The sequence below is a fragment of the Micromesistius poutassou genome (genome assembly GCF_964030765.1).
Source record: "Micromesistius poutassou genome assembly, chromosome: 6".
Lineage (NCBI taxonomy): Eukaryota > Metazoa > Chordata > Actinopteri > Gadiformes > Gadidae > Micromesistius > Micromesistius poutassou.
Genome location: NC_140276.1, coordinates 8,294,381 through 8,395,431, shown reverse-complemented (window position 1 = coordinate 8,395,431; position 101,051 = coordinate 8,294,381). Strand labels below are relative to the sequence as shown.

General features: G+C 46.3%; 1 protein-coding gene across 1 annotated transcript; it reads left to right on the top strand.

The window, feature by feature from the left end:
- Positions 1–12,081: 12,081 nt before the first annotated feature.
- gria1a (glutamate receptor, ionotropic, AMPA 1a) lies at positions 12,082–82,625 on the top strand (the record flags this gene model as incomplete). Its single annotated transcript, XM_084469143.1, has 17 exons — positions 12,082–12,169; positions 12,350–12,484; positions 27,416–27,655; positions 33,738–33,922; positions 38,072–38,125; positions 41,158–41,316; positions 41,998–42,165; positions 43,976–44,080; positions 44,491–44,601; positions 48,764–48,970; positions 49,737–50,179; positions 68,914–69,112; positions 70,691–70,938; positions 75,868–75,982; positions 79,281–79,415; positions 82,401–82,461; positions 82,507–82,625. The coding sequence occupies 17 exons, from the start codon at positions 12,082–12,084 to the stop codon at positions 82,623–82,625; spliced, it is 2,772 nt and encodes a 923-aa protein (XP_084325269.1).
- Between the last annotated feature and the right edge of the window lie 18,426 nt (positions 82,626–101,051).

Sequence of the window (101,051 nt, the reverse complement as noted above, 5' to 3'; positions counted from 1 at the left end):
CCTCCCTCCGTCTGTCCCTCCGTCCCTCCCCCTCCCTTCCTCCCTCCCTCCCTCTCTCCCTCCCTCCCTCTCTCCCCCCCTCTCTCCCTCCCTTCCTCCCTCCCTCCTCCCTCCCTCCCTCTCTCCCTGACCTTCCTGACCCCTGTGCATCGTAAGCGAATGGGAGATAAAGTGAACGGGTGAGAATTGGAGAACCTCTCACCTCTCATCCATCAGGGATATTCTTTCTACGCCCCCTTCCCTCCGTTTTCATCTGCCCTCCTCCCCCTCCCCCCCTCTCCCAGTATCTGTCTACTCCCTATCCCTCCCTCTCCTCCTCCTCCTCCTCTATTGCTACAAGCTAAAGCATATAGCCGTGTCACCTGCGGTTGAGCAGAGGATAAATCCTGCTAGCAAGAGAAGGAAAAACAAAAGGGGGCGGTGACAGAGCGTGACATTAAAATGGATGCCTTTGAAATGTTTGAACTGTCACTGTAATTTCAGTGTGAGCCATTTAAATAGTTTCAACTGTCAATGTGGGAGACGGTTAAAACATTCCCTCGGAATCCATTTTCCGTCCACCTACGTGTGCGCTGTCAAGTGGCACGTCGCAAAATTGTGATCCGACCGACAGGAGCACGTTGTCCTCAACTTCCACGCAGCGGCCATTCATCATCCACCGCTCTCTGTACTACTGTCTCATGTCTTTCTTTCTTTCTTGTTCTGGAATACCAGAGAAATACTTAGTGTGGCGAATCACTCCGCCCCCCCTGCTTGACTCCACGCACACACACGCACACACGCACACACACACACACACACGCACACGCACGCACGCACACACACACACACACACACACACGCACGCATGCACACACACGCATGCGCACACACACACACGCATGCACACACGCACACGCACACACGCATGCACACACACATGCACACGCACGCATGCATGCACACGCACGACATGCACACACACAGACACACGTGACACACACACACACACACACACACAACACACAACGCACACGCACAGACACAAACACACACATACGCGCACCCACATGCGCGTCGAGGATACTGTACACAGATTCTACTAGCTCCGTCCTCTTTCTCTCTCAGTTAACTTCCTCCTCAGCGCCGGGCTTTGTCTCCGTTCCCCCCCCTAACCCCAACCCACTCATCATTCTCTTGTATTGATGCTTTGCTGTGTTCTCACAGCCTGCCGCGTATAAGTTCATTTATAGCTGACATGAGCAGCCTCAGAACAGCCTCACCCCGAGCTCTTCCCTTTAAAACCGCATAATTCATGAGAGCGAGTGGCAGCGCAGCACACAGAGAGCTAATGGGCTTTAATCCTGACAACTGTGAATGGACACATGGGCCATCGCTAACAAGCCTATCAATGTATGGAGTCGTTTTAATAATTCAACTAGAAACAGAATTATTATGTAGTTGGCAAGCTTTTTTTTTTTTTAATCTTTGATGAACGTAGCCCCGCTGCAAAGGATTGGCTTTCAAATTCATATGTATATATTTTTGCCCGCCCCATGCCGACATATCTCAACTTTTCAAAACCTTTCCTTCAACTTGCCTGGCTTGTAGCTATTAGCTTGTAGCTCTTTAACTGTCATCTCACCAGCTCAATGTGTCATGTCATTTCTTGGCCTCATTAAATCCTACCACTCATTTCTTCATATCTTCAACTCCCTCCCCTCCACCCTCCCCTCCTCCAGCCGTCTCTTCCGTTCTCCCTCCCTCCCTCCCTCCCTCCCTCCTCTCCACCCTCCCCTCCTCCAGCCGTCTCTCCCTCCTCCCCAATTCTTCTTCCTTTCTCCCTTCCTTAGAAGAACCCATGTCTCCTTCCCTCCTTCTCCTTTCTACCCACTTTCTTACTAACTTAACTCTGGTGATGTCTCCACATCATCCATTTTTTGACATCTAGCGACTCATATATATTAATAGGAATCAAACTGAGGAAGTGAAACCCAGGGCTGCCTCATTTCTCCCCAAGTATTAATAGAAAACCATTTACCTGTTAACGACCGGCCTATGCTGTTCACCCAATTAGCTCGCGTTTCCACTTGTGTTTATTCCATCTCAATCCCACAGAGTTAACGTTACCTCTAACGTGTGGAGAAGCGCAGGCATACTCCAGATACTCCCATCCAGCTTTTTAAATGTCTCAATTATATAAATTATACAGCATAATCTTTTATAATAACAGCCCTGAAAACATTCTACTCTTCTACCAATTATACATTTCTGTGCCCTTGTGTGACTGTCACAGGGATGTATATATGCACTTCTATGCATAATCGTGTACGGGGGGGGGGGGGGGGGGGGGGAGGGGTGGATGGGAGGGGACAGAGGACCAGTTTGTCCATCTGTTATTCTGTTATCACTCTCCTCCCCCAAACCGGGTTGGCGGTTTTTCTAACACTACAAACAGTCTCCCTCTAAGCCTAATGTTTTTTGACTTAACTCTAATGTGTGACTGTGCAACACGTCCTGTGGGGCTGAGACGCGGGACCACAACAACAACAACAACAACAACAACAACCCCTGCATAAAAGTAATGCTAATTTGATTCTCGGCAATTAAGGCGACAATTAAAAAGTCCTCATGATGTTTCCTTTTTGAGTCTTCTTTGAGCGTATCACGAGCGCCGTGTCGGGGCTTTGTTTGCTCTCAGTGAACGGAGGGACGCGTTAGAGAGAGGACACACACGACGGGAAACCCACCGCCGCTTGTTCTTTATCCTCACTTCTTCTTCTCTGCTGTCCTCCGTCAATCCCGCGATCTCTCCCTTCCATCTCTCTCTCTCTCCCTCTCTCTCTCTCTCTCTCTCTCTCTCTCTCTCTCTCTCTCCCTTCCATCTCTCTCTCTCTCTCTCTCTCTCTCTCTCTCTCTCTCTCTCTCTTTCTTTTTTCCTCCAGTCTATGTGCTGTATTTAACGAGCTATGCATATTTAACATGGCTACATCTTCAAAGCACTGAACTTGTTCATTAGCATTTGGAGTGCTAATGAAATCACACAAGTGCTAGCACCCTCACTCTCCCCCATCCCCCTCTCCTCCATCCTCTCCCTCTCTGCCCCTAAGACCTCCCACCTCACTGTTCTACCCCCTCCTCTCCCCTCCTCTCCCCTCCTCTCCCCTCCTCCTCCTCCTCCTCCTCTTCTTCCTAAGAATCTCCCTGTACGTTTGATATGAACCAGGACCGTGTCATCGACCGCTCCCCTATAGGCTCTTACTGGAGTTTGTTTTTTGTGCCCTACGACCTCAGTGTCATCTCCATCTCACTGCTGGATCACCGTCTCCCCCCCTCCTTCCGTCTCCCTCCTCCCCCCCTCCTTCCGTCTCCCCCCCTCCCCCCTCCTTCCGTCTCCCACACCTTCTCTGTTCCACACACACTTTCTTCAAGAAGTGTGAGGAAGTCCCGTAAGTGTCAGAGATGTTCTGTTCCTCCTCTGTACATCCTCTCACTCACACACACACACACACACACACACACACACATCCGCAGGCACACACACACACACACACACACTCACACACACACACACACACACACACACACACACACACACCTTGTACATATGCACACACACCTCTCTTCTCACTTTTTTTTCCTTTTTTTTTTCCTTCTCTCATCCTTTTCATTACTTTTCAACATTGAACTTTTCAAACACACACACACACACACACACACACGTGCACACACACACACACACACACAGGGGCACACTGTGTAGAGAAGAAGCCCATGTCACTTGCTCAACATCCAGTTGTGTGGCTGTGGTGTCATGGCCCCCGGCCCCCGGCCCCCGGCCCCCGGCCCCTCTCCGCCTGCAGCGGGCCCCAGGGCCCCTGAGCCCCCCCAGCACTCACACTGCTCCTGCCTACGCTCCAGCTCTCCTCCCCCGATGACACTGAGATTATACGAGGTCCTATCTGCTCTCCCACAGCCCGGGTTGTTGTGCTCTGGCCTGGTGTTTGTTGAGTCTTGTTGGGGCGGTTGTTGTGCGTTTGTTGGTAGTTGTTGTTGGATGTGTGTCAGGTTGTTGTTTGGTATTTTTGTTGTGTGTTTGCAGGGCGTTGTGTTTTTTGTTGATTATGTGGTGGGGGCTTGTTGCTATGTGTAAGGTGTGTTCTTTGTGTTTTGGGGGTCTGTGTTGTGTGTTTGCTGGGTGTTTGGAGTTAGGAGTGGGTTGGGATGACAGAGTTAATCTCCAGGAGAACAGATTAGCTCTGCTCCTTCCCAATCCTTCAAAGCAAGCCCCAGCTTCATCTGCCACAGCACACCACTTCTGAGGCTCTGTTCACACACACACACACACACACACACACACACACACACACACACACACACATACACACATACACACAAATGCACACACACACACACACACACACACACACACACACACACACGCACGCACGCAGGCACACACACACACACACACACACACACACACACACACACACACACACACACACGCACGCACGCAGGCACACACACAGACACAAACATACACACGCAAAGACATACCCTGACACACAAATATTTGTATACATATCCCATGTTTGCATACACACACATACACACACACACACGTCTCCACAAATAACAACCACCGTGGCAATAATGTGCACGTATTCTGCTGCGGTGGTTTCGTTAATGCAGTGAGCGAGACACTCAGGGTGACCACAGAATAGGGTTGGTGACTTGAAAGATATGGGTCAATAAAACACAAGGGACTTTTTTTTAGCACAGGAGGAAATTGATTTCCAAGCGCCTTTCATGCAGTGTGACCTTCCCTCTCTCCCAGAATCTTTTCTGGGACCTTTCTTACTTTGTTCCTCACAAAATGGCAGTATACCTGGAACCCGTACATCCCCAGCCCCCCCTAAAAAGTATGCTTACACACACACACACACACACACACACACACACACACACACACACATACACACATTCACACACACACCTGCATTCCACTGAGCCTATTTAAAACATTATGGAAATGGTCTGTACTTTATCTTGATAAGCCGTTGCCATGTCCAATAATCTCGGGGTGGTTTGGCCGATACCGGGCCGGGACTCTGTGTCAAGAAAGGAACATTTGTTTTTATCATCATCAATCACATTTATATATAATAATAACTTTAGGACGATATTATAACCACTTTTCTCTTCTCACTTACACTTTTGGGCTAGCACAAATACTGTACCTGCCGGGTTCAGCCAGGTTAAGAGAGGAATGGATGGTCCATCCCCATCCTGGCTTTTTGTGGATGCATTTGTCTGACCCGGTTTGTTGACCCACTAACAATGTGATCGCTCACCTTCCACTACGCACTCTCCCAGGTGGTTTGTGGCTCAAAGCATCGCCAATTGCATCAATAACAAGAGTGCAGTCAGCTACCGCGCCCTCTGTCAAATAAAAGCAGCCCAGCCACACCAGTCCTGACCACGCCACTCCACAGCGCAGTGGGAAGCTGGTAGTAGTTTACACCATGATGTCCACTCCTGACCGCACCACTCCACAGCACAGTGGGAAGATGTTAGTAGTTTACACCATGATGTCCACTCCTGACCACAGCGCAGTGGGAAGGTGGTAGTAGTTTACACCATGATGTCCACTCCTGACCACAGCGCAGTGGGAAGCTGGTAGTAGTTTACACCATGATGTCCACTCCTGACCGCGCCACTCCACAGCGCAGTGGGAAGATGTTAGTAGTTTACATCATGATGTGCTCAAGGTATTAAAGTAGGTGTGGCCAAAAGAGAAGTTGAAATGAACAAACAAACAAACAAATGAATCAATTGTATTCATTAATCTGTGTGTGTGTGTGTGTGTGTGTGTGTGTGTGTGTGTGTGTGTGTGTGTGTGTGTTTGTGCCTGCTGTAAATGTCTGTCTTTATGTCTGTTTGTTGTGAGTGGGTTTGACTCAAAATCATTGACTAAATGAGACCAAAACTGCTGAGGGGAGAGAGAGGGAGAGAGAGGGAGAGAGAGGGAGAGCAGAGGAGTGAACAAGAGTGCAGTCGTGTAATTCCTAACAAAAGCAATCCTTCCTCGTCAAACACACCGATCCTCCTCCTCCTCTCCATCACCCCTTTTCTTCTGACCTTTCCGCTCCCCAAACTCCCCTCCTCCCCCACTCCCTCCCCTCCTCCCTCCCCCTCCTCCCCCACTCCCTCCCCCCTGCCCTTCACGTCTCGGGCCGGTCGTATGGAGAGGTCCAGATTACATCAGAGCGCGCCGGCGCCCATTAGAGCCGTAGACTTAATGAGCAGGAGGACCCGGCTCCGCCCGCAGGGAGAGGGCTCTACACACACACACACACACACACACACACACACACACACACACACATACACACACATCAATACACTATCACCCACACACAGACGCACACACACACACACACACACACACACGGACACATGCACATGCAAATAAACATGGACACACCTGGACGCATGCACACACACACACGGACACACGCCTGGGCACGTAGACACACACCCAAACACACAGTTGCAAAGACAAACACCCAGCAACAATGTATCACATTCTGTTTCACACACACACACACACACACACACACACACAGACACACACACACACACACACATGCAACAACAAATTCTTACACAAAGGATAATTTCAAACTGACTAACACATGCACAAACACACAGTCACACACACACACACACACACACACACTGTATTTCAAACACATACACACACATACTGACACACCTACACACAAAGACCAAATTGATTGGGCTGGTGTTGATTTCCCTGGGCGGATGTGGCAGCTTTCAAAGGAAGCGAGCCGTCAACTACCTGGCTTATGAACGCACTGTATCCTGTGAGCCGTGATATTGAACTCTACGCGGCTGTATGCATGGCAACATGAGTCTAATGGCCATATCTATATTTATAATTAGTGGAGCCAGAGCTGTTTTCACCCGCCGTGATCTGTGGTGCGGCAGATCCCCTGCGCCCAGGTCGGCGCTGACGAGCTTATGGCCTCTTGTTGCCACTGCACAATTTACCTTTGAGTGACAATACGATCTATGCATGGCATCGCCAATTAAAGGTGCCCGGGACAATCAACACGGTGACTCAAAATCAATACATATTACATATATATTTGTATTTATATATATATATATATATAAATACAAACATATATGTATTGATTTTGAGTCACCGTGTTGATTGTATATATATATATATATATATATATATATATACGCTCCTTAGTAGAGGTGGGAGGTGTGTGGGAGGAGAACTGGAAATTATAAAAACATCTATATGCTCAGTGAGCTTTTTTGATCTTCAGGACCTCTGTTTCAAGTCCACTATCGCCGTGACAGTATTAAAGGTCCATTGAACCCTGAGGTACACTATCTCTTAGATCCAATGCTATTTCCTAGGTTCCAACAGAACCGTCGCACAGATAAGGAGCTGACAGCTGTGTAAAACCTGTTGGACACAGCCCGCTACACAACTCCCGGAGAGGGAACGTGGCCTCACAATCACTCACATCCAGACGTGGGCACGCCTCGGTGCGCCTCGGTAGGCCAAAGTCACACCCTACAGCCTTCAGTGATTGGCCATCGATTACGTCGAGAGGAACTCAACACAAGTTCCCACCCTACGGTCGGATAAGGTTCATCCCATTCCTTCTTTTTTTTTCCCCCACAACCGACAAATTCAGATTGAGTTAACACTCCATTTACTCTGCTCACACATTGTTCCACGTCGCTGGATCGCCGGCGCTTGAGCCAGAGTGCCGTCTTACACACTCACAGCTTCATTCCACGGTCAAGTCCACAGGTAGGCACAATATTACGGCCCCCCCCCTGCCCCATCCTCCCCCTCGCTCACCGACCATCTCTGACACCACGCCCCCCTGAGGGAATTAATCACCAGGTCAGCTATTATAATTTGGTTCCCCTGAAATTTGTTATGTCTGTGTGCGGCGACGCCCGATGTTCTGGAACCACGCGAGTATCGACTCCATCAATCAGTATTACCGCCGCAACGTTAGGAGGGCTCCACTTTCCCTGCGGCCAGTGGAGGGGAAATACAATTATGCAGCCGGCAAACGACGGAGAGTCAAACAGAAGCAGAGAGAGAGGAAGCCCACCTTAAAAAAAATGGCGGGGGGGGGGGGGGGGGGGGGGGGTGCCAGTCTCTCTGAGCTGAACGAGCAAGACATAGAACATAGAGGTGGTCGGTTCTGCACATGGTTTGGACCACTGTGCCTTTTTGGGATTCATTGGCCTGCCAACAGAAGCTCTGTGTGAAGTAGGAAGACAATACATACAGTCTAGACCAATACATTCATCACAAATTGGTAATTAATGGGCTGCCATAAGTGGTGCCAGTTGAAAAGGGATGTCTTCTTTACTGCTGTTGTGCTACTAAATAGTTTGTCACTCCGTTTTACCAGCTTTTTGTTTAGGATTTCAGAGCAAGTTAGTCTCTTTTTCATCACAAAGACATTCCTCAACTCTGCAGGCCCACTCAATCAATAACCGAGACGACTAATTAAGCCACGCATCAATTACTCATCCCAATTAAGGTACAGGACAGAAATCAGGTGTGCATTCAGTCCAGCGCAGTCATTGATTGAATACGACCATGAGCTGTCTAGCCAGGACCAGAATAGTTCAGGCAACAAGTGAGCCTCTGAGCATCAGACTTCATTAGTCGATATTCCTTTGCGTTGTGTGTGTGTGTGTGTGTGTGTGTGTGTGTGTGTGTGTGTGTGTGTGTGTGTGTGTGTGTGTGTGTGTGGATGCTTGGTTAACTCACTTGCTGCAAATTGATTATTAAACAACACAAAATTGTTTAGTTTCTGAAAAAAAAGGTTCTGAGCCTTTTTGTATGTCACAATGGAGTCTGATCAGGATAAATAACAATGCAGGCAATGTTTCACACACACATACACACGCACACGCGCACACACGCGTGTGTGTTGAGACACTAATTATCCTATCCGACATGTCTTTTGAGGTGTGGGTAGATCCTGAATCCCCCCCATGATAATGAAGAGAACAGACTACACATGAAACAGCCCGCAGTGCTGTACTGCATTTACATTCCATGCAGGTACATTCACAGATGGACTTCGGAATAAAACTTCTCTCCACGGGTCACATCTTGGTAATACGTTCCCAGTGGAAAAAAGAGGCAGCGCTGGATTTGTAGTCCATGCATATCCTTGCTTCCATTCATTCCCTTCAGCTCCTTTCTCCTAATCAAAGAGGGTTAGGGTCACAGAGCACGGTGGTGCTATTACGATAGGACATCATTGTATATATAAGTATGTTCCGTATTGTAAATGGTAAATGGTCCTCATTTATATAGCGCTTTTATCCAAAGCGCTTTATAGTGTTGACTGACATTCACCCATTCATGCACACATTCACACACCGACAGCGGAGTCAACCACGCAGGGCGACAGCCAGCTCATCAGGAGCAGTCAATTATTAATAATTTAATCTAGTTAATATTGCTGGGACTATTATGTGTCATTTGTGTTGAGGATTCTTTCCTCTCTGTCTTAGCCCCCCAACCCCCCATCTCCCTCATCAGCCTCATCTGTTTGTTTTTTGGTCAGGTCTCCCTCGGCTCCCCAGAGAAATATACCAGCAGGGTGACTTTCTCCTGCTAATCCTCAACCATAGGCCTGTTTGCTCCTCTGTCACCTCCAGAAAAACACCCTGTTTTTTTTTGTACGGTATTGCCTGCGGCAGTTTGACGTCCAGCTTGACAGCATATGTGTGGCGTGGCTCAATCACATGTAAACACACCAGGGTGGTTTTCTCCCTTTCATTAAGACGAGTGGAAAAGCAGCAGATACTGATGGATTAGCCCCAGAGTCATTGTGACATAGACTTCTATTAAAAAAACTCCCAAACAGACAGTGACGTTATGAGAAATGACACGGACATCCTCAGGAACAAAGAGCCAGTGTATTGTCGGTCTGTTATCTCAGACAGCACGGGATATATATAGCTTAGAACTTGAGGAACGCTATCCTCAAGTTTGTTCCTCCAATGTTTACACGCCTGATTGTCCTTATTATCTTACTGATTGATTATGCTTTCCTCATTACGTTCATTTGATCACCTGCACGCAAACACATCGCACACACATCACACACCACACACACACAAACACTCACACACTATGTGTATGTGTACAGTGTCGCAAGTGCACTGATCCATGCACTTTTCAAAGATAATCAAAGGCCAAGCTTCTAAATTAAATGTATTTTTCCAGATAATGTATTAGTGTAACAAGAGCCACTCATCATTTTTACAAAAATAACTACAATGTGACCTTTTACGTTCTATAATTGATGCTGTAGATAACTTTATCTAACTCTATTTGTCTCCGTGTTCAACGTGACTGCCATAATTCTGTCGTGCTTCAGTTTATCAGACCAAAATAAATTCTGTTAAATTAGAAACACTGGAAATCGACTTCAGCCTAAGCTGTCTAATCTCTTAAATTTAATTTTCCCAGAGAAATACGTTAATGCCCTCCTTCATTTAGTAGATGACTGGAAGGAAAGTGATTTTACCCTTAACTCGAGAAAGGGCCTTGTCTCGGTCTGATAAACAAATTCATCCCTAATCCTTAATTGTGTCAAAAGAAGGATTTACCACTTAATTGGTGTAAACAAAGCCCCAGAGCAGTGCACTGCGGTTTGTAATCAAACCTATGCTAATATCGCCGGGTCTCTCAGTTCTCAATGTGATGGAAATCATGGGCCATGTACCTGATCCACTAGAGCTGATTGGTGCTTGATGTTGATGCTAATGTTAAGATAATGACAGAGACGCGGGACCTGTGCACTTCAGCTTGATATCTTTTGGTAAACAGCTCAAATCTATTGAATATGAGTACAGAATATAAAAATGCATCTCTAGATTCCCTATGAGCTTTAGCTTAGTTCAATAGGTTGAGATGTGTCATTGTCCAGCAAAGCCATTTATGTTTAGTCATCAGTTATGTTTAGTCATCTGTATTTCCTTTGTGGGTTTCTGGTATTTATGATAGACACACGCTTTATATTCAAACCTTGTTATGAACAGATTAAGACTGGAATTCTGTTTGTCCTATGCATTCATCCCAGGCCATTGACACCAGAATAGAGCATCATATGCACTCATGTTTTAATGTTATGTTTATGCTTTTTGTACAATCTGCAAAAATACAGCCAATTTGCATGTTGGCCTGTTTATTTGTTATATTCAATATGATTAAGGTATTAAAGCACTTATTTGGGTTTGAAGTATGGTTGGGATTGGCGAAAGGATTGAAATCCTAAAGCGATAACCTTGAACAGGATAGAATAGGCCTACGACGGAGCCAACACTAATCATCTGCCCACACGGAGGAGGGCGCTTCGGGATTCTGCTCGTATCCGCATTGGAAGAAGAAACTAGTTTCACGTGCGCTATTGATTGACCTACTAAACGTTTATTTGAACCAAGAGCGAACGACGAACAACGAGTGTACAGGTGTGAGGTCAGATGATAACAGACTCAACGCTTTGACGAAAATTAAAAAAAAAGACTAATTGCTTTTAACTTAATATAAAAAAAAAAAGCTTTTAAAAAAGGACAGAGATTTTTAAGTCATCCTTTTTAGCTCGACGATAATAACCGCACATTCGCGTGCGTCTCGTCGAAGGAACGACTTGTGGAGACGAGCTCCCTCGCTCGCTCGCTCGCTCGCGCTGAAGTCACCGCTCGCTCTCATCAGCACCAGCAGCACCCGAGGACGCGAGAGCGATAGCGAGCAGAGCGCGGGAAAGGTGCAGAAGACGAGAAGGAGAAGAAGGTGCGCGTGTACACACAGTCAGCATCAGCATACTCCGGGCGTCATCTCAGTAGCCGTCTCGCCCCTCGCCGTAGAGGTTGATGTCGCCGTTGCCGTAGCAGGAGTCGAGCGGAGTGGAGGAGGAGGAGAAGGGGGGATTTAACTTTACCACGGAAAAGACCTATGGTTGGATTTCGGGTCTTTTTTCCTTCGCCAATGCCAAAGGAAATATGCAGCGAAGCTTCACCATCCTCTGCACCAGTTTACTGGGGATATGCTTGGGCTCAACCTCAAGTTTCCCAAGTAACATCAATATAGGTAAGAAATGCGCACACGCGTTTTCTTCTAAAGGTTTTCCCCAAGATCTTAGCGCGACGTTGGCGTCGAATACGCTAAAGTTTTGGTTGTTTTTTCCGCTGCCGTTTTTTTGGTAGTTTGGATGTGTGACTGGTTTTCTCTCGCGGTCGGTGTTAACACCTCTTGTGCTGTGATTTACAGGTGGATTATTCCCGATCGAATCACACGAATATGAGGTTTTTCGGTTCGCGCTCTCGCACCACCAGGACATCCCCAAACTGGTGCCGCAGGTGGATGTGGTCAAGATGGGGAACAGCTTCTCAATGACATATGCATGTAAGTAGCCTACGATTTCACGGGGACATATTCGGTCCAATCCCATGTTCCCATTGTTAAACATGTCCGCTCGTTCCCCCTCCTCCATTCAAACTGTTGCTGAGAATAATTTGTTAAGGGACCATGTCAAGAAAAAACGCTGACTTTACTGCAAATGCGCGTTTATCAGGGGATTTTTCTTGCTGTTCAATGTCATTATGATTCTGTTACCGAATGGGTGATTCACGTGTTGAATCATATTCAACAGAGTTGGATGGTGCGGAAATAATAGTCCGTTTGATAGATCTGAATCGGTTGAATCTGTAATACTCATTTGAGCTACTCCTGTTAATCAAGGTGGGCAGCGCGCCGATTTGATCGATTATTGTTAAATATAAAAACCCTGTCTAAACGCATTTCCACTTTAATGCGATTATCGCAGCCGCCAGTGCGCACTCCGAGACTCACTCTCTGCCACACTCACTCACGCACACACACGCACAGACGGAGTCAACCACCCACACTTGTGCATGCATATAGTCTACACACGTACACACACACAAATATAAACCACATTCTTTGTCCTTTTTTTCCCCCTTAGACCTGGAGTGCCTTAGACCTGGAGTTGGAAAACAATATTGAAATGTATCTGGCTTCAATAATTAATAATCTACTATAATAATAATAATAATAATAATAATAATAATAATAAACTACATGCAATACGAATCATTACCACGTTGCATGCTAGCCATTCAAATCATGTAATTAGTTAGAATTATAAACTATTGCCTTAAATGTGGATTTTGGAGGCAGCATCTTTAAGGTTAATTAGCAATCAAAAGGTCATGCCAGAGTTCCTCAGAGAATTACAATGTAGGCCATAGGTCATCACACATTAGCATCAAAATAAACATAAACCCATTTCTCAACTCGCTGCAAGTTGTTTCTATTTAATCAGAGAAACCAAACAGACAGGACAAAGAACGAGCCTGTTTATAGTAAACACGGGCGCAAAGCTGAATGACATCTCGAAGTGGTTGCAAATTTCGCATGATTTGATTTTGGGGAAAGTTTGGAATTGTTAATGAAAGCATTTACATGCCGAAACAATGATTAGACAATGGACACACACACACACACACACACACACACACACACACACACACACACACACACACACACACACACACAACCTCTTTCTCTTTATAAGCCCCTCCTTTCTCACAATTATCGTCCACCTGCTAATCAGCCTATCATGCTTCCTATGTGGGTTGCTGAAGCAGTAGCTGTCTAATGCAATGTAAACAGTCCCCCGTGCTGTCATTAACAAGTCAGTGTTCACCCTTTGTGATGTGAATAAATAAAGGGGGGGGGGGTGTTTCCAAGGGGGCTTGTGCGAGCAGAGCCAACACGTATGTCAGAATCTGAAAAGGAGTGTGACATAGCGTGTACCTAGGAGAAGGGGAGACAGGTTTCCAATGTGGCTAAGGATTGTATTGGCAAATATACAACCCAAAATCCAAACGGCAAATTATACCTGTGTATGTGTGAACTTAATGTTCCTGCTGATTGCCAACTCTTGCGGTGTCTTTTGAGAAATTGCTCTCTGCTTTCAATTACACTGAACACTTGAAAGCTCACATTCAAAAGTGTTTGGTTGCCATGGGAGAAAAAAACATCCATTTACATTGCCAAAAAACATCTTGGTGGGTTTAAACTCTGTACTATTTTTGAGCCCATATCCGATTACGGAAGATGTGTCACGTTTCAGTCACGTCCTCCAATCGCCGTCACATCACATTTCACCGTGCGCTCTCAGGGTGACGTGAGGTCCATGGGGCCACGCTGAAGACGGCAGGCTGAGGCCCACACTGACGTGTCAAAAGGGTTCATATCAAAGGGACGAGCGTGGCCAATGAAGACGACGCGCTCTTCCCCAGCTGTGTGTACGTTGCTTCCAAAATAGCTCCCCCCCCCCCCACACACACACACACACACGGTGTGTGTGTGTGTGTGGGGGGGGGGGGGGGGGGGGGGGAGGTGTGAGGAGCAAGAGCAGCTCCGGGCCTTGTGTTTCCAGAGATTCACACACCAAAGGCAGGTTGTTCTTTGTTTTCATTGTCAACTCTTAGGGTTACTGGAACCGTGTGTAGAGTATCAGTCCAGTAGCATGTGGTGCATGTTGGTGTGGGTGGCACTCTTTCAGTGTGTGTGTGTGCGTGCGTGCGTGCGTGCGTGCGTGCGTGCGTGCGTGCGCGCGTGTGTGTGTGTGTGTGTGTGTGTGTGTGTGTGTGTGTGTGTGTGTGTGTGCGCGCAAGTGATAATCCCAGGTGTTTGGTTGAGGTTAAACCTTTGTATGCACGGGTGAGGAGCACTCCTGAGCAGACCATGGTGGAGTGACGGGCTACCTCTGTGTGTGTGTGTGTGTGTGTGTGTGTGTGTGTCTGTCTGTGTGTGTGTCTCTGTGTCTCAGAAGTTTTCTTGCTTGTCGCAAATGTGTGAATAGGCCCTTGTGCCATTAGGGGTTGAATGGCACTCCGGATGCACGTGATATGCATCATCAGCTGGACACACACACACACACACACACACACACACACACACACACGCACACGCACACGTATACGCACACAGAGAGAGAGAGAACCCAGACACCTGGTCAACAGAGGGAGAGGAGGCGTTTGAATAACGGGGGTAAGCTGGGCGGGTGGTGGCGATGGGGAAGCCTGGGTGAATTAGTGCAAAGGTTGAAAAAAAGGGATCAAGGGAATAAAAGAGTGAGAGAGTGAGAAACACAGAGATAGGGTGTGGGATAGAGATTCACAACAGGAGAGGTGAGAGTACAGATGGGATGTGGAGAGACTTGAATTGAGTCTGGGGACTAATAAGGCTGTAACTGGAGCGCTATGATCTGACAAAACAATGTGACACAGCGATACGTGGTGTCAGAGCCCGTTCGCCTTTTCCCTTGACTCTCTAAAAGCAGCGCCATGCGTGGCCAAGTGGCTAATGTGGTAGAAAACACCCTGTTCTGCACTGTCATTTTCATTCGTATTTATTATGAGGATTTTTAACAAATATTCTCGAAACAGGCTTACATATCGACTTATGTCGCGTACACGTTAGTCACTTCTCTGCATCAGTTAGATATCACATTGCTATAATCTGCTATTGACTGGATAAATATATTAAATTTAAAGGATGGCTTCATATCGAAATACACTGCAGGCTCTTGCCAATATCCATATTGTTCTTTGAAATGGCGATGAGCTAATCTCTGGCTATTTGCAGCCCAAATCCCATATCACAGAGTTAATAAATCTTACTTTGATTCTTAAAGATCGACCAGCAAAAAAGAGCAGCCTTTAGTACCCCAGCGACCAGGCCCTGTGTTTCGACTCTGCTTTAAGCTTCATGAGCATCTTGCATGGCTTTGATTTTGTGTCCAAGGGAACAACACCAATAACCAACCTTTCATTATTGCTAATTAGGATCCAGGCAGAGACCATTTGTGTTGTCATTCCATGCTGGGCAGCAGTGTCCGTCCCCCACTCTGAGTCTCCCAGGGTCTGTTGGAGGGAACTGGAAGAGAATCTAAGGGACAGCCTTAATCAATGTTGGAAGGTCTACACAGAGGCCCTCTCCTTCCTGGTCAATGCCCAGGGGAGGACATAGGGAATGGAAGAAGAGGAGATGATAGGAGGGGAGAGAAGGAGGGGAGGGAAAGGAGAGGTGGGGATGGAAAATGGGAGGGGGTAGGAGAACTAGAAGATGTAAAAAAGAGTGGAAAGAGGAGAGGAAATGAGAGAGATGGGAGAGGAGACATTCTTGGACAAGCTTAGGGCAGATATGAATTGCAACCCAGTGGTGTCTGCAGGTCCACTTCGTTACAGCCAAGTAAAGGAGTCACGGCCAATTCACTTCTGGTTGGGAGTGTAACCTCAGTCAATAGCAATATTGTAGTATATTATATTATATATATATATATATATATATATATATATATATATATATATATATATATATATATATATATATATATATATATATATATATATATATAGTAATATTATAGTGTAGGACTTAACTTAATGCAATGCATGTTTAGTTTCTCAAACATTCACTTACACACGCTTGTCATCTTCTCCAAGCAATTGTGCACGTTATATATATATATATATTAACATGCACAATTGCTTGGAGAAGATGGAGCTTAAGCAGATGCTTTTAATGTATTATTCAGTGCAGCCCATCCAAAGCTATTGCTTCATGGAGTTATGAGCATAAATACTGTAATGTAATAATCACCCCATGGAAAAGAGGAGGTGCTCTTCTGTGTAACAAAAAGAAGAATAAAGGAGCAAAGGATTGGCTTGGAAAGAAAAGACTAAAGCTGATATAAATATCTTGTTTTGTGGGGACCTTTTGCTTCTTCATACCCACCCCTTTCACGACGAGCTTCTCCCAACCAGAAACACAAACAAAAACACACTGACCCCACAGCAGAGAGCCTCCCATGTGATGCAAGTGTGTTGAGGGGGTGGTTGTGGGAGTGCTGGAGGTTACGCTGCAATTCCAGACCCGGTGGCTTGTGTCAATCAGACCCTGGGGTGTTGTACCGCAGCGCATAGCCTGCGGTGCCACTCATTGTGCTACAGCCGCGACAAGACTTCCACGCTTTATGTTCCCCCGATTGTCTCCCCACAACTCCCTGTGCGACGCACGGGACAGGTGGGGGAAGTGGCGTTGAAGGCAGAGCAAATATGGGCAATTCCTGTCCTTTTGGTCGTAGGTGTGACAGTTAAATTGTCAAAAGATTGAATGAATAAATAAAGAAGAATGGGGAAAATGCATAACATGGTTGGAAACAGTGTTTACTCCTTCTGGGCTGGGTGGGCATGGCAGTCGTGATTGTGATGAATCTGGAGGCTTGGATTGTTTTTATTTGGGTTTGGTTTTGCCTCTGCTGGAGCGTTGGGGATGGGGAGGTGCCCATAGCAATCAGTGTAGATCATCTGTAACTGCTCCCCAAACAATACTGGGATAGAGTGCACGCCACAGAGGATATTGAGATTGTGTGTGTGTGTGTGTGTGTGTGTGTGTGTCTGTGTGTGTGTGTGTGTGTGTGTGTGTTTCTTTTTCCGTTTCCGTATGCAAGGGAGAAAAGTGTATTTGTGTGTATGTTTGCAGCTCTGTCTGTGAGCTTGTATATTGTGTATTTGTGAAAAAAAAGTGTGTGTGTGTGTGTGTGTGGAGGCAGGGTTATGTTATGCTAATGAGCGAGGAAACAAAAGGCATGTCTATGACCTTTGGGCTCTCTGCTGTGGCCTTTCTCTGGGGGGTCAGGAGAAGCCAGAGTCACCTCCAGCCCGGCAGCCCGTGACCTTGATGAGACACCGCTGGTCACACGTTTCTATCCCCGCCCTTCACACAAACACCTCTCACACATTAGGAACCCTGGTGCACGAACTGTCATTCATGCATGCATGCATGCAATGACAGTTATGCATGCAGTGCACACATATAAATACACACATATCAGCTTTTTACATAGTGTGCGGAAACACTCTTTATCTTCCTTGTATTCTCCCTCTCTTGCTTTTATTCTCTCGCCCCTGTTCTAGCTATCTATCTATGTATCTATCTAGCTATGTATCTATGTATCTATCTATGTATGTATCTATCAATCTTACTATGTATGTATGTATCTCTATCTATCTATCTATCTATCTATCTATCTATCTATCTATCTATCTATCTATCTATCTATTTGTCTCTCTCTCTCTCTCTATATATATATATATATATATATATATATATATATATATATATAGATCTATCTATCTTATCTATCCATCCCATTTCTACCTTCACTCCCTCACCACACTCCTTCTCCCTGCCCCCCTGGTCTCCTCCTTCATTGTCTTTCTGAGCGCGCCCACTAACGACCAGCCCTATCCCCCACTCCCAGCTGCCCACCACCCACCACCCACCACCTACCCACCACCCACCACCCACCCTTCCCTCCCTCTGCATTCATACAAGCTAACCAATTATCTAGCAATTCCCTGGCAGCAAATCTGTGCTCTCTGGAGGTGACGCTCAACCCGCCCCATCATGGCCGCCGGAGCTTGGCAGCTGTGATTTATGTCAGAATGTGCCGAGATATTGGAGATGGAGAACAGGAGTTCCAGCAGTACATGTCAGCTGTCATGTTTTTGATGTAGCGCTCCTTCTCCCGTGTGTTCTAATGCAGACGGACATGCAGGCCCCTTTCCCTGTCAGACATCTGAGGAGCTCCTGTGTACTTTAATGAGGAACAAAGCACGGCGTTTATTTTTTTTTTTGGAAGAACAGCAGTACAACAGCGCATTATACGGGGGGGCCGGCTGCTCTCGCGGTGACAGGCGAGGACAGCTCCTGTCATTTCAACAACGACGCAGACATCGTGGTTTTTATGTTTTTGCGTGAAACAACTGTTGTTCAGTGACAGTGCTGCCGCCACTAGCATGAGGTTGAAGCGTTGCACAAGAGGACTTAATCTACTGTTTCTCTGTGTGCTTATATACATGTCAGATCTAATAGATAATAATGGATTTATTGAATCAAATGCAATGGGATTTGAAATTTGAATATTGCGAAAGTAGACTGAGACTATTGCTTACTTTGGTGGAATGATATATAAACACTGCAATCTGGTACCAGGTTCTGCACATGGAAGAGACAGTATATATTCACTGCTTTGCATGAGGCCTTAGACTAGTGTTTTCACGATACCAAAATAATGTCTTCCATACGGTACCTCCCTAAATACTGTGTCTTGATACCGAAACTGAAACAATAACATGGCGAAAACCTTTAGGAGTATAGACCTCCACCAAAGAGGGGTATTGAGTTGTTTGTGTTCCGTCTACTTTAGTGCGCTACTGCAGTGACTTCCACCACTTACAGTTCCTTTTTGCTGTTATTAAAGCTTTTACTTGCTATGCAGTTATCTGATGTCCCCTAAAGCTGAGTTTGTGATTTATTTATTATTTAGTTTGGCAAGCCGCACATCACACTCACACAGTTTTGCAAGCTATTTATGCTTCTTTTCACAAATGTTTTGGTTCTTCGTAATACATTTTAAGAAATGTCAATCATAATGTGCATTACCAAATGAAAATAGGAGATTTGAAACTAGGGGTGGGAATCTTTTGACAGCTCACGACTCGATTTGATTCCGATTCAGAGGTCAACGATTCGATTCTAAAACAATTATCGATGCATCTCAATGCAAAAATGTTTTTATACATTTCCATGCGTGATTTTCAAAAATATATATACATCTGAGTTTGCTATTCAGATTTTGCTAATCACTTCCTACTTTTGTGATGATCATTAAAGACAATCAACAGATGAATTACTTTATCTAATATTTTATATTAGATAAAGTTGGTTCTCTGCGCAGAGAACCCGCAGGCAGAAAGGAGTTTTCTGTTGCGCTCTGCAGCAGAAGAACAGAATGTTGCAGCAGGCAAACAAATATAATTTTTTTTTAATTCCGATTATTAACTTATCTGCATCGAGACGGAATCGTTCTAGAGAGAGAGAATAGTGATGCATCGAAGAATCGATTATATTTCACACCCCTACAGTTTATACTAGCACGCATTTGGGAGAAAATAATTCCATAGCATGGCCACTATGCATGCTGGCAGTGGAAACAAAGCGCTGCACACACACTGCCGCTGTCGCACACACTGCCGCTGTCGCACATCGATGTAACTCAAAGAAAATACGCCTTAAGACACTCATTCTTACCAGTACCAATAAATTGGGAAACTGTACCATTTCTAATGGCAGGGTATTGTGCTACCGTTCCAGTATTGGTATACTGTGCTACCTTAGACCAAAGCACACATTTTCACATAAAAAATAGACTTGAGTCCTATTCGAAGCAAGCAAAAAAATACAGCCCACTACCTTTGATGGGAAATAGTCTCCCTACCCTACCAAGGGTAGTGGGCTGTATTTTTTGCTCGCCCTGCCATTAGAAATGGTACAGTTTCCCAATTTATTGGTACCAGTAAGAATGAGTGTCTTAAGGCGTATTTCCTTGTTCTTTGCTCAATTCAAAAAAAGGTCTTGTATAGTTAGTGTCCAAGATACTGTCCAATACCCTTTAACAAAGACACTTCATTTTCATGTTCCTTTAGTGACTCTTTATTTTGTGACTTATTTGAACTCAAAACACCTTCAGTCGAGACCGAATCGGATGCGAGTGGGATCGTCCCACTGCACCTGTTGGCAGTGATGCGCAGATGGAGGGATAATTGTGGTGGGAGCACGGTGAGGGAGGGGGATAAATTAAAGCCACTCCCCCCTTCCCTCCTCCTCCTTCGATAGGTTCGGTGCTCTGGTTGCCAGGTTCTAACCCGCTGCTCTTGTAAGCGTTTATTCAGCGAGGCCGCAGGACTCCAACACGAACCAGATTGGATTTGCGGACGGAAGCTGCGAGGAAATGAGACAATAACCCTGAGTGAGAGAGCATGGGGTGGGAGGGGGGGGAGAGAGATGTTGAGAGCTGGGGGAGAGATTTCTCACACTCTCCATTACCCGCTTAATGAGGTGTTGCTCCACCATTGTTTTATTACAAGGAGGAGGAGGAGAGGGAGATGGGTGAGTTGGCCATAATGTGGCTGTGGTCTCTGCTCGTATGGCATCTGTTCCCTATGCTCCTGTACTGTTCCTATAATCTAACCTCCCCAACACTGCCGCTCCCTTTCTTCTCCCACTATCTTTAACAACAACACTTTCTATCTTTCCACAGAGGCGTGGACGCCTCCATTAATACACCTCCCAGTGGCTGAGTTTGCCGTCCCGACGTTCACCTTCGTTTTGAAAACAAAGTGTTTGCAGCGTTTGTCCTTTTCTTCTGCCTGACCTTCGCCTGCTTTTGAATGCTCATAATCTCCAGAGTGTCAAAGCGGTGCACATTGGCCGTTCCTACGTTCTTGTTTCAAGGATCTTCTTCCCATGCACTTTTTATCTTTTGACTATTTTCTGAAGCACCACTACTCATCAAGTCCTTTGATCCAGCCGTCCCCTCCTCTCCCAGCGTACGAGCAGAGGGAAGCGGTGTGAGGCGGGCATGCTGCTCGGTCTTCCCCTGAGTGGGTGGGTGCCAGAGATGTTTTCGCCAGGGACCAGCGCGCACACGTCTGTGAACCCCGCCCCTCCGAGGGCCCCGGGGCCTCATTGCGGGGGTTGGGTTCAATGTGCTGTGTAGAGAACTATACAACGGCGGGTGTAAAGAAAATGTATTCACTATTTTCAAGCCTACAAACACATTTGCACTCCCGCGACCTGCAGGAGGAAACATCTTTATCCGCGGTTTAAAACAATATGGTTGTGCTACTGTTTCTATGACTACTATGTCTACACGGACAACCCAGTACAGCGTGCAATGTGCCTTTTGTTCATCATGAAACAGATTTGCGGAGCAGGGTTGACATTGGCTTCCCACCTACCTGCTGCTGTTGTAACTGCTGATGCACGGCTGCATGGTGTTGGTCCTCTGAACAGAGAGGGGGATTGATGCAGTGTGTGACTCACACTATCTAGGAGGAGTTTTGGCAGAGTGGGCCATCCACGTAGCCTGGCTGTTGCCAGACCAAGCTCAGTCGTAGATTGCACGTTGGTCTGGGGGAGCTGCTGTCATTTTCTTCAGCACAAGAGTCGTGATCAACGGGCGGAGTTAAATTGACTGTACGCAATTGGCTGTTTGCCGTCGCTTCCCTGTCGTCATTGTATTAAACCAGCCAATAGCGCGCCAGGCGGAAAAGCCAGATTGGTGATTGGCTCCCGCAAAAACGTATCGAAACTAGAAAGAAATGTATTGCTCCTCTCCAGACCCTTCTGCACGGCAAACTCAAATCGCCGGCAGAATGCGCCGGGCTACCCAGTCTACCGTCCACGCCCACCACCTGACTGCCGGATTCCACAAAGGGTGTGTGTGTGTGTGTGTGTCTGAGAGAGAGAGAGAGAGAGAGAGAGAGAGAGAGAGAGAGAGAGAGAGAGAGAGAGAGAGAGAGAGAGTCAGAGAGAGAGTCAGAGAGAGAGAGACACTCATGCCACAACAAATAAGACAAACACGACAGCTTTAACAATGGGCTTTTTTCGTAGACAGCACGGATGTGGTTGTCGGCAGGCATGACCAAGTGTGTATCCTTCTGTGTGCACCGGCTGTGCCGTGGGTTTTGTAATGACTCCTCTTGTCAGTCTCACTCTCTCTCGCCCTTTCTCCCTCTCTTCCATTTTCATAGCTGATTAGCGTTTTTTGGAACAAGTGTAGGACCTTAGGGGATCAAACATGTTCTGTTTTTATAACATCCGTTCTCTTAACTCCACAGTTGTTGGCAATGCATGGGTGGAGATAAGAGGGCATTTCCATGGCGGCTTGTGTTTGTGGGCGTGTTGTGTCAACCACTCTATCTTGTCAGAGATCTGCATGTTTGAAGGCGTAACCCTCTGCCATAACAGTGGAGCGAAATGTTCACTCAGAATCAATTAAGGATTTCAATGCGTTTAATCTAATCGTATGGAAATGTTTCCCTCGGTTGAACAGGAGAGGTAATTAGTCAACCCTGGGAAATAATTCAGGTGAATTGATGCAAACGGTCTTTTCACAGATCCACATGAATACAACGAGCATCACTTCAATGTTTAGTCTCGACTGATTCATGCTATGATATTGTTCCTTGTCCTTGGATCAGTTTTTCCGACATTGCTATCGTTCCAGTGATTCTCTTGGAAGGCCTTGAGTTCTGCAGTGGACATTGTATACGTAACCTCTGTCTCATTGGCCGAGGCCTTCGAGTCCTTGGTCTATCAAGGCAATTCCGGACTCTGGGAATCCATGTTCTGGAGTTCTGCTGTTCGCTGAAGGGCTGGACTGTTAACTGATGCCCGCCAAAAGATAAAAACCTCCATAAAAGTCATCAAGCTTGACATTGACTTTTGAAATATTGCGTTAAAGCACTGTGTTATTGGGCCGGCTCTGGTGTCGAAAAACTATATAAATTTAAGGTTAAGCTTTTTTATAAGCTATTTTGTGTCCGTTTCTAGCCATGTTATTCACACTGTAGATTGCGATTGTAAAACAAGTGAGCTGATTGGTAAATCAAATGTTGCAGCTAATAACACAGCAGCTCATTCTTCATAAATCTTTATGGAGATTGAAATGAGGACTGTGAAGCTACCAGTCTGACATAACAGCTAAAGGAAGTAGTTCTATTCCTGGCCAAGTCTACTGTCAGGGGCTGTTTCATGCTGGCTCGTATTGCCGACCTGTCTCCATACGTTATTACATCTAACACTGCTTGCAATAATCGTTTGACAACATTTATACAGAAAAGACTCAATGCATGGTTATATGTATAAAAAAAGATGAATTGCAACATAAGCCTAAACGATTGCCCTTATTAAATGGGAATGCAAATGCAAATAATTGTTTGCCCATGCATCCCTTCTGCCCAAGCTAATGAAGGCACCATATGGTGTACATGTCATGGCTCTGATGATCCTTACAAACTTGCATCCATGCCTACGTACATCCATACACACATGCTCACACACACACACACACACACACACACACACACACACAAGCATGTCTTGGTTTGTCTAGTTTTATCAGATTAGCAGGATTTGGCATTTGACAGCTTATCGCCATCTGAAAATGTGTCTTTGAGCTGCAATGTTGCAAGTTCTGGATGAGCTGCATGAGCGTCTTCTAAACTGAGTGGTTGGAAGCAGAAAGTAAAGACTCCAGTGAGTTTTTCAATTTGGATGTTCAAAGTGGCAGAATGCCTCCTGTCATATTCCTTTTTAAAATCCTTTGGACTTCACCTTAAAACGAGTTTTACTGCACATTTACAAGTTAAAACATTGACTATGTTCCATAATTAAAGTTCATGGAACATAGTGTTTTCCATTATACTTTACTTAACCACCGCTTATGTCAGAGCACTAAAGCAATATTATGGACCAATAAAAACCAACAGGCCAAATCCAAACTATTTCAACAACGCAGTGAGAGAGAGACACAAGGTTCTAGTAAACACATACAGGGAATGCTGACGCACACCCGTGGCCGTCTACACTATCCTACCGTCCTATGGGACACATCCTGCGCAGATGATGCTGCTGTCTCCCCCCTGGTCATCAACACAGCCATCATATGGGCAGCAGGCAGAGACACTGATATCTGTCACGGGATATCTGGCTCACACTGAGCCCAGGAGCAGCTGTGGGGCACGGGTACGCTGGGAGCAGGGAAAGACAGAAGCAGCAGGACTGGCTCCTGACAGCTGCCCCTGTTGTGCTACCATCAGTCCTTTCCAGGTTGCAGCTTTCTTTCTATTACTTTATTAAAAAATAAGTAGAACTAGTTGGCCACAGTGCTGAGCAGGCAGGATAGTCTCGTGGTGTTTGTGAATTATGGAACCAGCCGAAAGGATCTGGGTTAAAGTAACATGTAGAGTGCACCCCTTTGCATAATTTTTTCATTCCTGCAAATTGGGCTTAAGTTCAAAGTCAGAGTCCCAACGAGCTAAAATCTGGGTGAACAGGGGATTTCATTTTACTTTCTTTTGCTTTATATTTGTTTCGACCAATCATGTTGCTTGGATGCAGGGATCTGTAAGTGCGTAATCGCCAAACACAAACCCAGCCAGCGGTAGTCAACTGTAAAAAAGTGTCTTTAGCGTTGCATATCAACCCTGTGTAGACTGGCCTCGGTAGAACTGTCTAATATATTATTAAAATCCCCTTCTGAAAGCTGCAACCACTCTTTGGTACAATGTGGAACTGAACAGGAAACAAGGCGTGGTTCGTGCTGTGCCTTCTCCTCTCGGGAGGTCTGCTATAACATAGTTGTAAGCAGACCTTCCGAGCTTTGTATAAAAGCATCTGCTATATTAATTACTAAATAGTAATAGTGAATAGCACTGGTAGACATGATGGGGAGCCGATGGAAGATAGGCCAAAGATTTAAAAATCCCTGGAGATGTGAATTCCCACGTCACTTAAGTGCAGGTTCACTTTAAATGGTAAGAAGGGAAAAACAGAAGACCTGCTATATACCCAGCAGCCTACGGCGGTTTATAATGTGTCAATTACAGGTTCTTGTTATTGATGGGAAATGGATGGAAATAGACTGCAATGTGCAGTACACACAGTGGATATTCACTACCAGGTTGCAACCTGTACTACTACAAAAATACCCCTCCACAATAACCAATAAATCACAACAAGGTCTGTGTTATTTCCCTAGTCATCTATTCCACAATTCAAAGGGATATATAAACAAAGTTTATATATATATCAAATATAGAAAACCTTATAATCCATTTCCCTTTCCTCACGATTTGATCTAGGTGTTCACTAGACACGATAAGTGTTGTATCCATCAGACAGATGCACCGAGGTACGTCCTCCATCACAGTCGAGGGGGGCGACCCAAGACCAGAAGTAGATAAAACTCACTATGTTGAATCCTTGTGTGACCGAACATAGACCTTCCCACCCTCCACCCCATCTGAGGGATTTGACGAGTCACCCCTAGGAGCGAGCATTAAACATCATAACCGCTAAGCCAAATGGCTGCGGTCAGACAGGTCAGCGATTACCACACTCCCAGGGGTATGGGGGGGGGGGGGGGGTACGGACGGGGGCGGGAGGGGGGGCACAGCAGCGCTTTCATCTCTGCTGCACTTGCAAAAAAATAAATTTGAAAAAGGTGGGTACCTTTGCAAACCCACTGGATAAACCCTGGTGGAAGAGGTCGGTGGAGAGGGTGAGAGAGGGACTGGGCACTGCAGGCCACAGGAGCAGATAGGCGTAGGACATTACTAGGTCTGCATGGAGAGGTGCACCGACCGTGTCTATTTCAGGGCATTGCTTTAAGTGGAGTGAGTCACCAAGCTATTTGAGCACTGAAAGCTATGTATATGTGAATGTGTTTGTGTGTGCACTGTGCAGGTATATGCGTGTGTGTGTGTGTGTGTGTGTGTGTGTGGATATGTGGGCTGGTGGGTAAGTAAGTGCACGTAACGACAACAAACACACACACACACACACACTCTTAACACGCCCGTACAGTATGTGCGCCTCACTTGCCTGCGTAGATGGCTCTGCATGGCTCTGGCGGGTAAGGCCTTTTGGACGCGGTCCACCCTCTCCCCCGTTCTCCCCGTCTCTAGCAGTGAGCTGGCCCAGTGATGGGGACAGACAGCCCCTTCAATCTGCTTGGTAAATACTGTGAAACGTAAGGCCCTCCCGCCGCCACAGCGGAAAATAGCCCAGGCCAGAATAGCCCTGAGTCCACACACAGAGATGGCTTTGTTTTAGAAAGCTAGGGGGGAAGAGAGAGAAGAGGGAAACATGAATGGTTGAATGGAACGGTATCAGAACAAAAGATTTGGGGAGAGGCAATTTAAGGAAGTTGAAGAAACGGTGGAAGCCGTGATGGTGGGAAATTGGATAGGAGAATGACTTTAGAAAAAGGAATGGCTGCGAGAAAAGGAAAAAGGAATGAAAGATGGTGAGGGCTCCCTTCTCCTTGTGAAATGTCAATGGAACGGTGGGGTTTATTGATTAACCTCTTCCCTCTAGCCGCCCCTTCCACACCTGTCCAACTTTCAATAAAGGCCAGCAGGCACAAAGTCTTGCCCGTGAAGTCGAAACAATCCATGATTATTTTGTAGCACTAAATGTCCCCTGAAATGGAAAGCAATTGTGCCGCAGCAAATGTCTCGAGAAAATATCACCGTATCAAAAATCCAACGGATTTATTACTTGATAACACAAACACTACCAAATTCACCCTTTCATCCCTTACTGGGTGTCTTCCAGATCACGCTGTCTCACTCGGTACCCCTCCCTTCTCCTCTTGTCTCTCTGCAGTCTGCTCCCAGTTCTCCAAGGGGGTGTACGCCATCATCGGGCTCTACGACCGCAAGACGGTCAACATGCTCATGTCCTTCTGCGGCGCCCTGCACGTGTGCTTCGTCACGCCGTCCTTCCCCATCGAGACGGCCAACCAGTTCGTCATCCAGCTGAGGCCCGAGCTGCAGGACGCCCTGGTGGGGGTGATCGACCACTACAGCTGGACCAAGTTCGTCTACATGTACAGCTCCGATTCAGGTAGAAGATTCTGCTTCTCTCTCTCTCTCTCTTGCTCGATCTCTCTCGCTTTCTCGCTCTCTCACTCTCTCACTTTCTCGCTCTTGCGCTCTATCTCTTGCTCTCTCTCTCTCTCTCTCTCTCTCTCGCTCTCTCTCTCTCTCTCTCTCTCTCTCTCTCTCTCTATGTATCTCTCTCTATCTCTCTATCTCTCTCTCTCTCTATCTCTCTCTCTCTCTCTCTCTCTCTCTCTCTCTCTCTCTCTCTCTCTCTCTCCCTACACTGACCCTATGCATAACCCAGACCTTAGTCTACCCTAACCCTGCTTCCCTGACAATGTTTGATCTTCACATTCTTGTAATTAAGTTGTCTAACGGACAACGACGTGAGGAGAGAATGCAAATGAGAGAGATAATGAGAAGGAAATAAATAACGAACGAGAGAAAAAAGGAAAGAAATAAAGATGGAGGGATAAAGGAAAGGTGGATGCTGAGTGTTCGTGGTCGGACAAATAATTGCTGAGTGGCAGAGCGTCGGTGTTGGAGTGGGATGTCGCGGTGTACGTTTCTCACTGTGACCCCTCCACTCAGGGGTTTCGCTTTCATTATGGGATGTGCTGCTATGTTTGTGCATCAAACAACGACGCTATAGGGTTGTGATTAATGCAAAAAGAAAAGGAAACGGCAACTGTGGGCCGCGTGCAAGGCTGTTACTGGGTAGTACCAGTCGTTACACAGAGCGCCGTGAGTCACCGTCTTATTGCCATGGCAACAGCAATGGGGTCAAACGTAGCTAATTTGTAGGAATGAGCAATCGTCAAAAGAATTTGTTCTTTTCTGCTGGCGGTTTGGAACAGAGGGAAGGACACAGAGGAGAGTATTGACCCGGCGGTTGCCAATAGATGGAGCAGACAATGGGTCGTGTAACTACGGTTTTTTTGGAAAGAATTGCATTTTTTCCTTTTCAAAGAACGCATATTAGAGCATGCAATTATAACGCCAGCCTCTGTGTAAAAGTATGGCTGCAAGGCACTAAAGGACAATCTGTCAACACCAGGTGTGGTAGTCACCCCCCTCCTGTCCCCCCCCCGCCTCCGTTCTTCTTAAGCCAATCAGATGCTTACTTCCCACAATGCAGTGTCAACTTCACCAGGTGTTGTGTGTATCGGAGCATGTCCATGATCTACTTTCTGTGTGTGTGTGTCTGTGTGTGTCCGAGTGGTCGATTTTCCTCTATAATCCCATTTTAATTTCTACCCTTATCTTTTGATTACAAATATATTAGAAAATGTAATTCTCAAATTTTTGAGAATTATTGCCAATGCCATACGCCTATTTATACAGTATGGAGCATGTGGTTGTTAACGTTCTACCAATAAACATTTCTTTCTTGCTAAGTAAATAATAATATTTACAGTACAAAATGATATAATATTAACGCCTCGTTGAGGCGCTTATATTGAGTTGAATGGGACTGGGCACACACACAACTCTTTCAATTTCAGAGAAAGGGCAACATTACACGCCAAGGTCCATTTTTACGGCTCTAGCCAGAGGATAAATATGTTATCCAATCACATTCGGCTGTCTTTGTCATAGTCACCATGGACAATGTACAAGTCGTAGGACATGGCCGAGGTAACAGCCTCAACACACAGTGTTCTGACTGCACCCGTAGCGGTAAACTACGATCATAGTCTGCACTACAGGCGACGGTTTAATTGCACCTCGTATACGTGAATACAGCTTGTTTTTGATTACATGAAGTTGTGCAGTTGTATCGCAACAGTTTTGTTTTGGACACCAACTTTCTTGTGATAGCCTGTTTGAGTTATTGAACAGGGAAACGACCTCAGAAACAAACGTCTCCTAAACGTCCATGTATTAAAGAATGCACAACCACTTATCATAATCCCCCTCATCCGTGAACAGCCATTCTCTACACTATTTCACACTTAAAAAGAAAACTCCAGTATAATCTAATCCTCCCATAGGATATTTTGGTGAATGGACGGAGCATAAGCTCGTCTTCACAAGGCTATATAGGTTCAGTATTCCATCAGTCTTTTCACCGGTGCGATTATTATAGGAATATGTTGCATATTTGCATCGCGGCAGATCGTTTTAACGTGCATGAAAACGTTATTGTTCGTCAGGCGTGGCGTGACCAAAGCAGTTTGGTTTCCATGCGGGGAGGCCGGGTTGAGAAGGGCGAGATTCGCTTACGTCAGCCAACACATTAATAAAAAAATATTCAGACACATTTGAATTGTAATTTCAGCATCAGATCCGACTCTCGAAATTTTTTCCCACAGCCCTAGGGCCCTAGTTAGACGGTCTGTGGGCGGTTCTACGGCGCTGTTGCTATTATGACGGCAGGATAAATGAGCTTTGCGCCCGGTGCAAATCTAAAATGGGTTGGGCTGAAACCTGTAGGTGTGTTTTGGGCGTAACGTGCAATAAACCAATGAGAGTTCCACCTGCCATCCCCTTTAAGACCCAGCGCATTTGACTTGGCGAGTTGATAGTTTGACAGCGTGTTTGCATTCTCCGCTGAGACAGATGTATGACCACATGAATTTCAAACTTCAAATGGCTCAGTTTATGGCCAAATAATAGGCATAATTCACACATGGAATAGCGTTTTCTTCTCCAACTTCAGAAACACTGATTCGTCATGTAAATTTAAACTTAAAACTTAAATGACAACTTAAAACATATATGACATATATATACATTTTTTAGATCACTAAAATAGCACCAAGTATCATTTGCGTCGGAACACGCCCCTGCTTTTCGCCGACACGCCTCTCCAGGCGCAAGTGTAGTGGTGCCTGGTTGCTGCGGGGGAAAATCAGCTTTGCGCCGGGTGCAAACTAGCAACGACACATGCGTTGGTGTAGAAAGTCAATTGCTCCGGGCGCAAGATAGGGCCCCTAGTGTTTGTGTGTATGTGCAGATTGGTGCATACGCATGTTGTTTGTGTGGCCATTTCTATGCATGGCTTGTCTTAGATAAGCGAGTGTCTTAGATAAGCCATGCACAAAGCCACATTTCTAACAAATAAACAAATATACTATATTAAAACTAAAATGTTCCTCTATGATTAACAACATCAGGGAAAGCAAGGGGATTAAGTATGCTCTAACTGACAAATCCTGTTCCCGCTGTGTGCCCAAACTACCCACAGACTGACACACACTAGCACATACACACCCACAGACTGACACACACTAGCACATCCATACCCACCGCCTCAGTGCTGGTTCATACCTGAAACGCCACAAGAACCCTTGAAGTCCGCTCAATCAGATGGTCGGAAAGTGCAGGGCCACGTTTGTCAACGCGCGTGTGTGTGTGTGTGTGTGTGTGTGTGTGTGTGTTTGTGTGTGTGTGTGTGTGTGTGTGTGTGTTGTGTTTTTTAAGTCACATGACATGTGAGAGGGAGTATGTTGGAATCAGCAGTGCCTGTTGCCTGGATACATATTTTACAAATATCCTTCCTACTCATTTTCTTAAAGCCTTCAAGAAAAATATTGACTTGAATATTTGTGTGTGTTTCCCTGTCTTTTTCATGCCAGTGAATATTTATTTCAGCAATTTCTCATGAATATGAAAAATGTTGCAATAGTTGCAGCGGGAAATGTCATGATATGAGCAAAAACTCAATAATTAATTTTGGAAAGGGGGCTTTCTTGTCACGCAGCGTTCTCTGTCTGTCTGGAGACAGAGTGCGCCTGGTCCCAAGGCAGCAGCAGGCAAAACAAACGCGTTGTCCATTTAAACCTCATCATAAACAATGCTCGCAGATTGATTCCCCAGAGTGTGTCGTCGGTCTACCTGTGGCCTGTAAGCAGGGTGTGTGTGTGTGTAAGGGGGTTGTGGTGACAGCCTCTCTGTGCTATTAGTCACACGACAGGTGCCTTTTTTTTCACCTTGCCGAGGTCTGCGTGAGCACCTCTGACTGGGGACGTGAGTTATAGGAACGCATTACCCTGCTAGCGGTCCTTTTCTTCATTCTCTCTCTCTCTCGTACTTGGTTCGTTGCTCATTAATTTGCATGTTACGCATGTGTGTTTCTATTTTCGACATTGATTGAAAATGTTTGATGACGGAGAACCAGAGGGAGTAAGTTGTAGGAAAAAAATGTGAAGGGGGTTGAAACGCTTTGACGAGTCGTGACCAGCACACCATCTGTACATTATCGGGATCTTTCACCATTGAATTGAAATGTTGGATAAAATGAGACATGGAGAGAAAATCGAAACAGAAAAGGAAGGAAAGAAAGACGTTACAAGAAATAATGGCTTGAATGAAAGGCTTGGCCGTGCTGGTGTACAGAGCTGTCCGTGGTGCTGGAGCCGCTACGTCCAACTGGACTTGGAGACAGCAGCTCGCCGCGTCCGCAGGATTCTCTGGCGTGACGCACGGTACTGATGTAGAGCCCAGGCCGTCCTCGGGCCTTTCATCAATTTCACCGCTCACAATAAATCTGCAGAGGGTCTAGAATGATTCACCCGTGAGCAAAACGGATTGTATAAAAACAGCAGAACTCAAGAAGCTATAATTCGTTTTTTACCTGTCCGTTTTTGTATTCCGCCTTAGCATCCGCCTAGTTTTACATTTTTATTGCTTTGACAATAAATGCTAATGCTTTTTTTTTTTTACTTTAATCAGAATATCTGACATTTCACAATTTCACAATGTTTGAAGTTCAGAAAACATTATGATAATATGTTGAAATCGTTCTGCCGCGCTAAAGCTACAGCAGAACACACACACATCCTCCCAATCACCCTTTGGTTGTGCGCAGGTAGAACAACAGAAGGTTTTCCGTTGCACACACGCGCTGACTCTAACCGGGGGTGCTATGAAATACAAATGAAGGACCGCTGTGTGATTAATCCTCTCAACTTTTTTTCAATAATTACTGTGGTTGTTCAACTCAGCTGGGTAATGTCTGCCAATCAGCTCCGCTTGTTTCCACCCTGGTTTCTAATTGGTTCACCGTAGGGCAGCTATAAGGTAGGACAGCCAGTCGGATCCTAAATCTGTTGGCGCAATCAATGTGAACTCTAATCACCTTTTATTTCCTGTCGTCCCCGAGTGATTTCCCACTCAGCGGTGCCTCAGCCCCCCGTCCCCCCCCTCCCCCCTCTCCCCCTCCCCCCGTCCCCCCCGTCCCCCCCCCCTCCCCCCCTCCCCATGTCCCCCCATCCCCCCCTCCATCCCTCTCCCCCCATCCCCCCCTCCACCCCTCTCCCCCTCCCCCCCTCCCCCTGTGAGGACAGTAGAGTCACAGCGTATTGGAGTGGTGTGCACCACCACTCCAATACCAACGCTAATTGACACTGGGAGGCCACTTCACCTGGGTGAGATTGGGCCATCTGCTAGCATATACAGGGCCCATCGTTTGTGAGTGTGGAAGAAGGAACTGATTTTGTGGCCGGTTTTCTAGCGTTAACAACATCGGTACGCACCGAGCTGGATAATGGACTCTTATTTATCTACTCGGCCGCAGCACTGATTCAGAGTGGTTTACTTATCCAACACAGGTTAGGGTCTTGTTAACCTTTCTTCTACCTTGTCGTATGTCTTGGAGCAAGCCGGTGTTAACATACTGAGTTGTGAGCTGCACTGCGGTGTTAATGGTGCGTGCACAACCCTGACATCAAATATACCCTCCTGAGTATTCAGTTCAGTTGATACGAGTCATTAAACTAGTGGTCCATGATTCAGGCCTCGCTGGTCGGTGTTCCACATCTAGATGTTCTCTCACGCCCGTTCCTCCAGTTTGAATCCAGACTTGGTACACTTATGCACTTTGTGTTGTTTTTAGCTCCCATGCAGAACTTGATGTCGAACTGCACGTTGTATCTTGAGATGAAAAAAAACAAAAAAACATTAACTGATTCATCTCTCTGATTATGATTGCTTCTCTGCACTTCAGTTGTGTGCTTTTGATTGTTCCGCAGCCTCACTTGAAAGTCACTGTGGATGAAAGAGTCTGCTGCCGAATCTCTAAATATAAATGTAAATGCCACTTCCATCCGCCCTGCCAGTTTACCCATTTGGGTTATTGTGATGTATTCATTCTACGACAGGACTCTCCGTGCTTCAGAAAGTTCTCGACACGGCCGCGGAGAGGAACTGGCTGGTGACGTCGGTCAACGTGGAGACCATGACAGAGGCGTCCTTCCTCAAGGTGTTCCAGGACCTGGACAAGAGGAAGGAGGGCCAGATCATCATCGACTGTGAGACAGAGCGGCTCACGGGCATCCTGAAGAAGGTACGCGGTGGCCTCTGGGCTGGTTCTCTCGCTTTGCATCAGTCTGGCAGAGAGCAGAGAGTGTGCGTGGAACGTGCTGAGACTTTCGCTCTGGTCTCTGTATGGCTGAATATTTTGTTCAAATAACAGTTTGTTTATTTTCCTTAGCTGTTTCATCAATGACAAAGCCCCATATGCCGAGTCGCAAGCGACAACTAAACTGAATTACATTAGATAATTATGACCATGAATCTGAAATGCCTGGCCCAGATTGCTGCATCGATACATCACGAGACATAAAAGCTGTCAGCGTGTTCGGTAGTCACAAACCAGCCCATTTGTATTTAATGTCTGCCCCTAATCACAGTATTAGTGTCTATATAATACAACTATTAATCCAGTGTCAACCGATCTGACGCCACATAGTGTGCAGACACAGTGTAGCGATAGAACAGCGTATGTTAAACTGCAGATGGACGTGGCAGATTGGATCAGAGGAACAAAGAACAGACGGAACACAAGCGGTTTCAGAGCCAAAATGGCGGCGTAATCTGGTGGTTCAGCGCGGCGGTCGTTTCCCCCGGACCGCGCGGACAGTGAAGACAGATAACTGGGCACTGGCGTTCTGGAACCACGGCAACAAGACCAACCCTCGCAAATCACTGTGCAGCTGGAGGGCAGGGGGGGGGCATAGCCATTAGCACGCACAGCAGACACATGCACAATTATACTCTTGCATCCACAAACCTGCACACACGCACGCACACATGCACATGCACACGCACACGCACGCACGCGCACGCACACACACACAAACAGGGTAAGCTTTTTATTAATGTGTTTATTTTTTTCTTCTGAAATATTTTAATTGATTTGTGGTATAGTATACATATATCCAACAAGTATTCTTTTGGAATTGTACACACACACACACACACACACACACACAAACCTCCTGACACACTGTGTACTCATACTGTATGATACACATACACACACACCGAAGCAAACATGTCTGAACACAGTTCACACATTAAACAAAGACACACACGCATGGGCCTACTAAACACATGCCAACACAATCGTACTCAAACATACACAGAAGCAAACATGATAACACACACTCACGCACGCACACACTCATGCACACACACACACACTCACGCACACACACCCACACAAACAAACAAAAACCTAATCACACAGACAGACAGACAGACAGACAGACAGACACACACATTCACACACTCAGGGTCTTCCCATCCTAAGGTGAAGGCAGTAGCCGGTGTGTGTGAATGTTATTGATGGCTCTGTGTTGAGGTTGTTGCTTCAGCCCCCCTTCAACGCTACAGGAGCTGGGCCTCACAAGTCCTGCCGTAGGACAGCCTTAATCCATCACCAGCATCTGCTGCCTGCTGCCAGAGTGGCTCACACATACACACACACACAAGCACACACACGTGCACACACACACACACACACACATGTGCACACACACACACACACACATGCACGTGCATACACGTGTATCAATATATGTGCCAACATCCCTTTTTTACGCTTACGCTTACGCTTTACGCTTACTAACACACTCTCAATTACAAACACACACGCGTGTGCACACACACACACACACACACACACACACACACACACACACACACATTCTTGTATTCACTCACTGATACATTTATACTTACAGTTACACACACACACACACACACACACACACACACACACACACACACACACACACACACACACACATTGAGACACCCTTTTCCCCATACCCACTCACTGATACATTAACACTTACCTACTTGGGCTAGTGCACGGCAGAGCCAGAGTGGTGTGCACTCTGCTGCCCCCCCCCCCCTCCCTAGAGCAGATGTCTGGCTGATACTCAGGGATGTGCTCCCGAGGCGACCAGGGGGTGGATCCTAACATCCCACCCCCAGCAGCCGTAGCCTGGAGCGGTGCTGCAGTGGACTGAATGCAGATGTACTTCCCTCCAGGCTACCGTGTCTCCGGTTCAGCGTTCCCTTCTCCTTAGATAAATCTTCAAGTGGGGTAAAAGCCCCTACATGTTCTGAATGGAACATGTAGGGGGGGGGGGGGGGGGGGTTGAATCTCAAACACTAAATAAGGAATTAAAATGATTCCGCCGCAACGAAAACATTTCCGTCCGTCAAGACGTTGTGTTAGCGCTGAGCGACGGGCGGCGCCGGGGGTCGTTGGGGAGGCGTCTTGATTTATTGGTGTCAGTGTCTGTCTGTGGCTGTGGCTGCGCGCCAGGTTTCCCTGGCCCCGGGCTGGGCCCGCCGGGGGGGGACTGCCTTTCACTCAGGTCACCATTAATAACAAATGCCACCGTCTGCCGGGGCCTACAGCGCCATTAACCAAACGCACGCCGCTCTCCGTAGGCACACACACGCACGCACGCACGCACGCACGCACGCACGCACTCGCTGGCATGTACACTTGCATGTACAGTCACATACACACTAGCGTGCATTCACATAGGATAAGTAACGTGTGTGTTTGTACACACACGCACGCAGAAACATGTGCATGAACACAACATCATGCACACCCTTGCACACTCTTTACATTGAGTTCACTACGTGTGGCTATAGAGGTATCTTATCCACACCTACTCAGCCCGGGAGAGTATTGTACCAGGATAGACAGAGACGCACAAGAGGGACAGTGGGGTCAGTCCTAGTGTGCATAAGGATGGTTCTTATCTTCCTGGCCACATCTGTTATTGTCTAATTCATGCGTTGGACGTACTTATTACACTCTTCTCAATGCTGAGGAACGCTCCGTTCACTTGCATGGGCCTTCCCGACTTCCGGTGGTGAATAATTTTTTGATAATCGACCGTTGCTCAGCATATAATCACCACTGTCAAGGAAAGTGGATTTTTTTGCCTCTGATTCACATCTCTCGTATCACTCTGCATGTAGTCCGGTAACTTATCAACGCCAGCGGATTCGGTTGCTAAGCGACGTCAACGTCTTTGCCGGACTATTTCTCTGCTGATCAACACTACCAATGGTGATTGTAAAAAGACACACCGTGTGAAGTTATTATTCCGTTTTGGCAAGTAGCCGTGTAATAAGCGGGATAATGTCTAGAACGAAGAAGGACACCTCCACTTCGCGTCGGTGCCCAGTTCACCCTGTCGGGGCTTATTTTAGATAATGACCGGCGGCGTTCTGTACATTATCCCTTACATATGATATAGAGAACGTCATTCTCCTAGCTGACCGTGGAGTATTATATCAAATTTTGGAAGGAGGGTTAGATGTCTATCAAAGAGCTCCATAATGTCGTAGTGAACCAGGCTAACGACAGAATAACGGCAGCAGGGTAGCAGATCTCTGTTCACTCTGGGAAGAGGCTCCTTGAAGCTCCCTGGCACGCTGTCGGGCCAAGCTAGTTTAGATCCATTTAATGGCAAGGTCAAGAGAACTGGGTCCGAATCAGTGACGGACTGGGAGCAAAATACGGCCCGGGCATTTGCGCATTATAACCGGCCGCGGGTGTAATTGTTGACGGGGGGGGGGGGGGGGGGGGTTGGTCGCGATCGCGAGGTTGGTTGCGGTGCGGACACAATTGTTTAAAGGGGGGGGGGGGGGGGGGGAGATAGATAATGCGGGCCGCCATCGCGACGGTGGGGCTGCGCGATCCCAACAAGCATGCCGCTCCGTGATTGGCCGGCCCAAACGGCCCACCAGAGGCCAAACGGCCCACGAGAAGCCGCGGCCCTTCTGGCATCTGCCCAAATGCCAGACCATCCAGTCCGTCACTGGTCCGAATGATGGGTAATCATTCTCTCTCTCTCTCTCTCCCTCTCTCTCGCCCTCTCTCTGTCTCTCTCACCCTCTCTCTCTCCCTCTCTCTCCCTCTCTCTCTCCCTCCCTCTGACTCCCTCTCTCTCCCTCCCTCTCGCTCCCTCTCTCTCCCTCTCTCTCACCCTCTCTCCGTCTCTCTCCCTCTCTCTCCCTCTCTCTCTCTCCCTCTCTCTCCCTCTCCTTGTCTTGCTATCTTACTCTTTGTCTTGCTTTATTTTTTATTCCTCTGCTCTCTCTTGCTCTCTCTCGCTCTCTCTGCTGTTTTTTTTTAACGACGTGTCTGGAATTTGTTTGTTTGTTGTTTCTTCAGATCGTCGAACAAGGAAAGAATGCAAAAAGCTACCACTACATCTTGGCCAACATGGTAAGTCTGTTTGTCTATATTATCTATATGTCCTAGTCCTGTATCTACAGACCTTTGACCTGTAGACACTGGACCACACCAAAGTATGATCGTATCGTATCCTGATCAAGTTTAAAGACATAAAGCTGGTACTCAATTTCCCCCCAAAATAGAACTATTGTCATCCTCTCAGTGTAGTGCTTCTTTAGCACTCAAGCCTCAGCCAGTTTGAGGTTTTTACTGCTGGTTAGCGTCTTGCTTCAAGAAGATAATCAGAATACATCTGAATAAAACACAACCGACAAGACGAGACAAGAAAATACGTGGATCAAATTGAAATGTAATTCATCAAAATGGATACAAATTAGGTTTAAAATAACAGCATAGTAAAAGAGCAGGGAGTTCAATGGAATTAATTCAAATTGATAATAGCTCAGACCAGTAAATAGAAACCCAGAATATAAAGGAGACATGGAATGAGGCCCAGCTTAAATTGGAATGCTGGACATGAGGTCTAATTGTTCCTGACGCTCCCAGTTTGCGGCGCCGTGAAGCGTAGCCTGGGGAGGTAGACAGCGAGGGGTCAGGCGGACAATGTGCACAGGCTAATGTGCATTAGCTCTCTTTGTCGGCTGCAGTCTTCTTCCAAAGCACGGGGTTGCTAGACCCATACAGCTCAATCTAGGGCCCCGCTAAACACAGTGAAATGAGGGAAATTATTTAGATCAACCGAAGCTTTGGTGAAAACCAGCGATAATATGCAGCTGCTTGGCCCGCACTGGGGATTTTTAGATTGGCTCAATATTGTTATTTTTTTGTCTGGCCAGTCTCCCAGATATAATTAAAAAATTAGAATTCTTGGACCGCAGCAAAGACATCAATGCTAAGTGGCATAATAATGTATGATGAGCTCATACAAATATGTGTGCTTGTGTGTGTGAATATCGAGTTGTTCGCGAAGCCAGAGGGCATTGTTTAGATCCACAAATACAGACGCAATACGTTTATCCCTCGTAGCCTTCATTCATCATCCTCCTCTTCTTACAACCCATGTCTGAGCATTAGCAGGAGAAACACCGGTCTGGTTTCTATAGTAACCAACCCAATGCACTGCATGAAACGACGACGCGTGGAGCTGCAGAAGGCGAGGGAGCAAAAAGGAGAAGACACAAGAGACAGATCAGTTGAACTGAGAAATACGGATACCTGGCAACCCAGATCCATCACGAGAGGCGGGAGACGGAGCCGGAGATTGGATCCCTCTCTTCTCCCTGCGTCTCCACCGGGCCACCCATCAGCGCCGACCTGTCACGACAAGGCCCCGGTCCCAGAGAGTGGCAGGCGCATTCATCTGAAGCTCTTGGGCGGGTGGGTCCGGGGGGGGGCGTTTCCCTTCCTACAGCCACTGCTCTCGTCTCTCTTTATTCGCATCGTAGCAGAGTAACGTTTCCAAATGTTACATTTTCTGCCATTTGTCCCAATATTATGCATTGATTCATGGATGAGAACAAATGTGTTGTAAGTCGCCTTGGATACAAGCCTCTCCTAAATGACTGGAGGTAATTGTACTGTATTGAGGTGTGTCTCCATTCAGCTGGCTCAGATGCAGAACGCAGACAACAGTGACTGCAGTAGGGTAAATGGGTGTGAGGCAGTGAGAGGTCTTTGGGTAGGTGGAAGGTGATGTTTATCACCCAGGGTATCGTATAATCCAGACGGACAGACTTGTTGGATCCGTATGTAAAAGCAGCGGTCTTTGGACGCAGTTGTTTTTTAACAGATGCGCGGTTGAACAGCCCAACAATGTAGAAAAATGCATCCCACAACAACAAACAAATGCACCCCTTTTAGATTATCGACCCCTCTCTCTCTCTCTCTCTCTCTCTCTCTCTCTCTCTCTCTCTCTCTCTCTCTTTCTCTCTCTCTCTTGCTCTTTCTCTCTCTCGCTCTGTCTCTTTCGCTCTCATTCTCTTGCTCTCTCACTCAGAATCTCTCTCTCTCTCTCTCTCTCTGTCTCTCTCTCTCTGTCTCTCTCTGTCTCTCTCTCTCTCTCTCTCTCTCTCTCTCTCTCTCTCTCATTCTTTCACTCTTCATGGCAGAGAGCCATGCTCTTCTCTCTTTAACTCCCACTCTCTGTATCCTCTGCTTGAGATCCTGGCAGACAACCTGCTTGGAGACTGGATGGGGCTCTTGTCTCCCCCCTGCTCCGTCTCTCTATCACCCTTTCTTCCCTGTGCCTCTCTCTCCCTCTCTTGCTCTTTAATCGTCCCCTCTATTCTGCTATTTCCCGCTCTCTCTCACTTGCTCACCCTCTCTCCTGGTCTTTCTGGTCCTCTCGCCCTCTTTCTGTCTTGCTCGCTCGCTCTTTCAAACTCTTCTCTCTCTCTCCCCCGCAATCTCCACTCCATCTTTATGTCGCGAGCATGCTTTGGCCCTACCAATCGATCGCTTCCTTTCTTCCCCCTATTTCTTTTCATCCTTTCCATTCTGATTGGAGGCGCTCCTACAACGCGTTGATCCGCCCATTGTGCCCGAGGAGCGCATGCTGTTGACCGCGGCGTCTGTGCGATTAGCTCCAAACCTTTCTGGTCTCATGCGGGCTCTGCCTTTTCCACCGCTCGTCTCCCTAATGGGGGGACGGGGTCACGCTCCCGCATGTCTAATAATGTCTACATGAAAGACAGATATTCTGTTTCCGTAGAAGCAATTAACCCACGTGCCCTCGCTGCGATGGCTGAGACCAGGAGCCGCAGCCCTGCGCGCCCTGTGGAGTTGCCCTTTCGGTGCAAACCGCTTCATTTGTGAGCCTTAGTGAAAAGCCTCTTCGCTGGTTTCTTGATCTCTTGTACATTCTGTGTTCCTAATCACCCCGTAGCACATATACACTACAGGAGTAAACTAGCGCTGGGGGGCGCTCCCAGAGCCACTCCGGCTACGCGTCTGTTTCTCCGCCCGCCTGACCCACGCTTGTTCTAGCTGTCCATCCGTCTCGCTGATCTCAGTCTGTCGCTGCCTGTCTGTCTGCCCGTCTGTCTGCGTGTCTGTCATCGCAGGGCTTCCTGGACATCGACCTGACGGACTTGAGGAAGGGCGGGGCCAACATCACGGGCTTCCAGCTGGTGAACAACTCCGATCCCGGGGTCAGCCAGGTGGTGCAGCAGTGGATGGAGTTCGACAACAAAGATGTCAAAATGCCCAAGAGGAGCCTCAAGGTATCTCTCCTCTGATGGGGCTTCCCCTTTACGCTCTAAAAACCCTTTGATGCCAGCCCTGCACCGCTGACCAGTTGACTTCCCACGGAGAACAGTGGGAGGAATGACATTTAAACAAATCGTGTTTTCTACAGAAACCATAGCTTTCCATTACACATGTGGTTCCTGTAAAATGTACATGAACAGTACATGAACCAGGAGAATCAGTGTATATTTAACAATTATTCGCCGAAGGTGGGGAACAGCCCACTATTCACGGAGCCTGAGGTGAATAATTGTTTTAGTATACACTACATGCTCACATGTAGTGTAGCATGACGAGCGTCACGTGCGCTCCGAAAACAATATCCTGAGATTGAGATCTTAAACTCGGGATATTGCGCATTATCCCGAGTTTGAGATCTCAATCTCGGGATATTGCCCAATATCCCGAGATAGCGAACAAATCAAATCAATTTGCGTCATCTTAGGAGGTACATGTGTAGTATATACTAAATATATATATATATATATATTTATATACCTCCATGGAAACCACACGTCTATGTACAAACCACCTCTCACTCCCTTCCTCCCTTTATCCACAGCCACTTTGCCTTCACTCAGTAATATCATGCGGCCTGTATCCTTATCATGAGTTTAACGTCAAGCGGTTTGCATCGTGTCGTTCCCCCTCTGCAGTACACTGGAGCGCTGACGTACGACGGTGTTAAAGTGATGTCCACGGCCTTCCAGAACCTGAGGAGACAGAGGATCGATATCTCTCGCCGAGGCAACGCCGGCGAATGCCTGGCGAACCCACCGGCCCCCTGGGGACAAGGCATCGACATCCAGAGAGCCCTGCAGCAGGTCCACACACACACACACACACACACACAAGCACACACACGTGCATGGACGCAAGCACACACATACACACACACACACATACGCACACGCATGACGCACAATGACATGCAGGCACACACACACCCAGGCACGCACGCAGGCGCACATACACACACACGACCGCGCAGATACAGATACACATCTACTAGGGGTGTGACGATACACAAAAGTCACAGTTCGGTATGTTCTTCGGTACAGCAGGTTTTTTTTGGGGGGGTTTTTATTAAACTTTTTTTTTCGGATTTGATTTTAATTTGATTTGATTTATTAAATTGTATTGAATAAATGCCTTACACACATGGAAAGACATCAAATACAATTAAAAACACAATAAATTCCAGGACTTATTTCCATTGTGGTCCTCAACACAATCAGGACAAGACAAGACACTCACAGAGTGTGTGATAATCAATAAAAACATTTTTCTTCAAATAAATTTAAAATTAATAGGGTTAGGGTTAAATTAAAATTATTTAAAAAAAAAAAGTAAATTAGATACGCACCGAAATGAAACGTGCATCGAACCGCTAGAACCGATGTCAGTACGAATACGCGTATCATTACACTCCTAACATCTACACACAAGAATAAGCACAGACGAACAGGGTTTACAAAGACATACAATAACATATCTATCTGAATATGCAGCCAATCAGACACAGACATGCCAATATATACAACCCCAAGCCCCAACACACAAACACACACACATAAACACACACTCCCATTCACACAAGGAACACACACCCCCTATACCCACGTGTACACATGCACATACACAGACACAGAAATATTGCGCATGAATACTTACGAGCGTACTCGCGTCATTGAGTGGCGCCCAGGCTAACAGCTCCTGAGTCTGGGCTGCCTGAACAAATGAGGTCTCATTCTGTCGTGTAAAGTTCACATTAAGTTGCAGCAGAGCTCACCAGTATCAAAACTGACATCGTTCCCAGTAAACAAAACCCGCAGGCCACGAGCCTCGGCGGTGAGCGTCATGAAATATGACATCAACAATTGAGTTTGGTAATGCAATATTCGGAGTGGCTAGGCCGCGTGATGTCACACACGGGCACACGCGCATGCTTTCATACTCACGCACGCACATTCGGAAAATGACCTAACTTTTCTGAAGTTGCAAATGTGTGCGTGTGTGTGTGTGTGTGTGTGTGTGTGTGTGTGTGTGTTGGTTTGCATGCATACCCATCATACATTTGTGCGCAACATTTGAATAATGAGCTGCATGCATCGTGTGTGTGTTTGCGTGTGTGTGTGTACGTGCGTGTGTGCGTACGTGTGCGCGTGTGTGTGTGTGTGTGTGCGTGTGCATGTGTGTGTGCGTGCGTGCATGCGTGTGTGCGTGCGCGTGTGCGTGCGTGTGTGTGTGTGTGTGTGCGTGCGTGTGTGCATGCGTGTGTACATGCTGCCCCTGGGCTCTGCAGCATGGCTGTTTGGAGGCCTGGTCAGAGTTAATCTTGCCATCTGCCTGGGGACGGACTGGAGATTGAAGCCTCAGTCGCTCAATTAACTTCAGTGCACAGCCAAGACAAACATACTGCACCACACACGCCGTCTGGCTCGCACTGCCGCGCTCACATGTGTACCGCAAGCTTTTACCCATCGCAAACAAATCCTACACAAACTTTCACTGCAACCACGACATTTCATGCCAACATTCTGCACACTGCTCACCTGCATTTGAATAAATGCAGCATATTTGCAATATTCTGCTCAATTGAAAAGAACATCACAACATTTATCGTGTGTCCAGGTTCGTATCGATGGGCTGACCGGTCACATCCAGTTCAATGAGAAAGGCCGGCGTACCAACTACACTGTCAGTGTGATGGAACTAGCTCTCTCTGGACCCAAGAAGGTTAGCTGACCGCCTGAATATCGACTGGAGAATACTGAGAATGTGTCTCTGCTGCGTATACCAAACATTATGTTGGTGCTAACATAGCATGGCAGCGTATAGCATTGTGGCTCGATGTTATTTGTAGTGTTTTACCTGTAGTTCTGTTTCTTCAAATGTATCTCTGTGATTCACATTATTATGTTATTTATTTAATGTGTTTCATTTTGTTCTGGTGCTTTCCTTGCAGTATTTGTATTGTTCTTCTGCACAAAAAGGGTGAAAAGTATGATTCGGTTTCTTGTCTTGTTTCTTGACAAGGACTATCCAACAAGCCTTCCTCTGATTGTCCCCGCAGGGCCGACCTTGCTAAATCAAGCAATCTCATGGGTTGTTTTTTACCTCATGGCTTTTCTATTCTTTTGTTATAGGTGGGCTACTGGAACGAGAACGAGAAATACGTGAACACGGCACACTTTGTACGAGGCAGCAACGATACCTACAGCCTCCAGAACAGAACGTACATCGTCACCACCATCCTGGTGAGGAAGACACCACACAGGTTTTCATAAACGCCACATTGAAAGGTTGAATACGATACAGGGTCGTAGTTTGGTTATAAAATTGAAGGACTACGGACAGATATGTCACCTATTCATATTTCTTTCATGAGAGAGTTCCTGTAGTACAGAGCAAGCACACAGCTGCCTGAACATCAGTACTAATATTGTCATTTAGACTAGCTCTCTCCTGCTCTCCTCTGTACCTATAGAGTGCCTGCTCTGAATTAGAGTTAGATGTGTGGGATTATGGTGTTTGGCAATTCGTTTTCATGCTTTATGCAGTACATACAGTCTATACGGTCAAAGTGCGCACATTGCATAACGCCATTATGTGTTGCTCTGTGTTCATTCGAGAAAGCACATCGGCAGAGTGGTTCTTAGGGTGGTTCCTCTGAGCTTTGAACCACGGTTTGAACCAGGGCTGGATGGAATAACTGTCTGGACACGAGACAGCAGCCTCGTCATCCCACAGGCCTTCCACCCCCGGCCGTCCTTCAGCCGTCCTCCGAGCTCCTGCCCTCTTTATCTTTATCAGACACGTCGATGTGGGCCACGTCTCTGGGAGCCGTCCAGAAGTCTGTCCGTCCGTCCGTCCAGAAGTCTGTCCGTCCGTCCGTCCAGAAGTCTGTCCGTCCGTCCGTCCCGAAGTCTGTCCGTCCATTGTTCTCTTTGGGGGGGGAGGATAACCCCCAAACCACAGCGGAGTCAAACAGCCCAGTGGGGAGTGGGGGAGGGGAGGCTGGAGAGGGCTGTGAGAGGGCTGGAGAGAGCTGGGTGGGGTGAGTGAGTAAAGCGGGATTTATGGTCGCCGTGATGTGGCGCCTGTGAAGTGCGCGGGCAGTCCACGCACGGCCGTGGTATTTATAGCCACGCTTCCGCCGCAACAACGCCGCCGCCGCGCGCTGACGGGCGCCTCGTGCACTCTGCTCTCGGAGCGTCAACCTTTCTAAATGTTTTGTCATTTTCTGGTAAACAAGCCTCAGGGCAGCGCTGATGAGTTTCGCAGCGAACGCGCCAGAGTCGCTCTCTGAATCATCGTCCGTACGGAGGCCGAGCGCCGGGTGCTGCTGGGGCTCAGGCGGGTTCCTCTGGAGCCTAGGGAGCAGGGAGGGGAGCGTCGTGTTGCTGCTCTGCTCTAGGGGATACATCTGAACTGAGCCTCTCACAGACTCAGGATGATTCCCCCCCCGCCCCCCGCCCCCCGCCCCCCTGCCTCGCCCACACTCGAGATTCGGCTTTAAAGCCTTGAGAGCAGAGAGCGGTGTAACATGTTTTATTAATAAACCTAACCCCAAGATTCACTTGTTTTATGCTATCACTTTCAGTTGCATTTCACGTGGGGGGTAGGGCAATATCCTGTGTGTGGGGGTCGGCACAAACAGTGTTGCGGTGTAGCAGTCCATTACTGTGGAAGGTAATGGGCTGAGGGATTTTGTACCCGGTGTGTCACTGCAATCCCTGCTGCGCCGGGCGTGTGGACCCGGACAAGCTTGGGTTGGCAGCTTTTCACTCCAGCAGCCAGGCTAGCTGTGTCTAATCTAGCAGCCAGGCTTGCTGCTTGCACACAACGGATTTTAGGCAGAAGCAGAGCCATGGGGCAACATTTTTAAGGCTTGTTTTTTTTGTGTTTCTGAGCAAGGAATTGGTTATTAGATGGAGGTTGTGCCCTCAACTACTACATGTGCATCTGTATTGCGTTGTTATAATGGGCTTTCCGACAGAAAGGCTAATGCGATACCAGAGTGAATCTAATTCCTGAAATTGTTCTACAAAGCTGTTGCTGGAATTGGTTTCAGTTGACGGCAGGCTAGATTCAGGGAATTCATATGTCTTGTGTTATGGTTGACACACAATACATTATGTTTCAGCTATTGTGTTCAATCCATTTTGGATTGTGTTAATTAAATGTAATGTATCTCTCTGTCTCTGTCTCCGTCTCTGTCTCTGTCTCCGTCTCTGTCTCTATCTCCATCTCTGTCTCTCTGTCTCTCTCTGTCTCTAACACAACTACATACAGTATATGTATACTGTATGTATGCATAAGTGCATGCTAAATTGTGTAATAAATACCATGACAAGGTTTAGTCCTTTCAATTCTGCAATGTGTGCGTGTGTGACTGTGTGTGTGCGTGTGTGTGTGTGTGTGTGTGTGTGTGTCCTGTCGCCATTCATTTATTCCTTTGTTTGTGTTGGTCTGTCTGTCAGTAGAGAAAAACCCAGAGTGCAGCGGTCCTCTGTGCTTGACCCTTCCCCTCCCGCTGCCCTCCCCTGTCTCCCAGGGGTGCAGCCAGGCTCTGGACACCTGCCAGACGCCTGGCGGTCAAGGTCTGGTTGTGGTTCTTCTGCGTGTGTTACGGTTATTACCCTCACCTCAGATGTAACTGAGAGAGAGAGAGAGAGAGAGAGAGAGAGAGAGCGGCCTGATGAAACATTGAGGATAAAAAAAAACACACAAAATACAGGAACAAGAAAGTCGTGGGTTTTATAGCAAGAGATTCTTTTTTGAATCCGACGACTTGTTGGATTGTCCATTTATCCGCTTATATAACTCCTCTCCAAAAAGAAAGCTTGTCTCAGTTTTTGTTGTTGTTATAACAGATACTAACAATATCCCATAGGATACGTCGGTATATTAAACAAAGCGGAACTGTAAGGCACAGAAAGATATGTACAGAGAGATCAGAAACAGAGAGAGAGACAGCCAGCAGAGAGAGACCAAGGGACAGATGAGAGAGAGAGAGAGAGAGAGAGAGAGAGAGACAGATGGAGAGAGTCACTCAAGAGCTGGAATGATGAGAGAGAGAGGGACAGAGAGAGAGAGAGAGAGAGAGAGAGCCCCGGGTGTAACGTGAGGTATAATCTTCTTACCCACCCAGTTTGGTCAATGTAAGAGACATTTTCTATAGAATGTTGCATAATGAGACGAGTGGATTGGCTCTACACTGTTTCACAGTTTAAAATGGCTTATACATCACACACACGCACGCACGCACGCACACACACACACACACACACACACACACACACACACACACACACACACACACACACACTGACACTTCAGAGTTGGAGGTGCCCTGACACGTCCCTTTCCTGTTTGCTTCGCTCTGTGTGACCCTGAATTGAACACACACCTCGATGACACAATGCCACAGTAATGATAATGTTTAAGCCTACAATAAATTATACCTTATAGTTGCCAGGAACAAAGTACAAATGATACCTTGTTATTTCACGTAATTATCTTTCACAGCGATGCTTTCACAGCAATAATTATATTTCAAACAGACTTTTTTCATCTCTCTATTCTTGGACAAAAACCACAGCTGCACACAAGATAATAAGAATATCTACTGCAACAAAAGGATTGATATAAATCTGGTTGTCACACATCCATCATAGCTTCTCGGCTACTAAAGATGACAGCCTGTGCTCAATCTTTATTGATTAGCTATAAGTCTGTCTCAGAGATAATCAGCACATCAGTGTATCAACGCATTACATCATAGCGTTGTTAATTCTATCATGTGTCATGATGTTTTTTTCAATTGATGCACAGCAGTGTAGTTTGCAAGGCGTACTACATTACACATGATGTTGGAATGTATTTTATAATGTCATGGACATTTTATCTTTCCTGCACCATGAAAGCATTTGTATATGATTTTGAAAAAACAATTAAATTCTAAAACATTTTATATTTGGTTTTGTACATTTTTTTTGTTCCTTGTATTTTATATTGAATTTGACTTTGTGGAAAGTGTATAGAGGAGAAGGGATATAAAAGTAAAACTTATAACTTATTAACTTATGTAAGTAAAACACATACAGCAATGTTAATTTAATCAAACATGTCTTCACTTGTTAATCTGACAACTGTTAAGTTAGTTAAGTTAAGTTACCCATAGTCAACCACAACTCTGTCTGACGTCCGTTGGAGACAAACATGAGACTAGTTCATCATGTGTTCCATCGCTGTTTGAATGAAGAAAAAAAGGTGAAATGTCCTTTGCTCCTTTGTCGCCACTTTGTCAGCACATAGCTCATCCCACACCTCCAGGACGGCCTCTGAGTCCGTCTCGTCCCGTCTCGACCCACCAGCCGTTTCCATGACGCTCTCCTCCCCTTCTCACCCAATCAGGAGTCTCCGTACGTGATGCTGAAGAAGAACCACGAGCAGCTGGCGGGCAACGATAAGTACGAGGGCTACATCGTAGAGCTGGCCGCTGAGATAGCCAAGCATGTGGGCTACCACTACAAGCTCAAAATCGTCACGGACGGCAAGTACGGAGCCAGGGACCCCGAGACCAAGATGTGGAACGGCATGGTGGGGGAGCTGGTGTACGGGGTGAGCAGAGCGGACGCCGGGTTTTACATCTGGACCGGGATCTAAAGCCGGGATTAGAGACTGGAGTTATGATGGGATCATCTTGTTTCACGTCAGAACTGTTTTAGAGAATGGATTACAGTGCTGAGATCGTCCTGTTTCACGTCTAAATCATGACCTAAACTGTTTTAGAGAATGGATTACAGTGCTGAGATCGTCCTGTTTCACGTCTAAATCATGACCTAAACCAGATTAGAGACTGGATTAAAAAGCTCGGCTCATCTTGGTTTACATCAAAATCTTGATCTTAACCAGATTAGATTGATCTTAACCAGATGGATTGAAGCACTGAGGACCATGCTGTATTCAGAATGTGGTTAATTTGGGTTAGTTCGATTTTTATTTCTGTATTTCTTTCTTTTAGGGCACGCACAGTGACAATTTGCAATTAGGGTCCTCTTATAAATCCTTCCTCTTTGTTCTGATGAACCCAGCGGATTGTATTCATGGAAAAGTACTATAAATTAACATGGACTTGGACTGGAAGCTTTAGGTGATCTACAGAGAGAAAACCAATGATTAAGAACCTAATGATCATCGACCAGCCCTAATCAACTATAAAGTGTGTTTGTGTGTATGTGTGTGTATGTGTGTCTGTTTGTGTGTGTGTGTGTGTGTGTGTGTGTGTGTGTGTGTGTGTGTGTGTGTGTGTGCGCGTGTGCATGTGTGTGTGTGTGTGTGTGTGTGTGCGTGTGCGTGTGCGTGTGCGTGTGCGCCCCATCCTCAGAAAGCGGACGTGGCGGTGGCCCCGCTGACCATCACTCTGGTGCGCGAGGAGGTGATCGACTTCTCCAAGCCCTTCATGTCGCTGGGCATCTCCATCATGATCAAGAAGCCCACCAAGTCCAAGCCGGGGGTCTTCTCCTTCCTGGACCCGCTGGCCTACGAGATCTGGATGTGCATCGTGTTCGCCTACATCGGGGTCAGCGTGGTGCTGTTCCTGGTCAGCCGCTTCAGCCCGTACGAGTGGCACGCCGAGGACTACGAGGAGGGCGGCGAGCCCCAGTCCCCCACCCAGGCCTCGGCCAGCGGGGGCCAGCAGGGCCAGCCCGCGGGCCAGCAGAACCCCGCCCAGCAGAGCCCCGAGCAGAACAACGAGTTTGGCATCTTCAACTCCCTCTGGTTCTCCCTGGGAGCCTTCATGCAGCAGGGCTGTGACATCTCACCCAGGTACGAGCAGGACGCACGCACGGACGGACGGACGGACGGATGGACGGACTGACGGATGGATGGACTGACGGATGGATGGATGGGTGGATGGATGGATGGGTGGATGGACTGACGAATGGATGGATGGGTGGATGGATGGATTTGGAACTGAACAACACATCTCTCACGTCTCCCCCTGCCACAATGAACACTCCTGCTTGGAGTTGTCTGTAAATAGGGGGACACGAGAGAGTGTGTGAATAAGGGTGAGGGTGGCGGGACTAGTGAGCGAGTGAGGGAGGGAAGGCAGACGTGTGACTGACGAAGGGGATGTGAGGGTGAGTGGGCAGGGGGAGGGGTGACCTTTAGAGGTGGTTGTGAGGTTATTATGACACACTGTCCTCTAGAACAGAATAATGTTCTTACCGTTTTTGGACAAAATGTAAGCTTTGCTCAGCACGACCATCAGGTAATCGCAATGTAAGATATGATAAGAATGTATCTCCTCACTCGATTGTCCTGAACACAAACGGGTACCGTTTCATTGCCCTTGGCACTCTGCTTTGCCGGTCGTTGAGGATATAGCAGAACTGTTCTGACACCGTCAAGTGCCTGGCTCATCAACCCTGCCATTGTCTTTAGCTTTTATGACTTCCTTGCGATTCTCATAATGACAGTGTAGTCGTTTAGAAGCAGCTTTTGTCCAAAGTGACTCACAGTGACCACAGATTAAGACATTTAGCGCAGTGGGATGCTTACAGGAAGGTGCTTAGGGATTAAATTGCAAAGTTCTCATTTAGGACATGATTTAATCCAAAGCTATGGGACATTAAGGAGCAGGTAGGGGTTAGGCAAAGTAGTTGCACTCTCAAATATATAACCTTCTTCATTCACTTTGAATGTCGGTTGGATTAGTGGCATGTATTTATGAGCACGTGGAGGCCAAAAGAATTCATCAATGTGTAATCTAAGGCCAACCCTCATGACAAGGATCCTTGCGTTGGGTACTGCCTGGTGGAGTGCTCTACACACACACACGCACGCACGCACACACACACACACACACACACACACACACACACACACACACACACACACACACACACACACACACACACAATACTCAAGTCATAGAGAGTCCTCTCGTGAGCTGTGGTATGGAACCACTCGCCGAAAGGTCACCAATTAAAAATCTCATTAGAGGGTCTGAAATTAGAGGCAGCCGGAGGTGGGCCTGGGAAGCCAGCTCCGGAGAGACCAGAGGAGGAGCAAGGAGCTGAATGTCAGCCCGGGAGGAGCCCTGCTGAACCACCCTGCTGAACCCAGAGGACAAAGTAGTTCAGTGCCACTGTGGAGAGATTTCAAAAGTTGTACTTTCCTAAATTGGAACGGAGCATCCAATTACGAAATGGCCCCTTGGTCTGGGTCAGAGTGGACGTGATGGTCAGTTTGTTGTGGTGGCTGGTGGTTGTTTGTATGAAACAACAAAGGTCTGGTTTCAACCTTGTTGGATTTTTCTTCATCTCTGTCTCTGTAGTCCAGGATATGTCTGTGAATATCATTCAATTGTGGAAATGAAGTAGCCTGGCTATTGTCTGGGGGAGCTGCTGTCATTTTCTTCAGCACAAGAAGCGTGATCAATGGGTGGAGTTAAATTGACTCTGTACGCAATTGGCTGCTTGCCGTCGCTTCCCTGTCGTCATTGTGTTAAACCAGCCAATAGCGCGCCACGGGGAAAAGCCAGCTTGGTGATTGGCTCCCACAAAAACGTATCGAAACTAGAAAGAAATGTAACTAAAATCACCAGCAGAATTGGCAGGGCTACCCAGTCTAGAAATGAAGGGCATCATGCAAATGTCCTAGAAATTAAGCTTGAAGTTAAGGAAAACGGAGTGTAAATGGTTTTTTTTAGGGGATATTCTTTGCTTTACTAATTTATGACCATGGTTGTAGGCTCTACTGATTTATTTAGCAGCCAAGCCAACCAACAAGGATGATTTTAAACATTCAGTGGGTGCACAAGACACCCTGATTCATAAAGTGGTGGTTTATTAAGCAATATTTTGCACAATATACAAATATTTGGATCAATAAACCATTAACTTGAATCATGCAGCCCTGTTATCTGAAAAATTAAGAACTGGAGAAGGTTAAATTATGTTTTGGAGCTGTTGTGCTTTTATTTATAATTGATTTCCACCAAACTTATATTGTTTTTCTTAGGTCTATTGTATACAAAGAGATGGGAACACAGCATTTGTAATTATTTTGTTATTGATTAAAGTTATTAACCTTTCTGGGGGGGTGTAATGCTTTGAGCGCTTTGTTTCAGTGACTATGGTAGGCACACTTTGTTCTTCAAATCGTGGATTTGATTGATATTACTTCTAAACTTGAGGAACTATTGCTTTCATGGAAGCAAACTTGTTATTTAATCTTCCAATCCAAAGCTTAGAAGCTACATGAAGCTGGATGTTTGCCAAAGCCTTATTTACTCTGTAAACACAGGAGCTTTCTGCTTGGGGCTAGCACCTAGCCCTAAATATGAATCAGAAAATGTATATAAATATAATATATTTATAAAGTTTTATTTGAAGAAAGTAAATCCTGCACCAGTGACCTTAATGGTCAATGTTTTTTCTGTGGAAACAGAGTTTTCTTTCGCAAAGTACGAAGCAGAGTGCTGTTCCATTAGGAATCAGCCGAGCATGGCAGTTGCTCCTAATAGGAACCACACAGCTTACCAGATTAAAGCTCAGCCACCTCCAGTATGAATGGAGGTCTTTGTTTAAATGATCGTAGTCCAGCAGAATATGCAGGGACATTTGAATTCACGTTGTAGGTTGGCATTTTATAGAATGACAGATATAATAAGTATACGTAAGAAGAATAGATAAACATCACCAAATACACACCACAGTGGAATCTCTTTGATTCGAAAGAGAGAGACATTCAGATACAGAGATAGGGAGCGAGAGATACAGAGAGACACACACACACAGAGAAGGAGATACAGAGAGAGAGGCTCAACGACAGTAGGCTACATGTATTTCCCTATTAAATATAATCAAGGGGTCAAATCCCCTTACTGCGCCGAACATCCTTCTGACTGGGGTGGCCCCTGTAACGCCTGTCCTTGTGTAAGGCCCTGTAACGCCTGTCCTTGTGTAAGGCCCTGTAACGCCTGTCCTTGTGTAAGGCCCTGTAACGCCTGTCCTTGTGTAAGGCCCTGTAACCCCTGTCCTTGTGTAAGGCATGACTGTCTCACAGCACTCAGCCATCACACAACAGACTACATCTGCAGTAACTATGGATTTCCACCCATGTGCCTGATATAAATAGAATCACACCAGGCGTCCCATGAATTACCCCCTTGTCTCCGTGAAGGGTTGGTGTGCAACTGTGCTGCTGTATCCTCTGCGCGATCACGTGTGTTGATTTACACAATTTGTGTGTGTGTGTGTGTGTGTGTGTGTGCGTGTGCGTGTGTTAACCTTTACATGTGTGTTCATGTGGGTTGTCTTCTGTGTATGTATTTGTGTGTGTGTGCGTGTCCATTCACCTTAACGTGTGTGTGTGTGTGTGTGTGTGTGTGTGTGTGTGTGTGTACATGTGGGTTGTCTTCTCTCCATTCATTCATGTGTTTTTTCTTTGTATTCATCCAATGGGGGGCGGGGGGGGGGGGGGGGGGGGCAGCCACCAGTGGAGATGGGACTCGACCCCCTACTGGAGGGGAATCAGCCTGTACTGAAGGGGACCAGCAGCATGGTGCCCACCAGGGGGGGCATGGTGGCGCGGGCCCAGTAAGGCTCCACAGACAACGTTGTGAATGTTTCACCCTACTGAGTACCGCCCTGGAGCCGTCCCTCCTCCCTGGGAGATCGGGGTGACCTAGTTCCAGTAGAGGCGTAGCAAACAATTCTGAAGATGATGGTTGGGTGTTCGTTTGGGGGGTGGGGAGTGCGTGTGTGTGCGTGTGTGTGTGTGCGTGTGTGTGTGTGTGTGCGTGTGCACGTGTGTGTGTGTGGGGCTAAATATGTTCTTGCTAGTGCTTTCCAAAGCACCACCTTGTCAGAGAGAGCTTTCAGATGGTGATAACCTGTTAATGCAGAGCCTGATGCGCACCGTCACACACATCAGCACAGGATGAATGTTTTTTTAAATTGAGGGTTTCGGCCTGATATATACTTTGACGTACAAGGAAAATAATTCACCACTAAGAGCTCAACTTTACCATGAAAGCAGTTTTCTGACTGCATCATGACCCATTTTTTTATAGTTATCCCAGTCAGTTGATCACAGTTGACAAGCAATTATTCAAAAATGTTTAATATCTGTACGTTTTGCAACGTTCTAAAATAACAATTCATTCATAACAGATCATTTGTATTGAATTAAGGGAATTTATATGAAATGATGCATTCCCTAACTCTGCTCCCAATGGAGGGTAAAACAAAACTAAAATAGTAATTGGATTCCAGATCAGATCAATATAGCAAACAAGCGTAACAGCTATACAGAAATACTTGATGAAGAGAACTAAAACAAAGAGAAATGTTAAAACCATCCAATAGTTTAGCTCCCAAATCTAATTTGATGAATTCTGTAATACCATAAAAAAGGTTTGCTGGTTATTAGTAAGTACGGAATGTTCCAGAGCCATGTATTCAGCACCACAGACAGCTCCCAGCACTCAGTGTCTCAGCTTCTACATTCAATCAGAGACAAAAGGCCACCGGACAGCCCTAACGATCCACTGTCCTTGCTCAGAAGGCCATTTTAATTTCCTTGCATACGTTAGTTTGTTCTGGGGGGGGGGGGTATCCACACAAAGGAGGGTTTATTAAACGATCTAAATATGTTGTCTCAACGTAAGCAGTCGACGTGCATCGCAGGACTACGTGAGTGTGTGTGTATGTGAGTGTGTGTGTGTGTTAGCACTTGCATATATGGGAATGCATTAACATAAAAATAAGCAAGCTTGACTATACGCTCAATGTGTCTACGTGTGGTGCACACATGCATACACAAAAGCATGCACGCGCATGTCTCCATTTGTGTGCGTCTGTGCCTCCTTCTTTGTCCCCGGTGCTCTTTACTCAGCGTGTTGACTGGGCTCTCTTCTAAATGTCAGCAGCGTCACTCACAAAGCCGCCCTGTCCTTGTGGCATCAGGGCCCTCTATTGGTTTATCTGTTCAGACAGGTGCATTGCGGAGACAGGCACCTTCTCCTCCACCCCCTAACACCACCCACCCCAGCACCGTCAACCACCACCACCCCAGCACCGTCTTAACACCACCCCGTCAACCACCACCACCCCATCACTGTCTTAACACCACCCCGTCAACCACCACCACCCCATCACTGTCTTAACACCACCCCGTCAACCACCACCACCCCATCACCACCCTAACACCACCCCGTCAACCACCACCACCCCAGCACCGTCCTAACACCACCCCATCAACCACCACCACCCCATCACCGTCCTAACACCACCCCGTCAACCACCACCACCCCATCACCATCAACCACCACGACCCCATCACTATGTAACACCACCCCATCACCATCCACAACCACCCACCCCATCACCATCCACCACCATTCGATCACCATCCAACAACAGCTATTCACCATCCAGCACCAGTCCACCACCAGGGGGTGGGGCCACCTGAGTGTGTGCTCAAACGCATGATCACACACACGCACACACACAGACAGAAGCAGACAGACATGTGCACACAAACAAAGGCTCCAAGACAGATAGACACATACACTCTTGCACTTACACACTGACACACCGACACAGACACCCCGCAAACGCAGATGAAGAGAGAGAGAGAGAGACAAACAACGACGCATACATCCACGCACACACACTCTTTCTGCTTTTCCCTCTATTCTCCCTCCCATGATTTATAAATATGTCCTATATTCCTGCTACGTGCTGCAGTTGCTGGCGTTTGATCTGCTCTGTGTGGTATTCCTCCTCTCATCCCGTGGCTGATAAAAGACTCCACACAAACGCCGACGCATACACAGCGACAAACAGACAACTGCACACAAATGGAAATTCATTTATCACTCTCGCCAATCACGTTTTTCTGCTTGATGTCAAAGCCAGGTGGTTTATTTGAAAATAGACTTGTGCACACCTTTTCTGGTTTTGTCGATGTAAGCAAGCAAGTGGTTTCACATATGTTTATGCATCAATTGGTGTGTGTGTGTGTGTGTGTGTGTGTGTGTGTGTGTGTGTGTGTGTGTGTGTGTGTGTGTGTGCGTGTGTGTGTGTGTGTGTGTGTGTGTGTGTGTGTGTGTGTGTGTGTGTGTGTGTGCCACTCTTAACTCAATCTGCCGGTACAGCAGCTGCTCAATCTGGTGGTCAAAACTCTGAGGAATAAATAAACTGCTCTATTTATTTGATATACTTTCTAACATGGCACCCTGAGCAGGATGAAACACATTTCTTTCTTGTTTTCTTATTTTATGTGTTTGTTATGCAGTGTTTTTCTTGCTGTAGAAAATTCCTGTTAATTCCTGTAGAGTTTTTGCAAATGACAGCTAATCAATTCTTTGAGTATATTTAGTTAAATATGACCTTCACACAGGTTTTCCCACTAGGTGCCGGTTCAATCAGATCGATTACTGGCTCAATCGGGTCAATTTGATGAATTTATCATTCATCTTTCCATAGATTTGCTGTCAGTGTTTGATAAGTCCACAGTATATAATTTCCATGTATGTCGATTGCCTTTAATAGGAGTGCATAGCTGAACCTGCACTAACACACATTACAAATGAAGACACTGGCATTCAATTCATAATTGTTACCTGAGCTAGTCTTCAGTTCAAGCTTGCATCAGGGATACCTTCCTTTGTACTTACTGTTTGTTCTATTCAGCAGACGTTCTCATCCAAAGCGACTTACGGGGCAGACAATGGGGATCAATACTTTTAGTACTGTTTGAAAGGGAGCCGTATATTCTAGCCTCTGCACTATTTGAGCGGTATATATTTCTTCAAAGGAAATACAATTTCTGAGCTGTAACATGAACTCCTTGTCCAATGCATCCATGATGCTTGCGACTGCAACATGAAGATTGTCTCGAGGCCGTGGACCAGAGCTGAAGATAATCTCAGCCGTGTTGGTATTCAGCACAACAGCACAACCTCGAAGGTGATATTGCTTTCACACAGCACTTTCATCAGTGCCTGGTGTGAGGTGAGGGTAATAAGCGACGGCAGATTGTTTGTTTATTGAATAACTTATTTGCCTCCGCTGACAGAGAGGACCGCCACCGCCAGAGCTTCACCTACTTTTAACTGATGTACAGCTTGTGGGACATACGTCCTAACAGCGATTTGAATACATTGTGAACATTTTGCAATGATAATCCATCCCCGTTTTAACTGCATTTCAGTAAGGCTATTGTTCAGGGAAGGGCACTTAGTAATTCCCCTATTGTGTAGTAAGTATTGACCAAACGATGGCTTTAAAGAAAGGATCTGCTTCCCCACCGCCTCACTACCGCTAGACCCACCGCTAGACGTATACAGACATACATATGGAACTCTTTTAGTTTCCCATGTCAGTACGCTGTTATCTAGAGTGTGGATATCTGTACCTTTCTAACTTAAAACTGTCCAATTCTGTGGACAACACTGTCATGTGCATGGATATGTTATAACGGTTACAACAACGGTCAACATCAGGTCTAAAAGTAATTTTATGTGTGATTGTTTTGACCATGAGTAGCTTCTCTGGCATATAACATTATGTTACTTGCGTAAATTTCATTAGAATGAGATTACATAACATGAATAAACTTAACTAAGTTCTCTCGCTTCCTTCACAACATCTCCAAACGACGTCTTTTGTTATGGTTTTGATTCAGAGACCCCTAGTGGCAGAAATTACATATACCTTCAACAGCTTTAATGGTTAATGTAATTAATGATTACTAGAAACACCTGTGAAGCAGAGTGATACATGTATAGTTAAAAGCTAGCCTGGCTGTTGCCAGACCAAGCTCATCATAGATTGAGCTTGGTCTGGGGAGGCTGCTGTCATTTTCTTCAGCACCAGAGGCGTGATCAACGGGCCTAGTTCAACTCACTCTGCACACAATTGGCTGCTTGCCTGCATCGTCATTGTGTTAAACCAGGCAATAGTGCGCCAGGGGGAGAAGCCAGCTTGGTGATTGGCTCCTGCAAAAAAAATCGGAGGAAGAAAGAATTGCTCCTCTCCAGACGCTTCTGCAGGGCAAATTCAAATCACCGGCAGAATGGGCGGGGGGTACCCAGTCTAGTTAAAAGCCCCAGTGCAGTTATAAGTCTATACCAGCACTCATGGAATGCCTCTTTTCCAATCAAATGACTTGGTCGGAACTAACTGTTGTGTAGCATGTTTTCGTATTTTGTATCTTAAAGGTCCCATGATGTGCCACCAGGTGTGGTGTGATTAGCCGTTACAAGCCGTTTTGGAAATCTGCCCCTCATGACATCACAGGTGGGCGTGTCCACCTAGATGTGTGCTGGATAGATCAGTCTACCAGCCTACCCAGTGGACTGTAGCAAACGTTGCTCAACTGCCCGTCACACATCTAGGTGGACACGCCCACGGGACCTTAAATGTTTGACTATGACTCTGATGTAAAAAAGGTTTATGTTAATGGAACAATAGAGCTGATAACAATATAATAATAGTAATAATTATAATGGGACCAATTAGCAGCCCTTTACATCACCTCTCACATGATCCCAAAGCCAGTGCACTGTCGGCGATGCCTGCTTTAAATAAATGCAGGGCGGATTTCAAAGCCTCCGAGTTTCCATCTATCGCAGGAAATGACTTATTCATTGACACACAGTGGAGTTCATTGCTCCACCTATGTTTTATTTATCTGTAAACTCCCATGAAGGCATCTTTGATCACACATGCAGCGCAAAGACACCAACACAAACACACACAGCCGTAAACGTCAGGGCTTCACACCGAGGCTGAGTCCCATTCCCTCCTCCGAGATGCAAACGGGTGAGTCTCTCACTCCCGCACGGAGGGGCGTGTTCAAATGTATCTATCACCGAGGAAGGCCCTAACTGCCTCCCAGGTGAGACCATATACAAATCGTAAATGGTCCTCATTTATATAGCGCTTTTATCCAAAGCGCTTTACAGTGTTGACTGACATTCACCCATTCATGCACACATTCACACACCGACGGCGGAGTCGACCACGCAGGGCGACAGCCAGCGGGTCAGGAGCAAGTAGGGTGAGGCGTCTCACTTAGGGACACCACGACACTCAGCTAGGAGGAGCCGGGGATTGAACCAGCAACCTTGCAGTTACCAGCCGACCCGCTCTACCTCCTGAGCTACTGCCGCCCCTTTAATAAATGTCTGGATGTGAACCACACCTGTGTGCGTCTCCAGTGGGAGAGTGCACCTGGTCCAGGGTAAACACTGGGAGAGACAGCAGAGAGACAGTGCAGCCCGGGGCTGTCCCGTCTCTGGGGGCGCTTCATGAGAGCCTTCCCTGTGTAATGACATTCTGTGTTGTTCCCGTACGGGAAGCAGTAGCTGTGTTTGACCTTATAGACAGAGAGAGAGAGGGAGGGAGAGAGAGGTAGACAAATAGAGGGGAGGGAGAACGAAAGGGAGAGAAACTGAAAGAAAAGAAGGGGGGGGCTTGTAGAAAAGAGTGGGTGGTGGGCGAGCAAGATCAAGAGGGAGGGAGAGCGAGAGAGAGAGAGAGGACCAGCAAGATTGAAAGGGCAAGTGAGAAAGAGAGGGAGGGAAGATCGAGGGAAAGGGAGAGAGAGCTTGGTAGGAGAGATGCAGGGAGGGAAAACTGAGGAGGAGTGAGATAACTAAAGTCTTTCTGTGTCTCTCTCTCTCTCTCTCGCTCACTCTCTTTCGCTCTTTCGCTACATCACTCATCGGCACTGCTTGGACCGCAGTGTGTGCTGCCATGACAACACTGAGGAGAGATGTGTTTTTCTTTAGCTCGCAATCGTTCCGTAAGCAAACGCTCAGAAAACATAATATGCAGCCCTCTGGTGTTCTGAGCATGTGTGTGACTGCTAGGCCTTAACACAAAAGCTGTGTGTTTCAATGCTTATAACCCAAAATAACATCTTAAGTAATCAATATGTATTCTCCTGCCTCTGTGCTTGATTGTGTGTGTGTGTGTGTGTGTGTGTGTGTGTGTATGTGTGTGTGTGTGTGTGTATGTGTGTGTGTGTGTGTGTGTGTGCATGCCTGCGTGCGCGTGCGTGTTTGCGTGTGCGCATGCAGCTGGTGATCGCACATTACACTCTAGGACCAGCAAGGTGTTGCCGGCAGCAACATCTGTGTGTGGGGGGGGGGACACACGAGGGCAACACCCCTCCTGTGAAATCAGTTAGTGAGTACAGGATGTGGGAAACACTCGGGGTGTGAATCCACCAAGGTCAGGATTACAGTCAGACGGGCAAGCCTCCTGGTTTCATTGCGCTTCCACCGATTAAAGAATGGGACCAGATTAAGATGAGGCTGAGCCTGAAGCTTGCAGTGTTTGTGTGTGAGCGTGCGTGTATGTGCGTGTGCATGCTCACGCGTGCACTTGTGTTTTACGCGATGGCAGTACAGTCATTTGCATGACATTTAACTAAAGTGAAACAAATATATTTTTTTACTGCAATTTTTACGTTACGTTGGGGAATCGGGCATAGCTCACTCTGACTATTTATTTCATTAGTATTTAATTTTGATGCATGCTGTAGCTTGGCTTACCACATTATCATAATATTCTCATCCCAGACTCGATAGAATGGTAATATTGACCTTTAGTGGGTTGCAGAGGGGAAAAAAAGAAAGGGATAGACAGATACTTATTTTTTAGATACGTTATTTAGTACATCATTTTGTCAAGAATGACTTCTTAGTCCATATGTATTTTGTTGCCGTTCATTTCCTTCATGACTGGATGTTTAATCAGGGTCCAGAGTTGGCTCTGAGCAGTAATTGGCATCACGGCTTGATTAAGCACTCCATACCAACGTGATTAACGGTCACACAAAGATAACAAAATGGCAATTAGCAAAATAAAAAGGCCATACACCAAAACCACATTTATGAATAAAGATGGGAAATGTCCGCCTATCAATGTTGTGTTGCAGTCTGATGGACACTGGATGATGGCAATAGGAAAATAAAGGTTCCCGTAGTGTTAGCGTACTACTCTTTGATTGCTTTGGGCCACAAACACAAGGCCTCATTATCTTTTTCTCCCACCGTGCTCGAACCTTTTAAAGGTCTGGATGCTCGGTCTGTGAGCGATAGAGAATCCAGGACAGGCTCCCTCAGGCATGAAAATAGTTATTTTAATGTCACCGTGATCTCACCGTGAATAGGTAGGAGCAAAAATAGACACAAGCCGAATAGACATCTGGGAAGAGAGAGGGGGCTTGTCTTTGAGGAAGACGCCTAACCCATTAATGTTGCGTAGTGATGTCTTCTTACAGGCTTTACACTGCTGTCAGAGCGCATTCACTGCTTGGTAAGCCACCTGTGTGTTTTCTCTAAATTGACTCACTCTTCATTTCTAGATACAGCTACAATACATCTCTTATTAAGGAGCAGGTAGTGGGTGAGGTGGCATCATACTCAGTAGGTGTACCTGCAGCACAGGGGTCAAACTCAAGGCCCTGGGGCCATATCAGGTCCCCGGCCAAATCACATCTGGCTAGCGCAATCATCAGGGTTTTCAAGACATTCTGGTCCGCATCGCCAACTCCTCCTTTGCTCTGAACTACAAGTCCATGCAATCACTGCAAACATGCTCCTAAGTGGGTGCTGCGTGCTGAATACCCATACCACCCTGCCCCTTAGCTCCACACCAAAGCGCACGCTACAGCTCCTACTCTGCTTTATCCAACGATGCATACTTGGAGTACCAGGACCACTGTGCCAGAAGCACCATTGAGTTTGGGATAACGAGCGACAAGCTACATATGCGCATTCAGTCAGACTCCTGGCTGTTCATCTGCCACGTTGTGAACTGGAGGAGCCACTAGAGAGGCAGCCACACAGGTCCTCGTTACGGCCACAGGCCCAAAGCTGTGGAGGGGCCAATCCCCTCCAACTTCTGAAAGACATGAGGTGTCCCCCCAATATAAACTAGTTCTAAATAAATCATGCAATGAAGATCTATACTTTCAAAGTAATTCACACGTAAACACAAGAAAAAAAAGTCTTAAAACCGTATGACCCAGAATGGATGGTTCTTCATTTGTGGATGTGTGGCTCTCCAAAATAGGTGAATATGTATATTGACGGCCTAAAAGTGATTTATTAATATCAGTGGCGGCTGGTGGTTTTTAAAGTGAGGGAGGAAGGACTGCGCGCTTGGTTGCCATTGGCCTGCTTGCACTGTTAGTGGCGTATGGTGGCATAATGTGAGAATCAAGTTGTTTCAGGGTGTGGCAGCATTGTACTTTGAAAGCTGGTGGGCAGCATGTCTTGGACTACAAGGGCAGAAGGAAAGGATGCAAAGCCAATTAGTCAAATCAGGCCTACTCTTGATTTGTAAAACTAAATAAAAAAATCTGGGCCTATCATTGGGCCTATTTTTGCCCTCAATGACTGAAGGTTGTAATTTGGCTATGTTTATTTTCAGCTACAATTGTTTTAAGAAAAATGAAGACACAAGACCAAAAGTGATGCCATTTAAAATGTTTCAGAATGTTGATCATGGTGTTAAGCCAAATAAGAGTGAGGGACTTCATTTATAGATCAAGTCAATCCTCCTCACTGTTTGTGTTGCAAAGATATCAGTGACCTAGTCATACCAAACGGGATAGTAACCGGAAGTGATTTCAGAATAACGGTGGAGTACCAAAAAATAGGTAGACTCAGCGTGTTTATTTCGGCTGACTTTTGGCGGTGGAAACACCAATATAAGCGAACCGAACCGCACTGCTCGGTGGAAATGCCAATATATGCAAACAGAGCTGCACTGTACCGCAACGAACAGTAGCGCACCGCTCGGTGGAAATGAGGCATACGAGCGGGTTCGTTTCGTTGGTTCTCGTAGCCTAGAGAGTAGAGACTTGAGGGGATAAACCCTCCCTCCGGGCTGCTCCACAGCCAGGCTCCTGCTTATTGGTTCATAGCACAGCGAGGGCTCCTGCTTATTGGTTCATAGCACAGCCAGGGCTCCAGCCTATTCGTGAATAGACGTTGACGCGATTCAGATCCCTTAGCTAGTCCCACCCACTCAGAGGAGGACTTTCCTCCTCTCGCCCATTGATTCCCATGCAACTCACCGGCCGCCAGTAGTTCCCGAGAAATGAATGGGAGTCAATGGAGACTGAGGGAGGAACGTCCTCCCCAAAGTAATATCCAATAGGCGATAGGGGGTGCTAATGTCCCTTTACCCAGGGAAACGAACATTACACGTACAAAGGCATTAAAGTAGTCATATTTAAGGGCATTAATTCATTACAGTAGTCTGGGCAATCTACATTTTTTATTCTCAACAATGTTAAAGAGGATCTTCCTCCCTCTCCTCACTAGAGAAGCCGCCACTGATTAATATATACTCTGAGCTACTATTTATGGCTGTGGGTCTGTTACTGCAGATCGTTTTATATACATAGGTGATATGATGGATGTCCCCTCCAGGAAATACTTGTTGAAAGCCACGTTTGTGGCCCCAAAGTTATTCTGAGATCTGCGCACAGTCAATGCAATTGCCATACAATCGGTATGCAACATTTTTTTTTAAAAAGCTTCCAGGCTTGTCAAGGAAAATAAAGTTGTATGTAGATAGCAACTGATTAGAAGAAAGGTAGCTCTGATCATTTAGTTTGACACACCTGACCTACAGCTGGACTGTTGATACTGGGGCTCAAACTCAATTTAGATCTAGACCACAAACACACTCAGTTTCATATTGTGCCTGTGAAGAGTATGAAGTGGTAATGACTGTGTGCTGACTAATTTGTCATTAGTTAGATTAGATGAGTGGCAGGAAGTGTCATTAGTCGCCATGGTTCTCAAGGTGGGACCATGGGCAGAGAAACAATGCAAAACAAAACACACCATGATTGTGTCATTATATTAACCCCATGCAAACAACTGTGTGTGTGTGTATGTGTGTATATGTTTGTTTGTGTACATTTTCATTTTCGAGATCCCACATGTCACTTAATCTTTAGAGGTTGTCAGCTGGATATAACATGGCACGACTGCTGTCAATTCTAAGACGACCCAATTGAATCTCTGAGCTGACAAGGCGGTGGGAAGGGGACGGGGAGAACGCGGTGTAGCGGAAAACTCTTTTTCCATCCCTGATTTGTCTTAGAATCACACTATAATTAGAGACCATTTTCTCCCCCATTTAAACGGCCGTAATTCCTAATACATTGTAGGGCAGCCATCACTGACTCATTTAGTTTCACCCTTGCTAAAGTCATTAGTCATGCTAATTAGCATATTGAATCAAAGGAGGGTAGCTTTGGGGATACTAATGGTGGTTTAGCGGTTCAACAGAATCAGAGGTCGGTGGATGTAGAGGGAGAGAGATTCGGAGTGTATGACAGTTGAGATTGAGTGCATTTTGTGTATTCAACTAGGTTCTCTGCTATGGGTGTGCTGTGGTTGGTTGTTTTCTTTCTTCACTTATTTTTCTCGGTTTGTTTTAGAAATGTTGGCCAGCAACAAATGGTCCAATTCAGCACAGAAAGAAATGGCCCTATTCAGCCCATTTAATTATGTGCAGTATTTAGGCTTTCAGTTTTTCTTCTCTGCCATTTTTTGATTTACTGGCGATTCTACAGTAATGGCATACATGTCTGCCAATTTATAGTTGGCACAGAAAACCAAATTGGTTCATAGTAAGAAAAATGACGAAAACAAACCTAGATCACACCCTTTTGTTTGTGAACAAATCCTAATTGCTGAATGTAAGACTGTATCTTCTTAAACGTGTTGCTATGAGAGAGAATTGTGCAGCCCAAATCTATATTTGTTAGTTATCTGTCTGTCGGTAATAAAGCCCCCCTCCATCTTGAATCCAATCTGTGCAGATCACTCTACCACACACCCCATGCATCATTCATGCATTAACACACAAGCACACATACAAATTGTGCCTTTTGGCCAGCTTAGGTGGGTTGACACATTTAGGTTTACGGTGAATGCAGAATCCAGAGGTTCAGTTGGTAATCTGAGTGCTAGTTTCTACTAAATCGTTCACACTGGACCTTTGATACAGAACCAAACCTCCTCTTTTTTCCACAGCTTTTGTTTCAGCTGACTACTTTTCAACAGCAGGGATCTTTTTACTGTGGTGATTAAGTATTATCTGATCTTCACATTACATACGTTATCATTGTGTTGATAATAAAAATAATAGGATGTTTAAATAGATTTGTCTAACCAGTCTAGTAGGTGGTATAAGTAACAGTAACTTATGTTTAGTAAAACATGTATGTGAATGTGTGTCCCACTCCCTGAACACACACACACACACACACACACACACAAACTTACACACACAAACATGCATTTGCACACCCACTGCTCAGTGCGTCCAGATTGTCGATGCTGAATTTGAGAAGCTTCTTTGTTAGTTTTGTTGTATTTATCTCCTATTACTGGCTGGTGTTTACTGGAGACGCTCAGCAATAATGTTCTGGCGGTGTGAATAATTGATTGGCCATCGCTTTTAACAGGGCACTGAAATCAACAAAGCTGCAAGGAACATTCATCTCCTTGGGGGGGGGGTTTGCTGGCTGCCTCACACAGTAATGTGATGCGGGTTGGGGGGCAGGGGGGGATGAAGGCGTGGAGTTGGACCGAAGAAAGAGACAAGACCAACAGTGTCTGCTCAGATACTGGGAGCACATGGTCTCAATCTGGGGCACAGCAGCGCTGCAGGGGGGCGACCACCTCACTGCGGCACCTGCCAGGCTGCCAGACACTTTGGGTTGTTTCTGTCCCTCTTCCTCCCTTTGTTTTCCTTTATGTTCTTTTGTCTGCCTGTGTATGTGTGCTTTTTTAAAGGTGCAGTCCACCGATGGAACACATTGAGTCTACTAGGTTGGGGTAGTGGGAAAGATCAATAATTATCTGCAACTTTTTAATTGAACCTATGTAGTTAGATGTTGTTTATAAAAGTTAATTTGTTAATTAATGACATGATGTCAGCAGTTAGCAGGAGGAGGAGTATTTCGACTACATGCTTTAACTTCAATAAATAAAAAAAAACAATTTGTGAAGACTGTATTTTGCCAACTCAGGCAATACATGTGAACTAGGGACATTCACAGACATTCACAGACTCCCGTGAATGTATTGGGAGCCTCTCCTCTCTGGTGCAAACCTCAGCCTGTTGCCTGTCAGTTGGCTGTTCGTTAGCAGGCAGATGCCCACATTCATGGCACTGCCTTGGCACAATGCACATTTCTTGGGAGTCTCGAACAAATGGCGCTGCCATTTTGCTGTTTTTTTTATTTATTTATGACAAAAACAGTTTGCAGTCCAAGTATTCTTCCTTCCGCTCACTGAGGACATAGAAAAGTGATGAGTGAAGTGAAGCTATTATAAACTACATCTAATTGCACAGGTCATATTGGAAAGTTGCACAAAATGATCAATCTAATATTTCTTACTATCCCAACCGGAGCCTCGATGGGTAACATCAGCTCACGCAAGTTCTAGTGGTCAAAGCAAACCCCTCTCAGCCTCCAAACAAAAAGCAAGATAGACTGAAAGAGTCTGAGTGAGGGAGAGGCTCTTAGTGAGAGACGGAGAGACTGAGTACGAGAGTGGGAGAAAGATAGAGACAGGCTGAGTAAAGGAATGGGAAGGCACTTAGTTAGAGAGCGAGACAGAGAAAATTGCTTAGACAATTGTTGTCTGCCAGCAGTGGAGGAATGTTTGCTTTTCCGGCAACTGCACGCTTCTTTCTCCCTGTGTCTCTCGCCTTCAGTCTAGAATATATGAAATCCTTTCTCTCTTTCTTTGGTGTTCTGCGCAAGGGATATTAATACCAACAAAGACTCCTGTGTACCACACCTTCCGTCAGTATCCCAACACTGATTCGCCCTTTCACTTCCAGTCTCACACTTGAGTATGCTGTCTTTTTTATAATGTGTTATAATCCTAATTATTATTATGTATATATATATATATATGTGTTGGTCACAAAATTGCTTCATCAACCACAAACGTCAGTCATTTTATGGCTGCCTAGAGTTCCATCTAGATAGCTAGTTAAACTAGCTGTTCTGGTGCTTCACTAGCAGCACTAACACACACAGACAGGTGTGTGTGATAATCACGTGCGTTGAAAGGTTATTTCAATGTGATACTGACTATGTTTAGTACCTCCACTTATGATTGTACTAAAGTAATTTTCTTTCAATCCGCTCTAAGTGGTTTGGGCGTGAAGCATCTGCTGAATGACTTAACAAGCCATTATCTTGATCATGCCTTTTTGTCTAACTCTCGGCATCCACAACAAAGGAGAATGTGACGTCTATTTCTTCCTTCAGCTCGGTTTAACAAGACCGTACTCTTTCTGATTCCCCCAATGTTTCTCTGTACCAGGCCTGGCCTTCCTCTTTCATTACACATTACGCCCTAATTCTTAAAAGCATCTCAGACAATGATGGTATTCACGGCCCAGTTTCACATTTAATCCCACTGTCTTGTTCCCGTTTAAACTTTGAATCTCGCCATAAAGGTGAGCCGCCAGGGCCCAGCTGTTTTAGGATTTATTTTTTCTTTCTCTTTTTTGAAACGCAATGCCATTCACCCTCTCCGTTTGTCTGGGCCTCTCCACTTCCAAGGCGAGGGAAAGACATTAAGAACATTCTTCTTTGCGTTCAAGCCGACTCCTCTTGAGGTGGAGAAGAAAAGAACAGTTGTGGTCGGAATTAGGAATTATTCCTTTAGCTTTCAAATCAGCCATTTGTTTCAAGTTTTTTTCTAAGTGCAATTACAGCCGTGACGAAGCGATCCCACTCCCTATTAATCCACATCAATTAATGTGCATGTTTTAATTAATCATATTGGCTACTTTTCTCAAAGTGAGATTAGTTTGGCAGGCAGGAGGCCTAGTGGCTCCTCGTGAGTAGGTGCTTATCTGGTCCCAGCACATTGGACTAAGCCCTCCAGACCTGGCTCACCAGAACACAGTGGAGGGAGCAATGTGATGCAATTCAGGTCAACATGACTGACGAATTCAGCCAAAGGGGAGAAATTGATTGCCATGTTTGTTTTGTTTGTTTTGTATTTTTTGTCTTTGGCCCAGTCCAGTCCAGTCTGTGTTATATTCACATTATGTTGCATTGTATTTGTTTTAATAAGGAGATTTTATTTCAATAACATATACAGTAGTTATGACTCATGAGCCAGACTCATGAGGTCTTTTCAACAGAGGTTCTTTGGTGGCCCACACGCACAAATCAGATGAATAAATCAAGAACAATTTGTGAAGCATTCAGTATGCTTCATAAAATAAACAATATTCCAACATTAAAACTCTTTGCCCCATTCTGCAAAGGCTGGTTGTCTGGGGGGCCGCCCTGTGTTCTTCTGTGTCACCCCGGGACCACGTTTACTAAAATAGTCTGGAAAACACCCACTGATGATGACTGACTCGCATTCACCATGAGCTCTCTGCTCAGCGCCATAAATTGAAGAAGCATGCACAAACATGCACGTCACCATGGTTCCTCTTGTGCTGCTCCCTCCTCAGGTCCCTGTCTGGGCGCATCGTGGGGGGCGTGTGGTGGTTCTTCACCCTCATCATCATCTCCTCCTACACGGCCAACCTGGCGGCCTTCCTCACGGTGGAGAGGATGGTGTCCCCCATCGAGAGCGCCGAGGACCTGGCCAAGCAGACGGAGATCGCCTACGGCACGCTGGATGCCGGCTCCACCAAGGAGTTCTTCAGGGTGGGAGAAGTTGGATGGAGATCGAGGCCGAGCACACATGGACACCCTTTAACACACACACACACACACACACACACACTGGGGGTGTAAATCAGAGCCTTCATGACGATTCCATACAATATCGTTTTTTTCAGAATTCCCCACGATACGATTCAATTCGAATACTCAATATTTTTTTATTATATATATTTTTATTAATATAATATCTATAAAATAAATCTTTTTTTTTTTTTAAAAATTTAAAATTTTTTATCATTTACATTTTATTGAGAATACAGAAACAGTATTCTATACACACTTTAGTGCTTACTGAGCAGGTCTAGTACGGCAATTAGCCTATTCACTGTATAAAAAAAAAAATAATAATAATAAAATAAAATAATATATATATATATATATATATATATATTAGGGGTGTGCATCTCTCCAATAAAAGACGATTTGATGCGTATCTCGATACATGGGGTACCATACAATTCAGGAACGATAAATTTTTTAAATGGAACGATTTGATTCAGTTCGATTCAGAAGGATTTCGATTCGATTCGATGTGGCACGGCTCAATTCGAGAGGGTATGATGCAATGGATTTCTTGTTGAAAGTAGACAATCATTTCACAAAATGAATTAACTTATAAATGTGGCATTTCCTTCAAAAAGATTTATCAAAGACTAGAGAAGAAGTATATTTGTTCGGGGTGTGCATCTCTCCAATAAAAGACGATTCGATGCGTATCTCGATACATGGGGTACGATACGATTCAGGAACGATACATTTTTAAAATGGAACGATTCGATTCAGTTCGATTCAGATTTGCATCTTTTAAATCAAAATCGATTTTCCGATTCAAATCGGTTTTTGTTACACCCCTAGTATATATATATATATATATATATATATATATATATATTTTTTTTTTTTTTTTTAAATAATCCATACTCTTGCGGACGAATCGATGCATCGAATCGTCGGCTGTATAATCGATTAATCGATACAAATCGATTAATATTTACACCCCTAACATACACACACACACACAGTGTCCCTAGTTCCCTATCTCTGTCACTTTGTCTCTCTCCGGTCCCTCTTTATGTTCCTCTGTCTCAGCGTCTCATGTGTGTTCGTCTCTGTTCTCTTGGTCCTCCTGTCTTGGCTTCTTTCTGCCCCTTTCCTCCTCCTCCTCATCCTCTCTCTCTTTCTTTCCATCTCTGTCTTTCCATCTCTGTCTCTTGTTCTCGTTTCCATAGAAACCTGAGCAGGGATTGGTTTTAGACAATCAATTGCACAATGGTTAGACACTCATTCACACACACACACACACACACGGACACACATTGATGTACAAACACGGCAGGCATCATCCAGCGCACGTGTGTGCGAGCGTTGTAGACGTCACATTCCTCAGTTCATCCTCTCCCCACCGCCCACCTCCCTCTCCCCTCCGACACAAACCCTTTCCCCACACCCCCGATTCGCCCCTCATCATCCACCCCTGAAGAGGAAGCTAGATGACGTGTGTGCCTGTCCGCCCGTGTCCGTCTCCCCCTCCCCACTCTCCATCCCTGTCCCACCCCCCAGAGGTCCAAGATCGCCGTGTTCGAGAAGATGTGGTCCTACATGAAGTCGGCCGACCCGTCCGTGTTTGTAAAGACGACGGACGAGGGCGTGGTGCGCGTCCGCAAGTCCAAGGGCAAGTACGCCTACCTGCTGGAGTCCACCATGAACGAGTACATCGAGCAGAGGAAGCCCTGCGACACCATGAAGGTGGGAGGGAACCTGGACTCTAAGGGCTACGGCATCGCCACCCCTAAGGGCTCCCACCTCAGGTAACAACACACGGCCGTGTCGCCCCTGCAGCCCGGCCGGATGCGCACCACGCCTCCGTCGTGTCTGGGACTCTGGGCTACCTCTCGGGATGTGCTAGCACCACGTGTGTGTGTGTGTGTGTGTGTGCGTGTGTGCGTGTGTGTGTGTGTGCGTGTGTGCGTGTGTGTGTGTGTGTGTGTGTGTGTGTGCGTGTGCGTTAGGGCTTTGACTCCGAGGCAGCCCTTAATATTCAAACCTTTTATGGGCATTATTTTTTGTAAACGGGACGTAGACCGACTCATTTCACAGATTCCTGTGAGACCAGGTTGCCTTCCATCTGTCGCATATTTAAGGTGAAAACTAAATTTCAAGGGAAAGAGGCGGTGGTTGCAAAAAGTATTTAGATTGCTTATTAAGTTCACTCGTTGCTTATAAAAATGTATTCGTTTCCCACTATCATTTCCTTAATTTAGAAGACAGTTTTGTTCATTTTTGAATTGTAAAATAAATCAAATCATTTTTTGAAGTTGCGAGTTTTTGAAATTATTGGAAGCAAGTCGAGCTGACCTTGCCTGCTGTACCCACGGCCCAAAATAAAGAACAGCCGAGACAATATCCTTAATTCAAACATGCCGTTTCATTTGGCCTCAATTGGCTATGGATGCCAACTTGGAATGAACATGTGCAAAAGGGATTTCTAAAGGTTACTGTACAATGGCGGAGACTGCAGGAGCTGAACCATTACTACGGTAGAGCTAAGAAGGTTCTACAAGCTCTTCAGACCAACCTTACCAACGAACGACGTACGAAAGAGATTCATAGCAAAGAATGTTTCGGGAAACACGCGAAATGTTAAGGTAGAACTTAAAGAAGAGGTTACAAATACCGGCGCTTTTGCGCATGGTAGGGCTATGTGTGCGGTGTGCCAACTTTTTTTATGAGATAGAGAGACCCCCTTAAAGATGAAAAGGTCATTCGAACCCTTCACCGACAATTTAGCCTACTATCGAGTTCACTCACCGTGTGCATAATGCTTTATAACATTTCCACCCTCTCAATCAACATATTTTTAGGCTTCAGTGAACTATGCTATTGCTTTTATAAATAAATTAACAGTTAAAGTTAGGTGCGGTGTGATACGGAACTCTCCAAACTGATTGGATGTCATAGCAGTTATGTATATGCCCATTATGCAACAGTTAGGAACCAATCAGCTTGATTTAAACCACCCGTTTTATAATAATACATATTCTAATATATTTGAATATTAATATTAATAAACAAACAAACTTTGTATATTATTTTTGGGCAAAAGTCAAAGCCCTAGTGTGTGTGTGTGTGTTTGCGTGTGTGTGTGTGTGTGTGTGTGTGTGTGTGTCTGCGTGTTTATGTGTGCGTATGTGCGTGCGTGCATGTGTGTGCGTATGTGCATGCGTGCATGCTTGTGTGTGTGTATGTGCGTGCATGCATGTGTGTGCGTATGTGCGCGTGTGCGCTTGTGTGTGTGTGCAAACGGTTATGCCACCATTATGTTAATTCCATTTATTTAAGCTGGTGGCAATGAGTTTGTTAGTTAGTAGATATTATTCAGAGGTGCATTTGAATTCAAATGAGCCGTGCTTCCACGCGCGTGTCATGCCTCTGTAATCCCGTTGTTATTGTCGGTGGTGCTGGGTAACTCATCCCGGGACGGTGGCTCAGTTTCTCTCAACACTTTCAGTGCTGCTTTTTTGAAATGCTTTCTTTTGCATGAGCATTTCACCTGCGTTGTCATTCATCAACATTCATTTTCAATCTTATTTACGTCCAATTGAATTAATTCCCTTTTCGTCAATGCACTTTGCATTTCCATCATTTGTTAAGCTTTAGTATTGTTGCCTTATTTAGTACACGTTTTACATTGAATAGTAACTGTCTGCTTTCCTTGTGATACTTGAAACATCCTACCTTTAACCTCTGCATCTCAGTCTGTTTCTCACTCTCACCACTGTGTACACCGCCTCTCACAAAGTTAACTTGCCATTGCCACCCACTTTCATCAATCTATGTGTGTGTGCATTTATTTGTGTGTGCATGCGTGTGTGTGCTCTAGCGCAAGTGGCCAATGGGGTGTCGTTGAGCTGTCCTCTCCTCCAGTCACTCTGGTGTTCCCTGGCTTGCCCACTTATTCCACTCTGTAAGCCCTCTCTACGGCGCTCTATGGCCGCCTGCAGCTTGATTTACCCAAGGGCTGAGAGCGGAGCACCCTCTCACACAGTAAACAGACCTGTGCACCGTTGAGCCAGCACCGACGTGCCTGCCTGTAAGGCCTGTGTTCATCCATAGCCTAACACACTTTATTACATCCATAGACACCTGAGTATAAAAATGCAATGCGATGAACTCCCTGTACGGCTGCTCAAAACAACATTATACTTGCAAAAATCCTTCCCGTTCCAAACTAAAAGCCTCTTGAATCAGAGAGAAACACTCCCTTTTTCAAGCCCACTTTTCCACTTGTGCCAGCACTCACGTCGTGTGGATTTTAAATGTCATAAATGTTTCTGTGTTATTATTTCCTTTGTGGCATGCAATGTAATAACTAATGTTTGAAATGATTATTCTACTAACTAAAATGCTACTAACCATATTCCTCCCATTGATGAATGCAGAATCACTGCAACAACAGTATCATTCCATTTCCATCGACACCTCACATCCACCTCATGCGCACTCTCGTCTCCTCCTCGCCCCGACACCTGAGAGGGTGCTGGGGGGAACATCTGAAGCGTTTAATCTCTCCCCTAACAAGCCTCGTTTGCTTTTAATGAGCAGGGCCATATGGTGGAGGCTGGGGTCTCTCCGTCCAGAGGTCCTCCTTGGTAGACGGCCAGAGGTCGAGTTTAGCGACTGGATATGAATTGGCTTCCGACCCAACCCCACAACCCCAACCGCCACCCGCCCCCCCCCCCCACCCCCCCAAGGGCTCAAAGGAGGCCCATTTGAATCCCACACAAATTACATTTCCTACTCACAGTCGCCACAGTCGCTGCTGGACTGGTGATCAGACAAGCGTTTTAATGAATCTGTCGATGGCCTCTCCGCCAGCACCTCTCTCTCCTTCGCTCGATTCTCTCAGAGTGTGGATGCTGGGTGCTGTGAGTGACATGAGGTATTCACATGCCACCACACCAGCCTCACACGCGTCTGGCTGTGTCAACCCAAGACGGATGTCATTAATAGATAATGAGGCTGTACAATGGGACCTATTGTATTGACAGGGTGGGAATCAAAGCCTAAGAAGTGTTGAATTGACTTCTGTTGTTGCCAAGACATGAGTGACACTGTGAACGTGAAAGGATTGGTTTCCACAACATGTGAAATCCATACCTTATTGTTTTAGTTGGCCTCTTGGGCTGCATGCATCCATCTTTGTTGTGCTTCAGTTGAACATTGAAGCACAACGATAGTGGTGATGTTTTTCTTGCAACTCCAGTCTAGGTATTAACACACTTTACTTTTACTTCAAAGGAAACACTTGCAAGGAACTCACAGGATGTACTAACAATAGATTTTTCATTTTGTGCCATTAACAGTGACATGCCTCACATGTCCCCTGCACCTGTTCAATGCGTCCACGCCACACCTCATCCTAACAACCAACTCATGCCCTTCTGCCTACCTGTGGACACCATTTCATACTAACACAGTGTTCCTGACGACACACACCACACTAACCAAACAGACCAGCAGGTGTCTCTATCGTGTACAACAGCATGCAGTGACTTCTTTCTTCCCGTCTGATTTGACGGGGCCTAGAAATAATTCAGAGGTTTTACCAGCTGGTCCCAGCTCTTTCCTCGGTGTTTCTCTACAGCTGTGTTGTCAATTCTGGGTTGTGGATGAAGAGTCTCTCTAAGCCTCTGATGAAAGGCAGGCAGAATAAGAATAAGAGAATAAGAATATCTGCAAGGCACATCAAATCATCGCTGCAGCACTGATGAATTGGATCAAAAATAATAAGATATCCTTGAAAAATCTTTTCACAGCAGCGTCGGCTGACTGTATTGCAATTTTTCCTATTTTCCTGCTAGGAAAAAATTATCATCCCAAACGTATTATTTTGTCTGTCTGTCAGCAGGATCCAGAGACCTTTCCTTCACAGCCTCTCAGCTATAGAAAACACACACACACACACACACACGTTTTGTACGCACATACTCGACAGAAACAGTGCGTGGGAGAACGGGCACGCCCTGATGCAGGTACCTCGCACGCAGCGTTTGATATCTCTGGTGCTTACTCTCTGCAGTCTGGCAACACCGTCGCCACTCACAAGACAACACGTTAAACAAAACAACGTCGGCAACCGGGTGAAGCCGGGCGTGACCATTTAAACAATCCCCCCGTCCCCCCGTCCCCCAACAAACACCCCCCAGTCTTCCCCATGGGTCCGTCTCTCTCTCCACTCTCCACGGATCAGTGGAGATGGGCGTGTGGTTGTAATCATCACCGTGCTCAATGTACTCTAAACGAGGGGTTGAATATATATTAAGATAGAGAGAGAGAGAGAGAGGGCTGGTTGCCTTGGCGACAGATAGGCCCGAGGTACTGCGGAGAGGAGATTACCATTTGCAGACGAGAGCGCCACGCGCGAGGTGTCTTCTGTTGGCGTGCTCCACCTCCTCCCAGGGCCCCCTGCTTGGTAAAACCTGACTCTATCGCGGCCACCTGCCATTGCAGGCGAGCGCCGATATGTACATACGACTAACCTCCATGAACATAACATGCATTTAACCTCCACTCCTGCTGCTCCACCAGCAGCCACGCGCGCAGGAGTGTCAATCACTCCCACAATCACCACCACCGCATATACGACCAGTCACACCGTATCCCACCCGTATATATACATACATACATATATACAGAATGTGTCCTAATGGTCTAATCGTTGTATGATCATTTCCAAGAAACCCAGTAAACCTGGCAGTGTTAAAACTGAACGAGCAGGGCCTGTTGGACAAATTGAAAAACAAGTGGTGGTACGACAAGGGAGAGTGCGGCAGCGGGGGCGGGGACTCCAAGGTCAGAGCCAGTTTGGTAACCCACCGCCTCCGGGGGTTCAGGGTAACCGGCAGACCAACCACTCAGCGCTCAGCCCAAACCCCCCCCCCCACACCACCCACCCCCCCGAGGGCCTCCGCCCGTGGCTCCCTGTGGGGAGCCGCTGGGCGCTCCTGGAGACGGAGACGGAGCAGGAGGAGGAGACCCATTTCTTTGGCCTACAAACCAAATTGTTATCACAAGTGTGGGCCGCAGAATACCCTGCTTTAAAAATTGAGCAACGGTAGTTTTCAAACTGAACTGCGGCACCTCGGGGGTTGACCATATTGACCGGCGTTTGTGACGTCCACGTTGAGTGTGCCGGTTACCCGGAGTGATATAGTAATACACATCTATTGACCTAGGGAGAAAGAACACCGAGATAGATGGAGTATTAACGCCTATCACTTTGACTTGATGATGTTGATGATGTCACTGCTATCTTGTGTGTTGTGCGATGTGGGTGCGTGTGTGTGTGCTTTTTACCACAAGTATTAACACGTGTGTGTGTGTGTGTGTGTGTGTGTGTTTGTTTGTGTGTATGTATGTGTGTGTGTATGTATGTGTATTTGCTGCTCTGTGCTTCTTAAATGAATAACATAACATAACATCGCCTATAAACATGTTATTTATGTTATTTCCCTTACGGTTGGAAGAATTCCAGTTAACCTAGCGGTGTTGAAACTCAGTGAGCAAGCCGTCTTAGACAAACTGAAAAACAAATGGTGGTACGATAAAGGGGAGTGTGGCAGCAAGGACTCCGTAAGAAAGGTCAGTCTTCAACTCAGACAGTCGCTTTACAGCAACCCCCCCCCCACCCCCCCCCTCACCCCCCCACACAGCCCTGAAACAACCCCCCACCCCCCCACACAGCCCCTCACCCCCCACCCCCCCTCACCCTCCCACACAGCCCCGAACCCCCCTCAGACCCCACACAGCCCCGAACCCCCCTCAGACCCCACACAGCCCCGAACCCCCACCCCACACCCTCAGACCCCCAGTTTAGCCTCAGCCTCACCCCAGACTAGCCTCCCACCGCCCCCCCTGTGGCCCTCCCCTCCCCTCCCCCCCCCCCCCCTCCCCTACCACAGCGCTCTCTCAGGCGCCTCAAACAGGAAGGCCTCTGGCGTACGCCAGCAGCCTTGTGCTGCCATGGAGACCGTTGTGCGTTTGCAGCCCAAGGTCTCGGCGTCCTCCTGTACGCTTAAGATGCAGCGAGTTTGACTTTGAGATCGAATAGAAATTGTTCACTGGGGGTCATAGTTAAGATGCAGACGCGTCGACGCACACTCAGACGCGCACACACACACACACACACACACACACACACACACACGCACACGGCGACAGAGCCTGTGGTGTAAAGCCTATCTGTAGATGGATGGCCTTGAGAGTGCTGCGTAACGGCCCTAGATGAAGTGTTCTTCTACCCTTGAGCTTGTAGAATACATCGCTCACTACATACACTGCAACACTGGAACTACAGCACGATAATGTCCCCAACGAGTGCAGAAAGCAGGCAATGTCAGATGAGAATATCGTAACCTTTGAGATGAGGAATACCACCCTTTGACCTTTGGCCCTTCCCTGTTGCCCCTAGTGATTATGGAGTGTGCATGTTCACGTGCATACCATGTACACCCGGCCCGTAGGTCCTGAATCACACCAACTGTGTTGCATGAAGTGATGTTTGTCTCTGTCGACTAGCAGGGCGTTACTTTTGATGAATTGTCCTGTGCTTTATTTGTTTATAAATTGAAGGCTTTTAATTGCATGGCTACAGTATTCACATAAGGGGATGTTTTAATCTGCCCCCTGGAATACGTTGTGACAGACTAAATGATTAAAAGTAATTTGTCTTAATGTTTTATTTACGCAGTGCTAATCACATTTAGGAAATGTTAGCATTTGGGAATTTGTTAAGGACAAATATATTTTCATAATGAGCCCACTGGCAGCTGTTTACAATTATTCAACAAAAGAAAATACATGGGCTATTGAAGTTTACCTTACTCTGTCTTACTTAAGAATCTGGCTATAAGCTAATTAGTACTATTATAGGCTAACTTTTGAAAACACCATTTCCCCAGATGGTAATGAATGTAATGAAGTACATACCTGTTTAGTCAAGTAAATAAAACCACTTTAATATGGTAATGACTGCAGGTTAAATTTACTTGTTCGGGCTAAATGATGGTTTTAATCACCTTAATGCCCCTTTTCCACTGACAGTACCAGCTCAACTCGCCACGACTTGGTTTGGTTCCAGGCATGTTGTGTTTCCATCTAGAAAGTACCTCTTCAACGTGGGCGGGTCGTCGTAGCACGCATGCGCGAAACATGCGACACATAAACAGACAGGGCTACGCACAGGAGCGTCTCCACCTCCGTCACGGCCCACGGCGTGTTCTTGCGTGCTGATCCTGCCATGTTCACTAATCAATCACTATAGTTGACTGAACGCTGAGTGTAGCATTTAAAGACGCCGGGTGACAGACTCTGACGTTGCGCTCATCATTATTCGTCCGGTGGCGTCACTCTCTGGTCAATCAGTAGCCAGCAGCCTGTTAACGTCACACAAAAGTATCAGTTCAGCTCTCTTGGAACCTCGACGGAGGTGAGACTAAAAAAGTACCAGGTACCAGGTACCTTGTTTTGGTGATCGAAACGCAAGCAAAGTCGGCCGAGTCGAGGTGAGTTGAGCTGGTGCTGTTGGTGGAAAAGGAGCATAAGTGACCAGAGACCTGCTCAGGTCCACCATCCCCACCTGGAGATAACCCAGATAATAACTTATCAATTACCCCAAGACACATGGAGACGTAGACGCATCTGATACGGTGATGTTCAGACAGAACCTCACACAAACCAAATAAACGAAAATAAATTGAACAAGGCATTCTCTGTATTTTTTTCAAGTATGTTCATATTTGTGTCGTCTATTCCGTGCCGTCAAGTGCGTCATGTCTCGTCGAGTGCGTGTTCAACGTGTGTGACTGCACTTTCCTCGTTACCGAGCAAACCCTGTGTGTGTGTGCGCATCCGTAGCTAGAAGACTCCATGCAGAACGCGTGTGCCTGTCCGCCTGCGTGTGCTAGACCTGTCCCTGTGAAAGACTCCACGTCCTGTGTACCTGTTTGTCAGCCAATGCGTGTCACCGCCTCTCCCTCCCACTCCGTCTTCTAACCACGTGTTCTCTCCCCCCCCCCCCCTCTCCCACTCCCACTCCCCCTCACCCCCACCCCCACCACCACCACCACCACCACCTCCACCACCACCACAGGACAAGACCAGCGCTCTGAGCCTCAGCAACGTGGCGGGTGTCTTCTACATCCTGATCGGGGGTCTGGGCCTGGCCATGCTGGTGGCCCTGGTCGAATTCTGCTACAAGTCCAGAACCGAGTCGCGGAGAATGAAGGTGTCCACCGCGCGAGCCGCTGCAGCCTCGGCCGCACAGGCCTTTCACTGCGCCTCCTTAGACAGTGGCGCTAGTGCCCCCTACACAGAGCTGCAGAGCTACGGCCTGTACGCCAACAACACGGTTAAGATTTAAAAAACGGGGGGCGCCAGAGCACAGCGCAGACACACCGGGGTAGGGACACGCTGTTGACGGCGCCGTGATGATGATGATGATGATGATGATGATGATAATGATGATGAATATGATGATGCTAAATGATGATGCCGATGACATGCATACGCCTTCTCCCTCGCACCCCTCACTGCCCCCCCCCCCACCCCCGCAGTGCTAAAACGCTTCCCTTGTTAAACCCCGCCCCCTTCATGTATACCCGCTGCAGCTTCCCGCCTCAGGCGCCGTCTCACTGATTCACTTCTCATCTTTTCCTTTTCGGTGATGTCCTTTGATTCCAAATTGTCCTCGTTCCTTTTCCTACACGGTAGCAGGGCAGACACAGGTGCACGTGTTCTCGTAACGGCATGTGATGGTGCAGTATCAGAGGAGTCTCAGGAGATATTAGCTTAGCTTAGCCTAGCCTAGCTTCGTTAGCTTAGCCATTAGCTTTTTTTTTTTTTTTTCTTTGAGGAGGATTTCTTTTTTGTACACCTACGCTAGAATTAAATGATCTAGGTGCGATAGTATTAAGCTGTCTTGTTTCTAATCCATCTAATGATGTGATTCTTATATTTCATCACTATACCTAATTAGGTTACCGATAGATAATTCGATTGTATGCATTAGTTGAAGTAACAGAGCAATATTGCACACACATCAATCCGATAAATTATTAATTATCTATATCGCAGATTTCCTCAAGACAAAAGTTACACGATGCGATACAAATGGGCAATTTGAATCAAAGCCTGCGCCAAATTCCCCTTCTTCTTTTCAACTGCTTCCCCTCCTCCTAACCCTTGGCTGACCTGTGGTGTGACGCAGGGTTCATTGTGGTGAACAATGAGCATCCTATCAGTGTACATCCTATCTATGTCAACCCCCCCGGCAGGCCCCGGGGCCCCGCCCTGGGAACCCCGGGCCCCACCATGTGTCTCATCCTTCACTCCAGCCAACTAGAGTTAGAGTACGCCATATAGGGCCGTTGCTGTGCGTCCCAGTCTGTTTGTGATTACACCGGGCTCAGCCTAACCCATTACCAATGCATTCTTTGTTAACATCTTTTGAACTGCTGGAGCTTCTGGTTGTGTTTTTTCCAGCAGCAGCAGATGACACATGAGTGCATTCTCCGTTAGTGATCTGGTCACGTCGGATTAGGGATGCACTGATTCCAGTACTCAGACTCGGGCCAGATACTGTGCTCATGTACTCATAAAACTTCTCTACAACCACCCGATACCACTTTATGCAACGTGACATAACGTTGAAGGCCAATGTGAACCCAAAACGTTTTTTGTAAACGTGGTATTTTGTCAACATAGTAATCTATGTCATTTTAACACTGTTACTGAAATAAGTCCCCAATTTAGAGCAAAACACAGCAATGGAGGCGCGGTTTGTGTGGACGTTTGGAGCTCTGTCTGGGTAGCGGTTGACTGTGAGAGAAGGTTGAGCTTCTCAGAAACGTCCCGGGATTCCTGGACACCTTTAGTACATCACTACGGTGTGTGGCGCGTGTCATATAAAACATCGCTCATAACACTCATACACGACGACTCAAAGTTGCCGTGGGTCGTAACCATGGGGATAACATGCCCATGGCATGCCCAAGTGTTCGAATTCCCATTGAAACACTGGGTTCACTGGTATCGGCAAATACCTAAATGTAAGTACTTGTACTTGTACTTGGTCTGAGAAAAAGTGGAATCGGTGCATCCCTACGTGAGATCATTGAGTTTGACTCTTCCCTTCTTGGTCGTACGGCCCTGAAAAACATCCACGCTTGCCCGTGGGCGAGTGTACAAGGCCAACGGCGGGAATCAGCCTGATCACGGATGACTTGTGTTTTAATTAGCCGGCGAGGAGACACCTGATCAGTATGCTCATCAGATTGGCCGGCAGCCCATTTGTCCAGCGGTGCCTTTTATGCTGTTTGCCAAGCAAGGCACAACAAAGCAGATCCAATTAGAGGCCTCTTGTTACTGAACCATCCCCTCACAACTCACAGCTCGCTCCAGATTGCATTGGCCAAATTAGATCATCAATAGGAGGTTCATGGTGGTGGTGGTGGTGGTGGTGGTGCAAACAACATGCACACACCACACACGTGCACACGCGCACCACACATCATTAGCTCCGATATCAAGGTCTACTGGCTTTTATTGGAATAAAGTGGAGCGGCAACGCCCCCGGCACCCCCCCCCCCTCTCCGCCCACGCGTCTGCTGCGTGCTGCGTGCGGCGGCGTGCGTCCTCCGGTGACACGCTCCTCCACCTGTGAAGATCACAGGAGGACAGGAGGCCGGCTGCTCTGGCTCTCTGTCTGGAGCGCTGCAGCCCGGCTGTAGGATTAGCATAAAGTCATTCCGTTGGTGCTTTTTATCTGAAGCCGCTTTTTGGACTCAATGGCTTTTTTTTTAAGTGTCACTTATTTGGATACAAATGAGCGTGAAGACAGCCGCCGATATTGGTGTTGGAACCCAGGAGGAGGAGGAGGGGGGGACGGCAGACCAGGGGCCGAGCCCAGAGAGGAACAGTAGACCCAGGAACCTGTAGTGTCCCCAGGGGCCCGTCAGGGGGGTGAGGGCCCCTGTAGTGTCCCCAGGAGACCCAGGGGCCCGTCAGGGGGGTGAGGGCCCCTGTAGTGTCCCCAGGACCCCAGGGGCCCATCAGGGGGATGAGGGCCCCTGTAGTGTCCCCAGGAGACCCAGGGGCCCGTCAGGGGGGTGAGGGCCCCTGGGGTCCTGGTGCTTTGTGGGGTGTACCGCTCTAGATGACGTGTGTTTGTGTGCTTGTCTGTGTGTTTGTCTGTGTTGGCGTTTCCTGACAGCAGTCCATCAACGACGCCATGCACTGTTCCACGCTGACCAGGATGAGCGGGAACGGGAATGGCGGGGGTGGTGGAGGAGGAGGAGGAGGAGGTGTTGGAGGAGGAGGAGGAGGAGGAGGAGGGGAGAACGGCCGCCTCCTAGCCCACGACTTCCCCAAGACGGTGCAGACGCTGCCCTGTATGAGCCACACCGCCAGCCTGGGGCTGGGCGCCTCGGGCATGTGATCGCGTCACGTGACACCAAAACGGGGGCAAGTCATTGGCCGGGTCGGACCGAGAGGAGCAAAGGACTCTGGGACTCAACAAAACACCTGGCTGGCAGGATTGGCTACCCTTGTGTTTAACTCCAGCACAAATCATCATCTGGGCTGCCAGCCTGAGACCCCCCCCCCTCCCCCCCTCTCCCTCCTCCCCCCCTCCCTCAACTAAATACAAGACCTTACTGCCAAAATGTGCTCTCGAACCGCTCACTTAAAACTATGAACCCACCAGACTCACACTGGCTTTAATTTGTTTCTTTCGATTTTTTCCTTTCTTTTTTCTACATGGAGAAGAAGTTTGAACTGAAATATTGAGGTGGCAGGGGTGGGGGGGGGGGAATGGGCGGACAGAAGATGATAAATGATTTGCAATAAAGAAGTCATCACCGGAATGCGCTTTGGACATTTTTTATCGTGTTCTCTGTGTTTCAAGAAGAAAAGGGAGGAGCGGTGGCTGGGGAGCGGTGACTCATTTTCAAGCTCTCGTCTGCAGCGCGGCGTTTCCGTGGAGATGTCGCCGTCGCTCTGTCTCCCCCCCCGCAGCTCCATCCCCGACCTTGTGGTTCCTACGTCGCTTCTGTCGGGAGGCACACGTGCATTGTGTGTGTGTGTGTGTGTGTTGCACAGATGCGATGATGATGGACACGGCGAGACAGAAACTTGTGAACCGTCTGACAGTGTGTTAGGTTTCTTTCCTAGGGTCCGGTTCTGATCTCTCCCCCCCCCCTCCTCCCCCCTCTCCCCTGCTCCTCCCCTTAATATAACCACGCCTCTTTAGATGGACCGCTTCAGAGTTTGAGACGTCGGATGAGCACGTCCGCGTGTGCAGATATTAACGCAGTTTACATTGTTAAAGAAGGTGAGCACTGCCTGACAGCTTTGTCTTTTGGGGGTTACGGTTGGTCCTGTCTAGTGACGAACCAAACAACGAGCATGTCATTGCTGCTACATCTTATCAAACACACCATGCCTTGTCTTTGTGCCACATGATGCACTCTCACGTGCACACACACACACGCACACACACACACACACACACACACACACACCCTGCTGCTATTGTAGACAGCATCGTTATATCGCTAGGATGGATTGGCTGCATTGGGAACACATTATCCAATCAGTAGTATTGACTTCCTGATAACAACCTCGAGGTGGACACTGCAGCATTTAACCAATCCAACATTTCTCGGGGGGTAGTGTACGGGATTGACCCTTACACTGTATTTCACTCTGCACACATTCCCACGTGGGAGAGCTCCTTGGAACAGCTGGTGTGTGTTAAACCACGCACCAGGGGTCATGTCTTCAAAATGCAGTCATTCCTACTGTGATGTTTTGAGTATTGTTATTATTTGGTGGAGTTTTCTTAATTTGATAATGAAGAAGAAACTCTGTAGTGCAGAGGTTTGTACACCCCGCACAGTGGCTGTGGTTTATACAAGAAGGAGTGTGAGGATTTAAATACGGTGATTAATTGACAGATCACACAGCCACTTATCCCGGCCAGTCAGTTTAACCTCCTGTCCTTTAAGGATATGGGATGTAGTCCCTGGACTGCTCGGGACAATGATGACTAATAACCACATACGGTCTGATTGGTTTATAGAAAGGAAATATGTTTATCGCCACAACGAACACAAACAAGGCTAGGGGTGAACCTCCAGTGCCAATGAAGTCCTCGCCCTCTGTATATTGCCTCTCTGTTGATTCGTTTTTATTTGATACAATATGGTTACAAAGTCAATAAATCACCGCCCTTTGTCCACGCCATGGGTATCGCAAGCTAGGAAAAACAAAGTCAAGACTTCATCGTAGTCATGTATAGCTCCAACTTTTATGTATATATATAAAAAAGGCTTCCTCTTCCTTGTGAAGATGTCCATACCCCCTTCCCACAATGCATCACTGCACCTACATTAGTTTGACGACGTGTGTGTGTGTGTGTGTGTGCGTGTGCTTTTTTCTTAATGTCGTTTCTTTTTATCGATGTATTAATGAGGAACAGCAGAGCACTCTGGCCGGATGTTGACCTTTCAGAATATGTTTTATATGCCATAAAAGATTTGGTAAAAGACACTCAATGTTTGTAAGATAAATGCAAGTTGGGTCTTACACGCTTCTAGTGTAAAAAAAAAAAAAAAAGAAGAAAATAATAAAAACATACCAGTGTTTAATAATCTGTAGATTATAATGTTGTTTAAACCAGGTGCAATTGATTTCATTTGATCTCATTTTCATATTTTTGTATTCGTTTTGAATTATTTTAAGATTTGCTGTTTGTATTAGAAGTGTTTGGGGATAAGCAACGTTTTAATTTTATGCGTTTTATTTTATGCGCTTTGTTTTTTTGGGGGACAAAATATATTTTAATACCAGAATCAAAGTGACAAAAATTAGTTTACCAGAACCCTCTGTTATCGCTTTTGTTGTTGTTTACTTTATCCTAACGTCACTAGTTAACATGTTTTGCAGAGTTTGAACAATGACATCGATGGGCAACGTGAACGGGTTGATTTACGGAATTTATCAGTAAAAAAAAACGACTTTTGAAAAATGAAACTTTCTTTTTCTAGCCAGTGTCCTGAGGGAAGTCATTCTGCTTTTGTAACTGAATAAAGGAATCAACTATTTACATTGGTTTGCTTTGTTTGTTACCCAGGACGATGTCATACTCATTGTCTGGCGGGTCGATAGGAAATACTTTGAGACATTTGTCTAAAAATATAGACTCTTGAGACAATTACGTCTGTTGCTCTGAATGCTTCATGCTTCATTTGAGTAAATTATTCAGATTACTACGGAAGTAACCCAATTTCTTTCAGGGTCTCATAACATGCCGCTAATACGGTAGTTCCCCAGCACACACACACACACACACACACATAATATATACCATTTCTTCTCTGTCTGTTCATCAATACTGCATGGGGGAAGCCAATCTGTGTCAGAGGAAAATATGTTTAATATCACGCAATGGCAGTGTGTCTGTCTCGTAGGGAGAGACTGTATGGTGCGGGGGAGGGGGGCACCTGATATATTCAGTGCATCTCATCTGCGTGTCGTGGAAAGGTCACGGAATGTCACACACTTTGTTAAACCCGGTGATTATTAGTGGAATCAGCGAGCTCCCCAGCACTGGTGAATATCTGTGAACAACCAATCTCCGTCTCTCTCTTTCTTTAGTTTGAATCCTAAGTGCCGCCGGCGTCAGGCGGTGTTAATGATGTGTGTGCGAACGCTGCTGACTAAAGCACAAGAAACGGCACTCTGTCATTGTTTGTGGAAAGGTACTTCAGTGTTTTCAGCCACGCTCACCAAAGGTTGTTTTTGTAAATCAGGGCTTCTCGTCTGGATCCGTTTTGACAGGAGCGGTTCTCTTGAAGTGCTTTTCATTCATTCCCTGTTTCTGTTTGCGTGTTTGCTTGCATGCGTGTGTGCGTAAAGTGTGTGTGTGTGTGTGTTTGTGTGTGATTTTGCCACCACACTCCAGTTCATGTCAGTGCACTACGCCTCCACAGTGTATTTACTGTAGAATACCGTTGAATTAGTAATCGGCTTCATTCACTCTTAATGGGAGGAATACAATACAAAGTACAAACAGATCCACCCAAACATAGGGATTGGAAAGTTTAGAAATACAAAAAATATACATTTCCAGCTTGGAAATATAAAGAAAATATGTGCAGTTAGGTACTGATGTACTGAAGGATATAATGTGCTGTTATTCCTAGTTTATTAACAATGGCTGTAAAGTAAAGCCTATTACTCTAAGTAATCTCCTTTTTATTGACTTCTAGATGTACAATCTGAATTATATTATGTAGTTATATTCACTTCTAATAAAGTCACACCGATATAGGAAAAGGAAAGCACAAATAGCTCTTGAGTGTTCTTCATTAGAGTACTTGAGTAAAAGTACTTAAAGGACAATTCCCTAAACTTTAAATGGGCTTTACAAAATCCCAAATAAAACACGACAGAAACTGTATTTCGCTACGATACTTGATTTGGAACATTAAGGAACACCACTAACCACTCGGTGAGTTTAACATTACTGAAAAAGAACGTTTAGGGTTGTTATAAGGACAGGTTTGTGAATGCCCATAGACAGCCAGTCCAAATTTCGGTGTCAACCACTCTTATTTCATCCTAGACAAAGCAGAAAGGGGGTTCAATGTTCAAAATACCGGAATTGTCCTTTAAGTCAAACCCTATTTAGGCTACCCAAGAATGTACATAACGTGTGTGAGGGAGGAGGTGTGAGCTTTGTTGATCAGCACCGGATAAAGAGACAAGTGTTCATTTCCTGAACAGACAATTAGCAGATCAGATCAACAACAGGCAATAACAGATCATTAGTTTTATCGAAAAGAGGCTGTCATATTATTTAGCCTACTATTGTATACTTGCTTATCAGAATACAGCATTTATTTTTTAAAGGAGACTGATTTATATTAATAACATATTCTTAAAAGATAACAAATATTAAGATGAGATAGAATTAGGTCGGAACTTAATAGTGGTTAAGAGCAAAGGAAAAGTTTTGTCTGCATTTTTTTTGCGTCAGGTTATTTTTGTTATCAGCTGAAATTGTTCGTGAGTGTTTGGACCTGAGAATAGACACGGATGGGAATAAACACGGTGATGATGACTGATGTCTTAATAATAACAGCGAGGTAATATCGCAGCACAGCCCAGAACTTGAGAACACAAATAAGCCGTTATCTAAAATTGAAATTCTAAAAAATCTTGTCGTAAACTTGAGCTTCATCTTTAGCCAAATGGTCATGTGTCTTTGATTGCCTGCCTGTTTGTACGTCTCGTTATTAAAGTAATTAGCTAGGAGGCGTGTGCCGGCCCTCACTGATGAACCAGCAGAACGGTTTGTCAGAAAAGCACAAAGAAGGAACCCACAGAGCGGGTGATGGTGGAGAAGAGAGCCAGAGTGACTCGTGGTGAGCGCTCACATGATGGAAAAGTGGGTCCTGGCTAATTGAGTCCAGGTGTGGCTCCTACCGGGGTCTGGGTGCTCGTTAGAGGAGAGCTGATGAGTGGCAGCAAGTGGGCCCGAATTAACACACACAAACACACACACATACATGTTTACACACACACACACACACACACACACATTAATGCTTACCCACACATACACGCACACATGCATTTAACACAAATATGCACATGCACACACTTACACATATACAGTACATGCATACACAAACACATATAAACCTTGTGACAAAGTTAACGTAACAGGTGTTCATTAAGATACCGGTCATGAACTAATGAATGAAGAGATAAGGAAGAGAGTGAGAGAGAGAGAGAGAGAAGAAGACAGAGAGAGAATCAGCAGCAGAATCATCATCATATCCTTCTTAGTAGGATTCCCGGTGGGAATCCCAAGATACCTACTCCTTAATGACATGCAACTGACTTCACTGTGAGCCTATATGGATAAAAGCATTGAAATAGAACGATGAGAATAGATGAAAAGCAATGTGATACTTTATATGTGAGCATGTTTGTAGCTAGGTTGCTGTAGCAGGATGTGTCTGTTTCTGAATATAATATTGGGATGTTGATTGTCTTTTTTGTGTGTGTTTGTTTCTTGTAATGGGAGGTAGGCACACGTTGATTGGTGCATTGTTGAATTGTCAGTGCTTGTGATTGCACGCACGGTACAATCCATTAAGGCAAAGCCTAGACGACTCCAGATAAGGGTAATGTTAGGGTAATGTTACTCGTTATTAGAGCCATGTTTGTTTGGTCTTTTTCGCCGTGGACCTCAGGAGAGTCGCCAACGTCTCTGCGTCGAGTATTTGGGCGTCCGTCCAGATATCAAAATTCAAAATCAGTTTACCCAAAGATGATTGGAATATAACACCAGCAGTGGAACTCCCCTTCATTGATTTTCCCTTGAGCTGTGCTTTTGTTTTATTTCTTTTAAAACTTCCATCCTGATCCCATTTTAGCGCAACTGATCCTCTGCTGCTTCTCGATTTCCCGTTGTTCCGAGGAGAGACGGACAAATGTTTCACGCTGTCGGGAGTCGTGCTTTTAAAACGGAGCATATAAAGGAAATCGATACAGAATGAGACACACCACTGCCAGACGGAAATTGAGGGGACGGCACAAAGTCGTGTAGGCGTTGAGGAGGAAATAGTTTGTCCTGCATTGAAAACCACTTGACTAAATTGCTTTATTCTTTTGAAGAACGATGTAAGCACGCAAGTACATACAGACACACACACACACACACACACACACACACACACACACACACACACACACACACACCTACCTACCTATTGGTACATACACTCCCTCATTCTCTTTTTGTCTGTCTAATGTGTCTATTATGTTATGAGTCAAGAATCTCTCTCTCTCTCTCTCGCTCTCTCTCTTTTGCCCCCCCCCCCCCCCCCCCCGGCCCACCACAATCTTCCGGGCCAGAATTGTCTTCTTCTCCAAACGTAAGGAGCTTTTTGTAGCACCCTGATTACTGAAATCTATTCACTTGACCTCCTTCTAACCCAACATCGTTTCCAAAGGTTCCCTCAGTCCAAGTAAGTCACACTCCATTCCTCATCCACATCCACTCATCCACGCAATTTCTCTGCGCCTCCCTTGTGTTTTGTCTCATCACTTTTTGCACTCTTATTTTCAGGTGTGCTGTGGGGGTGGGGGTGAAATTCGAAGATGTGATTGGCTGAGATGTCAGTTACAAAAAAAAAACAATAATTGCTCATTGTCAGAGAACAAAAGGGAAGCTGCTCTGGTTAGGAACGTTTTCATTCAAACATCATAGCCACCAGGCTTTCCTGCTTCAATGGCTTGAGTGTGGGATTATTGTATCAGTACAACTCTTCAAACAAACACTTCATTCATACACACACACACACACACACACACACACACACTTTCACTAGGTCAGGCCGCATAGAGCAGCCTCACCTAACTTTATTAACAAATAATCCAGCCTCCAGACTATCTCTCTCTCTCTCTCTCTCTCTCTCTCTCTCTCTCTCTCTCTCTCTCTCTCTCTCTCTCTCTCTCTCTCGAGGACAGGCAGCCTTGAAGCATGAAATTGACGGTCCGATAAGATTGGCAAAACAGCAGCTAACACATCGACGACAGCCCACACAGTGTCTGCCTCAGGACAGCATTAATGCTTTATTGGCTTATCACTCTCACACACACACACACACACACACACACACACACACCCCACACACACACAGACACACCCCAACACACACACACACGCATGCACGCACGCATACTCACTCACTCAGTCACACACACACACACACACACACACACACACACACACACCCCCCAACACACACACAAACACACACACACACACCCCCTCCCCCCCCCCCCCCCCCCCACACACACACACACACACACATGTAGACACACACACACACCCTCACACACATATGTAGACACACACAGACACACTGCTGCTGCGGTGGTGCTGCGGGCCCGAGGCCCAGGCTGTGGCACCGACCCCCCGACACCTTCAGCACTTCAGCCCCCAGATTCATCCCCTCTAATGCGGCGGCCCTGTTCTGTAAATGAAGCTCGCTGAGTTTATGATGAGTCATTATACAGGGGCTGGGGGCTTTACAGGCCCCGCCCACTGTGCTGTGATAGGCTGATAGGACGACAGCCAGGTTCTGGTGAAACAAAGCACTCAATCAAAGTATAAAGGGTGAGAGAGAGACTGAGAGAGAGAGAGAGAGAGAGAGAGAGAGAGAGAGAGAGAGAGAGAGAGAGAGAGGAACCCAAAACACAAAACTGTTAATATTAACTATCCCTGATTGGGTGGAATTCCACTTCTGGAGGGGAGAGAAAAGGAGTTGATGAGCTGCCAACTGGCATCAAACCTGCGGCCCCCTGGCTAGTCCCTCCCTCCCTGCTCGCTCATCTGTCTGTCTGGGTGAGGGGAGGGGAGAGGTGGGCAAGAGAGAGAGAGAGAGAGAGAAAGAAGGAGAGAGAGAGAAAGAGAGAAGGAGAGAGAGAGAGAGAGAGAGAGAGAGAGAGAAGGAGAGCGGGAGAGAGAGAGAGAGAAAGAAGGAGAGAGAGAAAGAAGGAGAGAGAGAGAAGGAGAGAGAGAGAGAAAGAACAAGAAGGAGGGATGGGCAAGAGAGGGAGAGAGACAGTGAGAAAGAGAGAGAGAAAGAGAGAGGGAGAGAGATGGCAAGAAGGAAGGGTGGGCTAGAGAGAAAGAGAGAGAGGGTGGTTGGAGAGAGAGATAGAGAGAGAGAGAGAGGGGGGGGGGGTGTGAGAGAGGAAGAGATAAATGGCGACACCCATTGCCTCAGACAGAATGACAGATGAGAGGATTATAGTGCGGGGCCGGTCACCATGGTGATCAATGTTAGGGTGGCTGGGTGCCGCTGCGCAGGTGACTCTCGGCCAATCGGGGCAGGTGAACGGGATGGTGACTCCCGTACACAGGAAATGTGTGTGTGTGTGTGTGTGTGTGTGTGTGTGTGTGTGTGTGTGTGTGTGTGTGTGTGTGTGTGTGTGTGTGTGTGTGTGTGTGTGTGTGTGTGTCACCCTAAACGTTTCACTCAATGGGAGGGGATAGCACGCCTGGGTTAGCGCTGCTGCTACCGGGAGATTGTTCAATTCACATCTTTTCATTTGTTGCAGCGTGCGGGCGCGCAGGCAGCCACGAACGCGCCGGCAGCAGCGCTCCAACGCGGATCCACACAGTCTGAGCGGCGCGCCACTGCCTCGGAGCACCATTGTTCCTGTAATCCTTAACGTCAGCAGTTCAGGGAATAAGAAATCCCCCATTACCACGGAGCCCGCCCTCTCCTGTCCAGCGCCCTAATGAATATTTAGTATGCATACAAATCAAACTGGCTGAGGGAAGCGACATTAACTACAATACATTACCGCAGTAATATAGGGCACTGCTTAAACACAGGGAAGATGGCTGTGTGTGTGTGTGTGTGTGTGTGTGTGTGTGTGTGTGTGTGTGTGTGTGTGTGTGTGTGTGTGTGTGTGTGTGTGTGTGTGTGTGTGTGTGTGTGTGTGTGTGTGTGTGCGTGCGTGCGTGCGTGTGTGTGTCTGTGTGTGTGTGTGTGTGGGTGGGTTTGTTAATGTGTGTGGGTGTGTGTGTGTGTGGGTGGGTTTGTTTATGTGTGTGTGTTTATGATTGTGTTCATGTGCACTCGTATCCACGCCTGGTGGACATTAAGTTAAGTTAAGGCACATTAAGTTAAGGCTGATCAGAGTGGTGGTTAGTGGTGAACACATGAGGTAAAGGCTGAATAGTGTGGTGGTGAACACAGGAAGTAAAGGCTGAATGAGGGCCTGCTGAGATGAATCAGTGAACCCTGCGTTCCGCCCATTGAAGTTTAATAACATTCTGAATGTCAGGACGCATGACAGAACCCAAACATAATCCGCCTCTCCCTGTAGAGCTGGGTCTCTCCCCCCCATCTCCGCACCTCTCTCTGCGACGGCTGCCTCCCTCTCTCTGTCTCTGATTCATTCATCAACATGGGTAATGCCTTTCAGATTAGCTGTTCCGATTCCAACAGTATTTAAGTGAGATTAATTTAATACACTCCGTTTGAGCGTGGCGGTGAGACCGACAGCTTTGCTGCAGCTTTCTCACTTAGTGATCAGATGTCGTTGGATTATGATATTATACTACAGTCGTGGCTTGTTGTGTATGTTGTTGTGCTTGTTGTGAATATGTTAATATAGTATAAGGGTATTTAATCAACCCTTTTGTTCTAGGGTTAAGACAGAGAAGAAGAGTGAATTAAGCAATCTTAGCGGAGATAGCGTTCTTGAATGTCATTATTGGTACACGAAGCACAGCCGTAGGAACGAGGCGCTTGCACCGAGTTCCGAAGTCCTGTGCTTCATAATGACATTTAAGAACGCCATCGAGTGTAAGATTGCGATTCAATAACACAAACGATCTTCATTATCAACAATATTGTAAAATATTTTCATATTGTGGGTTAATTTGCCCTCAAATTCAAGCTTTCTGCCCAAGTTCATCTCCATCAGAAAATAGTTCCTATAGTAACGATAGCCGACTCTTGGTCAGTTGAACGTTGTTATGGAAACTAGGCTCATGAAAGTAGTTTCGGCTAGTTAGCGTAGCGATACTTTCTGTAATTAGGCACACTATTTTTGTCCATTCTTTCACCAGGCACTATACAATACAACACTACAGACACTATACAACACTACAGACACTATACAACAGACACTATACAACACTACAGACACTATTCAACACTACAGACACTATACAACACTACAGACAATATCCAACACTACAGACAATATACAACACTACAGACACTACAGACACTATACAACACTACAGACACCATACAACAGACACTATACAACACTACAGACACTATACAACACAACACACTATACAACACTACAGACACTATACAACACTACAGACACTATACAACAGACACTATACAACAGTACAGACACTATACAACACTACAGATACTATATAACAGACACTATACAACACTACAGACACTATTCAACACTACAGACAATATCCAACACTACAGACAATATACAACACTACAGACACTACACAACAGACACTATTCAACACTACAGACACTATACAACACTACAGACACAACAGACACTATACAACACTACAGACACTATTCAACACTACAGACACAACAGACACTATACAACACTACAGACACTACAGACACTATTCAACACTACAGACACTATACAACAGACACTATACAACACTACAGACACTATTCAACACTACAGATACTATACAACACTACAGACACTATTCAACACTACAGACACTATACAATACTACAGACACTATACAACACTACAGACACTATTCAACACTACAGACACTATACAACAGACACTATACAACACTACAGACACTACAACACTACAGACACTATACAACAGACACTATACAACACTACAGACACTACAACACTACAGACACTATACAACACTACAGACACTATACAACACTACAGACACTATACAACAGACACTATACAACACTACAGACACTATACAACACTACAGACACTATGCTACTGTCAGGGCTGTTGCCGAACAAACACAACAAACAGTGAGTGGAACATGCATGAAGAGCAGCATAAAGGGATTGTTCTTAAGTGGTTGCATGGTGCTTTAAACCCATATGCTCTCTCTCTCTCTCTCTCTCTCTCTCTCTCTCTCTCTCTGTCTCTCTTCCATGGTATCCACACAGCATTTCTGCCACCTCTCCAGCTACTCCTGCCTCTCCTCCCTCTCTCTCTCCATAGTCCTCTCTCTCTCCCTCTCTCTCTCTCTCTCTCTCGTATATTTTTCCATTCCAATACAATGGCAAAGACCACCACACCAGAATTTTAATTGACTCAGCGGCACAGGGGTGGAGAGAGGGAGGGAGAGTGGGAGGGAGAGAGGGAGGGAGAGAGAGATAGAGAGCGGGATGGAGAGGGCAGGAGGATGGAATGGAGGGATGGACAGAGGGAGAGAGCGACAGAAAGAGCAGCCTGCCCCCCATTGTGTGTGTGTGTGTGTGTGTGTGTGTGTGTGTTTTTTAAAGACATTTTTCTGATGATAATTCTAATCCCACCGAGGACCTCTGGGGCTGAACCGACCGCTTTATCTTTCGTTTGCAGTCCGTCTCTCATTAAAACACAATCACAGGCCACCAACTCTAATTTACCTTGAACTCCAACCCATTTCAAAGAGAGAGAAAATGCAGATTACAGACAGTGGCCTGTCTGTCCCTCTCTCTTTCTCTCTCGTCCTCTCTTTCTGTATCTCCCTCTTGTCCTCTCATCTTTTACACTCTTTCTCTCTCTCTCTCTCTCTCTCTCTCTCTCTTTCTCTCTCTCTCTCTCTCTCTCGCCTCTCTCTGTCTGTGACAGGAAATGGGGAACATCAATTTTTTCTTTAATCACTCTCAGAGCGAAGGGCTTTAAAAATCATTGGATTTTTTTTTTAAACATAAATCCTTGATGAAAAAGGTCACTCTGCAGTAAAGGAGTATGGAGATTATGTTGGACCACACATGCCCACCTTGATTGGTGGGACTTTCTGTTGAAAAAGCAGTGTCTTCCATTGTACGGTTTAATTGAAGGAGTATGTGTTCGAGAGGAGTACTTTAAAAGCCAATGACACTAATACTTAGAAATCGCGCAACCCCTTTTATTCAAAGTTCCAGTTTTTCTTTTATGTTTAGTCATCATGAACTGGTGAGTGTCTGAAACTCACAGTGACATCGGAAAGCCAGTCTCTGTATTTATGTGGAGTAATTACTATTCGACATGCACAGCGTTATTTGTCTATTAACTAATCAGAGTGGAAAAGTTTCTGTTTTAAAGTTTAGAGTTGGATGTGACATTTCTCATTATTTTATTTTATTGTATGACAATGTTTATATGTGAAGCACTTTGAGTCTGCCTTGTGTATGAAAAGTGCTATATAAATAAAGTGGCGTTGCCTTCTCAGTTAGGATTGGACCTGGACTGGGAAATAAGTGGTGTAGAAAGCAACATGCCTCGTGTTATGCTGACTCAGCTATTCCACCGGTCAACTAAAGTGGAAGTTTCCTTTTCCGTCTACAACTGTAAGAGCTGATACCAAGGAAAAGAGCAAATTATTAAAACCCACTGGAGCGTGACAATGGAGAATTTACCTTGAAATTACAAAAATATAGATATTTGGTCTGTTTGTCTGATATTTCCGAGCTTCACTGGAACTGTTTTGTCATCCGTCCTTCATCCTCCTCCTCTTCCTCTCGTCTCTCCCTGTCCCCGTCTGTATTGAAGTCTGACGTCAATAAGAGTCTGAGGTCCTATTCTTTTCAGTTTCCAAGCCAGCCTGTTACCGAGAGAAAGCCTTTGGTTTGACGACCAAAGGGAATGAAGGCACTTACCTGGGGACCAAAGATACAGAGTGAATATGAATAAATACTGATATTTTGTATTAATGTATTCATTCAATCATTTGAGGTCTGTTTTATATTGCATCCAGAAGGAGGCTGCACTGACATTAGGATAAAAGTAACATCATTTGTCACAGTTTGGATGCTTTAATCGCATGCTCCCGACACCATCAGTCTCATAACTCCTGTTCCCTTACCTGTCACATCCTTACCTGCAACATTTACATTTAGATTCACATTTAGGGTATTTTGCTGACGCTTTTATCCAAAGCGACTTACAACCGTTCATTCACACATCACCTGCAACATCCTTACCTGTTTCATCCTTACCTATGGTATCCTTACCTTGCTTCCTTACCTTCTACATCCTTACCTTGTTTCCAACCAGCTGCATCATTTTTTTTCCTTACCTGTTGCTTCCTTTACTTCCCTTACAGTCATCTTCGTCCCCCTCCCTTCCAGAGAGGATGAACCAGAGGGGTCTGAGCTCCAGAGGGTCTGAGCTCCAGAGGGTCTGAGCTCTTGTGTTCTTCCCTCTCATGGCCTGGGATGTTTGCTGGAAGGCCCACGTGGGTCAGTAATGCAGCTGGTTAATGCGCTGTGCCCTCTCTACAGGCGGACCACTGGGAGTAGTGTGCGGAGGAGGGGGGTAATAATATGTATGAGGCAGGCTGAGAGAGATGCCAAAGTCAGAGCAGGCAGCTGTCATTAGACGTGATTCAGAGGTCCGTGTGCCTGCTCTTACTTTGTTCTTAAATTATTCATGCAATCTGTCAATGCTGCCATCGAGGCTTCTCCCTCCACACGGTCTCAATAATGACAAATCCCACTGCTCCCTTCTGCAAACCCTCTCACTCCTCGCTATCACACAGACTGTCTTTTTGTCTGTTTGCATGTGCGTGTGTGCATGTGTGCATGTGTGCGTGTGCATGCGTGCATGATTTATGCTAACATGGACCTAATCCTGTGATGAGGTGCACAGTATACCAGCATGCAGACACGCTCTGTGCACATACAGAAGCATTCCACCACACGCTCCGTGTGGATGCTCTGCTGCCGCTGCGAACATCTTGTTCTTTTTTCAAATGTTGTCTCATATAGCTACAGTAAACAAAATGCTAAATACGGTTTGACTGGAGGAGCACTTTCCACGGGCTAGTCTTCACAGGCAGACTCCGTCACTACCACCGTCACCAACAGCAGCTTCATCAGCCCCAGCAACACCAACTCCTCCACCGGCACCACCCATCATCACCAACTCCACTACCACCACCACCAGCCACCTCCACCTCCACCTCCAACACAACATCTACCCCTACGCCCTCCACCACCAGCCACCTCCACCTCCACCTCCAACACAACATCTACCCCTACGCCCTCCACCACCAGCCACCTCCAACTCCACCTCCACCTCCAACACAACCACTACCCCTACGCCCTCTTCTACCCTCAGCACCACCTCCAACTCCTCCACCACCGCTACCCACAATCCCCCCCGCCACCACAATCAGCACTACCTCCATCACTCACTCCACCACCTCCACCATCGCTGCAACCACCATCGCCTCCTTTACCACCACCACCACCACAATGACCTCCTCCACATCACCACTATCAACAGCTCCACTACCTCCACCTCCACAACTTCCCCCTCCAACGCCATCCCTATCTCCAGCTCCACCAATACCACCAGCTCCACCAGCTCCACCAATACCACCAGCTCCACCAATACCACCAGCTCCACCAGCTCCACCAGCTCCACCAATACCACCAGCTCCACCAGCTCCACCAATACCACCAGCACCATTACCCTCCCCCCCCCACTGCTGCTGACAAATCTCTCGGATAGCATTTTCCACAAGCTACAAACAGCAAACCTTCCGAAGATGTCTGAAGCGATGTATTATTCAGGATTTACCGTACACAGCCCTTCATGGTTTCCACAGCTGCACGATAAAAAGCCGACCGCTATCTTATGAAAGATTAAATAAGATAAAATAACCCTGTGATGAGATGCTTCTACTCCAGTGAGTGCTGCTCCAAAGGCAGTGATGTAGAGAAGCTTTTTTCTTCCCTGACAACTTCCATTTCCATTTCTACCATTTAGTTTTGATCCAGGCAACACTTTCAAATGATGCATATGTGAACAAATCTCAAAGTGAATACAGATCCTGGGTCGTGCTATAAAGCATTTGATCTCCCGTGTCCACCGCCTTCCTGTATGTGTTCCCGGCGCAGGACCCCAGACCTGCTCCTAAATGATCAACACTAATTAATTCTGTGTCTTTGGATGAAAGTATCTGCTCAGTGACGAAATAATAATTAATACACACAACATAATGTGTAATGTCCTCTGAAGAAGCAGCCACACACATCTACACAGACATACGCAATACTATGAACACACCCCCGCCTCGAATATGACACACACATGCACGCACACACACACACACACACACACACACACACACACACACTCACACACACAAACCTCCTCAGGAAGTTCGCTCTAAATAAACAAGAAGGCTGCATCCCACAGTGATATAATTAGGAAGCACCCGCCGAGCAGATTACCAACGCAACGGTTACCAACGCTGACAGGTCCGTCTGCGTGACGGAACGACACCATATTTGAGGGGGAAAGGCCCACAGAGCTCAACCTGCTAACGTTCTCTCCCACACCCCCCCGACTAAAGCCCCACTCTGTCCCTCTCAGGCAGGGCTCACTAGCAGGAGGCTGAATCGTATTAACATGTTTTGATTAACATGTGGGTTTTGTGTCGAGGGTCATGGCTGTTGGTTCAGTGCGGGGCCCTATATGTTTTCAGGATGGTCTTGTTGTCCTGTTATCAAGTCATGAATTGAATGCACTTCTTTCTTTGTACTTCGCATCATGTTGAGATTTGCCTTCGCTGTGTACGCTGGGTATTGGTTTTCGTTGGACTTGCAGTTAAGATAACGGACGTCAGACTGTGTGCTGAATAAGATCTCAGCCCTGGACGTGGCTTCTGTGCCGTTTTCCGTTCACAAGTCTTCTTATCTCCCACACACACACGTTCTGCTTGATTTCCAATTCACCCGGCAGTGGTGTCACCGTCTTGTGTGGGCGCGGTTAGGAGTCATTACTACATGGGGCTTCAAAATGGCCGCCCATTTGTTAATTGAGTTTTTTGCTGTTATTCTTCTGAAACTGGTTGTTTATCTCATCACATAGGCACCTGGACCTTTACAAACATGCTGTAACGTCTGTACAAGAACCGCTCTTTTCAGAGAGTATAGGTGCTATGGTTTTTGTCTATTTGGACAGCAATGTTTCCACCTTGGGATCTGCCTTCCACTTGATGCCCCTCCAATAAAAAAAAGATACGATGATAGGTTAACAAATACCTCATTGCAGAAACAAAGGATACAATAACTTGCATTCATGTACACAATTTGACAATACGTACTGTATTTGACAATACAGACAATACTTAATTGTCTGTGTGTGTTAGTGTCAATAATACAGCACAGACTTTAAATACATTCATTATTTAAAAAAATCTAAAATCAATATTCACGAAAGGTAAAAGTTGTATTTCAGGTATTCATTAAATACAACTTTTTATTTTAATATATCACATTTAAGGCTGGATATGTCAATGGAGGCTATACCTAACCTTTCCCCTTCTGTTACGCCTGCCATTACTCAGAAGGTTATCACGACCTGGCTTTTTATTCAAATTTTGTCTCCCTCTCTTTTTGCACAGTACCTATTTCAACTACAAGCTGAAACTTGACGGATGGCACACTCTGATCTGCAGTCAAGCTTGCGGGACCTTTCAGGGGCTCTCGTCAGCCCTTTGCCTCTCTCTCTCTCTCTTTCTTTTGCTGCTCTCTCAAATGCAATGTGTGTTTTGCACCGTGACCTATCATTTTGGGCGCACGCTGGTAACTTTCAGTTCCACCCACTCACAGTATGCAAACGTTCATACAAGCAGATGTTGGTCCCAGCAGGGGCTGACTCCAGAACCCCCCCCCCCCGCCTACCGATTACATCTGTCCTCCATCTCAAAAAAAGTGCTTCCAATTTGCCTCATTTGTTCGTTATTCTCTTCCTGTGCCGACCAGGGGGTCCAGCGTGGATACATGTGTGGGTGTTGTTCTTTCTCCAGGTCCACACTGTCTGAGTCACAATTCACCTGGGTTTTTTTCTGCCACCACCGACTCACTTTGACTTCTTATCTTCAGGGCCCAGGGATAAACTGTTTATCTGGAGCGACAGCTTCTACTGTCAAACACGCCAAATGAATATTTGTCTTTTCCCATGCCAGTTAATATTCAGACTCAGGATGATGGTGAGCTTTTAATTTGAAGACGTGTATTCCTCTTGGCATTTATCAGAAAAGCTTACGAGGCCCGTCGGCGGGAGAGAGAGAATGAATGACAGAGAGACAGAGGGAGAGACATGAAAGAGAGATGATGAATGAGAGAGAGAATACATTGGAGTCATTAACCGTGACACAGAACATCTTCCAGAGCCAGGGTTCATTATCTCAGACACTCGCTGTGCTTTCGGCTCCCTATCAGGGCTTCCTGGAAACCAGTATTTCTCGGTAGGTAGCGGCGGGAAGGAGGGAAAGGTACTTAGGGGTTGACAATCATGCCAGCACACTGAAGGGATTAGACAACAGCACACAAAAACACTAGCCAGCTTTATCTGCGCTAATGTCACAGGAATGAGCATTCACACAACGCACACTCTTCTCTCTCGCTCACAGACAGACGCACGCACGCACGCATGCACGCACGCACACACATCATTTCTGAGAGAGAAGAGACTAATCCTTTAAAGAAGGGTTTCATTGCATTTTGAGCACCGTAGAAAAACACAGATTTGACAATTCAAGCATATCTCGCCACTCACACCTCCTCCCCACCCACACAGTTTCGCCTGACTTCAATTCTCCACACCCACATCCACCCAAATGATGTGATGTGTGTCTGTGTGAATGTGTGTTTGTCTTTCATGTTGTTTATGGTAAACAAAGTGCTTTTATCTTTAAAGACAAGTTTGCCACGTTTCTCCATTTTCTAATGGACATCATCAACTGTTGGCATCGTGCCTCGCTAGGCCATGCAACATCCTGTGCTCCTATTCGCTGCTTGTTATTTGAACATCCTGTGCTCCTATTCGCTGCTTGTTATTTGAACATCCTGTGCTCCTATTCGCTGCTTGTTATTTGAACATCCTGGTGCATCAAAGTCCTGGTGCATCACAAGTACTATTTATTTATGTTGGTTATTTTAAAACTAATATTTTGCTGTGTGATTTGTTATTTTTTATGAATAAAGCAGAAGCTTGTGTTTTGCTGCCATTCATAGAGGTATAGAGGTCTCTCTTTGAATGGGATTGGCCTGGTAAAATAAAGTTAATAA